General features: G+C 42.7%; 2 protein-coding genes and 1 long non-coding RNA gene across 4 annotated transcripts; 1 reads left to right on the top strand and 2 right to left on the bottom strand.

Annotated features, from left to right (window-relative positions):
• Positions 1-2201: 2201 nt before the first annotated feature.
• On the bottom strand, positions 2202-50118 carry zgc:113337 (uncharacterized protein LOC503741 homolog). Of its 2 annotated transcripts, none has more exons than XM_041211843.1 (5): positions 49902-50118; positions 23591-23926; positions 19932-20267; positions 16384-16499; positions 2202-2437 (listed from the first exon to the last, which is right to left on the bottom strand). In XM_041211843.1, exons 1-5 carry the CDS (start codon positions 49942-49944, stop codon positions 2432-2434), a joined length of 837 nt encoding a protein of 278 aa, XP_041067777.1. In that variant the 5' UTR covers positions 49945-50118; the 3' UTR covers positions 2202-2431. The 2 variants fall into 2 exon arrangements, with proteins under 2 accessions (XP_041067777.1, XP_041067778.1); XM_041211844.1 differs by lacking the exon at positions 2202-2437 and adding an exon at positions 11298-11343.
• On the top strand, positions 44678-57107 carry LOC121290846. Its single transcript, XR_005945889.1, has 4 exons — positions 44678-44744; positions 49295-49552; positions 54950-55056; positions 56678-57107. It is a non-coding gene; the product is annotated as an uncharacterized LOC121290846 (long non-coding RNA).
• Positions 57108-76319: 19212 nt separating this feature from the next.
• LOC121290293 lies at positions 76320-97257 on the bottom strand. Its single transcript, XM_041210571.1, has 5 exons — positions 97083-97257; positions 96631-96978; positions 93047-93127; positions 92271-92390; positions 76320-77371 (listed from the first exon to the last, which is right to left on the bottom strand). Exons 1-5 carry the CDS (start codon positions 97135-97137, stop codon positions 77283-77285), a joined length of 693 nt encoding a protein of 230 aa, XP_041066505.1. The 5' UTR covers positions 97138-97257; the 3' UTR covers positions 76320-77282.
• Between the last annotated feature and the right edge of the window lie 24639 nt (positions 97258-121896).

Genomic DNA, 121896 nt, shown 5'->3' with positions numbered 1-121896 from the left:
GAGTAGGTGGCTCACCACCATCTTCTCAAGGGCAATTAGGGATGGGTAGTAAATGCTGGCCTTGCCAGTGAAGACCATATCCCATTAATTAATTAAATAAAATCTGGTGATGCCCCATTTTTCAGTTGCAAAGTGACATCTAAATCTCCAATGTGACGGGCACAAAGTGCACACTCCTTACAAGTGCAGAAGTCCACGCCCACCATATTGATATAGCCAACCCCCATGCCTGAAACCAGCTTTAGGCCCTTTGCATATTCAAATATGGAACATATCTGTTTAAGGCCCACTGTGCAAAATTGGATTTTTTTGAATGCAAATGGTCTTCTAGGGGATTAAACATTACAGGAATTGCCTCAAGTGATTTTCTCAGTACTTTATTTGCTGTAATCTCAAATGTAGCAGCAAGCAATCATGCAAGAGAAAAGTCTTACATAAAAAATGTTTATATGCAATTCAACATAAGTGTTTCCTGGAAAATCATCAAATTTAGACTTAACTTTTCAACACAAATTAAGAATCCAATTTTAACAGGCCATGCTAATGGATTAATCATGTGTAAATTTTATATGTGGTGGGGTAAAGCTTCCTGTAAAATTCTGAAACTTAACATGAAACCTGATTCCCATAATTATGATATTGAAATATATGTTTATGCTAACTCCATATGCCTAAAAATTTCCTTTGCTGCAAAATATAGGGTGTTGCAAACTGGGTGCACAACAGGCTTATGTAACCAAAACAAAAATATCTGGAAAAACTCAGCAGGTCTGACAGCATCTGTGGAGAGGAACACAGTTAACGTTTCGAGTCCGTATGACTCTTCATATGGGTTCCCATATGAAGAGTCATACGGACTCGAAACGTTAACTGTGTTCCTCTCCACAGATGCTGTCAGACCTGCTGAGTTTTTCCAGGTATTTTTGTTTTTGATTCGGATTTCCAGTATCCCCAGTTTTTTGCTTTTATCTTTGGCTTATGTAATCCATTGAAACTCTATCCGCTGGTGCAGTTTCGCCAAATGTTGAGACAAGATGCTATTGGTTTGTTGTAAAAGCATAACTGGTTCGCATATGCCCTTCAAAAGAGGAAACCTGCTATCTTTTATCTGGTCTGGCCTACATGTGACTCCAGTCCCACACCAGTACAGTTGACTTTTAATCGCTCTCTAAAATAGCTTTGTAACCCACTCCAGGACAACTAGGGAATGGGTACTATATGCTCGCATTGCTCATGATGCTCACATCCTGAGAATAGATGTAAAACAGAATCAGGCTGAGTAAAACCACAGGGAGAGATCAAGGGAAATAATAGAGCCCCAGTTATAGATTTCTCAAGAATGAGTTACAAAACAGCAAATGCAGAGGGTTGTGGAAGGCCATGTTCTTAGCATGTAACTTGGGGATTATAATTCACATTGGCAAAATGTACAAATGACCAGGGGCACAATTTGATGTTATCTTTATTCTATTGGGCTAATATTATGAATGCATGTTCCTCAGCGGGAGTGTTGCCTGCCACATTAAGAAATTACAGGTGGGGATGAGTTCTCATGATTTCCTGTCATGCACATCCAGCCCAGTGAAGTTTATGAAATTGGCCTTGATTTCAAACATTCAAAGCTAAGTAATTAGCCACCTCTCTTTTTGTATATTGCTCACAACAATAACAAAAAAAACTAGAAGCAACTTGAAAAATATTTGAAGTGATTAATGTTAGAAAAGGTACAGAGGTGCAAATATATTATTATATTATACATAGATATAGATATAAAACCATTTGGCCAACTGACAATAAAAAATGCCCATATTTCAGCTCACATTATAAAAATAGAGGCAAGATATGATGGCATGAAAAATTGTGACGTTATGTGAATCAGTAATCAATTATAGTCACTTGAAATTAAAGCCACAATATCTTTATGAAAAAAAAATCAAATATAGTTCAAGTGTGTAAAGCTTGTGAGTTTGCAATAAAACTTGATATTTCCAATATTTATGATATGAAAACAGAAGAAAAATGCTACTTCAATCAATTTTACATTTTCATAATAAATATATTCTCAATACTGTTGACATTATGCTGTACATTAGCATAAATATAAAATTCCTTTGTCCATTATTTTAAATTAGATATTAACTGTTAAAATTAATGAACTAATTCTAAAATAATTTTAAAATGAATTTCATTTGAACTGTGTAAGCATTGGTATGCAAATAGCATATGTTTAATATTTAATTGAAATCAAATAGTAACCTTGCCAGGAAATATGTCTATACATAGGAGCAGCAAGCTTGTCACTGCATGCCTGGTGCTATTTCTTGTAAATCCTGGTTTTGATCAAATTACTTGTGGTCAGAAGTTAAGGGTGGAAGTTCTTCCTGAGTTGTCAGCTGATCTGCTATCCAAGAGGATTTAATCACCAAACTAATTAACCCTAGAAAAAAAAGCAACAAATTATGTATTGTGAAAGAATAAATTCAACAGAGAGAGACCAAAATGCAGTAATTAGATACCATAATTTTATGAAGCAACATAAAATGTGGAAGAAGATGACTGTGGTTATGTGTGGGACTTCCATTACCCCAAGGACCCCCTGCAGTGTTAAAAATTTTAATGACCTCACTCGGTCACAAGGAGTGAGCCTTTCACTATGTAGTAGCTTTTCTCCCCGAGTCAGAAGGTACAAATTCGAGTGCCCGGACAGCTCATGTGCAAAATTTTTCAAGAATGAGGTACAAATTCCAATGCATTTTAAGGATGACACAATTGGTTGGATGGAAAATTACATGTCAATTCTTCTAAAAAAATGGAAGAAATTTCTAAGAGAATGTCTCACAACACAGGTCCAGAAACTCCAAAAGCTTTTCATGTCTTCCAACGTAAATTCTAGGTCCAATCAGCAATTCGTGCACCCAAACACCTCTGTTCGAAAGTAGGGACAGGTAATTGGGTAGTTGACACTAAAATCAGTCCCAAAGAGTCTTTATACATAACTTGTAATTAGCTAGTCCAAAGGCTATCGCTGTAATAATAGAGATTAATAGTTTTATGCTGCATCACACCTATCAAAGAGCAACAGTACTGTACTTCCTAATTTCTCAAGTGGGCAGGCCCAGACCACAACATAATTTACAGTAACTGGAGTCACTTAGATATGTGGGTGAGTGTGTCAATATAGTAAGAATGTCAAATCTAACTGGGGAAGATTGTTAGACCAGCAACATATTGCTCTAGCAAAAGAAAGGAAGTGCTGGAACAGCCAATATCCTTGTGGGACTTCTTCTGGCTTTCAACGGTAAGCAATAAATCTTCTATGGGCAGAATTTTACATTTGGCGTGTGGGGGCGGGCCTGACATGCCGGAATGTAAAATGACACGTGATATTTCATTCGGCGGGCGTGCGCCAGAATTGGCTGCGTGCCTGCCAATAATTGAAAGGCCTTAACTAGGTAATTAACCTTAACTTTATGCTGCCCATCCAACCTAATTGTTGGCAGCAGGCGAAAAGGCCAAGCAGCCTTTACATTTTTTAGGAAACCTCATCCACGAATGGGATGAGGTTTCCTAAAGCTAATACAACTTAAATAAAACCTTTTTTTGAAAATTGGAAACATGTCCCATCTCATGTGATACAGTCACATGAGGGGACATGTTTCATTAAATTTTTACTGCAGTTATTTATTTTTTAACAATCGCTTCAATCTCCCTGAGGCAGCTCCGTCCTGGACCTGACTCTCCCTCCTCCCTCTGCCCGTACAGGTAGCGCTCAGCGCTACCGCTCGCATTCCATACTGGGCGGGCCTTAATTGGCCCGTACGTAAGAAATCACGATGTGGAGCTGATCGCAGGCGGTGGTCGACTCCACAACTGCCCCCACCCGCTCCTGCCAAGCCCGCCCGACCAATGAAAATTCCTGGCCTATGGGATTGGCTAGCTTTCAATAGCAATGGTTGAGTTTTTCTAAAGCCCTCACACCAGCTGACAGTGGACAAGAATTCTCCATAGATCGTGAAAAGTGGGGGTTAGATGGAATTCACTTGGTAGCCTGGGTAACTCCCCAGACACCCTTTCTCTCCCACACCATTGATATATGATGGAAGATGCAACCACGTCTCCTAGGTGGAAGAAATAGGGCTGAATCTTGGTGGAATTGGTTTGAGCCTGAAAATCAAGCCACAGGCAGACAACCCACCTGCTCTCTGCCCAGAATCGGAGTTTTGGGGCTAAGAAAAAGAAGAGCTAATGCGAGCTGACCAATATTCTGTACAGTATAAGCATAAAATGCCTTTTTATATTGAGCGTGCAATGCTTCCCTAGTTAAAAACAGACCTGACCAGTGAGTTATTTCTTTCCTTTTGAATTTGTGGATTTAAGGTTCATTCTTCCAGTGTCCAACTATAAATAACAGGAAACTGACCAGCTTCCTCTTTGAGGTTTGATAAAGGTTAATGGGAATTCCAAAGAAAACCCAAGCTGAAAACACCAATATTAATTTGCACCACTTTCCTCACTTCTGAAAGGACCAAGACTGCAGCAATTTAACTCTTAGACCACACTGGTCTCCATGGACTGGTCAAATTAGTACATTTTTAGTTCATATAGGTAATGCTGACAAACACTGATTATGAAATTGTATAAGACTCAAAAACAGATTCAGGGATCGCAACGTGTGATTAACCCATGTCTGTTGCTTCTGCTGTGATAGTACGCAAACTTGATGCTACCAGCTCATTTAAATGATTTGTGTGTGTAGCCAATGGTGGGTGCACTGTTGAATGGCTGCATGCCTGAGAAGGGGATGCAAAATAGCAAGAGACTCGCACCACTTAAAACAAGCCTGCACTTCTTAAACAGGAAGTGAATTGTGGCTGCAACAGGTGCTGGCACTGATTACTAAAGATAATCTAAGCAAGAAAAATAAGAAATGCTGACACAACATGCAAAGTGCTGGCTTCAAGATTTTCCTATGCTGTACTGGAGGCCCTGGTTGAGAAGGAGTAAAGGAGGAGAGATATTGTCCATTGCATGGGGCAGAAGGCCCTGCGGACGACTGATCTGAAGGCAGTGGGAGCAGATAGCTGTGGTGGCTCCAAAGATCTGGGTGTAGTGGTGAAAGAAGTTCAATGGCCTCAGATGAGTGAGGTCAAATGTCATATCCCAACGACTACATCAGTAGCCTCAGTCACTGCTCAATTCACTTGCCACCCAATAACCTCTATCAATCAGAACTCATACCTAATATGTATAGCTTCACCTCACACGTAGCACTTCTGCAAGCCTTACATGCATATCTCAAAACTTGCACATACTGCCAGCTGTTCATGACAACTATATCAGCCAAACACATAATAGCACCACTGGAGGCAACAGGAGCTAACCTGAAAGGGGCAGGCGAGTCTGCATATCAATGGGAAAGACAATGTTCACCATCATTGGAGCAGCCATAATTGAGGCCATGGTCAGCAATGGGGCTGAAACCATTGAATGTGACAGTATCTTCATATCAACCTATCCTTCTCGCATCCCACTTCCTCCTCATTCCACAAGCTCTTCATATTTACACAGTGCAGATGGTGTAACCATGCACCTATGTCAACCCACTCCATTCATCATAACCTTTGTGCTTTTTTCCATTCATATATCCAAGAGCTGCCATCTGGCCAGGCAGTGGTGAAAGAAAAGGAGAAGGAGAAAGAGAAAGCAGCGTAGGAAGAAAGTGAAGTAAGCAGGGAGTGATGAGGATGAAACAGTGTCACTCACCCCCACACTCATAGCTGCCAGCCCAGATACTGACACAGCAAGTATTTTAGAGGATAGCATAGAAGTAGGATCTGTGTATGGTGAGACACTGGGTGCAAACAGCCTGCATGGGACAAACAACGTGCCAGTTCATTGGAGCGCAAGGCTGCACATGAATTTTTCTGCAGAGTACTCAGCTGAGGACTTCAATGGGACTTCAATATGGATATACACGCAGAAAAGCTTGATGCACAGACCTGCCAGAAAACCTGTGGTCATGTCAAGAATATGGAGGAGTCCCACATCAACTTGTCACAGGGTTTTGCACAGAGCTTGTGCCATCCTTTCCAGCATGCGAGTGGTGGCCAACCCTGTGAAAACACTTGCAGACCGGACCATGATGCAGAGTCTGATGGCCGATGCCTCAGCTTCCATTGCAGCAGAAACAGAAGCCACTCAACTTTGGAGTGCTGCAGTGGAAGGTTAAACTGAAATCATGCAAGTTCAGACTGCTCATTGAACCTCAGCCTGCTGCCATCACAGTTGTGGATGCTCATGTTCAAAAGGGTTTCACAGCATTCCAGCAATCTGTCCTCTAAAACATTGAGAGGTGCTGCACTGTGGGAGTAGCAGTGGCTCCTAGAAGCATAAACCTGTTGCCCTCTCACAGGATTGCAGCATTCATCCTCCTCCTAGTGGACCAGTGCCCTTGCTGCTGCCTGTCAGCCAGCCAGCCCAGGCTGCTGTCACCTATATTGAGGTGATATAGTCAGAAACTAGGACCAGACCTGGTTTGAGAAGAACCTTTGAAATCAGGACAAAGTCCTTCACCAAGTGCCATGATTATGATATTGAAATATAGTTTATGCTAAGTCCCTTTACCAATAGATTTTCTTTGCTGCAAACTGTAGCATGCTGTAGCAAATGTAGCAAACTCAATCAGGGAACAGCAGGAGATGGGTGTTGGTCCATAGTTAGCAGGCAGATACCAGAGTTTCCAGGAGCATAGGCAGGGTCCTAAGGTGCATCATGGTGACAAAGGAGTTGCCATCACCATACAGAGCAGGTGCCTTCCTACTAAGCACCATACCCTGGCACAATAACACTGATGGTAACCAGCATGAGAGATCCTACGGCCATGACCAGGACCATGCCATATACAATTCTAAATTATGATACTGTATATTAGTAACACCAGTCCAATGTCTACAGTACTTTTATACACTTGTAATTTTAGGAAAAATAAACACTTTTTCCACCTAAGTAATGGTTAGGTTTTGGTGCCAATACAATCAACATTGTTGTACAAACAGGGCAGTAAACATAACAATAGAAATTAATTCCACTGGGCTTTTACTAGTTTAAAGCCTCATCACATTATACGGCTAGGAAGCTCCCATCGGAGGAGTGTCATTAGTCTATCCAACAGAAGGCAGGAAGGACACTCCCAGGGCCTAGGTATATGGGAACCTAAAGACTCCAGCATGTCCAAGGAAACCTAGCATGGTGGAGGTCTCATGGCAAGTCTTTATATGGAATATCCTTTAAATGGCTCACAAATATCAATGGCAAGTGTTTATAGGCCTTTTGGTGGAAGGATTGAGTGTTTAAGGTGGTGGGTGGGGTGTTAATCAAACGGGTTGCTTTGTCCTGGATTGTGTTGAGCTTCTTGAGTGTTGTTGGAACAGCATTCATCCAGGCAAGTGGTGAGTATTCCATCATATTCCTGACGTGTGTCTTGTAGATGGTGGATAGGCTTTGGAGAGTCAGGAAGTTAGTTATTCACCACAGAATTCCCAGCCTCTGACCTGCTGTTTATGTATTCATGTGGCTGGTCCAGTTGAGCTTCTGGTCAATGGTGACCTGCCCTCAAGGTGTTGATAGTGCGGGATTGAGCAATGATAATGCTGCTGAATGTCAAGAGGTGGTGGTCAGATTCTTTCTGTTTGGAGATATTCACTACCTGACACTTGTGTGGCATGAATTATATTTTCCCCATATCAACCGAAGCCTGAATGTTGTCCATGTCTTGCTTCATGTGGGCACAGACTGCTTCAGTATCTGAGAAGTTACAAATGGTACTGAACACTATGCAATCATCAGCGAATAATCCCAATTCTGACCTTACAATGGAAGGCCATTGGTGAAATAGTGGAAGATGGTTGGGCCTCGGAAATTGCTTTGACAAATTCCTGCAGTGATCTAGGACTGAGATGATTGGTCTCCAACAACCACAACCGTCTTCTTTTGTGCTAGGTATGACTCCAGCCAGTGGAAAGTTTTCCACCTGATTCTCATTGACTTCAATTTTACTAGGATTCCTTGATGTTACACTCGGTCAAAAGCTGCTTTGATGTCAAGAGCGGTCACTCTCACCTCACCTCTGGGAATCAGCTTTTTTATTCATTTTTGGGCCAAGGCTGGAAAGCAGTCTGGAACTGAGTGGTCCTGCTTTGGCAAATGTTGTGCTGATGGAGGCTCCTGTTTTATTAAGAACGGTCTTGCAAATAGAAAGACGTTTCCCACTACCTCTCAGCAGATTTATGGCCTTTTACAATACTTGTAAACGTCTCCCTTCCTAACACTAACAGTACCTACACCATATGGACTGCAGTGGCTCAAGGGGGTGGCTCACCACCACCTTCTCAAGAGCATTTTGGGATGGGCAATATATGCTGGCCTAGCCAGAGATGCCCACACCCAGTGAAAGAATAAAAGAAAATATATTAATTTACAATGGAGCTGCCAAGGTAATCAGTTGACCAGTTTTACTGGACAGCAGAGTATTTAATTGGCCTTAGGGATTTACATACATATGTTATAAAGTCTCAAACTTACCTTCCAATTCATAGAATCATTGAAACAACATAGCCATCAGCCAAATGGCCCAGTGTTTTTCTCCACTTGAACCACTTCTCATTTTCTATTCTCCTGGTGACACCCTATTGTAGTTAATATTTGTGTTTAAAGCAACTGTCTAATTTCCTTTCAAAATAATTAATATGAACTCTACATGAACATTGATACCATATTTTATTATTAATAGACAATCAATTAATCAATGCTGGGTGGAGGAGTGGAGCAGATCCAGTTGGGATGTAGCTAACTGTTAAACACACTAAGAAGTTTGCATTTAAAAATACTTACCAGAGAAATACAAACACATGTGCTAATCTTATAAGCATCAAACCATAACACTTTTGTAAATCACTCAAGCATATTCTCAGTTACTCAAAGGTACACTCAAACATATACCCAAGTAAAAAAAAGGTTCTGCTTTCTGAAAATAATTTTGAATTTGCAATTAAGGCTGTAAGCTTGTTTACAGATTCAAATCTAAGACATGAAGCTACAAGGAGATTGCAGTAAGGGTGGGAGTGGGTTTAAAAAATGTGAAGCAAAAACACTAAATTGCAGAAGCAAATAATAGTTCCAGGAATATTAATCTTTCTCAAACAAATGCATTACTGAAGTTCAGTACATACTGTTTTTATGTAGATATATACATGCTGTATACCCAATTAAAACGTATGTTGATGAGCATAATCTCACCCGTGGGCAGCCAGAAAAAGTGACATATACTCATTAACTGGCCACCAGGGCACTAGAGCCAACTCCACCCTTCACAAATCAATTATTTCCACCCTTTCCAGTGATAGAAATAGACTCGACAGGAACCACAGTGGGGCTTTGTTAGGTGCCAACTCAGTGTCATATTTTGTTTTATAATGCTCCTGCGAAGCATCTTGGGATGTTTTATTAATATGCTATATATAAATATAAGTTGTTGTTGTGTTCTGTTCAATATTTAGTCCTCAACCAAATCATTAAAACAGATTATCTGATCATTATCTGATTAATCATATCACTATCCATAGGTCCTTCCTGACCTGTTGAGTATTTTCAGCATTTTCTATATTTATTTTAAATTTCCAAATCTGCAGGATTTTGCATTTGATCATAAGCTCTGTTGTTTGTGGGAGCTTGCTATGTGCAAATTGACTGTTGTGTTTCCTACATTACAAGAGTGACTAAACTTCATGTGATGCTTCTAGTGTGTGAGTGAAGCGTGCTAGCATGTTTTCCACTTCTGTGTCCTAGTTTGCTTCTCATTTTCAGCCTGCACCACTGCCAAAATCTCTCCATCCGTACCCAGCCTCTTCATTACCAATTCCTCAGCTGTGTTTCCTTAGGGCGACACACATAAACTGGGTCCCTCAGCCTCAGGCTCAAGCTTTAGAGGAACTTGGGGGAGGTGTGGGCCCCAGACATGCAGAGTGCAGGCTTACCGGCATGTAGACACCCCCTGGCATTCATGAACCAAACTCCTGGCAATGGAAGAATGGTTGTGGATATACTGGGAGAGTTGAAGGCTAAAAGGGAATAAAATCCGACAAATATATTTGGTGTGGAGCCCAAAGATATGTCTAAACATGTTATCTTTCCAGTAACTCCTTCAACCAAGCTGGTGCCAGACATGGTGTTTTGCATTCCTTTAGAATTAACCAAGGAAGCCGAGAGGGGGGGCCCTGATGCTTGGGCAGCACAGGGTCTCCATATACCTTTTCCAGGCTTGTGCCCTGGAGAAGACACTCCAGTTTCAATGCAGAGCATTAACGCAACACGAGAGACAGCAATCACAAGTGATAAGCACAACTCATTTGGCGTAAAGAAAGGGCAATATGGGCTATCCCTGATGGTGGAAGGGACCATCGTATCCCAGTGGTCAGCCACCGCCCACCTCAAGTCAGGCAGCTTCCTGACTAGGAAGTTGCTGACCCACCACAGTCCATCTGCTTCAAATGGGTCTTGGAGCTTAGATACCCTGTTCAACAAACGAACAAAATCCATCACACCAGGCAAGTGACAAAAAGAAAGAAGATGCCAACTCTTTGATTGGTAAGCTGGAATATCAGGACCAGGTGCACAGGACTGACAGACAATTTGCCGCTGGTCAATAATGCGCACAAAACATGGAACTTGGACTGTAAAGTGACATAGCTCCTCAGGCCAACTGAGAGATCACTGAAAGAAAAACACGACACATTCATCTGAAAGGGAAAGGGTTCTGAGGAATCACATGAGCAAGGTGTAGGCTTTGCTATAACCTATAACACACAGCACATGTCAACACTACAGTTTATGTAAGAAAATTAACATGTAAGAAAGAAAAAGTAAAAACATTGGGAAAACAGAGAAGAGATCAGGCTTGATAATAATCAGACTATAATTTTTGAACATAAAACACAGCCTTGCAGCCTTGTGTCTCTCTCTCTCTATGAAGCTTCATTTCTACAAATTATAATAACAAAGAAGGCAAGGCAAAGGAAAAGGTAAGTTCAGAATAGTCCAGACCCAGTGGAACAACTGGCAAAATACCAACATATCGGGCAGATTTGCATGTTTGCAGCGAGCAGCCTGTAAAATTCACCAGGTGGCCATCTCGCCACTAACCCACCTGCCCTCGACCTGTAGTTCCACTAATCAAGCACACTGATCTCAGTGATCAATTTTTCCAATTTGTGCCCATGTTAAATGGGGCTTTACCTAGAATGGGGTCTTGCAAAATTCACACGTAAGTGTAATCACACACCGTTATACCTGCAACAACAATATTAGATGTCATTTTTTGTGCTCATGCATCCTCTGAAAGAAAAGAACTGAATGAGAGTCATTCCAGTTTCTATTTCAAATAGTAAGATCTTCTGATAGAATATCAGAAAATTTACATCTTTTTATTGATATGCTTCTCCACTACTTTTTCATATTACTTCAAAAGGGTTTTTTCTGATATACGGTTGTATAATTGGCTGATATTCTTTTTTACTTGACATCCTATGCACCCTGCTGAAACACATTCTGGGGAAACCAAGTGTACAGATAATCTCACTTTAACATGTTTTCAATATTACTAAATGGTGAGTCTAGTAGTAAACTAAGCCTACAATAATAACCACTTTTTAAGATGTTTTACCCATCACAGCATAACAGTTAAAAACTAGTTAGAGTCCCTTTAACTTATGCTTTCAATCTCTTGAGACTCATTACTGAATTTTCCCAAATATATCCATCCACCCGAACAAGTTTCCCCAGCTGAGTGAAAAACAATGGCTCATTCGACATTGATGGGGTTTCTGTACAGGGGCTTTTGAGTCAGGAAACTCCAAACAAGATTAAAATTGAGCAGGCACAAAACCTGATTTTCACGCTCTGTATATTTTTCCTTTTCTTACTTTAAGAAGAAAAATAAAAAGTTAATTCATTTCTGCTGGATATGTCTATCTATTCCCAATTTTCTTCTCTCATTTCTTGGATGCAGTGTACAAGTGGCCATGTTTCACGGACTAGATTTTCCACTAAAGTTGGGAGCACTGATAAAACTCAAGTTAGTCTTGAGTGAGAAATACAATGGAAGCTGATCCACTGGCTTCTGGTTTGTTTCTGCTGCTTCTAGGCCTTTTCTCCACATGTCAAAACTCTCTCCTGGGCCCAATTATTTCCAACGCATGTATCTAAGGGGTTCTCCAGTCCCACTGGCAGGGGGTAATCATCGCAGGTGGGATGGAAAATTTGACAGACCAGCCAAAGGTCCGTCGATTTTGGATGGAAGTTTCCAGTCCCACCCAAAATCCCAGCCCTCGTGTTAGGTTGCATTTGCTTTAGTCGCTTAGTAATTCATGTTGAATTAATTCAGCAATGATTTAATTTTCACATTGTGTTCACTCCCCCATTTAAAACTTGTTAAAACACAAAGCGGAACCATCAGAGCTAATGGGGAGAATTTTCTCCCCGTCGGACAGGTCGGTTGGGAGCGGGCTGTGCACTGGCATTTTACGTGGGCGGGCCAATTAAGCCTGCCCAGCATGACACGCGCCCAGTAGCGCTATCTGTATGGGGGACGGAGGGAGAGTCGGGGCCTATGCTCTTTCATGCATGCATGCAAAAGAGTGCAAAAATCTCCCTGAGGCACAGAGCTGCCTCAGGGAGATTAAGTTCAGTTATAAAGATGAAAAAAAAATATTCAGGCATGTCCCCTCATATAACAGTGTCACATGAACTGGGACATGTTTAAGAATTTTCATAAAAAGTTTTATTGAACTGGTAAACCCTTCATGAAACCTCATCCCGCCTGTGGATGGGATTTCATGAAAAATGCGAAGGCCGCCTGGGCTCTTTGCCTGCCCGCCAACCTTAAGGTTGGACGGACAGCCCTGACAATTGCTTTAATTAAAAGCAAAATACTGCAGTTGCTGGAAATCTGAAACAAAAACAAAAATTGCTGTAAAATCTCAGCAGGTCTGACAGCATCTGTGGAGAAGAAGACAGAATTAACATTTCAAGTCCGAATGACTCTTCATCAGAACACTTTAATTATTTTAATTAGTTTATTAATGGCCTTAACAGGCCTTTGACAGTTCAGGGGGTGCGCAGCCGGCTCCAGTGTGCGCCCGCTGAAAGGAAGATACATGGTGATGTCGGGATGCATGCCTGATGTCACTGCTCGTCATTTTCCGTATCGGTGTGTGGGGCCTGCCCCCACATGCCAATCAGAAGATTCTGCCCAATGAGTAGTACAGCAACTATTACCTAAAGGCGATGAATTTTAGTGAATTCTGAATTATGGCTGCCCCATCATGCCATGCAATCTCTGACAGGAAGAACACAATAAAAGAAAATCATAATATGGATGATTCAATATCATAAGAGGCAGATGGTCAGGGTTCCCTACTCTAAGGATATGGGCATAGAATCATAGACTGCACCGGAGGAGGTCATTTGACCCATTATGTCAATGCAGCCCTCTGCAAGAGCAATTCCACTAGTCCCACTCCCCTGCTCTTTCCTTATAACTCTGCAAATTTTTATCTTCAGGTGATTATCCAATTCCCTTTTGAAAGCCATGTTTGAACTTGCCTCTGCAGCTCAGCTTCAAGCAGTGCATTCCAGATCCTGTCTACTCTTCGCATGAAAAAATATTTCCTCATGTCGCCATTGTTTCTTTTGCCATTCATCTTAAATTGGCATCCTCTGGTTCTGGACTCCTCCCCCAACAGAAACTGAAGCCTCCTATCTATTCTGTATTGACCATTGATGGTTTTGAACATCTCTATAAAATCTCGTCTCAACCTATCCTTTTCTAAGGAGAACATCCCAACTTCTCCAACTTATCCATGTAACTAAAGTCTCTCATCCCTGGAACCATACTTGTGAATCTTTTGTGCATCCGCTCTGAAGCCTTCACTCCTTCCTAAAGTCCCTGCCCAAAACTGGACACAAGACTACAGTCTTTTACAAAGGTTCATAACTTCCTCCCTTGAGTTACAAAGCCGAGGATCCTGCATGCCTTCTGACCACTTTCTTAACCTGCCCTTCCACAATCGACAGTTTGTGCACATGTACCCCCAAATCTCTCTATTCTTGCACCCCTTTCAGAACTGTAACCTTTAATTTATATTTTCTCTCCCTGTTCTTCCTAGCAAAATGTGTCACTTCACATTTCTTTGCATTAAATCTCATCTGCTCAGTGTCTACCCATTCCACCAGTCTGGCTACGTTCTTTTGAAGTTTATCACTATCTTCCTCACAGTTCACAATGCTCCCAAGTCTTATGCCATCTGCAAATTCTGTATTGTGCCCTGTAACCCAAGTTGAAGTCACTAACATATATCAGAAACTGCTTGTAGACTCTTGGGTAACCTCACTATATGATCCATGTACCGTCCTCCAGTCCAAAAAACTATAGAATGAGAGATAAGGCTAAAAACAGCTGAGTCTCATGTTCTTATCTCCTTTTGCAATAAGTACACAAACTGGGATACTGCACCTGCTGGTAGTCAAAAGACAGTCCAAAGCAGTGCAATTCTGCTTTAGAGAAATGAGGCATTCAACTTTTTCCCAATCTCTCAAATTACCCCTCATCAGCATATATTTTTCAAGTCTCACTTTCCAATACAATGTGAATACTGCAGTTAAGCCTCATATCAAGATCTCAGTGACAAATTGTGTAAAAGTAAGTTTTGCCTCAACGGCGGTGTAACCTCAGATCGGTACCACTTCCTCGGACTAGATCTGCAGCCAAGCAGCAAAATCTGAAAGCCACTGTCAATGCAAGTGAAAACTGTACTCAACTTCCTTCACACTTGACTATTTCAGGAGCCAGCAGAAGATGACATTCAGATCATGATAATGTTCAACATGACATTACTGCTGTAATTGATGCCATATGTTGGCATGAATCTAGAAAGACATAATTTTGCCAAACATGTTGCATCTGCTGAGTGCAAGATGCCATTACTTGTATTCATGTGCCTCGTTGCTAATCCAGAACATTTATCTATGCACAGAGAAAAGGTCACAATGCTGCCCTTGAAAAACATTTCCAACTACATTCTTGCCATTTCAAGGAACAGATATTTACTTCTACTCACTGCTTTGCTTTATGCCCCCCCTATCCATGCCACCAATTTATCTTTAACACCATGGGTCTTAATGTTTGCCACACTTCTCCAAAGTGGCCAGCTTTTTGCGTAATGAAAGTGAAACTGATAGCCACAGTAAACCCATCTGACTATCATTGGTGTAAACCAGGACCATTGTCATACCCATAAAGTTGTGGTCCTTAGTGACACTTCTGAGGTGCTGTGAACCATGACTCTTTGTAAAGCTGGCCTGACTCCCTGAAAATTGCAGAGGATTAGGACATGTCTATCCCTGCAATGGAGCAGGCCAGGGCATATGACCCGAACTGCATCCTTAAAAAGCCCTGGTGAAAATTGGAAAGCCTGGGAATGGGGTCGGAAATCCAGGAATCAATTCCTGACCACCTTTTTGAAAGGTCCACGGAGTCTCCATGACTAAAAATCCAGCCCCTAGGAATTAAAATAGTCCAAGCCACATTTCTGTAGCAGCGAGTTAGTTTCTAAATCACCTTGCTACTTGGGCAAAAATCAGGGACTGTGATTTTCCTTATTAATGTGTAAATAACCGAACAATTCATGGCAAGAAAGATTTGCATCAAATTGCGAATTGCCATGAATTGCAGGACAATTTGCACCATCTGCCATTAGCCTTGTGAAAAAGGGACAATTTCCTAGTGAGTTAAGAAATTGCTGTATTTGTGCTGTTCAAATGAATTAAACTTGCTGCAGATGCTTAGGCCTTATACATAATAACAACGTAAGATTCTTAATGATGAGATTTATGTTCCTGCAATGCCATTGAACCTCTCTCAGCCCAGAAAGGCAATAACTGAAACTGTGCAGTTTCATTCCTGTAGATTCCTAGAGATTTTTAAAAAAAACTAAATTTTGTATTTTCTCTTTTTCTGTCCCTTTTTTCTGAGTCTTAATCTAATTTTTCTTTGCCTTTCTTTATCTAGTTTGACCTATTTTCTTCTCTGTCAATTCTTTGTTTATTTCTCTATCTTTACATCTCATGGGTTTAGGAGATACACTATTGATTCCATCATTCACCAAGGTTACCAAATGCCCTATTACTAGTGACAGGTCACACTTTCACCAATTTTTGACCCAAACAACTTTCAAGCTGAAGGATGAGGGAAAACATCTAACAGGAAAGCCACTAGATGCCCTATTGCAGAAAATTCTGTACCATTGTGTAAAGCAAATAAAGTTTCCTTACCTTTCTTTGTTGGTGTCTCCCCTTTTTGTACCAGTAGAAGCTGAATATAAATATAGCTATCAGAATTATTACCAGTACTAAAATAATCCAGACATGGAGCTGCGATTTTGTGTGTGCTGCAAAAAGACAAAAGGGAAATATGAATACCTTTGGTGAAAGCTGGGATGGACAGAATTTTATGGTTCCCCACTGGTGTGTTTGCAAGTGAGGGGTGGCGAGGGGCAATAAAATTTGATGGATGCCCTCCCACCTGCCCCAACATGTCTGCAATTTCACATGGGTTGGTGATAGGGGGAGAGGTGGACCTGGAGGTCAATTATTGGTCGCTTAAGGGCTGCTAAAAGCCCAGCAGCAATTTTGAGTCTGGTGGGAGCAGTTCAAGGATGGGGAGGAAGTCCGGCAGATCATCCTGCTTGGGTCTCAGGCAGGAAAGAGGGGGAGCCCCTTCTACCCAAGTTCCCCCTTGGATACTCCCTCTCTGCCTGGCCTTGCCATCACAACCCCACCCACCTCTCCCCACCACCCCAGGGGCTCTCCTTCTGCCTCTGCCATGAGACCTTGCACCTACCTGGTCCTGTGGGCTCCAGCACATTGACTCTGGGGACTGGGTGTAGTTCACCAGTGGCCATTGCTCCCCGTGGTGCTGCTGGGACTACAGAGCTTGTGACCAATTAGATTGATTGACAGATCTCTGAAATAGGAATTCTGCCTGAGTAAGGGGCAGATGTCCCATCTCCAGCCAATTAATGCCCCTCAAACCGTTAAATGACTGTGGGGCTGCCCCGATCAGCATTATCCGCTGATTCTTTCAGTGGCTGGATGGGAAACACTGCCATTCAAAAATTCCTGCCCCTTGTGTTGTTTTTTCTTTTTGTAGTGTTGTTAATTATGAATTTGGATCAGACAGTCCTGGTTTTGTGTAAGTTGTTCAGAAATATTAAAAAAGTAAAGATAATGCCAGAAGTCTTTTTTTAAGGGAAATCAGTTATTCCTGTCCACCTATTTCTGCATTTTAAGATTATTAAGTTTTTCAAAGAATTTTGTTTACTAGAAGACAAGCAAATATCAGAACTTTAATAAAAATCTAACTTGTCCCCACTTTAATCTTGTATCCAGTCGATTGCATGATTGCAAAGATATAGGAGCCTGCATTAAGCAAATTTTAAAAATATTTTTAAAGCAAATTTTCTGCCAGGTCGAGAGGGATGCTCAGAATGGTGGACCATGAAATGTGCCAAAAGGTATTTTGTGTTCCCTCATTTACATGAAGTATAGATTAGAAAAGTACTGAGAGTTTGGAGGCCCTAGGGGAGATGGATTCAGAGCAAGAGGCTAAAAATGCAGATGCAATTCCTTAACGAGTCATCTGCACTTCCTCTGAAGCAGATTTTTTTACCTTAATTTTTGTGCTAGGTTTGTTGGAGGATGAGCTGGAAATTTGCAAGTGCTTTGGGCGGTCAGCCTATTCTCATACAGAGCCTCAGAAGTTATGTTGATGGAGGTGATTCAAAGGAGAGCTGCCACTTTTGGACCCTCTCCTCAAAAGGCATCTGTCAGGGCTGCATGGGAAGAGGTGGTGGATCAAGTCAATGCAATTTCTAATATTAATAGATCTTCTTTCTAGGTGAGGAAATAAGTTCAACATCATAAGGAAGATTGTTGCTTGAAGTATATGCTTTATGTTGTTTTTTGGCACACACAAATGCACCTTGGCCAGTTGCATACTCACATGGCATGCTTCATCTTTCCAGGCCCTTTCCAGTCTAACATTAACATAATGCCACCCATTTTCAGGCATGCCATTGCTTTCATATATCCCAGAAAAACTAAATCTATGATGGCAATATGATTGTTTGGCGTTGAAAGTCATTTAGTTATTTTAAACAAATGCAAAATATTGTGAATGTTGGAAATCGGAAATGAAAATAGAAAATGCTGAAAATAGTCAGCATGTCAGGCAATATCTGTAGAGAGAGAAACAGAATTAACATTTCATGTCAATGACCTTTCAACATAACTTGACCTTCAGTATAACCAACTCACTTTACTTTAGAGCTATCCTTGCCTTAGTTCCATTTTAGTAATTGCTTCATCCAAAGCTTTAATAAAGCACTTATCTTTTACTTCAAGTATCAAGGACTGCAAGCTTCAATGATTTTTAGATACCAACCACACCCCATCCTTCTTCATCTGCAATTTCTTCTGACCTCATTCCTCCTTCCAATCTTAACCTTTGTAGTGTTTTCACTATGCACTATGACCTTCCTGCCTGTTACCCCAAATGTTCACTCCTCAGCAAAGGCCTCAGCTTCATCCCCTTATTCTCCCACCTCAATGGCTCAACTCTCAAGCTCGACATGATGCTGAGATCTTTTTCCAATGCCTTTGCAAGTTTATAAGATTATTATATTTTGGACTGTAGCTTAAATTTAGCATAAATGAAGGGATCATGTGACCTTTACTGAAGTCTGCCTGATAGTAAGCTTGGGTGGTTTGATTGTTAGAGTTCGATGAAAGGCTTAGACTATTTTACTGAGAAGAAGGTGCAAGGTATTTATACTTGGAGAAAATGGCAGCAGTTCCTGAATTTACCAAGGGCTGAGCCGGAGTCTCCCAAAGTCCCAGAAAAGTGTTGTAGGTATCAGGTTGAAAAGTTAAGTTGCAGATTATTCATATACTTCTAAGATGACAGTGAGCTGGGATCAAGGATAGCTAATTAGCATTTTTACCTAGATACAAGGTTAATGTGTTCCACTTTGCCATGTGGAAGAGGGCAAGGAAGCCATTTTTGAGGTCAAGTTACAGGGCTCCCTACAACTCAATGAATATCTCAGATAGACAGCAGTTCTGTGTGGTCAGCAGAGAGAAGAGGCTGCTTGACCTTGTGAGCTACTACAGCCAGATGTGCAGGGAAGATGGTCTCTAGTCAAAAAGATGCATCCTGAAGCCTTCCACAGATTCTGGGAGATTTGTTCTAGCATGGCCAGGGGGTAGAAAAATCATCACAATGGGCTTTACTGCTGCTAGTGGCACCTGGAGATGGTCATTTCAAATTACTACTGGGCGAAGCAGGGATTCGGGAACCCATTGGAATGAGCTATGGACTATTTGCTACAAGGACTAATTCTGTGAAGAGTGTAACGTGTGATAATATAAGAGGGGAATATTCCTCTCTGTAACTTAAAGTATAAGTTGCCTACAGAAAGAATAGGGTGTTTAGTCGATGGTACTTTTAGTTATTTATTACAGTAAAAGTTTTAAAATGTGCAATGTTGTCAAGTCATTCTTTCAGCTATCAACTGGAAGTTTGAATTTCTCTTTAAAAGTTATTGATCTCAATGGAGATTGTAACAGCGCTCATATCTTTAACAAGAAGTCCTCACCTGCAAAGTGGACAATAGAGTTCTGATGAAAGGTTAACAATGTGAAATATAAATGCTGTTCCCTCCCTAGCATTTTTGGTTTTCATATAACTCATTGATATTGATAATGAAGTTCACTTTCTTGCCTTCAAGCTTTATTTATATTCTTATTTGTATCAATTTTACCCTGTACTGTGAGGCAGGTCTTCCCAATGTCTTTGCTATTTCTGAATGTATAAAAGACACACTGATAACATCCTTCATCTTCAAGCTTCACTCCAGACAGTACAATAGTGGACACTTGCACCTTTGATGATATGGAAGTAGCTCGACCAATAAATGACCCAGAAAAATTCGCTTCAAGTTTTCCACTGAATGTCGCAATATTGTCCTCAGATTGACCATTCAACTTTTGCCACGTGACCTGTAGAATATCTTCTAAATGTGAAGTACAGCTGAAGGTAACATTTCCACCTAAAACTGCTGTCATATTCTCCTGCGTCTTCGCATTTATATCCTTTACTGTCAAATGGAAAATGAATACAGTAAAACATCAATTGTTCCACAAACATTTTCTGTAAAGTATTTATCTCTGAAGTACTCAGGGGTTTACAAACTACAGAGGACTTTGAATGCCAATGTGGCTTTGATAGTACTTTTATCTCTGAGTCACAGAGTTGTTGGCTCAAGTTACACTTCAGAAATTGGCTGCAAACTCTATATACTCTGACACTTGCAGTGCAGTATTGAGAGAGTACTGCACTATTGGAGGTGCCATCCTACGGCTGAGATGTTAAACATAGGCCCCATCAGCCCTCTCAGGAGAATGTAAGATATATCATATTTGATCAAGAGTGGGAGAGTTTCCCCCAGTGTTTGGTCAATATTAATACCTCAGTGAACATTAATAAAATAGATAATTTGGTCATTAATTGGTTGGCGCTGGGCCCTCAATTTTCTCTGGTCCACAGCAGCCACACCAAAGGGTTTTAAAGTGTCTGTTCAATGCTGTTACCAAGGAAAGCTTTTTACTTGGAAAAACTCAGCAGGTCTGGCAGCATCGGCGGAGAAGAAAAGAGTTGACGTTTCGAGTCCTCATGACCCTTCGACAGAACTTGAGTTCGAGTCCAAGAAAGAGTTGAAATATAAGCTGGTTTAAGGTGTGTGTGTCGGGGGGCGGAGAGATAGAGAGAGAGAGAGGTGGAGGGGGGGTGGGGTGTGGTTGTAGGGACAAACAAGCAGTGATAGAAGCAGATCATCAAAAGATGTCAACGACAATAGTACAATAGAACACATAGGTGTTAAAGTTAAAGTTGGTGATATTATCTAAACGAATGTGCTAATTAAGAATGGATGGTAGGGCACTCAAGGTATAGCTCTAGTGGGGTTTTTTTTTAAGTAATGGAAATAGGTGGGAAAAGGAAAATCTTTATAATTTATTGGAAAAAAAAGGAAGGGGGAAACAGAAAGGGGGTGGGGATGGGGGAAGGAGCTCACGACCTAAAGTTGTTGAATTCAATATTCAGTCCGGAAGGCTGTAAAGTCCCTAGTCGGAAGATGAGGTATTGTTCCTCCAGTTTGTGTTGGGCTTCACTGGAACAATGCAGCAAGCCAAGGACAGACATGTGGGCAAGAGAGCAGGGTGGAGTGTTAAAATGGCAAGCGACAGGGAGGTTTGGGTCATTCTTGCCGACAGACCGCAGGTGTTCTGCAAAGCGGTTGCCCAGTTTACGTTCGGTCTCTCCAATGTAGAGGAGACCACCTTGTTTTGGATTTCCAGCATCGCAGTTTTTTTGTTTTTATAGCTTTTTACTTTCCTGAATATGAAGTCAGGAGGGGTGGGAGTACTGATCTTCATCTGCAGTCTGGCCATTGTCCTGCCCATTGTGATGTGACTGCCGGCCCACCAGTCACATCCTGATCACACATGAGGACCTGATTCTCTTCTTCAGCTATGGCATGATAGGTTATGTTTGTTGCAGGGTTTGCTGGGCAAGAATCAATTTGTAGGCTGTGTGTTTGAAAAACTATGCACTCCATATTTCAGTTTGCATTTGGTCCCTGGTTGCTGTTTTATAATTCATCCCTAGTATTCTTGCACTTTAAACTGCAACATCTTAATTTTTAGAAGGTTGTTTGTACTATTTTTTCCCAGTTCTAGTAGCAAAAATGGAAGAGATGGACTGGATGAAAATTAGATGGTAAGTACAATCGTTTTTTTTTTTCTTTCTTGTGCTGCTCACCATTTCCTCCCCAAAGTTTGAGGGGTAATATTGGGCAGAATCTTGTTGAAATGTCAGGGGTTTTGCCTGCCAGCTGGAGAGCCAGTGAGAGGCCTGCACAGCCTCTTTTCAGAAGGCCGACTGAACCACACGTGAATCAAGCAGTAGCAAGGCCAATGGGGAGCCTTCTCCAGAATCAAGACTCTGGGGGGCGGAATTCTCACCTACAAAGAGCTGCCAGTCAATCAGATGCTGGCAGCTCTTGTGCTTAGCAGCGCCACTTGGTAGTAGGTGGCGGTGGCTGCTGAAAGGATAGGCACCAAAGTCCCAGGGTTGAGGAGTTACCCAAACCACAGGAAAATAATTGGGGGGGGGGGGGGTGCAGGGGGAGGGGGGCAGTGGTGGAAGGAGGGGGGAAGGGTGCAGAAAGGGGGGAAGGGGGGATAGAGGGTGGTGTTTCGCAGGGTGGAGGTTGTGGGGAGAAAGGTTGGCAGCAGCAAGGGTTTGGCTTTGAGTGGGCCTCTCCTTCTCAATGACCAGTTCTGGCAATGCCTTTGATTGAGGGAACACCCTTCTCCACCCCAGGAGATAACAATCTGGCCATGTGGTTATAGCTGCTGTGCACACTGCATGGCGACAGGCCTACCTACCTCTGGGTTAATACCAGCGGCGGTGGAATGAGGCCCTTAAGTGGTCATTCACTGGTAACCTAAGGGCCTTAATTGACAGCTGAACAGGAAGGCCTTCTCATCCAGAACTTCATTATGGCAGAGGTGGGAAGGTGGCGGAGCTCAGGTATGTCATCAACCCAACTAATTGAATGCACTTTCCACCTGCATGCTTGTCACCAGAGAAAGAGCAGAAGATTCCGCCTATTGGCGCTACACTTTGGAAATTTAGCTGCTGTTTGTTAACTTTGTTAGTGAGCTATGACAGAAATATATGACAGTATTCTATTGCTTTTAAAAATCAGTTTTAAACATGCTCTGCTATGCCCTCTGGGACATAACTCAGCAACAGCCCACCTGTGGTCTGCTTAAACTGATGAGCAGTAAAGTGTCAAAAACTTTTGATTCAATGCTCAGCTGTACACTTTACTCCATGGCAAAACAGACATCTCAAATTCCAATCAATGAATCATTACAATTAAGTTGGAACCAAAAAATTCACTTAAGTGCAATTTTCAATACAAATAGACAATGTATAGAACCTTCCAAGGCGTAAAATGTAGTTTAAATGTTGTGCTTTAAAGTAATGCAAGGTAAAGATAAGATAGGCTATTTATCTCAAATAGGAAGCACAGATTTCACAAGTATCTTGCAAGATTCCTCTGTCAACATGAAATAGTGGATTTGTGGGACAGACTCCCAGAGAAGCTATTAATTCAAAGCCAAAGATACAGTTAAAAGAAACTGGGTCAAATAGCCGTTGAGGAAGAGTTGTAGAGGTAGTAATAGATCTGTTTAATTCATTTGAGAATTTGAAAGAAAGTACAGGGATCTTGGGTAAGAAACCCACGATTAAAGTAGCCATATACGGACAATGGAAGGAGATGGATTGATGAGATGAACAGCCGTTTTTGGTTTCAAACTTTTTTTATATTCTTATTTGTATCAGTCTTACCATCTACAGTGAGGCAGGTCTTCCCAATGTTTTGGCCATTTATAAATGTATGGAAGATACACTGATAACATCCTTCATCTTCAAGCTTCACTCCAAACAGTACAATAGTGGACACTTGCATCTTTGATGGCATGAAATCAGCTCTACCACTAAATGACCCAAGTATATTGGGCCCAAATATTTCACTAAATGTAGCGATATTGTCCTCAGATTGACCATTTAACTTTTGCCACGTGACCTGTAGAATATCTTCTAAATGTGAAGTACAGCTGAAGGTAACATTTCCACCTAATACTGCTGTCATATTCTCCTGCGTCTCCACATTCAGAAGTTTTCCTGTGAAATAGAAAAATATAGTAAAACACATCACTTGTTCCACAAACATCATCTGTGATGTATTCGGCTCTAAGGTGTTCAGAGATATTCTTAAGGTATAAGGTATTACAGTGGACTATTCTGTCAGCCGTGGCTCAGTGGTAGCACTCTCACATCTGAGTCAGAAAGTTCTGGGTTCAAGTCGCACTCCAGAGACTTGACTGCAAAATCTAGATTGACACTGCCAGTGCGGACCTTTGGAAGTGCTGTCTTTCAGATGAGAAACTAAACATCTGTCAGGTGAATGTAAGGAATACCACAAAGAGCAGGGAAGTTATCCCCAGTGCCCTGGACAATATTGATCCCTTAAACAATATCATTAAAGCAGATTATCTAGCCATTATCACATTAGTGTTTGTGAGACCTTTCTGTGCACAATTTGGCAGCTGCATTTCCTACTTATATTCAAATGCATTTCTAACTGGCTGTAAAGCACTTTGAGAAATTCTGAAATACTGAATCAACTGATGCTAATGATAACATTATTACATTATATTCAACTCACAAGGAATTAAATCTAAACAATCTCTACTTCTTGAAACATGATTTGATTCAGAAGAATCAGCTGGAGAATTTTTGCTTCATGTACACTTATTCAGCTTGACAAAATTGGGAGCAGTGGTTATTTCATTGTCAATCATAACTGATATGTCAGAAATAGTTTAATTCAAGTGAGCACACCTTAAGTTCTTATCTGAACAGCTGTGTAAGAACCACATACAAGATTTCCAATTCATGGTAGCAGCCTTGATTGTCAATCTGGGCAATTCCCAAGCACAAGCAGCATGAGGTCCCTGCCTAATTGGGACTCAGGGGCTGGGATTATCCTTCCAGCACCAGTATTTTAGCGGAACAGGACTTCCGCTTGACCCGGTTTCGCAGTCTGGGGTTCAAGCCATATGCACAGCATGCTTCTGGCAGGATTCTCTCCACTAATAGGGAGCCTGCCATTGAAATTCCAGCAGTTATGCAGAAGAAGAGGTAGCTGGGCAGTTACTGGACCAGAAATGCCTTGAAGGTGGGAAGATACGTAACAAGGGCTGGAATAAAGTTGTTAATATTTGGATGTATTGCCACTTCCTTTTCTCAAATACTTTTAGAACTAATAAATTAACGTGCTTGAGGAAAATAATTTTCCTTTCAACATTGTTATGATTTTTTTCCCCTGGATTTCTCCCAGCAACATTGTGGGGATTAATCTTTAATTCCTGGAGACTGCAGGTCAACCCTGGATGGTTGGCAACTGCAGACTGGAATGCAGGCATTCTGGAGGGTGGTGCAACGACCTCCCATTGCAGCAGGTAACTGGCGTTTTCTCAGCAATTTGTCCAACTCTTCACGCAGACTCTATTCCTGCAATTCTAGATGACTACTCATTCTTTCTTCCCTCTGTTCTTTCAGACACCACACCTTATCTGTCAGGACTTCTCTCCCACAATTTCTTCATCATATTATTTTCATGGTCATATCATACTTGAAACATAATTACTGCACTTACCTGTGTTTACACATATTCAGAGGCATGTGTTTGCACATCATGAAAGAATGAACCAAATATTAAAGCAACAGTCCTGACTAAAATGAACAAACCAGCAATTTTGTGTATATTTTTGTGCAAAGACTATGGGCAACATGGTGACTTTGAAGTGAAACTCCACTGAAGCACAAGATAGAAAATTATTGGGATTTATCATTCAACTATAATAATACAAAAAGTCAGCTCCATATATTGATCAAGTTTTGTTTAAAAAATAGCCCATTAGTTAAATGCAAATTCTAAGACATTTTTGATATTTTGTGTATTTCTGTTATGCATTAAGACATTTTTAATATGTCTTGTATTTCTGTTTGTGAGTAAAATGTTACCGGTTGTGGTGTGGACCAGCATGCAGAGCTTAACACCGGATGGGGGGAGTATGGAGTGCGGAGGACTTTGGGAAAAAGGGAGAGGAATTCTGACCAAAGACATCACTGCTGAGGCTCATATTGAACTTTTTAAAAATAAAGACAGTTTCAGCTAAACAGACAGATGCACACAGACATGTCAGCACTTGTCACTGGGGTGGTGGCTCACCGCCAGGCACCCTGCCTACAACAGATCTCAAATTTTGCAAGAATGGAGAATGCAAAGGAAGCTTTAAGTTTTAATGTGTTATTTGGCACTTTGAGTTCACATTTCTAGGTTGCGTGGAAATGTGGAAGTGTGGATGTGATTGCTGAGTGTGTCTGTCAATCACTAATGTGTCAGCAGAGATTGCTGTTTGAGGTTTTAACAATCTGTAAAGACAAAGCACTAATTGCCCTGTTCTTTTATATGGAAGCAGGATTCCTTTTGTTTTAGACTAAATGGGCAGAATTTTTCCGTCGGCAAGCTGACGCAGGATGACATCGGGCGGAACCCCTGACATCATCCCGCCCTATTTAAATATTCATGAAGGCAGACGGACAGCGCGATCAGCTGTCCACCCACCGACCTGTCAACGGCCAACTGAGGCCATTGACAAGATCATTAAGCCAATTAAAGGACCTGCCCGTCCAACCTTAAGGTTGGCGGGCAGGCCAGGAGCGCGGGCTTCTGAAAAAAAACATGAAACCTCATCCACTGGCGGGATGAGGTTTCATGTCTGTTTTAAAAAAGTTTAATAAAGTTTTTGTGATATTTATTAACATGTCCCATCTCGTGTGACATTGTCACAGCACTTAGTCTCAGGGAGATGTGTGCTCTTTCGTGCGCACTCTGACAGTTGGGGAAGCCCTCCCCCTCCACACAGGAAGCGCATAGCCCTTTCCGTTGGGTGGCCCACTGGGTGGGCCTTAAGTGGACCGCCCACTTAAAATGGTGACAGGGTCCGTTTTGGTGGCGGCGATCGGCTGCCCGCCCACTGCCAAGCCAGTGGGGCCTGCTTGCCCATCAAGGACAAAATTCTGCCCAATATGTTAAGTTTTTTTTTAGCAATTAACTTTTTTTTGAGATTTTAATTTCGGCAGTTTAAGACAAGACACGTATCTGGCTTTATTTGAAACACATGCTATTTTTCTCTGCTTGTATGTGGAATAAATGTAATTTGTTTCCTTGGCTAGAATATTGCACTTGGCGGGTAGGCTCGGTGGGGGCAGTCGGGAAGCTGACCGCCACCTGTGATCGGCATCGCACCGCGATTTCATGCTGGTGGGCCAATTAAGGCCCGCCCAGCATGAAATGTGAGCGGCAGTGCTCAGCGTGCCTGTGTTGGAGGTGGACAGGGGTGTTGGGGTGGGGGGGGTAGAGGGCAAGTATGAACTTGTGCATGCGTGCAAAATTGCGCTGCATAATCTCCCTGAGGCATTGAAGCTGCCTCAGGGAGATGAAGAGATATATTTAAAAAATAGCAAAAATTAAAATGTTATAAAACATGTCCCCTCATGTGACCTGTCACATGAGCAGGGACATGTTATTAATGAAAAATTAAAGTTATTATTTTATTTTTATTTGCTTTTTGAAACTTCATCCTACCCGTGGATGAGGTTTCCAAAAAATGCAAAGGCCACTTGGCCTTTTCGCCTGCCTGCCAACCATTAGGTTTGACGGGCAGCGGAAAATTTGCATTCATTGATTACTTAATGGCCTTAACAGGCCTTTAACTGTTGGCAGGCATGCTGCCGGCTCTGGCGTGAACCCGCTGACTGAACTATTGCATGACTGCGTGTTGACATCGGCATGCTTGGCCAACATCAATGCGTGTCATTTCATGCTCGAGTGAAGCAAAAAACTCTGCCCCTTGTGTGAATGATGTTTGTGTGCTTCAACCTTTGATGACTGTAATGATGATGTACTGGACAGGTTTCTACTTGAAACAGAAAACTTTATTACAGAGAGCTATTTCAGAAGCTACAGGATCCATGACTAGAAAACCACAACCCTCGCCACCCGGATTACCCGCGCCTCGGGCTCATTCGTCAAGAACGAACACTTAACTCCTAATAGGCAGTAGGAAAAGCTATACCTTCAATCACTACATTTCCTCCCCTTTAGTTTTTTTGCATTTCCTATTTACAAAGAACATTTTAATCCACAACATATACATATATACAGGTCAGATGATTAAAGATTAAGTCTCTGAGGTGTTTTCTTATTTAGTTAGAGCTGTGTAGCTCTACTGCTTCAGGTTCTCCCACTGGATCAACATGATCAGGAACTGCAATATCAGATACATCATTAGAAAGGGGCAGTTCAAAGTTAGGCAGAGATATCTACAGAGATACCAGGTATGTCTACTCTAGGTTGATCTGTCACCACAGGGGTTAATGGTTTGACGTTAATCACAGGTGGAATAGCTGGATGTTGGAATGTCTCTATGCTCCTAAGATGATCCACATGTTTTTGAACAATTCAGTCTTCCACTTCCGACTGGAAGGACAAGGGACCAGTTTCTGAGACAATTATACCAGGAAACTAACAAGGTCCATTTCCAAAGTTCTGCATGAAAACTGTGTCTCCTACAGTAAATCTATGAATATCATGATTCAATTTTTGATTACTCTGATTCTTCTCTACCTTCCCCTCTCAGTTTGGAAGCACCAGACTTAACCTTGTACATAGGCAGCATTTCATCAATAATTCAGATGGGTGTTGATCCCATAGTTGAATGAGGAGTCGTACGATAATTGAGAAGAAAGCAGGAAAGTCGAGTTTCTAGAGTACCTTGGGATAACTTCTTCATTCCTGAATTGGAAGTTTGCACAGCTCTTTCAGCTAACCCATTTGATGAGGGATGCAGTTTTAATATGTTTGATTCCATTTAATTTCATGAATCTCTGAAATTCTGTACTAGTGAAGACAGTACCATTATCTGAAACAATTACTTCTGGTAGGTCATACATACTAAAACACTGACACTGCTTTTCAACAGTTGCACTCGATGTCGGTGATCTAACTTCGTACACATCCATCCACAGGGAATGCACATCTATGATCAATAGAAACATGGTACCTAAGAATGGACCTACATAAACAATATGTAGTCTACCCCAGGGTCGACCAGGCCACTCCCATGGATGCAGTGGAGGTGAAACAGGCAACTACTGTTGTTGCTGACACTGGAGACCATGCTTGACCATGCTTTCAATGTCACTGTCTATGCCTGGCCACCAGAGCTTTGCGCAAGCATTTTCATCTTCGATATGCCTGGGTGTGCACTGCGAAGCTCTGTCAAGAGTGGTCCTCTTCCTTGTGAAGGGACGACGACTCTTGATCCCCACAACAATATTCCATCTTGACAACGTAACTCTGTGTCACGGGTATCTCTTCAGACACTGGTGAATTCAACCACCCTTGCAATACAAGGTCTCGGACTTACAAAAAAAATTGGATCTCTGTTCGTTCAATTCCTTATTTGCTTTGCATATGCAGGCAAAGAATCCAAGAAATTCAGCACAAGTACAACTTTCTTGGGGCACTGGAGCATGTATAATGCTATCTGGTAACAGGAGACTACTGAGAGCATCCATATTTTAAAAATACGCAGACAAAATCAAAGCCCAATGTTGAATTCTTGCTGATGTTATTGGTGAAATAGCTTTATCCTCACTGAATAAACCCATTAATGATTTATGGTCCAACACAATACTGAAATGTCGGCCATGCAGATACTGGTGGAATTTCTTCACTCCAAATATTACTGATAAATCTTCCTTTTCTAGTTGTGGATAACCTTTCTCAGCTGCAGAGAGGGATCTGGAGAGATAGCCAATTGGCCTTTCAGAACCGTCTTCCATCCTGTGTGATAAAACAGCTCCCACACTATAAGAAGTTGCAACACAGGTTAATATTAATTATTTTGATGGGTCATAATGTACCAGTAGACATGATGAATGTAATAGCTTCTTAACTTTCACTAAGGTTTCTTCTTGTTGCAAATTCCATGACCAACAATGATTCTTTTTTAATAACAAGTGTAATGGTGTTAACACTGTTGACAAGTTTGGCAAGAAATTACTATAATAATTAATCATGCCCAAAAAAGACATGAGTTCAATTGCACTGGACGGAGATGGCACCTCTTTAATTGCCCTAACTTTTTCCTCTGCTAGAGACAACCCCATGGCGTCCAGCCAGGGGACCCAAGTAAGTGACTTCTGGTGCTTGGAATGTACATTTCTCTTTCTTTAATTGTACACCGGCTTCCAATTAAGAATCTTCTTAAAACCTTTTCCAGGTTGGCCAAACATTTGGCTTCCGCATTAATCCTGTGATCAGAACATCATCTTAGGTACACTACTACTCGGGGAAGTCCTTGCAATAGGCTTTCCATGGTCATTTGGAAGATTACAAATAGGTGATACTCCAAAGTGTAGGTGAGTATATTGATACAGGCCCTTGTGTGTGTTGATGATTACATACCCTCTAGATACGCTATCCAGCTTGAGCTGTTGGTATGCTTGACTCATGTCCAGTTTGGTATAAGATGTGCCTCTAGCTAGTTTTGCATACAAGTTGTCTATCCTCGGGATAGGATATTTATCTAATTTAGCTGTTTTGTTCATGGTCAATTTGTAGTCCCCATAAATGCGAAGAGTTTGATCATGTTTCTTCACAGGGACAATGGGCACTGCCCATTCCGAAAATCGGACGGGTTGATTATGCCTAGCTTCTCTAAGTGACACAATTTTGCATCCACCTTCTCATTTAGGGCATAAGGCACAGGTCTGGCCCTAAAGAAATGGGATGTCGCCTCTGAATCTACATATATTTTTGCTTGCAAGCCTTTTAACTTTCCCAATTTGTCACGAGATATACTGTCGTATTTCCTTAACAGTTCAGGAATTCTCCTGTTCTCACATGAAATATTTCTGACCAGTTGAGCTTAATTTTTTGTAACCGGTTTTGGCCCAGAAGTCTAGGTTCTTCATCTGTCACTATGACCACTGGATGCTGGGCTGTCGGTTGCCTTTAGGACACAGGTACTGTGGCGATGCCCTTTACCTGTATGGACTCTCCAGTGTATGTCTTCAATTGACCCATGCTTTGCTCCAGATTCAGTGGCTCAGTACCTTCATACAGGTATTTAAATGTGTGCTCTCCCACCACTGTGGTTGATACTCCCATATCTACCTCCATTACTAGCGGCTTCCCATTCATTTGATCTGTGACGGTTACAGGTTCAGTTTTTACTACTTTGATATTGGACAAGGAATAGGTATCAGTATCGGCAGCTTCGGGTTCTGTTAGATTATTCACTTCAATCATTTTGGTCTGCTGCCTTAAGGGCTGTCTTGATTTCGCCCTGCATTGCTTTATTGCTGATGCCCAGTTTGGGTTCCGTCAGGGCCACTCAGCTCCTGACCTCATTACAGTCTTGGTTCAAACATGAACAAAAGAGCTTCGGGTGAGGTGAGAGTAACTGCCCTTGACATCAAAGCAGCATTTGACTGGGTGTGGCATCAAAGAGCCCTAGCAAAACTGGAGTCAATGAGAATCGGGGGAAAACTCTCCACTTGTTGGAGTCATACCTAGCACAAGGGCAGATGGTTGTGGTTCTTGGATGTCAGTCATCTCAGCTCCAAGACATCACTGCAGGAGTTCCTCAGGGTGGTGTCCTAGGCCCAACCATCTTCAGCTGCTACAGCAATGACCTTCCTTCCATCATAAGGTCAGAAGTGGGGATGTTCACTGATGATTGCACAATGTACAGCACCATTCATGATTCCTCAGATACTGAAGCAGTCCATGTCCAAAGTCAACAAGAACTGGACAATATCCAGGCTTGGGCTGACATGCAGCAAGGAACATTCACACCATACAAGTGTCAGGCAATGATCATCTCCAACAAGTGAGAATCCAACCATCACCCTTTGATATTCAATGGTATTACCATCACTGAATCCCCCACTATCAACATCCTGGGAGTTACCATTGACCAGAAACTGAACTGGACTAGCCATATAAATACTATGGCTACAAGAGCAGGTTAGAGGCTAGGAATCGTGTGACGAGTAACTCGCCTCCTGATTCCCCAAAGCTTGTCCACCATCTACAAGGCACAAGTCAGGAGTGTGATGGAATACTCCCCACTTGCCTGGATGAGTGCAGCTCCTACAACACTGAAGATGATGGACACCATCCAGGACAAAGCAGTCTGCTTGATAGCCACCACATCCACAAACATTTACTCCCTCCACCACCGATGAACAGTAGCAGCAGCGTGTACCATTGACAAGATGCACTGCAGGAATTCACCAAGGCTCCTTAGACAGCACCTTCCAAACCCAAGGCCGCTACCACCTAGAAGGACAAGGGCAGCAGATAGATGGGAACACCACCACCTGGAAGTTCCCCTCCAAGTCACTCAACATCCTGACTTGGAAATATATTGCCGTGCCTTCACTGTTGCTGGGTCAAAACCCTGGAACTCCCTTCCTAACAGCACTGTGGGTGTACCTACACCGCATGGACTGCAGCGGTTCAAGAAGGCAGCTCATCACCACCTTCTCAAGGACAACTAGGGATGGGCAATAAATGCTGGGCCAACCAATGAAGCCCACATCCCGTGAATGAATTTTTAAAAAAATTACGTGCCCTTTCTTATGGCAGTAATGGAGTTCTGCCTCCTTGCATCTGCAGGTGTCCAGTACGTGGTTACCCCCACATCTATAACAAATTAACTTGAAAGTCACTGCTGAAATGCTTCCACTAGGCCTTTCAGTTTTTCCAGCAGCAGAGACTGTCTCTTGCTTTGCTGCTGTGTCTCTGATTTTTGCACCACACCTGGTGGTAGATTCCCACTGTCATGAAGCTACTAATGTAACAATATTTTGGAAAATATTTTTCTTTTAAAATAGAGGTTTAGTCTGCTGGTGTGTCTTAATTAGGTTAGAGTCAGCTAGTCTGGGTGATTTGATATGCACTAGTTTGAGATGTAAACAGAGAAATAGAGTGCATTTGCATTTTTTGAATAGAGCATTCAAGGAGGGTGTAAACTTGATGCCTTTCCAGCAGCTACCAAGCAATATGTTTATAATACTAATAAAATTGGTTCATTGAATGGGGTTTCATTGTTAAAAGGTAAAATTCAAAGAGACTTGTGAGACAATGAGAATTTGAATTTAATCAGTGGTGGTAGGTATAACTTCAGTAGTTTTCGGGTGTACAGGGCAGAGACAATGTAAGATCAAAAGGCAGCTGCAAGCCTCCAACTGGCTCCACAGTGAAAAAAACCTCATTTTGAATTCTTAAGGTGAAAATGCTTTGCCTGGTGTCTGGTTAAGTCTATGGATTGCTGCTGCCTTACTGGAGATTAGTCTGGGAATTTGTTAAAAGTTATGATAGTAGTAATTTGTAGCCATGTGTATATATATTTTAACTTGTGTAAATTAATAAAATGTTTTAATTAGTTTAATGTAAAGCCTCGAGAACTGATGGTCTAATTCCTGAATTTAGAGTCGCATCTCAAACATAACACTTAAAATTATAGGTTATGACAGTTATTTGAAGTTTCCCCCTGGGAATTTTAAATAACTCCGCTTTACCAACTGGATCGGTCATAACACCACCCTAACTGAAGAATGGTGCCATGTTGCACATTCTGTAAAGCCTGTGGGTCTCTCGCAGCACTTTCCGTTGCTAGTGCTATTTCCATTGCGCGCTTCAAATTGATGTTAACTTCTGTGAGTAAACAACACTTAATGGCATCATTGTGAATGTCAAAAACTAACTGGTCCTGCAACATATCATTGAGCCTCCGAAGTCGCTGTGCTCCGTCAACTGTTTCAACTTTGCTATATAGGTTATGATGGGCTCTCCCGGGGCCCTTATTCTAGAGTTAAACCTCTGCATTATACCGATGGCTTCAGCTGAAAATGTATCTTCACGAGGTCTACCCATTTGTTAAAAGATTTAGAATTGGGTCCTTTTGCGGCCATAAGACTGAGGATGAGGTTATATGTTTTACTACCACAGACACTCAAAAGAATTGTTTTCTGCTGCTCCTCAGTAGTAATTTCATTTGCCAGAAAGAAAAACCAAGATGCTCTACATACTGGCTCTAGTCTTTCATAGACATGTCTTAAGGGTCGATTCTGCCAAATAGTGGAATGGCTGGTTAGCATAATTTTATTTATTTTTTCTTAAGAACTGAGGTACTCACATCCACAAGGTGAGGTGCAGTGTCTGAGCTATTTTACCCTCATTGCCAAATGTAATGACTTGACAGAGAGGACAGATTTCTACTTGAAATCGATAACTTTACGACAGAGAACTCTTTCAGAAGATACAAGCTTGAATCAGGCCCATGATTAGAAAGCCACGGTCTCCAGATTATCCGCATTTAGGGCTCATTCGTCAAGAAAATTCATGTGACCCCTAATAGGCAGTAGGAAAAGCTATACCTTCAATTACTACAGCGATTCTATTCCCCAAATTGTGGTAGTAGTTTCAGTTTCAAGTTTGAAAGCTGACAAAAGGGAAGAGTAATTAATAAAGTAAATTTATCAAGTTATGAACCTGGAGTCATGATTAATGGCTAGAATCATGGGGCAGAATTTTGCCCTTAGTGGCATGCGGGTGGACAGCTGACCCCCGCCGCTGAAACAGAGCACACTGCTCCCTGAGATGAAGTGCTGTCTCAGGGAGATCAGTGACAGTCTGAAAAACTTGAAAATAGAAAAATAAAAATATTATTAACATTTCCCCCTCATATGACAATGTCACATGAGATGGGACATGTTAATAAAAACGACATAAACTTGATTAAACTTTTTAAAAATGGACATGAAACTTCATCCTGCTGGGGCTCCTGGCCTGCCCGCCAGCCTAAAGCTGGGACGGGCAGGTCTTTAATAATCTCAGTTAGCCTGGCAGACAGCTGATTTTGCTGTCCACCCGCCTTCCTAAAAATTTAAAGGGACTGGGATGACGTCGGGAGGAACCCCCGACGTCATCTTGTGTAATTTTCCAGTCGGCGAGTGGGCCCCGCCCCCAAATCGCCGACAGGAAAATTCTGACCATGATTCCAGGTTACTTTGATAAGTGTGCGCAAATTCTAATCTGGATATGAAATTACACATGTAAAAATGGAGTAGTTTTTAAATGTTTGATAGGGCAAATTGGAATCAGGATTAGAGACCTTTTACAAACATTAAAAGGTTCTTTTTTGCTGCAGGAGCCATTGGAGTTCTTCCTCTAAAATAAATCGGGAAAGGAATATGTAAAAATTTAAAATACCTTTCTTTGTCCAGAAGGAAACAGCTTGAACTGGTTTGTGTTCATGGGATGCATTTATTTCCTGTTTTTAAAAATAAACTTGGGAGGAAAAAAGAAGAGCTTGGAATTTTGAAACAATTGGAAGAGTGATTTAAAATATTGAGCAGAACATCCTGAAATCTGAAGGAGTTGTAGGAAAAAGTATATCACAAGAGATCGAAACCAAAAAAAGTCTAAAGGGAGAGATTCAGGTAATTTTCTTTGTTTAGAATAAAAACCCAGTTCAAACTCTAGCCACAGAGTATGGCAATGTTTTTGTTCTCTTTTTAAGAAGTGGGGGTTGATGAAAACAGCGCTAGTCCATATGAGGGCTTTTTTCCTGCCCTCTGTCAAACCAGCAGGAATGGTGCAGAGGTGACCAGGTGATAGTTTAAAACTGTGAGGGTATGTGTGTTTGAATGCCTTTACAAAGGACCCTATAGCACAGTGGACATGGCTAGCCCTATGGTGTACAGTTGCCCAAGTAGGCAAAATGGTTCCACGTTAACCAGATTAAGTTAGCAACGTTCAAACCAAGGCACCTCACTGACCAGAAACTGTTATGTGCATGATGGGTCAAATCATACCAATAGTGTGCAATTGTAGGGAGCCCCCACAAGTGTCATAACAGGGTGATTTTGATAACGGCGGTGACAGTGTAAATGATGCAAATGCAAACCCACTACTGCCTGTGAGATTCCAGCAGCAGCTATTATGATCTTTGAACGGAATTAGACCCTGAGTGCTTCTGGTTGCCATCTCCATTCTAGTACCCCCAGAGGGAAGAATGGGAAGTACAAAGAAAATCAGCAAGGAAGCTCGAATATGTGGAGGAGGGGAAGGACATCGAACCACAACAATATATGGCCGTTGTGATCCAAAGGGAATATTACAAACACCCAGTCGCGACATCCCATGGTGCATGATTATTCGGCTCCAGTTGCTCCCCTGTTGCACATGTGACGATCCTAAGCCCATCAATCTGAGACTCATTAGCCTTCAGGGGGAGATCTCTGTAAATTCCCTACGTCACTGGCAAGTGGGACCCTTGTTGCTTAAGGCCACAGCAACCAGTGAGGGGAACGTGCCGGCACAACAAGCATTGAAGAGAGGGGACCGAGTCAGATTTGAAACCCACAACTCCCGGTCCGTTGGGCAAAAATTATATTTCTCGACTGGAGGAAAAGGGGAAGGGAGACTCCCAAATGACAGTCACGAGTGTTGTGGGTAGGAGGGCAATATTAAATACTTGCTCTAAAAAGACAGTTGTGAGTCGAACTGATGTAGATGAGGAATGGGGAAAACTGTTTTGTACACAGTGCTCCCCATGTACAAAAGAGAGGTGTAGGCCTGAGATAATATTCTGGGGAGGGGAAAATGCCCCCAAGGCTGCAAATAATAAGAGTCAGAGATATGGAGACTACTGGATTATCAAAGGGTGGGTATTCTTGGCGACACCAATAAGACATTTTGTTGGAAGCAATTCGCAGTTGAAGGGGTAGGCATCTATGTGTGTGAGGAACTGTGCTGCTCAAGTAGCATGATGAGCACAGTGTGGGGCATCCAGGTGACAGTGCCTAGGAAGACTTTCCTCACACAAGTAGTAATGTGAGATGCCCCAAACATACCCCAGGGCCAAAGAATGGACTGGTTGTTATACCCACACGAATGGTAAAATATCACATATGCACCATGAGGTAGTGCCAGTGATGATGAATTCAGTGGATATGGGACTACCCCCCAGGCATAAACATAAAACCTGAGCATTATACAATTGAATGCTGCACCCAGTTTTGAGGGAATTCTGGGAACGAACCAGCATTGCAATTGATGAGGATAAGTGCGCTAGTCTGTATGAGGGTTCATGGAATCAAACAAAATCTCACTCGTGGGCAGGTATAACGTAGCTTGATTAACGATATTTAATGAACCATATTTAACACCGGGACACAACCTGTAAATAGTTTTTGATTCAGCTACTTTAGGCAAAGTGGTAATTAGAAATAGGTTAGAAGTAGGTTAAAGGAAAATATTAAATTGGATAAATAATGTGGAACAGAATGAATTAGATGAAGAACAAATTATGACCATGCATTTGCAAGATGCAGTGGTGGGAATTGGAAAGGCATGACTACCGCATGAATGAAATTCTAAGGAAGGATAAAAATGCCTCTGTGGAAACTGCTGAAAATTATGTTTGCACAACATCTGGTTCTTAGTTAGTGGAACAGGCCCATGAAAACCTCCAAAGGGTTGTAAAAGGGAAATTGCCTTTCCAGGTCACTGATAAACATCTTAGGGCTGTTTCCACTTACCAAGTTACCACTGATATTTGTATACCCAGGTATACCCAGTGAAATGTGATTTTTTATTATTCATTCATGGGATGTGGGCGCACTGGCTGGGCTAGCATTTATTGCCCATCCCTAATTGCCCTTCAGAAGGTGGTGGTGAGCTGCCTTCTTGAAACATTGTAGTCCACAGTGCTTTTAGGGAGGAAATTCCAGGATTTTTACCCAGTGACAGTGAAGGCATAGCAATATATTTCCAATTCAGGATGGTGAGTGGCTTGGAGGGGAACTTCCAGGTAGTGGTATTCCCATACATATGCTGCCCTCGTCCTTCAAGATGGTAGCGGTCGTGGGTTTGGCTGTCTAAAGAACCTTATTGAGTTCTTGCAGTGCATCTTGTAGATAGTACACACTGCTACCACTGTGCATCAGGAAACAACAACGGCATTTTCAGCCCTGTCGATCCTGTAAAGTCCTCCTTACTAACATCTGGAGGCTAGTGCCAAAATTGGGAGAGCTGTCTCACAGACTAGTCAAGCAACAGCCTGACACAGTCATACTCCCGGAATCATATCTTACAAACAATGTCCCAGACACCATCATCACCATCCCTGGGTATGTCCTGTCCCACCAGCAGGTCAGAGGTGGCAGCACAGCAGTATACAGTCGGGAGGAAGTTGCCCTGGGAGTCCTCAACATCAACTCTGGAACCAACGAAGTCTCATGGCATCAAGTCAAACATGAACAAGGAAACCTCCTGCTGATTACCACGTACTGCTCTCCCTCAGCTGAAGAATCAGTGCTCCTCCATGTTGAACACCACTTGGAGGAAGCACTGATGGTGGCAAGGGTGCAGAATGTACTCTGGGTGGGGGACTTCAATGTCCACCACCAAGAGTGGCCCGAGAGCATCAGTACTGATCGAGCCCTAACTAACATAGCTGCTAGACTGGGTCTGCAGCAGGTGGTGAGGGAAGCAACAAGAGGAAAAGCATATTTGACCTCATCCTCATCAACCTGCCTGCCACAGATGCATCTGTCCATGACAGTATCGGTAGGAGTGACCACCGCACAGTCCTTGTGGAGATCAAATCCTACCTTCCCATTGAGGATACCCTCCATTGTGTTGTGTGGCACTACCACTGTGCAAAATGGGATAGATTTTGAACAGATCGAGAAACTTAAAATTGGGCAACCATGAGGCACTGCGGGCCATCAACAGCAGCATAAATATACTTGTCAAAAAATGACAGCTTTCTATGAGAAAAAAACAAAATTAAATAACTTTGATTACCACTGCATTGATTATGAGAAAGCATTGAAGCAGTTCAATTTTTGTTTTGTTTTGTTACTTATTTGAAGACTTCTTGTGATAAGAGGGACACCCACATTTTGAAGAATTCTTTGGGAAAAACCCAGCTTCATAAGCAAGATGATGTCACATACTCACACAAAAAAATAAAAGTCCTAATATTGTTCACGCACCAGTGTACCCGCTGTTTAGATATCACTATGAAGATTTAAATTGTCAACACTTAGAGGGCCTTAGGTCAGAACAATTGTTTCCTTACAAAGAATATTCACCCTTTGTTTTGAACATTATTTGTGGACATCTGTCAATTAAACAGAGAGAATTCAAGAGAACAAATTTTAAAAAAATCACTGATAAAGAGATTCAAGAATTTCAAGCACAAATGTATAAACATCATACTCTGATGTTGACACATTTGGCCATTAGAGACCTTACTGACTCCAATATCATAACATCCTTTTCCCATTTGGAACATCTGAGAATTCTTTCGAATCAAGAGGGGCTTGTTGTGGAATTCACTTAGTCTATAAAAGGGTTAAAAATTTAACTCAAAAAAAATACAGCTAAAAGTCTTCTGTGAGAAATACACATTACTTTCACAGAAACAGAGGCCAGAATTTTGCCCTTGATGGGCAGGCGGGCAGCTGATTGCCGCCGCCAAAATGGGCCACGCCGCTATTTTCCAAGGGCAGGCCAATTAAGGGGAACTGGCAGTCTGTAAAAAGAGTGGCCAGGCAGCCTGCTTGAGGCATGCACCATGGCCACTCATGGACAGAGGGAGGGAGGACTGAGTGGAGGACAGCATGAGCAGGGGAAGGGGGTCAGGCTGCAGGAGAGGCCAGCGGGGGGGCCACTGTGCCCCTTGCTTCTCCAATGCATGCCTTGCTGTCCTCCTCCAAGAGGTTTCCAGCTGTCGGGATGTATTATATCCGGATGATGGGAGGAGGAGTGCTCCCCATGTCACCAGGCAGGCATGGGAGGAGGTTGGTGACGCTGTTAGTGCCCATGACGATGTGAAGCACACAGGAACACAGTGCCGCAAGCGCTTCAATGATTTGCTGTGCTCTAGAAGGGTGAGTACCATGTCAGCCTTGGACATTTGACCAAGCTGGTAGCCTTAGCCTTTGAGCCCACACTACCGCGCGCCCCCCCCCCCCCCCCCCCCCCCCAACCCTGCCTCAGCCCCCACGTTTTACTGTCGTTACCGCATTGGGCATTTGGTGCACGCTGGGTGGGCAAACAGATAGTGACCATGCTTACATCAGCCTTAGCGGTTGAGGAGAAGATGGGTTCTCCCCGCAGCATATGCTAGTGTTTGTTGCATTTGAGTAGTCTGGGGGCAACCTGCAGGGGAGGCAGCTAGATACATACTCAGACCTCCAACACCTGTCTTATTGATGGTGATGAGATGGTGGAAGGGGAGCCTCAAGGTGTTGTGGCCTAGTGCCATCTGCTGGCATCAGCGCCACACCTAGTTGCACCTCCTTGCCATGGGCGCTAAGACCCGTGTGCTATTCAAAGTGATGGACACCAAATGTGTCCAAGGTGGCCGTTGGGGGAGGGGATTGGGAGCAGCCATACTATCTTCTGGTGCCTGATGACCACTGGAGGCCTCAGATGGGCCACTATGGTTGGGGTGTGAGTTGTGCGTGCAGAGTACATGAGCGATCAGCCCCATAAATCCTCTTCTCTGTTCTGCAGGCAAAAACTGAACACAACCTCAGGGGGTGCCAGAGGATTGGTGATGGGCACACCGTGCTGCAGCACGTCACCACCTACGAGGAGCTGGTCATGGAGCTGGGGAGGAGGCAGGCAGCCAGGTCAGCAGGTGTCGGCGAGGCTGGGGTCCAGCGGCCAGGTATTTGAGGGCCAGAGTCCCATCCACTCTGTCTCACCACCATCCAAACCACTGATGGCTGCTGCAATTTTTAATACTGAAACAATGCTCTTGCACAGACTGAGACACTCTGACGTGTGGGTCATACACAAAGGTCCCTCGTCCCCTTGAGGAAAGCGTCTCCACCACCTTCCAAAGTCACCTTATCCCATTTGTGACCACGATCAGCATGGCCTAACATGCCAATGGCATCGCTGCCGCACATCCAAAGAGTTACTGCATCTTAGGGGGTTTGGGACCTCCAGCACCCTTTCAGTCAGTGCGTCCCACATTACTCTGTCCAAAAGGTCCTCAGCACCTCACCTGTCAACCTCATGGCACTCAACTTAGATAAATGCCACCACGTTACTTATCCCTGCGCCAAGGGGAAATGTTGCCTTCTGTCCACTCAGTCTATGCCCCTCATAATGGTATGAAGGTCAATAATGTGACCTGTCAATCTCCTGTGCTCCCCGGCAAATGTCGCAAGTGTTTGCGATGTTTCCTCATAACTCCAACTCTCCAGGCCAGCATGTATCCAGGTCAGGTACCTCTGTACTCTCCCCACTCCAATGGCACATAACATTCCATGTGGCATTCCTGAGGCCATCTGACCAGCTTGTCTGTATGCGCGTCTAATGTTTGGGCCTCCTCTTGACTCTTTTCCATCCCATCAATGTTCGTTTACATAGGTTATTGAAGGGTGAGCGACTTATGAGGCTGGGAGGAGAAAGGGATGAAAGGTGTTACTGACTGAACGCTAACTGATGCACTGTCCTTGTTGTTAATTTCAGTATCACCATCGCATGGCCGCGGCCAACAAGACCGGAGCCCCCTCTCCACACCTGAGGGCCAAGACGTGCAACTTGCAGCACATCGTTTCAGCCATTAAGGCACAGCGCAGCCACAAACACTTCTGTGGAGAATGTAACGTCAGCTCATGTCCCAGGTCACTGTGGAGAGGGCACTTCAGAATTGCTGGAGGAGATGGCAGGGACAGAGAGTGCCAATGGCACCAGCAGCCAGAGGGCTGCAGGGGACCAGGCACATGCTGAGTCCGGCACTGATGATGTGCCTCTGGAGATGTCATCAATGCAGCAGCTGCAGGGCAAGCGACAGGAATCGTGTTTATATCTGGCAGGGTTGCATGAGGGTATGCTTCAGTAGGTCTCTGTGGTGGATGAGTCCAAGCAGAGTGCATGTGAAGGCATGAACCTCAGGGCAGAGCTTCAGGATTCCTCCACTGAGAGATTGACGGCTCTCATGGAGAGGGGGTTCGATCAGATGGAGAATCTTCTGTTTGGGTTACGTTCTGACCTGCAAGCCCCCACAGCGGTAATGGCCACGGCTGGTCATTCCCAATGTGGGAGATGTTGTGGGCACCAAGTGTCGGTGCTCGGTGCACATGCATCTGTGTTGAGCAGGGAGGTCCAATGTGACCTCACGTCAGCGCAGCAGTTGCCTGTTGTCGCTGCGAGCTCCTCCCAGGGTGCTCCGGATGAGGGCAGCAGCTCCTTCGCCCCTCTGCCAGTCAACGTTGCTTCCGTTGAGGCTGCGACAACTGGAGCGGTGCCAGTTCTGGAACTGGCCACTCCCTTCCACACGGGGCCATCCCAGGCTCCATGGGCTAGAGGATGTCCCCCAAGGTCATCGAGGCCAACAGGACAGCAGAGTCAGCAGGCTGTCTCACAAGCCACTCCGAGCGATGGGGCGGCACCTAGACGTAGCACCCGAAAACGTAAGCATAAGGCACGTTAGGCACTCCATGGCTATGTCACTGGTGATTTTGTGTTGGCCTTAGAATAGGCAACAATATACTTATGTTTGAAATGGAGAAGTTTCTGTTATATTTTCTGACCATGGCTGAGGGTGTTTCCTTTGTGCTGCATTTTTCTTTTCCACAGGCATATCATGAATGTTTGAGTGGACATTAATGTTTCTGCACTAAGCCCTTAGTTGCAGTTGATGAGGTGGAAGATGTAGCACCTAAATGCCACATGTGGAAGCACCAGGCAATGCTGCTCCTGCTGATCCATGTGTGTGGAGCTGGCTGAAGCTTGTTTGGATTAAATTGTCCTGGGTATTCCTGCCTCCTTGGTGTAGTAGCAGGTCAGCGTGCTGTCCCTCATCATCACCCTGTGCTTCCTCATCCTCTGAGCCACTGCTGGATACATCATGTGCAGCCTCATCCACTGTGTCAAGGTCTTCATCGTCAACTGCATCCCCCCTTTCCAGCGCAAGATTGTGCAGAGTGCAGCATGCTACCACTAACAGAGAGACGTGATCTGGGGGGTACTGCAGTGCGCCCCCTAAGCAGTCCAGGCAACAGAAGTGCATCTTGAGAAGACCGATTACTCTCTCCACCACAGCCCTTGAGGTGCCCTGGGCTCCTATTGTAGTGCTCCTCAGCTTCTGTTCTTGGATAACGGAGCGGTGTCATGAACCACCTTCTGAGGGGATAGCCCTTGTCACCCAGCAGCCAACCATCCAGCCAGGCTGGAGCACTGAAGAGCCCCGGCACCTGGGAGTGTCTGAGGATGTAGGCGTCATGGGAGCTGCCTCAGTACCTTGTACAGACTTGCAGAATCAATATCCTGTAATCACTCACTATCTGCACGTTCATGGAGTGGAAGCCCTTCCTGTTGACAAAGGCACCGGGCTCACCTGCTGGCGCCTTGATGGCCACATGTGTGCAGTCTATTGCACCCTAGACACGGGGGAAGCCAGCAATGGCTGCGAAGCCTCTGGCTCGCTGTGCCTGACTTGCCTGGTCACAGCAGAAGTGGATGAAGGTCAATGCCCATCTGAACAGAGCGTCTGTAACCTGCTTGACACAAGTGTGGACAGCTGATTGGGAGACACCGCAAAGATCATCCACCGAGCCCTGGAAGGAGCCAGAGGCACAGAAGTGGAGGGAAACAGTGAGCTTCAGAGCCGCTGGCATGGGGTGTCCACCCACACAATTAGGGGAAATCTCAAGGCCAATCATCTGACAGATATAGTTGACTGTCTCCCTTGAGAGTCGGAGCTTCCTTTGGCACTGCACCTCAGTCATATTGAGGTAGCTGCTTCGCCGCCTGAATACCCTGGCAGCAGGATAGTGGAGTCTTCTGTGGCCTTTTCCCCCTTGAATAACCTCTTGGCCCTGCGCCTGGCCTCCCAAAGGTGGCTCCCCTGGAGGCTGATTGTCCAGTCCTGGCCTTCTCCTTATTCTATCCCTCCCTTCCTCCTCAAGGGAGATGCCTGTAATGGAGATGTCAGAACCTATACCCCCAAGCTAAATGGAGGCCTCCGGAAAGCTACAGGCCCGATAAAGATTATTGTCTGCAGACTGGTTTCAAAGTGCACAAAATGCTCTTGGAAATCGATATGAACTACAAACAATCACACAGGCAAGTTTAAAACACTTTCTGCAATTAAAACTTCGTGGAAAACACGAGCAACCCCTCTGAGTCCACATATCCCACCAGTGCATGACTTTTATTTAAAAAATCTACCTGCCTGCCCGTTGGGCCCATGCGCGACCCGAAGTTTGCCTGGGCCCCTCAAAATCCTGGACAATTGGCAAGTTAAGGGCCTTAACGGGACCTTTAATTAATGGCGGGCACGCGTCCCATTGCTGTGCGCGCCCGCTGACTGAAATATAGCAATGCCGCGCACTGATGTCGGCATGCTCGCGCGATGTCGGTGTGCGACATTTTAAGTGCTGATGTGTGGGCTACACCATCAGCACGTCAGCCAGAAAATTCTGCCCAGAGAGACAGACAGAAGCCTTGAAAGTAAGGCCTTTCCAAACAGCTCACCAAGCCTAAACTGATGACATGACACCTGTTTACTGAAAAAAATAAGTTGTTTTGATTCTAAAGAATTGCTCAAGACAAAGAGGTCTAACTGTAAAATAGACAATAGTCATGTTATTCATATGCAATAGATTTTCTTTATATTACAAACGTAGGAAAACAAGTAGTCAAATCTACAAATTCCATGAGGAAGTCACATCTCTGCAGTTAGGCGGTTGAAAACTTATTAGATCTCCCCGTAAACTGAGACAAAAATAGCTGAAACTACGCTTTATTCTTTGGATTGTAAGTATAAACCTAGTTATTTTTTGGTTGTACATCCTGACAATTTTATTACCCAAGTGGATTTGAAGTTAGTATTTTTTACACTTTGTAGTTTTCAAAACAATATTATAATGTAATCCAAGATTTAAGCTTAAAATAAAGTATTAGACAGTAACCATTAAAAAGGTTGTAATCTCAATCTGTAAACCTCACTAACCTAACTCTTCTAGAATTCTGAATGATAAGACTCTTAGTCTAATAGAGGAGATACTTTGAGAGAGACAGATCTGTTGTACTGTACCGTGTATGTTTCTTCCTGAGGTAATTTTGTTTAGTTTGAAAACTTTAGTTTGAAAAAGAAAGGCCATTTATTGTAAGACCAAATTGCTATCTGGCATAGCTGATTAAGCTCTTATGATATTTTAGAATTTCTTTTTAGTTGAGGTTTTAATTTAGCAATAAGTTCAAAAGGAAGATTTACCATTGCTGGGGGAGGCGGAGGGGAAAAATAACACAACTCTAATAGCAGTACATCAATATCTCTTGGAGGTTCCTTATGCACTGTCTTAACAAGTCCCTCAGAATTTCATTAAACTCCCACTCACATACAGACATCATGTACATCAGTCATTATGAAGAAGACTGAAATCTCTCAGGATAACAAGTCAGTCATCTGTCTTATTGTCACTTACAAAACGACATTAACCTCTCTTGGGTTATTTAGTGGCCGCCACATATTCCTATTACTAACATTTTCCCTTTACTGATCTTTTTTTTACATTTTATCCAGAGACCCAGTTCCAATTTTGCCAATCTTCCATTTTAACTATTTTCTCTCTAATAAATGTTACCACCAAACCTCTTGCCTTATCTTCCTGGGTCTTCTTAAAAAAGAAATACCACAAGGTAATTCTCCAATTATCATGAAATTTCAACTAGATTCCGTCTATCTTACAACATTTATTTCTTCTCTATGTACCAGTGCTGCTAGCTCATCCATTTTACTTCTTATATTCCTTGTATTCATATAAGTACATTCCAGGTTATCCTTTAATAGCCTTACCCTCTTTTCTTAACTTGCATATATGTTCTGCTTTCCCCATCCCTCCTATCAAATGTATTTAAATCAATCCATTCTGCCTTATTTAAACTTCCTACAAGCATACACATTTGCATCCTGGCATAGTTTTTCCCTGTTTTAGACAATGAAGCTATAAACACTAAACTTCACAGCATAGAGTTTCCACTCAACTGTGCTGACTTTATTCAGTGTAACTCACTCAAAATCGGTATAAGCTGCACAAGAGATCATGGAATTTTAAGTGCAAATTTGATCCAACGCAAGCTGAGTTTCTGTGATATTTTGCGCTAATTTAAAAAGCAGCTCAAAGCCAGCCCCGTCCACAAAACTGGACATGCACCCAGAACAAATTAATCACCATTAGGAATTTCCACTATTCGCAGAATTGTGCAGCACAGAATTGATACAGCACAGAAGGAGGCCATTCGGCCCATTGTGTCTGCACCAGCTCGCTGAATGAGCAATTCACCTAGTGCCATTCTCCAGTCTTCTCCCCACAACTTTTCACATTGTTCCATTTTAAATAACAGCCTAGTTCCATTTTGAATGACTTGATTGAACCTGTGTCCACCACCTTCTCAGGCAGTGCATTGCAGGCCCTAACCGCTTGCTGCATGAAAAAGTTTTTTCTCATATCGCTTTTGCTTCTTTTGTAAATTACTTTAAATTTGTGCCCTCTCCTTCTCGATCCTTTCACAAGTGGGAACAGTCTGTCCAGACCCCTCATGATTTTGAATGCCTCTATCAAATCTCCTGTCAACCTTCTTTTCTTCAAAGAAAAAGGTTCCAACTTCTCCAATCTTACTTCATAACTGAAGTTCCTCATCTCCTAAACCTCTTCTGCATGCTCTCCAATGACTTCACATCCTTCCTAAAATGTAGTGCCCAGAACTGTATGCAGTACTCCAGGTGGGCTCTAAATTGTGTCTTATACAAGGTCAACATAACCTCCTTGCTCTTGTACTCTATGCCTCTATTAATAAAGCCTAGGATACTGTATGTTTGGTTAACTGCTCTCTCAACCTGTTTTGCCACCTTTAATGACTTATGCACTTAAACACCCAGATCCCTCTGCTCCTGCACCCCCTTTAAAGTAGGCCCTTTATTTTATACTGTCTCTCTATGTTCTTCCTACCAAAATGTATCACCTCACATATCTCTGCATTGAACTTCATTAACACCTTCATCTGCCCATTCCACCACCCCATGTCCTTTTGAAGTTCTACAGTACTGTTCCCCTCACAGGTAACAATGCTGCCAAATTTTGTATTGTACACAAATTTTGAAATTGTTCGCTGCACACTAAGGTCTAGGTCATCTGGAAAAGCAAAGATTCTAATATTGACCCTTGGGGAATTCCACTACAAACCTTATTCCAGCCTGAAAAACATCCATTACCATTACTCTTGGTTTCCAGTCACTCAACCAATTTTGTATCCGTGTTGCTAATGTCCCTTTTATTCCATGAGCTATAAGTTTTCTCACAAGTATGTCATGCAGCACTGTATCAAATGCCTTTTGGAAGTCCATGTACACCACATTAACAGCATTGCCCTCATCAACCCTCTCTGTTACCTCTTCAAAAAACTCGAGCAAGTTAGTTAATTGTGCCTGTTTGTGGACATTTAAGGAATCTCTTATGATTACGTTTTATTTGGGTACACAAGACTAATAGGTACATTTGAAAAGCTTTTGATTTTTTAATTTACTAAGAAACTGAGTACTGAGCCATATTATAACCAACAAATGGTTCTGTGTATCTTTCAAAAGTAAGTGAGTAATTTAAAAATTAGGTTACTCACAGGTGGTGGATTGACACAGTGACTAAAACCCATTTTTCAGCTGATTATTCAACCTTATAAGTTACAACTCTTAAACATACCAAGGAATATCTTTAAAAACAATTTTAAAAACTTACATTATAAAATATTGCCTGATTGCACTGGTTGACAGATATTACATTTGGTGATAGCCAAGTGAGTATGAGCAGAAACTTGAGAAAAGAAACGCTTCTCAAAACTGACACAGTTGGCTCCAGAATCATCTATTACTCTACCCTGTGGTAAAAGAGTTAATTCAAATTCTTAACTCTGGGAAAGCCCTAGGACCTGATGGTTACCCATGAGTTTACAAAGGTTCAATTCAACAACAACTTATATTTATATAGCACCTTTAATATAATCAACTGTCCCAAGGCACTTCACAGAGGTAGAGAGTTGGAAAGGCTGAAGGAGAGTTTAGGTCAGGCAGCTGAAGGCATGGCTGCCAATACCTGGTGGCACCCTTCTATCTCGTAAGATGATGGTTTGCGCCGTGATGGTCAACTCTGTGTTAAGCTTCGCCTTGTTCCATTCTGGCATGGCAACCTTTGCTGCATTTTCTGCAGATGAAGACAGCAGGCTGAGAAGGTGTATGATTCCCTGACCTCTGTTTTCTCTGGACTCTCTTCTCGGCCAGCTGAACTTTTTGTTTCTGCTTGCCTCTTCCAATACCCTTCCAAACAGTCAGCCTCCAGAGATCATGTATGTCAGCAACTGTTTCCAGTTGTCAGCGTCAATGTCCACCATCTTCATATTTCGCTTTCAGGTGTCCTTGTAAACATGGTATGGACGCCCTGTGGCCGGTTCACCATATAGAAGGTCTTTGGGTGTATGGTCACCATCCACCCAATAAACATAACCGAGTCAGCGACTTAACAATGAGTGTATGCTGATGGAATTAGCACACTACAGGATTTCTGAGTTGGTGACCTTGACTTGCCAAAAGATTCTGACGATATGTCTGAGACAGCAAACTGAAAACTATTCAGCCTTTTCTCCTGCCTAGCATTTGTTGTCCAGGCCTCGTCAATGTAGAGGAGTGTGCTGAGGATGCAGACCTGGTAGACTCACAGTTTGGTGCTCTCAGTCAGGTCGCTGTTGTTTGTCTTCCTGAGGCTGATGATTAAACCAAACTTTTTACACGTGTGAGAGAATCTGTCTATTTGCTGCTGAAGATGTTCCTCAGTATGAAATGTTACTGCAACCTCATCAATGTAGAGCAACTCTCTGAAGAGGATGTGGTGCATCCTTGCCTTGGATTTCAGGTAAGCAAGGCTGAACAGTTTCTTGCAGTTCTAGTATGTAAGTAGACACCCCCTGTAGATGACCTGAATGAATATATCAGCGGCACATAGAACAATATGCCAAAGAGAGTTGGTGTCAGAACACAACCCTGTTTAACACCACTGCAGTTCTCAAAGGGTTTCGATGTTACCCCGTCATAGCTGACCTTACCCATCATGTTGTCATGCAAAGAGGAGATCACATTCAGCAGCTTCAATGGGCAGCCAATTTTCTTCAGCAGCTTAAATAGACTGTCTCTGCTCACATGGTCAAATGATGGCATGACAAAAGACAAATCTGGACTGGCCACCAATGACAGAGCAATTAAAATCAGGGATGCTCATTTGACTGGAATTAACCTCCCTGAATTGGTAATATTCCTACAGGAAGACTGCATCACACTGAAGGTTTTATGCAGGGCTGACACTCAGGGTATAACATCTGATACATGCTACAATAGCACTAAACCCTTACTCAAATACATTTTCTGGATGAACAGAAGGTGCTTGACCAAATAGCACCAAGAAATGGATACCTCTCAAAGTGATTCCAAGGGCACCCAATCCCCCAACCCAGCCAGAGGCTTAAGAGAAACTGAAGAAATCGTAGACAGGAGCAACCTTCAGTATAGAGAGAGGATATAGGTAAGTTGGAAGTACTGCTTTTATTACTCCAATGTTAAAATGCTCCACTTAATTTCACTTTAAAGATAAATTTAGGTCTTCATGATAACATCTGGTGCATTCATTTGAGTTGTTTTTTAATGTAAATATTCGACCATATTATTACAGTAATTTTCACAATTACATTTATTTTAATTAATCTGATTGTCATTTATAATCGTTTTAGTTTTTTCTGTAAGCATGTTGATACGTTGTTAGATAATAACGGAGCAATGTTTTCTCCAATACTTTTTTCCCCTTAATTTTCTATTCACATTCGAACACTACAGCCTAGAATTCGATGAGTACATAAAAAGTAAAGGAGTCTCACCGTCTGCAACAGCGGCCAGTAGTACAAGGGTAAAGAGTTTCATTTGCAGATCGTCGCACGGCTGCAGAAACAGCTATTTTTTAAAGCAAGAAGCCTTTAATGGCTGAGTTTTCGGCACTGGAATGCCCCTGCTCTGTATAACAGCTTTGTGAAACCGGTAAAACGGCAGGTGCTGTCACAATCTCACTGGGTGCTTTTGCTTCACATGCAGTACTCACTGTACTCTCATGACCACTTTGTATTGGAATAAATAGCGCCGTCATGTGACGCCGGCATTTAGCCAAGAAGCTGGGGGTGAGGTGTGGAGTTGAACGTGGTGGGAATTATTAAAACTGCTGGTTAAAAGAAAAACACAAACTTCTATCTTTTCACAGGCTTTTGTTTTGCAGCAGCAATCACGCAACAAAAAATCTGTCCATTCGGCCGATCCCACCAAGTGAAAAAAACTCGAAGATTTAAAGGGACCACAGCTGTTAGCACTCAGTCCCAGCTCCAGGGCAGACTTTGCTGCCTCGGACCCCCAGATCTCCCCTGGGTCACATCCCACCATTTGGGAAGCCCTGTTTTAAGGAATATCTTGGAAAGCAAGTTAGAGAGCTGGAGAGGTTTGGGGGTGGGGGAATTCCAGAGCTCTTGACACAGCCACCAATAGTGGACTGATTAAAACCAAAGATGGTCAGGAGGTCAGAAATAGAGGAGCTGAGGTATCTTGGAGAGTTGTGGGCTGGAGGAAATCACAGAGATAGAGAAGGGTGGTGCAATGGGGGTGTTTGAAAATAAGGATGAGAATTTTAAAATCAAGGTGTTGATTTAACCAGGAGGCATTGTAGGTCAGTTAGCACAGGAGTGATGGGTGAGCAGAATTTGGCACGATTAAGAATATAAGCAGCAGAGTTTTGTTTGATCTAAAGTACATCCAGGGAATAGCCCATGCAAGGCTGGCCAGGAGTGCATTGGAATAATGTAATCTAGAACTAACAAAGGCATGGAATGAGGGTTTCAGCAGCTAATAAGCTGAGTTAGGGCAAAGTTGGGCAATGTTACTGAGCTGGAAATAGGTGGTTTTCATTGTGGCACGAATATATGGCTGAAAATTCATCTCATTCCTTCACTGTCGCTGGGCCAAAACCCTGGAACTCTCTCCCTAACAGAACTGTGGGTGTACCTACAACACATGGACTGTAACGGTGTAAGAAGGAAGCTCACCACCACCTTCTCAAGGGCAATTAGGGATGGGCAATAAATTTTGGCCTAGGCAGCAATGACCACAACCATGAAACAAATTTAAAAAAAATCTCTGCCAAGGCAGCAACCAGCCTGATTAAGCCGCAGACAGTTGCCAGCGAGAGGGATGGAGTCAATAAACATTAAGTTTGTGATGGGGACCGAAGACGCTGGCTTCAGTTTTACCAATATTTAATTTGAGGAAAAATCTGCTCATCCAGGTCAAGCTTTCCAATTATTCAGAGGCAGTGAAGGGGTCAAGAGGGTGGTGATGAGGTGGAACTGGGTGCCATACATGTGAATACAGATGCCCTACTCTCGGATGATGTCACCAAGGAACATGTAGATGAGAAATAGATGGAGATGAATGATAAATCCTTGGGTAACATGAGAGGAAACTGTGTGGGATTGGGAAAATAAATCATTGCAGGTGATATTCTGGATACGATTAGATAGCACCTAAGAATAGAACCAGGTGAGAGCAGTCCCACCCAGCTGCAAAACAATGGAGAGGCATTGGAGGATGGTGTGATCAACCAGCTCAAGGGCTGCAGACAGGTCAAGAATGATGAGGAGGGAAAGTTTACCTTTGTTACTGTCAAAAAGGGTTTCATTTGTGTCCTTGATAGGAGCTGTTTTGGTACTGAATTATAGAATCACAGAATGGTTACAGCAGAGAGGAAACCATTCAGCCTGTCAAGTCCATGGTATACTTTGCAAGAGCTAACCCAGCTACTCTCACTCTTCAAGTACCTACTCAATTCCCTTTAGAAAACAATGACAGTATTTGCCTCCACCATGTAAAAGGTTTTCCTCATGTCTTCTCTGGTCCTTTTGTCAATCACCTTAAATCTGTCTTCTCTGGTTCTAGACCTTTCTTTCAATGGGAACAGTTTCTCTCTTTTTAACCTGTCAAGAGTAGACCTCATTGATTTTGAACACCTCTATCAAATCTCCTCTCAACCTTCTCCAAGAAGAACAACCTCGGGTTCTCCAATCTTTTCATATAACTGAAGCCCCCCATCCCTGGAACCATTCTCTTGAATCTTTTCTGCACCATCTACACTTCTGAGTTTTGAGCTGTCTGCAGATTTTGAAATTATGCTCTGTGCACCCAAGTCCAAGAAATTAATAGCAGTGGTCCCAGTATCTATCTCTGGAGAATCCTAATCTCTACCTTCCCACAGTCCAAAACAATTCATTACTATACTCGGCTTCCTGCCTTTTAGCCAATTTCTTATGTGTGCCACCACTGTTCATTTTATTCCATGGGCTTCAACCTTGCTGACAAGCCCATTATGTGGCACTTGGTCAAATGCATTCTTATTCTTCAGCTTTGCATCGTTGTCAATGGTTCACATCTACTGCCCATCTTTCTGAATCTTCAAGTGGGAGTACAGCCCTACTTGAGTAAGGCATTATAGGTTGCAGTGTAGGTGATTATTCATTGAAGCTGGGGCTATAGCCAAGTGTTTCTTCCTGTGATGCTTTTCTGAGACAATCTGAAGATAAAGTTCTTTAAATTTCTGGGATCCAGTGCGGAGATTTTGCCACCAAGTGCTTTGGCCATGTATTGACTGTTCCTAGTTAGTGAGGTCAATCTGACATGAAATGATGTCTCGCTTGCATGAATCTTTGTATCTTTGTTTTGGCCATCTAACAGGTCTACTGGTACCCTTAAACTCTCTATTAAGTGCATCTTTTGGTAGGAGACCATTCTAACAATGTGGACTAGCCATCATAGTCAATGTCGCTTGAGCATTGCCACAGTCCTTTCTGAGTTAAGAAATTAGTACTCTTGCGTTGTGGATGCTATGCTGCTAATGGATCCCAAGGGTATTTCTAAAGCAGCGCAAATGAAATGAGTTCAATCTGCCTTCCTACTTTTGATATGTAGTCGCATTTTCAGCCCATATTACTTTGCACAAAGGCATTATAAATTCTTAACCATGTGGCAATTTTGTGTTTGGGATTTTTCCAGGTTCCTGCATGTTACCTCATCCAAAAACTAGATCAAGTTAAACACAATATACCTTTAATAAGTCCGTGCTGGCATTCCTTAATTAGTACACACTTAACCATATAAGCTTTGATTTTTTCCCAAATGTGGCAGGAGCTGCAATCTGATTGGAAGGGTTCAAACATGAAGTTCAGGGAAAGGTGGGTATGAATTTGGGAGGTAACAATATGTTCAAGGACTTTGGAGGGGAATGGAAGGTTGGAGATGGATGGTAGATTGTAAGGACTGAGCGGTCAAGTGGTGGAGTTTTTGAGGACAGGTATGATGACAGAAGATTTAAAGAAGAGACAGGAAGAACCTAAGAAAAGAGAACCATTAACAATATCAGCTAACTTGGGAGCCAAGAAAGGAAGCTGTGTGGTCAGAGTTTCAGTCGAAATAGGGTTGAGAGCACAAGAAGTGGGTCCCGTGGACAAGATGAGCTTAGACAGGGCATGAGGGGAGATAAGAGAGAAACTAAAGAAAGTTGTGAGTTCAGGGCTAGGGAAGGGAGGACCCCTAGAGGAAGTTTGGCCTGGAGGACTAGGCGATGGAGGAAAGTGGTAATGGCAGTTGATCAGATGGCCTCAATCTTAGTGACAAAGAAACCTATGAGCTCCTCGCACTTGTTGGAGATGAAGATGGATGAGGCAGGGGAGCCAGGGTTAAGAAGATGGCTGCAAAAAGAAAAGTAGAGAAAAGAAGCTAAGCATTACCTTTGTATTACAGGATGATCCTGGAATGGTGAATAGTTTTCGCTGATGAGAGCAGGACTCAATAGTGCTTTAAGTGGCCCAGCCAGGTCTGGCAGTGAATGACTAAACCAATATTCCACCATATCCTTTCAAGTCTGTGCCTTTGGGATTTAAGGGAATGGAAATGAGAATCGTAACAGGGGCAATGGTCAGAGAGAGAGTAATGATTTTAATTGGAGTGGGCATCGAAAGTGGATGTGAGAGTGTGGTTGAGCAGTTTGGTGGCTGCTGACATGTCATGGTGAATGGAGACCCAAAGGCTAGATCGTTGGGATTTTGAAAGTGCAGTTTCAAATGAACTGGAAAATAATTTTTTCCAGGGGTGGACAAAGAAGGAAGTAGGGCTTGGAGGCGGAAGTGGTATATGGGTGGAGAGTGATACAAGGCATTGATCAGAAATGGCCTAATCTGTGATTGATACGATGGGAGTTGCCAGGTCATGTGAGATGGCAAGGCCAAGGGGTTGGCCTTGAATATGTGTTGGGGGGTTCACATGGAGGGAGAGATTATGCGTGACACACAATGTTGTTATGACTGGTCCCCGGGCGAGGTCCTCCAATTTGTTAACTTCCTGAATGGGAGGCCAATTTTGTTGTGCTCCTGGGTGAGGAGGGATGAGCTAGCTCCCCTTCTTTATTCAATCTCTCCCCTTGGTTTGTCGCAACGAGGTTAATTTAAAATGGATCCCTTCCCCCATTGATACCTTTGCCCAGTCCAAATGTATTTAGATTTTAGAAGGAGCCAATTTAACCCAGATTTCTTGATTCAAAGAAAGAGTAAGTTTATTAGTTACTAAAAACCCGAGAAAAGATAATGAAAATGCAACACACATAAACTCAGATCAGAAATGATAAGTTGAGTCCAAATAAAAGCTAAAGAGAATATACAAATCAGTCTTTTGCTTGTCTGTGAAGCATAGATGGTGAAAAGTTGCAGCCGTTAAGTTGGGTGATTCTGGTAGAACTGACTTGGGCAGTTTAGCACTTGGTTTGGAGACACTATGTTCTGCAGCTAGGCTGAAGAAACTGTTCTATTTCCTTTTTGATTGTGGTTTTGCTGATTTCCTCCAGCAACAGAGTGAGAGAAAGAGCCTTTTGCCTCTAAGCTGCAGGGGTGCCTACTTGATCGTCTACTGCTGTCACAGCACACTCACCCACGAGGACACTAGCACACACAGGTAAGATCTGCAGCTAGTTTTTTAACCCATTTCCTTGTGTATCCTAGAGGGAAAAAAAAAACATGTCTTTCACCCAGAGTCCGTTTTCTTTCAACTCAGACCATTTACACATTCTGAGATATGAATCAACAGGAGATGATTTTGGATGTCTTGTTGAGATGAGGCAATCAGTCTCCATTGCTTCCACAACCACAGGAGATTAAAGTTCAGTCTTTTGCATTTCATCTCTTCCTTTTAATGTCTCTGCTTGAAGTTGGCCTTGAAACCTCTTTAGGAGCAACATTCCATGTTCTCTCAGGACTAGTCAGTCAAGTGTAATCCACATAGGAATTTTCCAGAAAGAGGGTACTTTACATTCTCAGGCATCTTTTGCTCATTGCCTTTGCTTGTATATCTTCCTTTAAAAGTTCAAAATGCCCGTAAGTAATTCAGGGCTTTAAACCACTGTCTGAACAATGTAAATCCTCTACCTTGTCCATCCCCAAATAAATGGTATTCTTTTTCTTACATGGCACCAAACTCTTGAGGTGCACCAATAGAAGTCACTGGCATTTCCTCTGTTGTCCATCCAAGATGGGACAAGGAGCATGGTTTGAGTTCCAATGTTTGCTTTGCTGTGCACAAAAATTATTTGAAAATTCTGTAATTCTTTAAAACCTCCACACACAAATGTCCTTACAATTAGACAGGAGGGTCTATATGGCTGTAGGCACCCTCAATATTGGCAAATGTAATGCAGGTACTGCAGTGGTACATGCTAGATAGGCCTCAGCAAAGAACAATGTTTGTGGAGGTGGAAGCTCATTAACAATGCAATCACTTGTTAGATCCTGGAAGTAATGATGGATTATTCAGATGGCATTGATAATAGAAATGAAAATAACAACCAGACTAAAATTTAACACTAGTGTATCCAGTCAGGTGTCAGCAGAATAGGGTCAATCAGAATAGGGCTACTGCTGCATCACAGAGGCAATGTGTGTGATCTTCTATCTGCTTACTTCAACCAGTCTTTTTCCGCAGTGATTCTCCCCATATGGAAGATCAGTGGAAACCCTGAAGAAACAATATAACCCTGAAGAAACAGCCATTTCTATCAATCTCCTGTTCAAGCTAAGTGTAGGAAATTGAGGAACTCTGGTGGAAATTTGACTCCAGAAAATATTAACAAGATGCAGTATTAGCTGCAAAGGACGACCTAATTATTTGGGTTATATGGCGTTCTCACTATTTATAGTCACATAGAAATTTATGCACCTCTATGCTCTACGAAGAGTATACTATTCCGTTAGTACGCATGGCACATAACCATTGCTAAATGTTGTCCTTGTTAGTGGCTGTTTTCCACCCAATACATACAATCCACATATGGTGATCCAATCAAGCATTTAATACAATAAAACATTTGTATGGCTTTATAAAGCAACTTTATTGATGTAAAGGCAACTCTGTGGCTGTTTTATGACATTATCTGGAATGAATTAGAGAGCAATTGTTTCATACTACAACTTATTACACTTCTTTGTGGTATAATGACTTAACTAAATTAACATAGCAGCCATTTTGTGTTTTTGAATTATAAAAAGGGCTGTAAGAAGCCACTTTGTATGATTGTTTTCAGAGACACTACCAACAGACAGCTCTCAGCCAAAACACATGTGAGAGCTGAGGTTCCCTGCCATCTGGGGCTACAGAGGGAGATGCCAAGAAGAAAAACATCACAGTTCTGCTGAGAGAGGAAACCAGGCAATTTTCAAGCGTTATACTGGCAGAACCCATGAAAATAGGGGCCCGCGCTAGCTCTCAAAAGCTTTTGACCTGCTGAGTCCAGCTGTACAGGTAACATCCAGACAGTCAACTACAGAGGCCATCACAGTTGCTGAATCTGACTTCAAGTTTCAACCCTTCACTTCAGAAAAAAGGAATTCAAAGCAACAGACCCACAACGATATTTCACAGAGACTGATCCGAAATCTCATCTTTAAGTTTTTTTTCCCTTTATTTGCATTTTAATCTTTGCACTTGTATTTTTAGTTAATACCTTTATCACTTTTACCTAAGTAACTTTCAGCAGTAGTCTTTACAATAAACTAACCTTTATCCTGTTTAAGATTAGAGCTTGTCCGCTGGGATTATTTTTAATTGAATCACTCATAAATTAAAAAGTGGCGACATGCACACATGCAAATTCTTAGCTCATGCACCACTTTAAGGAAATGCTGTTAAGGGAATGGTTGTGACAATGGCTGGAATTTTCTAGTCCCGTCATAGCTGCACCTGCTGCAGGATATTCAGTGGCCCAGCCAAAACACAGCCATTGACTTTTGGTGGGACCGGATGAGCCCAATGGCAAGTGGGGCTGGAAAATCTCACCCTATGTCAAGGGGAGATAATTAGATTCTCCTTTGTTGGAGATGGTCATTGTGTGATGTAAATGTTACTTGTCGATTATCAGCCCAAGATTGAATGCTGTCCAGATCTTGCTGAACATGGGCACAAACTGTTTCAGTGTCTGAAGAGTTGCGACCGGTACACTGTACAATGCTCAGTGAACACCCCCACTTCTGAACTTATGATGGAGGAAAGGTCATTGATGAAGCAGCTGAAGATGATTGGGCTGAGGACACTACCCTGACAAACTCGTGTAGCAATATCCTGGGCTGAGATGATTGGTTTCCAACAACCACAACCACCTTCCTTTGTGCTAAGTATGACTCCAACCTATGGAAAGTTTCCTCCCTGATTCCCAATGACTTCAATTGTGCTAGTCTGGAACACAAGTTTTCATTAGAGTTAGGGTGTTGTCAGGGCCCATAGCATTTACTGTATCCAGTGCCTTCAGCTGTTTCTTGATATCACGTGGAGTGAATTAAATTGTCTGAAGACTGATTTTTATGATGGTGGGTCTTCAGAAGGAGATCAACATAGATCATCGACTCGACACTTCTAGCTGAAGATGATTGCAAATGTTTCAACCTTGTCTTTTGCAGTGATGTGGAGCTTCCTCCTCCAGTTAGCTGTTTAGTTGTTCACTATCATTCATGAGTGGCTATGGCAGGACTGCAGAGCTTAGATTTGATCCATCGATTATGGGATTGCTTTGCTCTGCCTTTAGCATGCATGTAATCCTGTGCTGTAGCTTCATCAGGCTGGCATCTCATTTTAAAGTATACTTGATGTTCCTCCTGGCATGTCCTCCTACACTTCTTATTGAATCTGATTTGATCCCCTGGCTTGATGGTAATGTTGAGGGATTTGGCTTGCCAGAGGTTACATATTGTGGTTGAATGCAGGACATGGCCAACTCAGTCAGTAGTGGTGCTACTGAGCTACTGTTGCTGACAGACATTGAAGCCCCTCATCCAGAGTACATTTTGTGCCCTTACTACTCTTAGTGCTACTTCCAAGTGCTATTCAACATGGAGGAGTACTGATTGATCAGCTGAGTGAAGGCAGTGGTAATCAACAGGAGGTTTCCTTAACCGTGTTTGACACTGTGTAAAAGCACTAGGTCAGGCAAGGGCACCCACAAGACAGAAACTAAGAAATTGCAGAAGGGTAATTAGTTGAGTTCAGTTGTATAATTGTGTGTTGTTGGGTAAAGATGTTAATGAGAAGGATTTTGTGGGTTGCCTTTATTGATGAATGGTGATGAAGGGGACTCTATGAAATGACATCCCAATTGGATGTGGTAGTGGGGAATGGCAGGGCCCTGGTCAGGGGCAGTAACTTCATTGAAAACATAGTTTGGGTATTCCTCTCTTTCTCAGCCTGTCCAGGCCAAAACGGTCTGCAATATCTCTCTGCCTCCTCATCTCCTTTCTCCATCCTTTTCTTTTTCTTGTCCCTCCATATCCTCCTCCTCCCAAAGTAGCCTCTGGATTCCTGGGAGTAATGGCTGTATCCACATAATGGAAATACATGGAGGATGCAGCAGATCGTCATTAGCTTTGAAACCCACTCTGGTGTGTACTGTAGGGACGCTCTTGAAAAGTCAAGGCAGCAGAACTATTGCTTGAGCAGCTGGAGCCTTAACTACCACTTTGTTTCCTGCTCTTGTCTAGTATATCAAAGTCCCCTCATAAGCCCTCTTTTGTACTCTGCTTACAGCAAGTTACTGGTTATACTTGTATTAACAAATGAGTTGGTGAAACTTCAAAAACATGTCAAACACTCAAACCTTTCGGGAACCCATTTGGGTTAATGTGAAGCAATTAATAAACATGCTTGTAGGTAGCTATGGAAGATAACTGACAGTCATTCGCATTTCATATCTTTGAAATTTTCTTCAAATTACTCCATCACAGCAATGTGCAAAACTATAAAGTTCAAGCCTTGTTTTTGAGCGAGGCTGAAATATATGCTTATTCTTCAAATAAAAGCTTCAATGAAGGCATTGAACAACAGAAAATCTAACTTATTAGATGAATGTAATCAAGTTATTGTGAAGTTTGTATTCTTTTCTATTTGTTAAAAACTTAATTTGAACATTTGAAATCTCAATTGCCAAGGTAAAAATAGTGAATGAAATGCTTTAACAGAAAGTATTTTGAGTAATTTGTGAAGGAAAGGTAATATGGAGCCACCTGGTGGTGTGACAGCTGCTGCAGCCAGTGTTATTTAACATTGGCACACACCATGAGGATGCCACCAGGTGGTGTCGCCGGACAACTGTCATTTAACATTGGGCTTCCCATCGAAGCAGCATTTAGTGGTATGCCAATCTGGGACTAAATGCGTAGTTCTATCAAAGAGCTAGCATGGGTATGATGGGCTGAATGGCTTCCTTCTGTGTAGCAATATGAGAATAATAGAATTGGGAAAAACAGAAAGGTAGAATAATTTTTAAATGGTGAGAGACCAAAAAATGGTGGCATACAGAGGAATTCCTTGTACAGGCATGACAGAAAGCTAACATGCTGGTACAGCAAGCAATTAGGAAAGGTATGTTATTATACCATTGTTAATTATAAATGTATAAGAATATAAGTATAAAATGTATGAGTATAAGAATAAAGAAGAATAATGGAGCATTATGCGCTGCTTTGGTTTCCATATCTAAGGAAGGATATACTTGTCTTAGATGGAGTGAAATGAAGTTTTAGCAGACTGAGTTCCAGGGTAAGGGGATTATCCTATGAGAGGGATTGAATAAACTAGACTATATCTATAGAGTTTAGAAGGATGGGAGGTTATCTCGTTAAAACAAAGGCATTTCTTAAGGGGTTTGACAAGGTAGATGCTGGGAGGATGTTTCCTCTGGCTGTGGGGTCTAGAACTAAGCATCACATTTTCAGAGTAATGGGTTGACCATTTAAGACTAAGTTTAGAATAAGTTTCAGTTATTTAGTATTTGAAGACAGATTAGAAAAGTTAGTTGAGTTTAAAGCTCAACAATGATCTTATTGAATGGAGGAGCACACTTGAGGGATTGAGTGGCCTACTCCTGCTATCTTATATTCTTATGTTCTTACAGAATGTTACAGTACAGAAGGAGGTCATTTGGTCCATCATGCCTATGCTGGCTCGTTGGTTAAGTGGTCCAATACATTCCATACTTCTGCTCTTTCCCCATAGTCTTTCATGCAGTTATTGGAAAATTAGTGTTGAATCTGCTTTAGTCTCCCCATGTCACCTCTGGTTCTTTAGTCAACTGTGTCCTCTAGTTACTGACATTTCTGCCACTAGAAACATTGGGCTGAACTTTAGGCTCCAAGATTGGGAGTGTTTCCCGCTTTGCAGAGCGTATTATGAGGTGTGAGGATGTTAGGCACCGTTTATGATGTCATCAAGGCAGTTTCCAGAAATGCCACATGTGGGCGGGCAATAAAGCCAGGAATCCACCCACGTTATTTAAATATCAATTTAAAAGGCAATTCAGCTAATTGATTGCCCATCTCACTGCAACAATACAATCAGAAGTCAATAATACACCTTCAGGGTAAGCTTTATGACAGGTGGGGAATCTGTTTTTTAAGGGCAAGCCTGTTTGGGCAGATTTTAAAACTGCTGCTGATAGCAGACTCTCAGCTTTGCAGTTCAAATCTACTGACTGCTGGGACTGCTCATTTGAGTGGACAGATGAACCTTTTGGACATTCACAAGGAGAAGTCTCTACTGATTCAGAGGGCTCTTTTAATGGAATATTTTCCTGTCCGTTGCCCAGGGGTGAGGAGTGAAAAGCATCTGAGACAGATGGGGATTGTTGTTTAATTGGAGACACAGCCTCCAGTGAGGAGGAGAGAAGGATTAGGAGGAGGAGAAGGCTGAGAGGAAGATGATGACACAGGGAGGTGTGGCTCCTCAGGAAGGGGACAGAGCTGTGCCAGACCCCAAGGGTCAGGAGGAACCCAGAAACCCTCAGTGAAGGCACAGATGAACTTATGCCACCCCAAGGGTATACAGGTAGAGATCTAACTGACCTCATAAGGTCATTGAGCCTTTTGTGGCACTGGGACCAAGCCCTCCTCATCAGCTCAACACTCTTGATCTCATTAGCCACCCCTCCCACACAGCAGGAACCTGCCTGAGCTTCTTCCTCTCCTCAGGGCTCGGTATGAGCTGGTGCTGTCTATCGTGTACTACAGGGAGGAGAGCACCAAGGGTGGCCTCGCTGATTCTGGAGGCAGTTTTTCCCCTACTAGAACACCTCTCCCCTTGCTGTGATGGTGCAGACATCTATACATGGCAATATGTTATAAATGTGCAACTCCTCAATGCCAAAAGGTGGGAGACTTGCAGAATTTTAAAACTTCTGCCACCTATGAAGTTTGACATGGTTGGTAGAGATTAGTTAAAATTTAAAATAAAACAGGAAATGCCGGGAAATACTCAGCAGGCCTGGCAGCATCTAAGGAGAGAGAAACAGGGCTGATGTTTTGAGTCCATATGATTCTTCTTCAGAGCTGAAGAGAGGTAGAAATGTGATGAGGTTTATACTGTTGAAGAGAGGGGATGGAGCTTGTGGAACAAAATAGAAGGTCAGTGTAATGACTTTACATACTGGACAGGATTTAGCTAGAAACAGATAACTTTATTACAGCACGATTTTCAAATGCTACATGCTTGAACCAGGCCCTTGACAAGAAAGCCCCGCCCCTGGGATTAGCCACGCTTAGGGCTCATTGGTTGGAGTCTCCAAGAACAATCATGTGACCCCTGGTAGGCAGGCTATACCTTCAGTACTACAGTCAGGAATAGGTGCAAGTGCAGGAGAGATTTGACAAATATGCCATGGATAAAAGACAAAGGCCAGTTGCTAAAAGTTGCATAAAGATCAGAGAGCAGAGAGTGTTAATAGCAGAATAAGTGTCAGTGCTCTCTGAAAGCAAAACATAAGCACAAGTTACAGACTGGCCTTGTGGGGGTAGTGGGTTGGGGAAAAATATCAACATGGAGGACAGAGTTCATGGTCTGAAGTTGTTGAAGTCATTGTTAAGTGTAGAAGGCTGCAAAGTGCCTAATCAGAAGATGAGATGCTATTCCTCCAGTTCCCCAAAGCAAAGCAAAGAGGATCAGTGCCTCATCTTCTGATTCGGCATGTTACAGCCTTCTGCAGTTAACAATTAATTCAACAAATTCAGACCATGAACTCTGTCCTTCATGTTGATATTTTTTCCAGTCTGTAACTTGTTCTTATGTTTTTGCTTTCAGCCAAGACTGTAGTTCTGCTATTAATGCATTCTGCGGTCTGACCTTTTGTGTCACCATTAGCACCTTCTTTATTCTTTAATTATATCATTGCTGCTCCCTTTGTCTTGCATCCATGACATCTTTGTCAACTCGTTCCTGGGCTCCCACCGATCCCTGACCTTCTCTTTTCCCACCTGCTTCAATAGAATAAAACCAATCATATTTCTACATCTACCTTCTTTCCACCTTTCTATTTTTTTTTTGCATATTTCTACCTCTCTTCAGCTCTGAAGAAGAATCAGACAGACTCAGAACATTAAGTCTGTTTCTCTCTCCACAGATACCTCCAGACTTGCTGAATTTTATCAGCATTTTCTGTTCTTATTTCAGATTTCCAACATTTGAAGTAATTTCCTTTCATTTTAGATAAAATTTAAATTGACTTATCTGACCACACTGGAAGAGGCACAAATCTTCACTATGTATAGTAGATGCACTTTATTGATCATTTGATACTCAGCCCCTTCCTTCCTTATTTACTCTATCAAGACCATTCATGATTTTGAACATCTCTATCAAATCTCCTCTTGATCTTCTCCGCTCTAAGCAGACCAATCCCAGACCTTCCAATCTCTGCACATTAATGCGGGCTTATCCCTGGTACCATTCTAGTAGATCTCTCCTGTGCCCCCTCCAAAGCTTTGGCATCTTTCCGAAGTCGTGCAGCTCAGAATTGAACACAATACTCCAACTGAGGGTGATTATGGACAATTTTAAGGTGTTATCTTTTATTGCCCGAGATTGAAAATATTTGTATGTGGTTGTGTGCATTACTTACATTCAGAGTGATTGAGTCAGCTTAAATAACCCAGCAGCAAGCTTTTCTCATATTTAAAAGGAAAAGTTTATTTTATTTTTCCACATCCTTGCCCTAGTGGTTAATAAAGAAGTCTCATTCACTGTCTCACTCACATTCTCACACACATGCAAAACTAGGTACAGGTGAAGATAAAAAAAAATTATAAAAGTGGACTTTAACTCAGTCCCTGTTTTGGTACAGGCTTAATGCCTCATAGTTGCATTGTTATGTTGTCTGAAGTGAAGGCTTTGAAACAATACCTCAGCAGCTGTGATGGCTCCTAAAGTTGATGTGCCAGGGGTTGGTTTCTCAGGTAGGCTTGAATTTTCTGCTGTATATTTAGCACGGAACCAAGAAGACCCCTACACCATATGACTTTACATCCGTGTCAAGTCATGATCCCAAATAAGACATTGTGGTAATTTTAATTACAGTCTGATTCCTTCTCCTACCTGCAATAGTCAAGTCCTTTCTTCTGGCCAAGGCCAAATTTGCAATCTTACAATGAGTGTTGATGGAATTTTGTTAACCTCGTGGTCCAACAAACATTGCATCAAATTAAAGAGTGTCTTTGTCCTCTCTAAAGTTAACAGCTGGATCCACAAAAACTGTCTTGTAGCATGCAGCCATTTTTAAATTCAGTCCCTTATTTTTAAAAATGTAGCTTTTAAGATACAGTTTTCAAGATTTATAATACCATCATACAAAAACTGTCATGACAGGCTGAAACATTATTTTGTAAAGGCCTAGAATAACTTCTTCGCTTTTGTACTCCAATCCTCTACTTATAAAGCCAAGGAACCCATATGGAATTTTAACTTCCTTCTTAATTTATTCTGATCAGAACCCATATGGAATTTTAACTTCCTTCTTAATTTATTCTGATCAAAGATTTGTGCACATACACTCTCCAATTTTTCTGTTCTTGCACCCCTTTTAAAATTTTACTATTGAATTGAACAAATTAGCATTGAGAGGGAGGAGTTATTAATGGTTTTAGTGGGCTTAAAAGTGGATAAATCCCCAGGCCCAGATGAGATGTATCCCAGGTTGCTATGTGAGACAAGGGAGGAGATTGCAGCGGCTCTGACATGAATTTTCAAATTCTCTCTGGCCACAGGAGAGGTGCCAGAGGACTGGAGGACATTGAATGTGGTACCATTATTCAAGAAGGGCAGTAGGGATAAATCAGGTAATCACAAGCCAGTGAGTCTAACGTCAATGGTAGGAAAGCTATTGGAAAAAATTCTGAGGGACAGGATTAATCTCCACTTGTAGAGGCAGAGGTTAGTCAGGGATAGTCAGCATGGCTTTGCCAGGTGGAGATCATGTCTAACAAATTTGACTGAATTTTTCGAGGAGGTGACTAGTTGTGTAGATGAGGGTACTGTAGTTGATGGACAGTTAACTTTCAATTATTTTTCTCCTTTGATTATTTATCTTCTTTACAAACTGTAAAACATCTTTATGCATATGCTCTTATTCTACCAGCTGCACTAGTGTGTGTGTGTAAGGGTCATGGGAATGTGTAAGACATATGAATGGTGGTTGCAATTTACCTAGTTTTATTTGTGGGGGGATTGGGGAGGGGAGAAGTAGGGTCAATAAACTTATCTTGCTCTTTGTTCAAACTCAGAAAACCTGGACTTCAACAAGGCTTTTGACAAGGTCCTGCATGGGAAAATGGTCAAGAAGTTAAGAGCCCATGGGATCCAGGGCAATTTGGCAAATTGGATCCGAAATTGGTTTAGTGGCAGGAGGCAGAGGGTGATGGTTGAAGGTTGTTTTTGCAATTGGAAGCCTGTATTGAGTGGTGTACCACAGGGATCGGTGCTGGGACTCTTGCTGTTTGTAATGCACATTAATGATTTAGACAGGAATAGAGGAGGTTTGATCAGTAAGTTCGCAGATGACATGAAAATTGGAAGAGTCGTAAGAAGTGTGAGGTGATGCATTTTGGGAGGACTAACACAGCAAGAGAATACACAATGAATGGTAGGACCCTAGGAAGTACAGAGGATCAGACGGACATTCCACATTTTATTCCCGATAGATCTCAGTTTTGCTGTAGATTCCTCTTCTCAGGATCGTTACTTTGCAAACCTGGACACAATACTTTTGAGAAAGAGAGAAAGAAACAATTTTGTTGTAGCTTCTCAGTACAACATTCTGATCTCTTCTCGTTCACTGGCTTGGTTAAAAGGTTTTTAAAATCCCTGATGGCTGTATATTACAGAGGAATTTGATTACCCTGCTGCAGTAATTTTTTGGTTAAACAGATAATTGCACTCATGGCTTAACTCAGAAGCTTTTGATGAGTTTGAAGATAGTGTGAAGGCCAACAGGAGATGTGGTCTTTCATATTCCACAGCAGGGTTGGAGTGTGGAGTGTGTGTGTCTGTCCCATTTTCATCCCACTTGGCTGGTGTGCAAGTTGTATATTCTGGGCAGAATTGTCTGTGCCCGCTGGCACGGGGGTGTTCGGTGGCGTAAGCGGAAAATATGGCGAGAAGGCCAAAAGTTGGTTTCATGGTGTCGTAAAACCAGTTTGCGATCATCTGTTCCGCCTGCTGAAGGCAGGTTGTGTTTCCCACCATTAGATGTTGTGAACCTTACTGTAATACATTTGCATATCATTATAAGCCCAGCCCACTGGAATCATGATTGCATGCCGACATGTTTCACAACAGCACATAAAAGGCCTACAGTTGGTGAGCTGCACTTTGAGGGGAACCCGGAGGTGAGTACACAGTAATATTGTGGAGCAGTTGTCTAGCTCACCTGTTGGACTTAGAGATTGAGGCGACTTGTGGGGGTGTGCAAGAGCTGCCCTGCATTTGAGGTGCATTGTTTGGGGGGGGGGGGGGGTTTGCAGGTTGCGGGGGGGGTTGCAGGTGGGGGTTGCCCTGTGGCTGAGATGCGTTGAGGGGGTGTCGACGAGTGCCCTGCTGTTGAGGCGACTTGGAAGTGGGTGCAAGGGCTGCCCTGTGATTGAGGCATGTCGTGGGTGGGGGGTAAGGGTTGCCCTGCAGTTAAAGGTATCGCAAAAGCACATGGGGGTGTGGGGTGGGAGAGCCAAGCGGCCATGCATTAAGGAGACCTTGTATAAAATGACCATTCCTCTGCAGCTGAGACAGTTCAGGCACAGCCACAGTGATATGATTGAATATATTAGGTCTTTAGCTTCTGTGCCCACTCAAGCAACGCAGAGGCATCAAAGTGCCACCAAGTGCTCCAGAGATTTTCACTCCTTGAGCACAGACTGCAAAGTAATGAGCATTTTAGTGGACTGCAGAACAGTTGGGCGACTGGGCACGTTGTACAATCTCTTTGCTAAAGGTGGCCATGGAGCAGTCACTGATGGAGGCCCTCACAGCCCCTTGCAATGTCGTGGTTTGGACCAGACTCCCCCATGGTTCAAGCTAACAGTGCAACCTTGCAGTGCGGGTTAGGAGAATGCCTGTGCCTGAGCTTAGAGCACAGCATGCAGTCCAGTGGGCAAAGCTGCCAGCAATTGGTTGGGTGGTGTGGGGCTGAGGTGGGTGGGGATTTGGGCAGCCACGCAGTGCACTGACCTCTGGTCATCCAAGTGGTGGCCAGCATGCTCCGGGATGTGTTAAGGGGACTCAAACTAAACCAAGAGATGTCCTTAGTACACCCATGCTAACCCCCGTGTCTCTCTCTCTCTTTCACCCCGCAGGAAGAATATGTCAGGATCATGGAGTCTGGTAACCTAGATGTATGCCTCATGGCTTACAGAGGGCGAAGACGACTGAGAAGAGAGCGACTGAGGAGCCCGGCTGCACAGAGGGAGGAGCAGCACCCTCTGGAAGAAGGAACGGCTGGGCTCCCGTACACGCTGCCGAAGAGCCACAGCAAGCCGTTGGTAGTTGGCGCCTAGCTAGACCCAGGGTCTATAGATGCCACCTTTCATTCCTGAAGATGACTGAGAACTAGTGTCGCGCATGTCCAGAGAACTGGTCCGTCACATCTGCCAGCTACTCCAGGATTTGGCACCACGGGGTAAAGGAGGGTATCCACTGCCAATGGTCATGAAAGTGACTGTGACACTCAATTTCTATGCCAGTCGCTCCTTTCAGGGCTCCACAGGTGACCTCTGTGGAATATCACAGACATCTACCCACAAATGCATCCATGAGGTCATGACTACCATCTGCGACAGCAACAACTTTGTGCTTTTCGCCCAGGACCAGGACAGCCAGGGTATAAAAGTGATTAGATTTGGCCAGATCTCAGATTTCCTACAGGGGCAGGGTGCCATCAACTGCATTCATGTGGCGCTCAGATCTCCATGACAATACATCGTCAACTATGTCAACCGCAAGGGATTCCATTCGCTGAATGTGCAGCTGGTGTGCGACTATCACAAACGCATCCTGTAGGTGTGTGCATGGCTTCCAGGGAGTGTCCCTGACTCCTACATTCTCAGTCAGTCAAAGATCCCTGTCGTCTTCCAGGGTCCACAGAGACTTCAGGGATGGCTCCTCAGGGATGAGGTCTGCCGCAGAGGACGTGGCTGATGACAACCGTGCAGCAGCCTCAGACTGCAGCAGAGTGACGATATAATGAGGCTCATGCTGCAGCTCGCAACTTAGTGGAGCAGATCATCAGGATGCTGAAAATGCAGTTCTGGTGCCTGGACCGGCCTGGTTTAGCCCTGCAATACAGTCCGCAGAGAGTGTTATGCATCATTTTCGCCAGCTGTGCCCTTTACAACCTAGCATTGCAACGGAGAGAATACCTGGCTGAGGAGGCGATGGAGGAGCTGACGGTCTCCTCCGATTAGGAGGATGCCGACAAGAATGAGGGTGAGGAGGTCTTTGTAGGCAACAATGATGGAAGTGAAGCCCTCACACAGGCCAGATGAGGTAGGTGCGCTCGGGAGGCTGTCATAGTTGCTAGAATTGTGGAGGATGATGATGGCATGCAGTGAGGAGGCACCATAGATCCTCACATTGCACCTATGAATGCTTGACTCCAATCTGGCTTATGGCAATGCACCTATCCTCTGTGATAATGCTCCTGCCATGGAGATGCAATGGAGGCCCTTATAGTCACTCGTTTGGAGGAGAATGATGATGACATGCAGTGAGGACACTTGAGACCTTCACATAGCCTCTGAGAATGTCTGAGTCCTGCCTGGCTGAGGGCAGCTTACTTGCACACTGTGATCAGAATCATATCATGGAAACGCAGCAATGAAATTTTAGAAACATCTGATTCTTTGTCCACCTTCAGCCCCTGAGCCCTTCAGGAGCACAGTGTCACAGGTCACAGATGCTGAAGAGATGGGGGCCAGACCAACCTTAAAGATGATGAGAGCACACAAAGAGAATGACAGAACTCTGTGACGTCTGCCTACAACATTCTGGCAGCAATGACAAGCACCGTCGAGGTGCAGGCATCAGTAATGTTTCCAGGGAGTGTGAGGCCAGACAATCACTTTGGTCTGAAGGCTGCACAAAGCACAGGGAAAAGGCCCTGGACTAAGACATCTGACTTTATCTTGTGCAGAAAGTTTTCACATCTGAGTGACACGAACTCTGCTCATCAGAACAAGGAGCCATAGGCAGGGAGACATTCTTGGGAGTTTAATGACAATAGTGAACAGTATGTACAAGTGAATAATACCTGTGCCCAGGCTGTGCAACCACATCTCCTTAACTTTCCTATCCCTGCCACAACATATTGGTGCTCCCTGGCGATCCACAGTGGAGCTGGAGGCAGCCTGCTGACTGTGATGCCCTGTCTGAGCTGATCTTTGAAGGCGTCCTCTGGAGGGCCGAGACTTGGAGGGCCCCGGCCTTCTGTTGGGGTCCTGCAGTGTGGCAGTGGCATCTTCCTCGGCCTGTGGAGCTGGAGCTGCTGACATCACAAGAGGAGGGATTTCGGATGGGCTGGACACTCCCACAGAGCAACGCAGATGCAATGTCCTGGACCAAGGACTCCTTGGCAGACGCCATCCTTCCAGTGTTGACCTCGGTGCGTTGGCATGCCAGCATTATCACCTTAGCCTGAAGGTGGATGGACTCCTCCATCATGCCTTGCAATCTGAGGAGTGCAGCGGACATCCCCTCCTGGTGCTCCCAAGCTTGCCTTTGCAGCTCCAGCAACTGACATGACTGAGCCCAAAGGCTCATCATCTGACTTGGACTCAGCAAATTTTTGGCCTCCAAGAGTCGTCCAGGTGCCAGACTCCTCAGGAAGTCCCTGTTGTCGCCTGCCACGGATCAGGCAATGTGCTCACCAGATTGTGATCCCGAGGCTACTCTAAAGCTAGGTCCCACCGAAGTGCGTCTCTCTGCACTGGTGGAGGGTGTGGGTGAGCGCTGTGACCGGACTTCAAGAAGGATGCCTCCAGATTCCTCTTCAGAGGTTTCCTTGGGCCTTGATTGGAGGCCCTGGGTCATGGACTCTGTCGGCTGTTTGGCAGATTGCCTGCGAAAGCAAGGGGGGATAATTAGTGCATGGCAGTGGCCTGTGAAAAAGGACACATCCCTCACAGCATGGCTGTCTGATGGATGTTGCACTGCTGGATCCTCACTTGGTAGAGCATCACCAACCTCACCGTCAGCACAGGACCAGTCCAGATCCTCGCCTGCCAGCTGGATGGCTCTGTTTTCAAAGTCCGTGAGGACTTGATTTCAAGTATGCCTGCACCAATCTGTGACCTATCCCTCTTGCTGTGTGCCAGCTTGTCCTGCATGAATAGAGATGGAGAGAGGGTAAGCAGGATGCTTGCCAGGCTAGATGATAAATATGCCTGGCATGTGTGGATGGTGACTGGCCCCATGGATGGGATGAGGACAATGAATGTGAGTGTGAGAGAGTGAATGTGATGTCCCTTGAAACGGCAGTGAGCGAGGGCCCTGTGGGTGTGTAATAGGTTTGTGAGTGTGAGTTGAAAGTGATGAGAACTGGCGGTACGGAAGAGATCATTCATCATCTTGAGGCACTGGGTGGCTGTCCTCTTTTGAAGGGCATTGGTGCTGATACCTGCTGCCACCACCTCCCAAGCTGGATTGGTGAAATTGCTGCCTTTCCTATGGCCAGAGTGGGGGTAGCGGACATCACAGTGAGCCTCCACTGTGTCCAAAAGGCACTCAAGGGACACATCATTGAACCTGGGGGCTGCAGTCTTTTTGCCTTTCAGGGCCATGTCTTCTTTACAGCAGTTGTGTGCTGGAAGCATTGAGAGGTGTGCACATGGCTGGATGTATAGTCCATAGGTTTGGGATAGGGGTATTCCATTCTTGTTATTTGCTATTAAGGACGCTCCTAATGCATTGACTGGTTTTAGTCCTTTTGAACTAGTTTATGGTTATGAGTTGAGAGGACAAATGAAATTGATTCATGAGAAATTGGTGAGTCAAAATTCAGAAACTACTCCCTTCGATTATGTATCAAATATCAGAGAGATATTGGACAGAGCATGTGAGTTAGCTAGGGAACATTTAAAGATATCACAGCAAGTGCTGAAGATGAAAGCAGACAGGAAAGTTATAGCTTGTGGTTTTGTTGCTAGCGAGATTGTGTTAGATCTGTTACCAGTACTGGATGACTCATTAAAGGCAAGGTGGGCCATACAGAATTGAAAACAAATTGAGTGAAGTAAATTCTTTAATAACTACTCCATATAGAAGAAAGAAACAGAGGGTGCATCATGTAAATATGCTTAAAAAGTACTTTGACAGGGAAGAGGACCAAAGGAGGTGTTAATGGTGGTAGTTATTGAGAAAGAAATAGATACAGAATTTTGAAATTGATTTTCCTCTAATCAAATTGGATAATGAGGGGGGTACTTGAAAATTTAAATGTAATATTGAGTTACCTTGCAGACAAATGATTTGGAGAAGCTATTATGGTCACACAAAGATATTTGTGGAAATAAGTTCAGAAGGACAAATTTAGCTATACATGATGTATCTGTAGAAGTTTCATCTTCGCTAAGGAAACATTCTTATAGATTAAACCTAGCAAAGTTATCGCAAGTACAGAAAGAAATTGAATTCATGCTTTAAAATGATATCATTGAGTCTAGCTGCAGTAACTGGAGTTTGTCTATTGTGCTGGTATCAAACTGGATGGAACACTGAGACTGTGTGTGGACTATCGAAAGGTGAGTGTGGTGCAATTGTCTATGATTTTTCATGGCCGTCCAACCTTATCAAACTAGCAAATCGGCCAGATGGCCTTAAATTTTTTATCAAATCTCATCCAAGGATGGGGTGAAATCTCTGTTATGAAACAAAATAAACATAAATATCTGTGGACAGCATTTTTATGAGGTATGCTTTCAGGTGCCCGATTATGATGTATGGACATTTTTCTGCTACTTTTTACACCTTTATTTCATCATTGGCAGGTCTGCAGCCCCCTCAGACAGCTGTCTGCCTTCAGGGGGCTTACTTGCAGCACTCGCCCATGCCCATACTGATGTAATCACCCACCCCCTTCCAGCCCCCATTCCAGCAACACTGAGTGTTTCAGTGTGCATGTCGCGCTGGCTGGCCTTACATTTGTCAGCCACCATGAAATCATGGTTGCCAGTTTATTTTCTGGCCATTCTTGGGCCCACCAATCATGTGTGCCCGCCAAGGGTAAAATTCAGGCCCTAGTATTAGATGCCTTTTCTTTTCCCCTCACAGGAATGTGTCTACATTTCATCCAAACCATGTCCACTTTGAAGGCTTTACTTTCTTTAATTATTGTTTTGCCTACCAATTTTTGATTCCAATCCACTTGAGTCTGATCCCTTTTCAACTCACTGAAGTTAGCCCTCTTCCAATTACATAAATTTACACTGGATTATTTCTTGTCCTCTTCCACAACTTTCTAGATCTGATGACATTATGATTCGTGTTCCCTATTTGTTTCAATCAATACTGCCAGACTCCCCCCATCATTTCCTTCCCTACATTTACTGGTGGTGTGTTACAGTTCACTCAGGGAGTCTGTGTTGCCGTGGCAACATGCACTTTTACATACATGTTGTATTCTGAAGCTATGGATCGTGATGGTAGAGGCTCCAACATTCTATCCATCATCTGGCTGACCAGGAATCTCTCCCGCTCTTACTGCCTGTCATTGGTATATGTTGGAAGGACTTGCAACTTGTTTGGCCATGTTTTGAATGCACCTTCCTTGGCCATCAAGTCCTGGGGTGGGACTTGAACCTGGAGCTTCTGGCTCAAAGGCAGGGATACTACCCTCTGCACCACAAGACCCCCTCCTAAATTTCCTGAATGTTTTGTAAATAATGAAAATGTACTTTAGCGCCTTCATTAACATTTGCTAGGCAACAAACCTGTTTTTGGTGGGTGCTTGGGTTATCTGAAAAAATGCTTACTGTTACAATTATAAGATATATAAGATTATGTTTTGGGACTGGTATCTTTAAATTTAGGTTGAATGAAGGGGTAATGTGATCTGTCCTGACAGTCTGCAGTAAGCCTGGGTGGTTTAATTGTTAGAGATCAAAAGAAGGCTTAGATTATTTTACTAGGAAGAAGGCACAAGGTGTTTATGCTTGGAGACAATGGCAACAGCTTATGAGTTTACAATGGCTATAGTCTGAGTTTCCCAAAGTCCCAGAAAGGTGTTGAAGGTATCAGGGGGTAAACAGTTGTGCTGTAATATGTCCATTTATTTCTAAGTTGAAAGAGAAATGAGGTCAAGAATAGCTAATCAACATTTCTACCTCGGTGCAAGATTAATGTATTTGCCATGGGGAAGAGTACAGAGGAAGCCATATTTTAGATCACGTTACAGTCTTCCCTACAAATCAAATGAAAATCATAGACAGACAGAAGTTCTGTGTATTCAGCCGAGAGAGGTGGCTGCTTGGCTTTACAAACTACCACAGTCAAATGGGGGAAGGAGATGGTCTCTAGTTGAACTGGTGCATTCTACAGCCATCTATGGATGCCAGGAGCATGGCCAGGAGGAGGAAGAATCATTGGAACAGGCTTTACTGCTGGTAGTGGATTTAGGAAACTCTCTGAAAATTAAGAGAAGCGCCTGGAGATGGTCAAGCCAGCGAAAGGGGAAATGTGATCCTATTGCTGAGAGCAACTGTGGACTGTTTGCAATAAGGAGCATAATGTGTGACATGTATGAAAGGGGAATGTTTACTTCTGTAGTTTAAAGTATGAGTTACCTACAAAAAGAAATTATGCTTAGTGAGTGGTGTTTTTAGATATTTGTTACAGAAAAAGTATAAAATGTGAAATCTTGTTGTGTCATTCTTTCAGTTATCAACTGGAAGTTCAAATCTCTTTTTAGAAGTTACAAGTCTCCACAGAGATCATAATACATTTTTCAGGTTTACTTGGGCCCTGGGACAAAACCCTGAAAAATTGGTTGTTTTTGTCCCAACTTTTAACGCAGATGCAACAAGGCCCAGTTTCTCCCCTTTTGTAGCAGTCTCTCTCATAGGATTGAATTAATTTATTTAAAATATAATATTTACATGTAATTTTATCTTTCAAAACACCACGATTACTGAATAGTTCTTTAAGTAAGGATAGGTAAAAGATTTATGAATGTATTTTTGGGATGAAACTAACATCACCTGATTATGAATAATTTGCTCCATGTTTTCCATTCTGTCTCCACAATGACTATGTACAATATTGAGAGAGAATGAAACTGTATTTCTGCATTTTCAAGGCGTTCTGCCCAATTATGTCATCGAATATACATTATGGTGTTGAATAACTGGGACATTCGCCCAATTGTCATAACTGGCATAAGATCCACACATATCCTGGAAGAACAATATTAACACCATTTGCATCACTTTTCTACTGAAGTTAGAATGGGTGATTGGGAAACCTCCATGGAAATTGTTTCTTTATAGTATCTATGCATTGAATGAGGTTTTGGATTATTAGACTAGATATTTTGAGCTCTGAGTCACCAGCTATTTCTGAAAGTTGATCTCAAGTCCCCTCCAATTTGAAGTGTACCTTTATTTGCCCAGCAGCAAATGATAGCAAGACCAATAAATTATAATGGTAACTTTTGCCCTGTACACTGGCAACTAGCGTATACCGCATGCTACTACATGAATTCACCCTCTCTCTTTCTCTCAAAAGATATACTGAAAAGTACAACAAGAGTCATGGATCTTGAACAAATAAAGAATTTTATTTACACAAGGTAGATGAACAAATATTACACAATTTAGCACAGAGTTAGATATTCCCCTACACTGTCTGATATATAAAACAAAGATGGTGCATACTTTCTTGCCTTAAACAGGTGTCCACTTAATATAAACCTTCTCTAACTCAATTCCCTCTGCCAAATTTCCACTCAGTTAAAAAAATACACACAGCCCTTCATCGTTTCCGAGATTCATTCACAGGCTACAGTCAGAAGAATTGCTCTTGTTCTGCCACTGTAATTTGCTGGAAGTGTAGTGTCAACCTCTGTTTACACATGTAAATAGGGTTTCTGTGAAACATCCAGTGAAGTCTGGTGAGGGGAACGGAAACAGTTCTGAGGAAATTCCCAGCCTGTGCAATTTCAGAGAAGGCCATTGATTATTAAATTGGGCAGATAGAGATGCTGGATGAAATTGAACAGGGAGAAGTGTGAAGTGATACATTTTTGAAGGAAGAATATGGATTATAAAATAGAAAAGGAAAAAGGAAAAAATAAATGTACTAAATGTTAAAATTGTAAAAAGAACTAAAGGAGCAGACAGACAAACCTTTAAAAGTGGAAGGGCAAATTGATAATGCTGGAAAAAGCAAACATTTGGCATTCTAGGTTTTATAAATAGGGACACAAAGTACATGAGAAAGTGGTAACATAAAAACTGTATGTATCATTGATTAGGCTACAGGTTGAATATTGTATCCAGGTTTGGGTGCTCTTTGTCACTGTCACAAGTGATTCATTTGGATGACACCAGGGATGTGACGCTAGAGAAATCAGGACTCTTCTAATTATTGGAGGGAAGATAAAGAGGAGCTTGATTGGTATTTGGAATTCTGAGGGGTCCTAATGGTGTAAGTAAGGAAAAATGATTTCCGCTGATTAGTGACTCAGTAACAAGAGGGCATAAAGTAGGATGATCACCAAAAGAATAAAGAGAAAGATTAGGGGGAGAATTTTCTCCCCAGAGGGGTTGGGTGGGAGCAGGCGCGGGTGTACAGGCAGCTGATCGCTGCTCGTGTTCGGCTGGGCGCTGTCACTTTACATGGGTGGGCCAATTAAGGCTAGCCCAGAGTGACACGCGCCCGGAAGCACTGAGCGCTTCTTGTGTGGGCGGGAGGGGGGTTGCCTGATCCGGGGCCTGCGCTCTTTCATGCATGCGTGCAAAAGAGCACAGAAATCTCCCTGAGGCACAAAGCTGCCTCAGGGAGCTTAGTTTAAGTTAAAAAAAAAACTTAATAAAGGAAAAAAAAAATGTATAAGAAACTGTCACGAGCTGGACATGCCTATTAATTTTATTAAAAATTTTTACAAGACTTTATAAAACTTCATGAAACCTCATCCCGCCTGTGGATGAGGTTTCATGATAAATACGAAGGCTGCGTAGGCTCTTCGCCTGCCCGCCAACCTTAAGGTTGGATGGGCAGCTCAGCTAATTATTTTAATTGATAGTTAAATGGCCTTAATAGGCCTTTGACAGTTCAGCGGGTGCACAGCTGAGGCCAAACTGAAAATCTGAATGACACGTGGTGACATCGGGGCACACGCTTGATGTCACCATGTGTCACTTTACACCTTGGCCCCGCTCGCCGAGCCGAAGATTTTGCCCTACGATTTTTTTCATGCAGAGTTGTTATATGGAGTGCCCTACTAGTGGTAGAAACAAATTGCATTTTAACTTTTAAAAGGAAAGTGATTTTTTTAAAAAGTAGAAGAATATGGGAAGAGAGCAACAAAATGGAACAAGGTGAATCACTCTTTCAATAGACAAGCACATGAATGATGGACCAAATGGATTCCTTCTGTGCCATAAAATTCTATGATTTCAAAAGTAATTCTTGTCAGTAGTTAATTAAACAAGTTACTGTTTGTAACCAGTTAACATAGGTAAGGACAGTCTATAAAACTGTAAGCCAAGTTACATATTTATGCACTGAAGTTGTCCAATTAGCATTCTTGAAAATGAATGCTAGGAGCAGGTTCACCATTGCCCTCTGACACAGGTGCTGCTAGATTATAGCAAGTCACTACAAAGTCACATCAGCTACAGACAAAAGCTCAGCAGCAGTACCTCTAGGGATACATCTCAGGCTGCCAGATAAGGCTGGAAAATGCAGCCTTGGTGTTGAGCTGTTTTCCCTCCCCTAAAAGACACTTAAATATGCCCCCTGCTGCCCCTTTGTAAGAAGTTAGTATGCCTCCATCTCCTTAGCATGTCTTTGGAAGCCAGTATGCCATATTTTCGAGAAGTCATAGGTACAGGAACAAATGCTGGAATGCCCAGCTTCTCAGTGCTGGTGCTTTTATTTGGAGTGGCCGGAAGCTCCACCCCAAACAAAGGCTACTTCAATTCCCGATATAAGGCAAAGCCTGGCATATCTAAGTCCCGACCTAGTTTGCGGGCTTTCCACTACATTCTTATCAGAGTTACTGCAGGAGTATGTAGAAAGCATCAAGGATTTGTATCCCCTTACTGATCAAGTGATTAAAAAAAAGATCACTTTGGCATAACTGACATCATTACATTTTTACATGACTTTGTTCACACTTATTGTGGTACCCTCCCCATACTTTCATAGACATCCTCATTCTCACGTTTTCCATTTTTATGGGATTGTTCATCCTTGGCTCTTTTACCTGTTGAGATAAAAAAAATATAATTATGGTGAATGCTTCTTCAAGAAATGGGTGAAAAATGATATTTACATACAATTGCACACTGAACTTGGGTTGTAAGATGTGATGTGTGTTTTCCATTTGACTAGGAGCTTTAGAATATTGCCAAATCAAATCTGTTTTCCCCTATTATTATGTAATTATTTTATACTGTCCTTCTCCAAAACCTCCCCACACCCTCAGATTAGAGGGTAAGCAGGAGGTCTTAATAGGTGGTCTTAAAAAGCATCCTGCATAGACGCCTCCCATTTCTGGAACAAAAAGACGGCTTTTTAAAAACATTATTTAAAATGGCATTTTCTAATAATGCTTTCATTGATGGCATAGCTATGATTATCGTGAACTCACCACATGGGGAATCATTGGCAAACTCCAGAAGATGTGCAGTGGAGGTCTGACAAACAATGCTTGATCCTGGCCTCTTGAAGGCATAAGTAAGCAACACTATAGGTAACTCTTTACCATGCTAGTAGGCTTAAGGCAGTGGTAATTGACTTCCATAATGAGCATGCAAGTAAATCACATAAGGAAGCAGCTGACACTGCACAATTTAGACCCAAATTCATGACCTTGATTCAAGTGATAAATGTCCTGTATTGGTAGATATGTTCAGCCTACCTTCCTGTTATAGACAACTAGAATCATTTTATTTGACCATTGTTATTTAATAGAAATGCCTCTGGTCTCCGAGAACAAACACTAACTCCGTTTTTATTCCCTATTTTAAGTAGAGTGCAGCATCTAAATAAAAGCATGTATTTTTAGCTGCAAGGAAAACATATTATCACAAACTATATTGAAAGCACCTTGACAGTGTGTATCATTAAATAGCTTTCTGCAAAATCCATTCTACCTCTCCTGCCCATCAGGGAGTAGTGGGTTTAAATTGAGGCCAATGTCTCAATTTGATCCTGCTGTTCTATAGATTGCCACTTTCACTTTGATGTGAAGAGGTTTCTGATGTGCATCAAAATGAAAATAGTGGTCTAACTTGGAAGTCAGTTCCTGATCTGACTCCTGAGACCAATGAAGTTTGGAGGCGTGAGAAACTGTCTGGTACGAACTCTCACATCAATTAAACTTCCCAGCAAGTGTTGCATGTCTGTGACTTATTGCAAAGTTACATTTGAAGAATATACAGGCATTATTTAGACTAAGCATATAATATTTATCAATTAAAATGTAAATGGTTTTCCCTGGCACTCCTAACATTAAAAATGAGCATCCAAGCATGCATAAGCAAAACTCCAGGCGATCAGCTGTAACTGGGGATGACAGCTGTCCATTACACTACATGAATATTGGTTTCAGATCAGCACAAGCTGTATAATGGCAGCCTAACTGTACTTAAGTAATTCTAATTACACATTGCCAATCGAATTCTGTCAGACCAGTCTCTCTAAAGCTAGCTTCCTTTCTCTCCCCCAGCCAGTCTTTTAAATTTTCATTGCGGTTACAGTGTCACCTGAAATTGTGGTACTTTGAGATGAATCTACACTGGACAAATTTCATACCACGAAAGCAACAAAAATATTACTGCCAAGAATGATTGCCTTGAAATTATGATTTATAATTTTTTTTCCAGAGTTTCCAATTTCCTGAATGGCTGAGGGGGGAAAAAAAGAACTGCATTGAGTGGCCTGGGATGGGTGATCTAAAAGGATAGCAGCTTCTGGTTTCACCCACGAAGATACCAGAGAATCAACCTGTTAGTGGGTCACAGGCTGCTTTTGCATTACACTATGACCACTGAAGTCAATGAAGATATCAGTGCCAAAGCCAATGTAATTTTCTTCCATATACTTGTCAATTTGCTTTTCAAAGCCATTAGCAATCTTTATAGGAAAACCATAGCTAGTATTTTCCCAGGCAATGGGGGAGATTTTAACATTTTGGCCTGCTGGGAGTGAGGGTGCCTGGTCCCACACAGGAAACATGGGCCTCCAGGTTTTCCCACATTGTGGAGTTTTTTAGCAGGTGACAACACTGAGAGGTTCCCCTCTCAGAAACCAGGCTTTGTTTCCAGTAGGACAGAGAATGCCGAAGAAGGAGCCTCAGGACCAGGTAGATCTGGAGGCCTCAGGAATCAGAGGTTAGAGGGAGATTGGAGACCCAGGAGTGGTGGAGGCAAAAGCTTGGACACCCAGGTTTAAATTTGAAATGGTGGGGATATGAGGCATGCATATAATAATACTTAAATTGTTAACCTGCCTCCTGGAAGTGGGTTGGCCACTTGCACAACCCCATCCTGCTTCTGGTAAAACTGGAAATATAATGAAAGATAGCATTTATATCTTGCCTTTCACAATCACAGGATGTGACCAAACTCTTCACTGTGAATGAAGTATTTTTGAAGTATAGTCCTCTTGTAATGCAGAAAACTCAGCAGCCAATTTGACACAGTAAGCTCCCACAAACAACAATGTGACAATGATCAGATAATCTGTTTTTGTGATGTTGATTGAAGAATAAATAGTGGCCTGGTCACCAGGATTACCTTCTCTGCTCTTCTTCAAAATAGTGACAAAGAATCTTTTATGTCCACCTGTTAGGTCAGACAGGGCATTGGTTTAATGGCTCACCTGAAAGATGGCATCTCTGACAGTGCAGCATTCCCTTAGTACTGCACTGGCATGTCAGCCTAGATTTTTTTGTGTCCAAGCCTTTGGAGTGGTTCTTGAACCCACAACATTTTGACTCAGTCCCAAGTGATAATTGAACCACAGCTGACAGCGGCAGAGAAGTGGGCGGTTAGCAGAAGGTTGGACTCAGATTCAGATTTTTAACACTTCAACCTCCCAACCCAATCCAAATCCACAAACATTTTGAGGTTAAGATTCCTACCAATGCATCTGAACATACCTGTATGATTTTGAAATGCTACACTTCAATTCTTGAAATCTTAGAATGTATTATGTCTTTTCTAAATAATTATGCTCTGCCTACACATCATTTTATGTTAGTACTGAATATCAAATAGGTGTGTGAACAAGATATCAACCTGAAACATAACTCTGTTCTCTCCACAGATGCTGCATGACCTGCTGAGTATTTCCAGCATTTTCTACTTTTATTTTAGGCTTCCAACATTTGCGTATTTTGCTTTTTGAACATATGAATTAGGAGCTGGAGTAGGCCACTTAGACCCTTGAGCCTGCTCCGCCATTCAATAAGATCTTGGTTGATCTGAATGTAATCTCAACCCTACATTCCTGCCTACCCTCAATAACCTTTCACCCCCTTGTTAATCAGGAATCTATATAGTTTTGCCTTAAAAACATTCAAGGGCTCCACTTCCACCGCTTTCTCAGGAAGAGAGTTCCAAAGACACACTACCCTCTGAGAGAAAAAAAAATTCTAATTCCTGTCTTAAATGAGTGACCAATTATTTTTAAAGAGTGACCCCTAGTTCTAGATTCTCCCACAAGAGGAAACATCCTCTCCACATCCATCTTGTCAAGACCCCTCAGGATCTTAAAGGTTTCAATTAAGTCGCCTCTTACTCTCCTAAATTCCAGTGGTACAAGCCTAACCTGTCCAGCCTTTCCTCATAAAACAACCCGCCCATTCCTGGTATTAGTCTAGTAAGCCTTCTCTGAACTGTATCTAATGCATTTACATCTTTCTCTAAATAAGGAGACCAGTACTGTACACAATACTCTAGATATGGTCTCGCCAATGCCCTGTACAACTGAAGCATAACCTCCCTACCTTTGTATTCAATTCCCCTCACAATGAGTGAAAACATTCCATTAGCTTTCCTAATTACCTGCTGTACCTGCATACTAACCTATGATTCATACAATAGGACACCCAGACCCCTCTGAATCTCAGAGCTCTGCAATCTCTCACCAATTAGATAGTAAGCTTCCTTTTTATTCTTCCTGCCAAAATGAATGATTTCACATTTGCCCACATTGTACTCCATTTGCTAGATCTTTGCCCACTCACTTAAACTGCCTATGTCACTTTGTCAGCTCCTTACACCCTCCTCAAAATTTACTTTCTTACCTACCTTTGTGCCATCAACAAATTTAGCCACCATTCCTTTGGTCCCTTCATCCAAGTAAGTTGTATAAATTGTAAAAAGTTGAGGCCCCAGCACTGATCCCCATGACACACCACTTGTCACATCCTGCCAACCAGAAAAAAGACCCATTTATACCAACCCTCTGCTTCCTATTAGCTGACCAATCTTCTAGCCATGCCAATATGTTACCCCCTACACCATGAGCTTTTATTTTCTGCAAAATCTTTGATGTGGCACTTTATCAAATGCCTTCTGGAAATCTAAGTATGGTACATCCACCAGTTCCCCTTTACCTGCAGCACATGTTACTCCTTCAAAGAACTTCAATAAATTGGTTAAACATGATTTCCCTTTTACAAAAGCATGTTGACTCTGCCTGATTGCCTTGAATTTGTCTAAGTTCCCTGCTATAACATCCTTAATAATAGCTTCTAACATTTTCCCTATGACAGATGTTAGGCTAACTGGCCTATAGTTTCCAGCTTTCTGTTTCCCTCCCTTTTTCAATAAAGGAATTATATTTGCTATTTTCCAATCTAATGGAACCTTACCAGAATCTAGGGAATTTTGGAAAATTAAAACCAATGCATCAACTATCTCACTAGCCACTTCTCTCAAGGCCTTAGGATGAAGTCCATCTGGACCTGGGGATTTGTCAGTCCACAGCCCCAACAATTTGCTCAATACCACTTACCTGGTGATGGTAATTTTCCCAAGCTCCTCCCTCCCTTCCATTTCCTGATTCACAGCTATTTCCGGGATGTTCCCGAAGCAAAATATCTGTTTAATTTGTCCACCATCTCCCTATTTTCCATTATCAATTCTCTAGACACACTCTCTATAGGACCAATGCTCACTTTATTAACTCTTTCCTTATTTAAATATCTATAGGAACCCCTATTATCCGCATTTATATTACTAGCTAGCCTTCTCTCGTACTGTAATTTTTCCCTCCTTATTAATCTTTATGGCCAAAATTTTCCATTTGGCGGGTGGGTGGATCAGGAGTGGACGTGGACCTGATCGGTGCCCTTGATCGGTGCCATGCCGCCATTTTCCAATTAAGGCCCGCCCAGCATATTTCCAACTCCCGTGGATAGCGGGAGTGTGCGGGCAGCGGCGGGTGTGCACAGACTGCCGGGTCCAATGGTGACCCAGCAGTCTGTTTAAAAGAAGGCCCGGCAGCCTCCAGTAGGCTGCTCACAATGGCCACCTAGAGATTCAACCGCAGGAGGCTCTGCTGAGCAGGGCACTCTGGAGGGAAGGGCAGAGGAGCAGGGCAGGCTGCAGGGTCTGCCACAGGAGCAGGGCAGGCTGCAGGGTAGGCCAGCAGGGGGGCCAGTGTGCCCTTCACTTTTCTGATGATTGCCTTGCTGCCCTCTTTGAGGGGGTGGCAACACCCCAGGATGGGAGGAGGAGGCCACCCCACATGACGAAACGTGCATGGGAGGAGATGTTGGAGGTGGTGAGCTCCTGTGATGTGGTGCGGCGCACCTAAATCCAGTGCCGTAAGCGCTTCAATTTTTTGTTGTGCTCTGGAAGGGTGAGTACCATGTTGGCATTGGGTATTTAACCCCGCATGTAGCCTTAGCCTTGAGGGCCCCCTTACCAAGTCTTACCGTCACGACTTCAGTGAATTATATTTGCCATTTCTCGTACACTGTGTGGGCAAGCAGATAGTGACCATGCTTACATCAGCCTGAGTGGCTCAGGGGGAGATGAGTTCTCTGCTGCACCATATGTTGCTCTTAGTCACACATGACTAATCTGGGGGGCAACCTGCAGGAGATGCAGCTAGGCACATACTCAGAACTCCAACACATATCCGATTCACGGTGATGAGATTGTGGAAGGGGAGCCTCAATGTCTCGTGGCCAAGAGCCATCTGCTGCCCTCGACGCTGCACATAGTTGTGCCTCCTTGCTATGGGAGCCATGTGTTTCCTAAAGTGATGGACGCAGAATGTGTCCAAGGTGGCCATTTGGTGGGGGGGTGGGGGTTGGGGGGGTGGTTGAGAGCAGGTGTACTATCTTTGTGTGACTGATCAGCGGTAGTGTGGAGAGGAGGCACTGGAGGCCTGATATGGGTCACTGTGGTTGGGGTGCAGCATGCGTGTGCAGAGTACATGTGCGATTAGCCACAATGAATGGTCTTCTCTGTTTTGCAGGAGGAAATTGCTCACAATGTCTGTGAGTGTTCACGGACTGGAGGTGGCCAGGCCCAGCTGATGACTTTAAGCTGATTTGAGCAGGAGGTCCTGGAGCTTGAGAGGCGCCATGTGCCCAGGTTCACTGGTGTCAGTGAGGCTGGGCTGGAACGGCCAGGTATTTGAAGTCCACAGTGACATCCGCTCTATCTTCTCACTATCCATAGCACTGATGATTGTTGGAATCGTTAATGTAGCAAACTGCTCATTCACAGACTGATAGAGTCAGAGGTGTGGGTCATAGACAAAGGTCCCTCGGCCCTTCGAAGATGCAAATTTCAACCACCTTCCAAAGTCACCTTATCCCATTTACAAACACTATCCCCATGACCTTGTATACCATGGCATCACAACTGCACATCCAAATACTTATTATATGTTAGGAGGGTTTCTGTGTCCATCACCCTTTCAGTCAGTGCATCCCACATTACTGTGTGCGAAAGTTGCTCATCACCTCACCCGTCAATCTCATGTCCCTTACCTTGAATCAATGCCACCAGGTTACTCATCCCTCTGCCAAGGGGAAAAGTTCCTTTCTGTTGACCCTATCTATGCCGCTCAATGTTATAAAGCTCAATAATGTCACCCCTCAATCTCCTCTGCTCCAGGGGAAATATCCCCAATCAGTGCTATGTCTCCTCATAACTCCAACTCTCCAGCCCAGCCAGCAGCCTGGTCAATGACAGCTGCATGCTCTCCACTCCAATCACATCCTCCCTGTGAAGTGCGTATCACAACTGCACGCAGAACGATAGCTGTGGCCTGGGCAGCGTTTTCTGCATTTGCAACATGACCTCCCTGTTCAGATATTCTATTCCTCGGCTAATAAAGGCAAGTATTACATTTACGAACATCCGTCAACTCTTTTCTTCTCCGCCGATGCTGCCAGACCTGCTGAGTTTTTCCAGGTAATTCTGTTTTTGTTAAGTATTACATTTACCTTCTTAAACATCTTATGTACCTATCCCGCTACCTTAACGGGCTTGTCGACATGCCCTCTGATCCTCCTTACTTTCCACGGTCCTACCATTTCTCGTGTATTCCTGTACCTTGTTTCTCCTGCCCAAGTGCTTCACCTCACACTTATCGACATAACATTCCATTTGACACTTCTTACACCATCTGACCAGCCTGTCTGTATCTGCCTGTAATGTTAGGGTCTCCTCCTGACTATGTGCCACCCCACCAATATTCATCTCCATAGGTTCTGGAAGGTTGAGCGCATCATGAGTCTGGGGGAAAGGGATGAATTGTGTCACTGTGTGCACACTAACTGATCCTCTGTCCTTGTTATTTTCAGTATCATCAGAGCCTGTTGACCAGGAGCAATTGCAGTGCCCCCTCTCACACCTGAGGGCCCTCAGCTGTCACCTACATCACACCATTTCTGTGAGGCAAGAACCAGCACAGATATTAGCAAATCGGTGGGCATTGCAACATCGGCTAGTGTCCTGGGGCACAGTGGAGAGGGCACTTCACAATCGCTGGAGGAGCTGGCTGAGGCAGAGTGCGCTGATGGTGCCAGCAGTCAGAGGACTGCAGGGGACCAGGCATATGCTCAGTCAGTGTGTGATGATGTGCCTCTGGAGTCGTCCGCGATGCAGCAGCTGCAGGAAATGTGGCCGGGTGTGCGGGAGCATCTGGGAGTGTTGCATGAGACTATGCTTTGCTTGGTGTCTGTGGTAGAAGAGTCCACGTGGAGCATCACTGGTGCAATGACCCTCATGGCCAATCGCCATGTTTCCTCCATGGAGAGAGTGGCAACTCTCATGGAGAGGGGCTTCCAGGAGAACAAGCAGCTTCTCCTGGGGTTACGCTCGGACCTGTAAGCCCTCACAGCACCAGTGGCCACAGCTGAACATTGCCAATGTGGGAGATGGTGCGGGCTTCAAGCTTCCCAGCTCGTAACTCATCCATCAAAGGTGAGCAGGGAGGCCTGGGACAAACTCATGTCGGCAGAGCAGCTGCCTGATGTATCTGTGGGCTCCTCTCACAGCGCTTAGGATGAAGGCAACAGCTCCTCCGCCCCTCTTCCAGTGACCACTTCATTGGGTGAGGCTGCGATGACTGGGGAGATGCCAGCTGTGGACCTGGCAGATCCCTCCCAGGCGAGACCAGCACAGGCTCCACGGGCCAGAGGACAGTTGCCAAGGTCATCGAGGTCAGCAGGCTGTCTCAGAAGCCATTCTGAGCGATGGAGCGGCATCAAGACGTAGCATCTGTAAACGTAAACATAAGGCTCCTTAGGCACACCACGGGTTTCTCACTAGTACTTTTGTGTTGGCCCTTGATTCGGGAATTATTATTTGTTCATGCTTGAAAAACATTTTGGTTTGATTTTGTGTGACCTTATGATGGTGAAAATTAAAACCAGATGTTACTATGGCTGAGGGTGGCTCCTTTGTTCTGCATTCACATGTTTTACATACATATCATGAGTGTTTGAGTGGACATTGAGGTTTGTGTCCAAAGCCCTGAGTTGCAGCTGATGAAGTGGCAGATGTAGCACTTAAGTGCCGAGTATGGAAGCGCCAGGCAAGGCTGATACTCCAGATCCATTTGTGTGGAGCTAGCTGAAGGTTCGTTGGATTAAAGTGTCCTGGGCATCCCTGCCTCCTTGGTGTAGTCCCAGGTCAGCGTTCAGCCCCTCATCATTCTCCTATGCTTCCTCATCCTCAGAATCAGTGCTGGACTCATCATGTGCAGCCGCATCCACTGTGTCAACGTCTTCATTGTCCGCTGCATCCCCCCTTTCCAACGCAAGGTTGTGGAGAGTGCAGCATGCAACCACTATCACCAAGACATGATCCGGGGGGTACTTGAGTGCGCCCCCTGAGCGGACCAGGCATCGGAAGCGCATCTTGAGAAGACCGATGGCTCTATCCACCACAGCCCTTGTGGTGCCATGGCTCCTATTGTAGTGCTGCTCAGCTTCTGTTCTTGAATGGCGGAGAGACATCATGACCCACCTTCTGAGGGGATAGCCCTTGTCACCCAGCAGCCAACCATCCAGCCAGGCTGGAGCACTGAAGAGCCCCGGCACCTGGGAGTGTCTGAGGATGTCGGCAGCATGGGAGCTGCCTGGGTATCTTGTAGAAACTTATAGAATCAGCATCCTGTGATCACACACTATCTCCACTTTCATGGAGTGGAAGCTCTTCCTGTTGACGAAGGCACCGGGTTCACCTGCTGGCGCCTTGATGGCCACGTGTGTGCAGTCTATTGCACCCTGGACGTGGGGGAAGCCAGCAATAGCCATGAAGCCTCCGGCTCACTATGTTTGGCTTGCCTGGTCCCAGTGGAAGTGGATGAAGGTCAATGCCCGTCTGAGCAGAGTGTCTGTAACCTGCTTGACACAAGTGTGGACAACTGATCGAGAGACACCGCAAAGATCACCTACCAAGCCCTGGAAGGAGCCAGAGGCATAGAAGTGGAGGATAACTGTAAGCTTCAGAGCCGTTGGCACGGGTGGAGACATCTCAGGGCCAATCATCTGGCAGGTGTGGTGTACTGTCTCCCTTGACAGCCAGAGCCTCCTTTGGGACTGCATCTCAGTCACATTGAGGTAGCTGCTTCGCCGCCTGTATACCCTGGCAGCAGGATAGTGGCATATTCTGCAGCCCCTTCCTCCTTGAACTACCTCTTGGCCTTGCGCCCCTTGTGCCTGTGCCTGTACTCCCAAAGGTGGCTCCCCTGGAGGCTGATTGTCCACTCCTGGTCTCCTACTTATTCTAACTCTCCCTTCCTCCTCAGAGCAGCTGCCCCTAGTGGAAATGTCAGAACCCATACCCAAGCTAAAGGGAGGCCTCTGAAAAGCAGCAGGCCCAATAAAGATTACTGACTGCAGACTGCTGAGCTGAAGGTTAAAAGTACACAGAAAGCTACTGGTATTCATTCTGAACTGCTATAGATCACACAGGACAGTTTAAAACACTTTCTGCAATAAATGCTCACAGACCAGATTGACAACTGCACTGAGCCCTCTTATCCCACCCGTGGATGCGTTTTATCAAAAAGTCTCTTACCCGCCTGCCCGTTGCACCTGTGCACCGACCTGAAGAATGCAAAGGTGCCTGAAAATCGGCATTGATTGCCGATTTAAGGGCCTTAACTAGCCCGTTAATTAATGGCGGGCATACATTGAACTTCATCGCGCGTCCGCCCAGCAAAATACCACGATGGCGCGCGATGACGCCAGGACCCTCGCTCGACATCACCACGCATCATTTTACACGCTGACATGTGGGACCCGCCCCCCACATGTCAAGCAGAAAATCCTGCCCTATGTCATTCTTTGCTGTTCTTTATATTTTTTCCAATCTTCTGACCTGCCACCTGTCTTTGTGTAATTATATGCCTTTTCATTAAGTTTCATACTGTCTTTATCTGTTTTATTTAACCACGGATGGTGGACCCTCCCCTTGGAATTTTTCTTTCTCATTGGAATGTATATATTCTGCATATTCTGAAATATTCCTTTAAATGTCTGCCACTGAACTTCTATTGATATATTCCTTAACCTCATTTGCCAGTTCACTTTAGCTAGCTCTGCTTTCATGCCCTCATAAATGCCTTTATTTAAGTTTAAAATATTAGTCTTGGATGCACTCATTTCTCCCTCAAAATGAATGTAAAATTCAATCATATTATGATCGCTGCTATCTAGGGGTGCCTTCACTATGAGGTTATCAATTAATCCTATCTCGTTGCTCTTACCAGGTCTAGTATAGCCTGCTCTCTGGTTGTCTCCAGAACATGCTGTTCTAAGAAACTATCCCAAAAACATGTATATGAATTACTCTATATACTGTATCCACTACAAGAAAATAAGGGTTTTCTTTGGATATTCAAAACAGTTTATATCCTGATGGTGTTGTACATTTTGCTTACATGACATTTACAGGTGCAGGCATTGATAGAATGAGTTATTTTGCACTCTCAGTATGAGTTGTTAGCTGTGTTGACTTATTATGAAGCATGCCATCGTTTAAAGTCCATTACATTGTAATTGATGTAAAGTAATTGCGATATTCTTTCCATATATGCACACTGGTTTACATGTCAGTGCTATCAGCATTATGTAAAAGATTGGCGTGCAATGTTTGTGGTTCATCAGGCCACAAGATGTCTGTGATGTGACCTGTATTTTCCAAAGCTGTACAACAACCATGAACAATACAACAGTGAAGATGTGGCTACAAAATTGCAGAAAGCATTATTTGATGTATGATTATGTTTATCTATACTATTAGTTTTAAAAACTACTTTAATAGTTACACAGGGTTATTTATAATAAATGCAATATTGATCTTATGTGGTGATAAATTTTAACTATATTATTTCTAGAGAACATTTCAGAACATTTTCATCTGTAAAATTTTAAGTTCGATTTTTCAAAGCCATTACAATTATAGATGGTTATGAATGGCTTACTGGGTGGTAAAAAAATGCTGTAAGGATTCTGGGTGAAATGAGATTAAGCAATCACAGCTAGCAAATACAGTGATGCAAAACATTTAAAAATACAATAATATTTTTTGCACCTCTGTGCAATCACCACTATACCTTATTGATAAAAATTAACTGTCAGGAAGAGAGTAATTTAACTTTTCTAATTCATCTAATCATGATATGTGACTTCTTTAATTATGTTTATTGTTATGGTACATTAATGTTTTAATTAGTGATTTAAACCTCTCCAACTCCCTTTCCTCCCTAAAACTCCCAATTTTGATCAGGCTTTTCTTCAGCTTTCCTAATATCTAATATACCTTCTCTGGCTCAGTCTCTATTTTTTCCTAGTTATCCCTGTATCACATTAACAGCTCTGTATAAATGCAAATTGTTCTTCTTGTAAAAAAATGGGGGGCATTCCCACAGATTTTTGCCAAAGATAGGGCAGACTAGGGAGAGAATCCCTGCAGAAATTTAACACAAGACTTCCAACGCAAACTGGAGGAACAACACCTCACCTTCCGACTAGGGACTTTACAGCCTTCCGGACTGAATATTGAATTCAACAACTTTAGGTCGTAAGCTCCCTCCCCCATCCCCACCCCCTTTCTGTTTCCCCCTTCCCCCTTTTTTTTTCTTTTTTTTTCCAATAAATTATAAAGATTTTCCTTTTCCCACCTATTTCCATTATATTAAAAAAAACAAAAAAAAAAAACCACTAGAGCTATACCTTGAGTGCCCTACCATCCATTCTTAATTAGCACATTCGTTTAGATAATATCACCAACTTTAACTTTAACACCTATGTGTTCTATTGTACTATTGTCGTTGACATCTTTTGATGATCTGCTTCTATCACTGCTTGTTTGTCCCTACAACCACACCCCCCCCCCTCCACCTCTCTGTCTCTCTATCTCTCCGCCCCCCACACACACACCTTAAACCAGCTTATATTTCAACTCTTTCTTGGACTCGAATGCAAGTTCTGTCGAAGGGTCATGAGGACTCGAAACGTCAACTCTTTTCTTCTCCGCCGATGCTGCCAGACCTGCTGAGTTTTTCCAGGTAATTCTGTTTTTGTTTTAAGCATTTCTCCCTGATTTTTGTGCAGTCATTTACAGCCTCTCAGTGAATCTGCATTGGTATGTCAATTTTTGAACTGGTAATCCACATTTTATAATTAAATTGCAGAGTGACCAATCAACTGTTATGGGCATTTACAATATTGCATTGTTTTTCTTTAAGTTAATTCTTGGATATAGATATTGCTGACAAGGCCAACATTTATTGTCCATTTCTAGTTGTCCTAGGAAGGTGATGGTGGACCTTCTTCTTGCACTGTATAGCCATCATGAAATAACAAATGTTTCGTTATATTTTCTGGTTTATTGTGAAATAGGTTTATGGGGTAAGTATAGTTGGGTCTATGTATGATTTAATTACATTTGGAGTCAAGTAGACTGCAAGTTGAAAATCATCAAAAGAAGTTAGATGATTGACATGCTAATGAGTAAACATGGAGCAAAATTTTTACCTCAGTGGGCATGTGTCTCCCTGAACCGCTCAAGTGTAAAATGACGTGTGTTGATTTTGGGTGAGTGTCCTGATGTCAATGTGCAGTTGCATGATATTTCAGTCGGCAGGCGCATGTGGGAATTGGCAGCCTGCCCGCCAACAATTAAAAGGCCTATTAAGGCGGGATGATGTTTCCAACATAAAAATAAAAATAAAATAAAATGTTTCAAATTTCATTTATAACATGTCCCTACTCATGTGACAGGGTAATTGGCCTGCCAATCGCAGGTGGTGGTTAGCTTCCCGATAACGCCCATCAAGCACGTCCGACAAAGGCAAAATTCTGCCCATGGATGCTGGCTTGGCATGTAAGGTGTGAAGGAAATTTGCATTTTTAGATAAATGAAGGGATATTTGGATTCAAAGTTGTAAACTTAATCAGTTTACAACTAGTCAGATAAACAAGGCTAAGGAATATGTTGATTTTTCCCGAAAGTTACTGGCAATATTGGCACCATGAAATTGTTTGTTATGAGGAAGATACCGTTTCAAAGACATATGGAACAATCAAATTTACATATTAAAAAGAGAGAAACAAATATAAAGGAGAATGAAAAGTTATGTGTCAGAAGGCCATGTAATCTAACAGAAGTGTGTGAAATAGCCTTAATGAAGCCTCCAGCATTTGTGCAGAAGTGTGCTGTCTGACAAAGCTGAAATTGGGAAAAAGCCATTTGGAATTTCATTATCCAGGGTATTGTGTTAACTTGGTGAGTTTGTTTTAAATCTAAAATCTATTGTGCACCATAGCCTTAAAAGAAGTGTCACTGGGGGTCAGATTAATTAGGAATTTTAGAAGTTATTATAGTAGTAATTGTAGCCTTATATATGTGTTTGAAATCTTTTATTTTGTTAATAGATATTTTAATTTAATTTCTAAAATCTCCAAAGGTCTTTGTGGACTTATTACTTCTGAATTCAACACACACATCTCGTAATAAACACAAATGGAAAAACCATTGTGATAGCGCGACCAAGTTTCCCTTGTAGATTTGGTCCGTCTGGCACACATTATCTGCCATGTCATAACAGTAGTACTTTGATACAATTGAGTGGCTTGATAGATCACTTCAGAGGGCAGTTAAGAGTTAAGCACATTGGTGTGGTACTGGAGTCCACATAGATCAGGGTAAGGACAGCAGGTTTCTTCACTAAAGGGCATTTGCAAATTAGTTATTTTTTCTGACAATCCAACTGCTCCAATTTACTGATACCAGCTGAATTTTGCTATTTACACATTTTTTTTAAAAAAAGAGATTCAAATTTTTTTCAATCCCCTATTGCTCCATGATTTGTACCTAGCATAGAATCAATTTTTTTTTTGCTCTCCCAACAATTTAATTCACAACAAAAACAGAATTACCTGGAAAAACTCAGCAGGTCTGGCAGCATCAGAGGAGAAGAAAAGAGTTGACGTTTCGAGTCCTCATGACCCTTCATGAGGACTCGAAACGTCAACTCTTCTTCTCCGCCGATGCTGCCAGACCTGCTGAGTTTTTCCAGGTAATTCTGTTTTTGTTTTGGATTTCCAGCATCCGCAGTTTTTTGTTTTTATCTCTTAATTTAATTCACAATTTTACTTTGTCTTCACTTACCTTGCCTCCTTGACTTTTTCTTACAATATCTCATAATAGCCCATGTTAATACAGCCAAGATGATCAGTGCTCCTGCTCCAGAGAATGCACCTATGAAACCACAATTCACCATGAGGTAATCTAAAAAGCAATTCAAAGATATTTGATGAGAGCAGGTGGCACTGAACAGATATTCTGTAAATAAAGGTGACCATAATTCAATAAACATCTGCAGCAGGAATTGTGCAATTTACATTTTTATAATCAGTTATTAATGGACAATGTTATCTTGTAGGTTTTGATCTCAGTCAAACGTTTGTATAAAGCAAGTTAAATCGCTAACTACAACAATTAACTCTTTGACCAGGAAAAATGGAAGCCTGTTGATATGCATTCGCTCTTATCTACATACTGACAAAGAATTCAGTTTAAACACCTCCAACAATACAGCACTCACTCTGCCACAGGATTGTCTGCCTACATATGAGCTCAAATCTTGTTTTGGGCTTTGTGGCATACAAAGGTATTAAAAGAGATAAACATCTTTTAGTTTTGTCAAAAGGCTGCAACTTCCTCTACATATTTCAATCAAGTGTATAAAGGGGATTGGAGTGAGGTTTAGAATGGTTGGGGGTAGCTTTTAGAAGTTGGCAGAAAGAACAGAATATCAGAAATTATAGAAACATATTAACTTTTAAACTTGGAATGTTATAAATTCAATTTGCTGTTTCTGGTGTTATAAGGTATGTACTAGTTTTACAAAAAAGAGCAGTCTGCTTGTCAAACAGCATTCTTACCATTGGTTTCATTGGCTTTCACAAGAGTTAGCTTAGAGTCTGCACTTGCATTCCACCAGTCACCTATTATCACCACTCCCCCTGGAAATACAAATGCTCATGAGGAATTAACAACAAAACATGGATTGGCCTCTTGTCACAAATGCACATTTTTTGTGAATTAGGATACTGTCAGATGTATGAGAAATTACAAAGTGCAGGCAATTTATTAATGATGGTTAGTTGATCTCCCATAGCTTTGCTCACAGATGGAGACCAGTGAAAAAATGCTGAAGGTTGGATAGGAATTGGAGACTGAAGAAACTACCAAGGAGGGTGAACACAGTCCCAGAAAGAATCAGCAGGGAGGTCAGCAGAGACTGCAGCTAGTGGCAAATGAAGACATTTTGTGTGGTACATGCAGCCAAAACATATTTTTTATTTGCTATGGGAATTATTTAACTTCCATTGGCTGGGCCACTGTCAGATCTTTTACATGATTGTTGTTTTTACATGGACCAATCCAGTTTGATTTGGCAACTGGTCCACAGGCCAATGAAGCCTCCAAGACTCACCAAGATGGACTAGTAACATAAATGGGACTGTATTTGTGCTAATGGTTACCTAATGATTGTCATTTTTAAAACGTGGTGTGAAGAAAATTACTATAGCTGTTAGAGCTATAAATGTGAAAGGACTTGCAGATATGTTAAGCAGCAGGTGCTTGGCTAGTTTTAGAAATCTGACAGTATCCTTATCTAATTTAACATCAAGCCCAATAACCTCACAAACTACAGCAATCATTTTACTCAGTTTATAAAACCTCCAAACTGTAGGAGCATAGCCTACTGCAATTGTATGGGTTTTCACCAGTGAGATATACTCTAGAATGCAAACAAGCCCAAGGACCAATGAAGGAAAATATGGATTTATGATTAAATGATGCTAACAGAGAGTTGGGGAGCTAGACCCATAAATGTTTGCTGTTGGTGGATTGTCATGTAAAATTACAATCACTGCACAAGTATGATGCTGTGTTCATATTGCCCTTAAACAGCGTGCCTCTGCTGATTCCTCTCACACTGGTCTTGCACGGACATCAACAACCTCTAATAAAACATACTAGAAATATTAAGGCAGAACACGAGGAAGATCCATTTGAATGGCGCTAATCCCTTGCTAAATCTATGAAGCAAAGCAATTTAAAAGTGAGAGAATAGTACACAGTTGTTAAGACTTCTGAAACAGGTGCAATGATAAACATGCCAAAAGCCATTATGTTCAGCTTGTTAACCTGGCAGAATTATCAACATATTTCCTTTTCCAAATTAGGAAAGGGATTAATTAAGAACTTGTTGAAATTGGTGTAGCAGCTTGTAAAATGGCTGTAGGACTAGTAGAGGCCCACCCATATGCATACCCTGCCCACAATTCTTGACTTCAGCTTGCCGTGACCAATTATTTTGTTTAATGTCACTTATGCATTTATTACCCATTCCTAATTGCCTGGAGAAGGTGGTGGTGTTGCAGTTCGTGCTTGTAGCAGTTTGATACAACTGAGTGCCTTCTGCTGCTAGCAAGCCAGTTAAGAGTCAAGTACATTGGAGTGGGGCTGGATTCACATAGGCCGACTTGATACGGAGAGCTGGTGTCCTTCCCGAAAGTTGTTACTGCACCAGTTGGGTTTTCTTAAACAATCCAACAACTTTACATGATGACAGCTTTTTATTTAAACTGACTTCAAATTCTCAACCAATTACAGTATTTCACCAAAGCTTTGTATACTTTGTGGCGAGGGCTTGACAGGCAGACTGACCGGCTCAAAACTGAGGAAAATTGGTCCCTCTTTGTTAAAACATTTTCTTCCTTCAGCCTATGCGACCACCTCTGTTCGTATTTGTTTCGTTGTGGAGCCTTTTTATTGCTCTTCTTTCTGCAAATGTGTACTCGGTACCTCCAACAATCCCTACATTGTCCCTGACTGTCCGCCAGTTTTTCTCCGGCTGGCTTTCCCGTCAGATAGAAAGCCACTTGGGAGGGAGAGCTTGCGGACCCTCATCCCCACCCCCCAACCCCCTCAGTGAAACGTACTGCCATAGCCACTTAAAGAGGTTGTTGCTTGCCGCAAAAAAAAAACGATCATCTTCACAGAATTTAAGAAACTCTCTTTAACCTTTGAATACTGCCTGGGAAATTCCTATTTACGTGATCGTTACACCACCAAGACCGTGCGAAAGCTGAACAATGCGGCTTTCAGCACTGCCAGATCTTGTCCGACCACCCCCCACCTCCCCCCCCCCCACAGAAAATAAAGGCAGAAATTGAATTATGTTTAAAGGGAAGAGGCGATGAAAGGAAAACCTGTGAGATGCGATAACGAAAAGAGAACTAAAAAAAAAAGAAATTTAGGTCAGAGGCTTTAATGAGAATTTTAGGTATCGACCTTCAAAACGCCAGACGTGGAGGTGTACATGAATAACTCATTCGCTTTCAAAGGGCTCAGGCTAACCACTTGTCTCAATGACAGATTTCTTTTGACTTTAATGCAGACTAACTGGTATTTTGACGACCCTTCCTCCTGTTTGCACAGGTACACAGATTCCTGCCATGAATATCTGTATTTGGCACGGATATCTTTCCTGTGTTTACATTGTTTCTTTTCCCAATGACAGAACTCCTGGCAAAAATGCCCTTTCCCAGACATTTGAGCACTGAAATTTCTTTGAGATGGGTGCCCGGAATAATATCATTTAATTGTATACGTTTCCTTTAGTTTTGTCGAATGTCTATTTTACTATATGTTTTTAATAGTTGTGGTTTTTTAAAAAAAACGCGGTCTTTTTGGTTTGGTGCTGGCACTGGGGTAACCTCGAATATTCCTTATGGATTCGTTCGAAAAAGCAGAAAGGCCAAAGGAAGAAGTGGTTCTATTCTCATTGCCCTTTGTCGAGCCGGCTACAAGGAGCTCTGAGAATTGTATTGATCACAATAGAGGTCGTATATATGTAATCTGAATTATGCGCTAACTGATGCACTTCAAAACGATTGGCGATAACAAAACGAGGTAATCATTTATATTTCTAGTCGAAACTCTGGGCTGTAAAAATTGAGGTGTGGCAATATATAAACTACAATTTAGATTCGAGGATTCGATACTAAAGTAAACACAGCTCCCGGGTTCCCGATGGCGAGCAGCAGTGGAAGGGGTTTGAAGGGGAGAATCACAGCTTTACAGTTCAGCCCAGTCTCTGCTCCAGTGGAGCTCCCCTGTGGAATCATTGCATTGCTGAAACTGGGAGGTAATGATTTGAGGAGAGAGTTCTCGAGGCGGGGATCATTGATCTTACCTGGTCTATCGAGTAGTCTATGTTTTGTTAACGATGGATATGGATGACGACCTGTGAGCCTCAAGCCAAGACATCTCAAAAATTGCAAAACATTTTGCTCCAAGGATTTAATTGCAGAACAATAAGGTAAGGCCATCCTGCTTACAATTGTGTTTCCCCAATAGTTTCATTTTATGAAAATTAATACTTACAAATTCGGTTCAAGGGCTGCAATGATTAATCTCCCGCATTTAACACCGAATAGGTGGGCATACTCACCGAGCACATTCACAGTCATGTCCTGGGTTAACTCTTCTCCATTCTGATAGGTGACGGTGCAGGAATATATCCCGGAATCGTTCAGCATCGCATTTTGGATGGAGAGCGAGCCGTTCGGATAGATGTGTGTCCGCTGACGGTAATCGCTGAACCAGTGTGGTTTCTGGTTGCCTTTATCCAGCATCAACTGAACGATAGATCGCCGGGTCGTGCGGCTCACATATTTCCACTCTATTGTATGTATCTGTTCAGCGATGACCACGGATGGCATTGCCAGGAATACGGTCCCATTAACCATTCCATTTATAACCTTGGGGTTGGTTCCAGTGGCCGCTGCTTGCAGTATAGCTGGAAGAGATCGTACACACAGGGTTAGGCAACAGATTTATTTCGATGCACCACAATAGAGGGACGAGGCAACAAGAATGAGCCAGTTGTGCGCAGGGAGTTACCTTGCAGCCACCAGCTGTACAGAGCAGCCATCGGGGGGGTTCGGGTCCAGTTCATCACGGAACCAAGCCTGCTAAACTTTCAATATGTTTCACGAGGCGCAATTGCAACTTTCTTAATCTCTGCAAGTGATTCTCGCCTCTATTCAGGTAGTGCAGAGGAAAGCAGAGGCGGGCGAGCGACACCAAACTGCCAACTGTCTGCAATGAAAATGTAAACAGCTTAGCGAGTAACTGAATGAAAGACAGGCCCGTAGCAAAGATGGTCACTGTGGGAGAAGCAGGGCGAGCCAGTCTCCAGCCTTGCAATTTGGATAAAAGCAAAAAAAACTGCGGAAGCTGGAAATCCGAAACAAAAACAAAAATACCTGGAAAAACTCAGCAGGTCTGACAGCATCTGCGGAGAGGAACACTGTTAATGTTTTGAGTCTGTATGACTCTACTCCAATAATACGGAATCGAAACGTTAACTGTATTCCTCTCCGCAGATGCTGTCAGGCTTGCTATTTGGCGTATGGGAATACATATTTCAAGTAAAACTTTTAAATGACGGGCTGTTCTATTTACTAGATCATAATTTCCGTGTTGTGGTGGTATTCTACATAAACTGATTTAACGAATATGACATATTATTTAAATTGATGAAATAACGACACGGAAATACTAGTTAATATTTTAAAAGTTTACTCGATATATATAGGACGCATCTATATGTAGAGAATCCTACCTTTGTATCTTGATTTCTTTAATCAAACTATCAGATTTTATTCCGTTTTATATCGATTTATTGGGAAAATGTAGATTGGACCAGACCAAAATCTACGGACCGCTCGTGGTAATTGCATTCGGAAACTCCAGAAAGGTCTGACATGATTTCGTTAAAAGGAGTGTAACTCAAGTCAAATTCAAATGAATGTCACATTATACTCAAAAGAGTAAAGGATCATAACGTATAAGTGTTCAAAATTCAATTAACAAATCGGGGCGAAAGTATAAACAGATCGTTGGAGAACGAATTCGGAAACACGATTTTTTCAGTCGAGGTTAGTAATGCAACATGATACATTTGGATTATTCCGACCCACAACATGGACCAGACATTTCAGTTGCGACTGTAATACGAACATTAAACTAGCAGAAATGTTTTTCTTGTCATCAGTGTCGCTCCCATTGTTGGTTAGATACACTTCGAAGTACTCACCGTCACGCATGGAATTTATTTTTAAAAGGTATAAGTACTTAATGATAGGGATTTCTCTTTCCTAGCGAGACCATCAATTATGGCCTGACCTGACTCTGGTAGAGATAGTTTAACGCCACTTGGATTTAACTGTGTTAAAAGACTTGCACCTCCTGGACAATTAAACTTACAACGAATTCATTAAATGCGTGCAGTAGCTGAATATTTAGCTTGAGCGGCTGAGTGACGCTGTGTGCACGTCTTGTGTCACAGCTCTGTCCAGGGCAGGAAATTGTAGTGCTAGTTAGATTTTACCTTCGAGCGCCACCTATAGAACTATAGTGTTCAAAACAGTAGCTGCCAAGTAAACGTTTCTTCCCAGAATAATTCCACGTTTTTTCTGAAAGCTGTCTTCTATTTCACATTGTTAGATGAATTGCAGTATTTCAGACCTACTTCATGCAAATTTGGCAGTAATTAAGAAATCCCAAAGGGATTACCCACAATGTATGTTGTTATAACACACTGAGGCCAGCACAAATCCCTGTTAAATTACACTAAAATGACTAATTTATTTGATTCCCACACTGACCACTGCAAACGTACCTGATCCAATACCAATGGATGAGCTAGACATTTAATTAACCAATATAAAGGTGAACATTCAGCAATGGAGTGTACGATTTGATGAGACGACGGGGACTGGGACGGGGTGTGGGTGGTGATAGCTGGGAATGCAGAAAATACAAAGCAGTTTACTGAAAAAGTTTAAATAACCGATGCATGAGCATATGGCAAAGTTTATAGCGTTTATTAACGATTAACGGTACAGCAAGCATAGGAGGCTATCATAGACCAGTGCCTATCCACATCATGCGCCCGAGGATGGAAGAAGACAGTATAAGTAATAAAGATGAACGCGAGTAAACTGAGGCAGCCACAAGTGGAGGCAGGAACACAAACAATGTTAATTCCACATTTCAGTAAGATTTTCTTTCCAAGCTTAATTATGCTAAATCCAAATTGACCCAGTTGCCCTTGGAATTCCAAAACGAAATAATTGACTGCAGGTTTAAAAGGGAAACAGATGTAACTGCCAAAAAGATTTCTATCCATCATTATTCACATGCAGGTTTGACAATTTCAATACATTTAATTCGCTTACAAAGGGTTTTTGCACTCTACAAAAGCAAAATACTGTGAACATTGAAAATCTGAGGTAAAAAAAAATCTGGAAATCATCTTCATGACAGTCCCTCGGGATCAAGGATGACTTGCACCCATTCCAGTTCAATGTACTCTGAAATGGCTGCAGACTCTGCCACAGACGGGGCAGGTGGTGTTTGAAGAGTTGGGTGGATGAGTTCTTTGGGGCTTGTGTGCTCCCTCCAACTCTTTGACTTTGCTTCTGCCTGTCTCCCATGTGTCCGTGGGTACGTTTGACTTCTTTTGAGACGCATTGAGGACATCCCTAAAGCTCTTTTGCTGTCCTCCTGGGAATCTCCTGTCAGACTGAGTTCTGAGTGGAACAGTTGCTTAGTGCTTACCCAGTGGTGTAGTGGGTAATTTTGAGGTGCAGGAACTCTAAGACAATTTATTGGCTATATTATTTCCAAATCTGCTATTACCTTGTTTTCCAATGTAGTTGTCATTTGGGTTCCCAAACATCAATAAAACTGATTTTCAAGTGGAAAGTATTTGCGCTGGTAGGCTTTTATTTCAAACTATGTGGTATTTTGAATCATTAGTCTTTAGCATAGCTAGAATTTCATTAAGCACAGTTTAATTATTCAATTCAAGCCTATTAAAAACATGAATTGCAGAAATCTTTACTTAATTCTGACTGGGGGGTGGTATCTAGAGGTAATTAAGAAATCCCTTACCCACATTGTATGTGTTTATGACATAGTGTGAGGCCAGCAGAAATCCCTGATAAATTACACTAAAATGACTAATTTGTTTGATTCCCACATCAAATAATATACACTGACCACTGCAAACATTACTGATCTAAAAGCAATTAATCAGCAAGACATTTAGTTAACCAATATAAAGGTGAACATTCAGCAATGGAGTGTATGATTTGATGAGACAGTGGGGACAGGAACGGGGACGGGGCCGGTGATAGTTGGGAATGCATAGCACACAAAGCAGTTTACTGAAAAAGTTTAAATAACCGATGCATGAGCATATGGCAAAGTGGCATTAACAGTGTAGAGTGTTGATTAACGATTAACGGTACAGCAAGCTTTTCTTGATTTATATTAATAATCTAGACTGGTGTACAGGGCACAATTCATATTTGAAAATGATGCAAAACTTGGAAGTATTGTGAACGGTGAGGAGGATGGTGATAGACTTCAAGAGGATATAGACAGGCTGGTGGAATGGGCAGACATGTGGCAGATGAAATTTAATGTAGAGAAATATGAAATGATACATTTTGGTCAGAAGAATGAGGAGAAGTGACATAAAATAAAGGGTATAATTCTAAAGGAAATGCAGGAGCAGAGGGACCTGGGTTAAGAAAGCAGTTAATAAATTACACTGAATCTTGGTTTTCAGGGGCAGAGAGTAAAAAAGCAAGTAAGTTACAAACTTTCATAAAACACTGGTTCAGCCTCAATGTGAAGGTTTTAGAAAGGGTGCGGAAAAGATTTACGAGAATGGTTCAGAGGATGAGAGACTTCAGTTATGTGGATAGATTGGCGAATCAATAGTTGTGAGGAGATTTGCTGGACATGTTCAAAATCATGAGGGTCCTGGACGTGGATAGCATAAATGGGGAGAATCTGTTCCCATCAGGAGAAAGTCAAGAACCCTAAGGTGATTAACAAAAAAAACAGAGGCAACATGAGGAAAAACTTCTTTATGCAACAAGTGGTTAAGATCTGGAATGCACTGCCTGAGCATATGGTGGTGACAAGTTAACTTACAGTTTCCTAAAGAAAACTAGATAATCATCTTAAGAGAAAAGAATTTACAGGGATATAGGGAAAAGATCAAGGATTGGGACTAGCTGAGTTGCTGTTGCAGCGAACTGACTCAGAGACAATATGCTGAATGGCCTCCTCCTGGACTGGAACCATTCTATGATTCTAGTATAGATACATTCAACGAAACTGATAAACACATGAGGAAGAAAGAAGCTGAAGGTTATCCTGATAGTGTGATCAAGAAAGGTGCGAGGAAACTTGTGTGGAACATATACACCAGCATAGATGAGGTGGGCCAAATGGCCTGTTTCTCTGCTGTAAACTCCATACATAGCTGCCAGCAGGGAATACAAACACTATATTACATTTCACATGCTCAGGCCCTCACAGCCAAGGAATTAAGGTTCACTAGGCAAACGCAACAGAGTGTTTGAGGATATTGATGCTGCTTTAGATCCTGGGAACTTTGAGCTTCAAAGGCAGTGAAAGTGTCTGTTTATGAGAAAGCTGTGTGCTGAGGGTTACTGCTGTTTTTAATAGTATTTCTTTTACAGTCAGGGAGCAGTACAGGAGGGTTACTGCTGTTACTGCTGCTGCACAGTGACTCAGAGATATTCAGCACAATGTGAGGCCTGGGACCCTGGGCCCAGCCTTCCTTCTGCTACCTCTTAACCTCCCTAGACTCTGGATTAATGGCCACACTGCAGGATCCGGACATTTCAGTCAACTCTTACGTCCGGCCTGAACTAAAACTCCAGAAACTTGTGGCCAAGCTTGCCCTTGTGCCCCACATCATAATGCAGTAGAAGTCACTCGACATGGTCCCCGTGCCAGCTGCCTCTGCATCACAAGTCACACAGCCCCACGTGGTTGCGAGAGCATTTCTCTTCAGTTCTGATTGTTGCCACCAGTGAGCCAAATCCTCCTGCATGTGTTACTCCTGGAAACAGTAACTTCAATATTGGAGTCAGTGAGGGTAAAAATCAACACCAATCTTACAGATTGAAAATCCAGTCAGACAATTAATGGAGTGGGATTCCACTGAGATCAGTGGAAAGAAAAATCAAGTGGGGCATATAAGATCATAAGAAATAGGAGCAGGAGTAGGCCATTTGGTAAGATCATGGCTGATCTGATTGTGGCCTTAACTCCCAGCATCTACCCTTGGAAATAGGTAAGCGAGACATTTACCCTAACCCTAACATTCAGATGCCACCACTTCTCAAGGGCAATTAGGGCAGTACATGCTGGAATAAAAACAGAAAGTGCTGGAAAAACTCAGCAGGTCTGGCAGCACCTGTGGAGAGAGAAACAGCATTAACATTTTTAGTCCAATATGGCTCTTCTTCAGGATAAATACAGGCGTTGCCAGTGCTGCTCACATCCCATGAAAGAATAAAGAATTCTGATAAAGCACTATTGAGAGGGTTGGGTTTTAGTTGCAACATTATAGAAAGGTTATTAAATATTATATATAATTATACAAGGATAATCTCTATTGCTATAGAAAGGTGATCAAAGGCTGTGTATTTTGAGCTGACACCTATCAGTGCTGTTAGGTGACTAACTCCAGTCGGTAGCTCCTTGATCAGATTATCGGAGGCAGTGATGGAGTTTGGGAGGGAGAGGCCAGGCTAGAAGATGTCCCCAGGCAGGGCCAGCAGCTGGTTCCCAGACACATTGAGGCTGCTGAGGTGGAAGCAGAGGCCGAGGCCAGCGTGGATGGGGGGAGAGCCTGCTCAGGTGGTTAGCGCTCACATTCAGGCTGCTGAGCTGCTCCAGGAGGCCCAGGCTGTTGGGCAGGGAGCCAAGCTCATTCCCGGACACACTGAGGATCTGCTGGGCCTGCAGGTGCTCCAGCTCAGTGGGAAGGGTGACCAGCTGATTTGACCTGAGCACCAGGCTCTGGAGCTGGCTCAGGCTGCAAAGCTCAGGCGACAGCTGCCGCAGGCCAGCCTCCAGCTCTAGGTTAATGAACAGCGACAGCTGGTACAGTCCATGGCCCAGGCTTCCCACCCGGACCTGCTCCTCCACCTCTGGACCCTGCAGCGCCAGCTCCCGCTGCCTCTCGGACAGAACCAGCTGGACCTCCGGCCACATAGCCCTGGCCACCACCACCATCACAACTGGATATGGAGCAGCAGAACGGATGGCCAATCACCAAAGGAGAGTTTACATCCAGTGGTGCTCAAGAAATGCTGGAGTGGCGCTCCGGCAACACTGCACCCCTGTGTTTATGAAATACTCAGCAGGTCAGGCAGTATCTTTGGAGAAAAACAGAGTTAACATTTCAGGCCAATAACCTTTCATCAGAGCTCTTTACATTCTCATACATTATGCATAATGTTGCAAAAACATGATGATAAAATGTAAAATGATGGAAATGCACTACAAATCAGACAGCATTTGTAAGGGAACATAGATAAGTTTAACATCAAAAATACATATTATTAATACCCATTCTTTAGGAGTACAATATTCTTTTCTTATCTGAAGTCTGCATTCAATGGAAACCACTGAGGTCAAACTGTCAATGGAGTACATCACATGTAACCCCTTGCTAGCCTAGAGGAGGTAATCATGGAGATAATGGAATAGGGGGCTTTTCCTTTCTGATGATTCTAAACCTGAAAGATGATTATACCACTTGTCTGAACAATTGTAATTGAGCAAACATGTTTTTATGAGTGTAAAATAATACTTGTTGTCTGGCAAAAAGAAAATGCCATGTGCAATCTGTGTGGCAACATATGCTCATCAGATGCATTTCCTTTTTCTCCAGATTTCAGGAGTGAACTTCAGAAGTAGCAAGTAGCTGTTCAAAATTACTAAAAAGATTTACTTTTCTAAACTAATAGCTAAGGTTGACCATTAATTAAGATTCCCCTCTCCACCCACACTGGACTAATATGAGGGTTGTTTCCTGTTTGCTTTCATCATTTTGAGTTCTTATAGCTAGTCTCACCACAACATGCAATGTAATCAATATGACTTGAAACTTGCACCAGTGCAGATATTCACATGCTAGGGAAATTTATAAATTTAGAAAGGGAAACACACAATGAGTCACAGTCATAAAATTACCTGATTCTGGAACACATTGAGGTAGGTGGCGTGCAGAAGCAAGAGAAGGGAGACCTCTTGATATGTCTCTACACCTACCCAAATGGCCTCCAGGGAATTGTAAAAGGTGGCCTGCAGAGGGAAATATGAGTCCTTCTTGAGTAAGCCCCTCCCTCTGAAACCACGTGGAACCCTCATATTAGTCCAGTGTGGGTGGAGAGGGGAATCTTAATTAATGGTCTATCTTAGCTATTAGTTTAGAAAAGTAGATCTTTTTGGCAATTTTGAGAAACCATTTGTATCATTTAAGCAGAAAGTGATCCCCCCACAAAAATGTTCTAAGTGCTTTCAATTGCTTCATTTTTGTTTCTTGTTTGCTTTCATCATTTTGAGTTCCATATCTCTGATTTTTTTGTCATGCCAGTATACCTTTCCTTGCCTTGTCCCTCCAGGCTCTGCGTCGAGAGAGAGTTGGGTGTAGAGGTGTAAAAGGATTCGCAGGCTATACAATGCCTGACAGGGGTCGTAGCATGTATGCTCCTTCTGTGGCCCCCACATTCATGTGAATTAGATGCTCTTTAATTCTTTTATAGCCTGATTCCATTTTCAACAATTGTTTAAATTCTGTGGGTGTTAAATTGGTTAGCTCCCAAAACCGGGTGTAAGGATTGCGATGGACGATTAACCTGCTCCTGTTCAAAATGTTGTAGACAGCATTCAAACTTCTCTGTTGCCTGCCAATTATAATTATTATATTATAATTATTGCAGTGTGCAGTCCAGCGCTGAATGCACTCTTCAGTGGTTGTATGGCTCATCACAGGGCTCAAGGTCTGGTAAAGCTATCCTGCATTACTTAAGGCCAGACTACACATCTTAAAGGTGAGGGCCATTATGGCTGCAGCAGGGCTGAAACTGGCTGAAGAGAGACAAAGAATATAGAGAGATGGTACAACAGTCCAGAGAGTGTGCCCCAGGGTTCTCGGATGCTGTGTTGGAGGCCGTGGTGGAGGAAGTGTACATGAGGAGAAAGGGCTTCTTCCCTCAGGGGACCAGAAGGCCCTCCAGAGAAAATGCTGAGAGCAGGGAGCCGTTGCAGTCAATGCCAGCAGTCTAGCTCTGAGAACTTGTATGTAATGCTGAAAGAAGGTTAATCTCACATGAGTGGCCAAGGTCAGTGAATGCATCATTATATGCCGTATCCTACCACTGCACCGATAGCCTCACATATTGCTCAATGCACCAAACCCTGAGAGCATTCATCGACCAAAAACTTCTTTCAGTTATAACTCATACTTCACATTCACAGTCCCATCTCATCCTCACACACTTAGCACTGTTGCCATTCACACCCTCATATTGCTAACTATTCAACTGTGGCAGGCACATCACCCAAACATAGTGCATTACACTCACTGACAAATTTCCTCCTCTTTTGCTTGACAAGGTGTCACATAATAGGTGGCAGCAGCAGCAAACCAGCAAAGATCAGGCACAGCTTCATGTGTTCACCTCCATAAAGGGGACGGTACTGCAAAAATCTAAGGCGATGGGCAGCGCTGGGGCTGAAACCATTGAAGATGGTAGTATGCTCATAACCAATCCTCCTCATCCCGCATTCCCCTCATCCCACAATCCCTTCGGATTTACAAACTACAGATGGTGTAACCATGCACATCTTGTGCTCCCTCACTGCCTCACCCAAAACTTGCTCTTGTACCTTTATGCTTTCAGATGCTGGAAATCTGCTGTCCTCACCTGGTCTGGCCTGTGTCTGAAATGGCCTAGCAAGCCACTCAGTTGTATCAAACTGAGACAGAAAAAATGACCAAGAATAAAATCATACTGACCACCTGGCATCAACCTAGGCATCGGAAACTACAAAGGTACAACTAGCCCTGTCAACCTGGCAAAGTCCTCTTACAGCTCTGGACTTGTGTCAAGTTTGGGACAACAACAATAGCCTGACATAGTCATACTCATAAAATCATACCTTACAGCCAATGTCCCAGACTCCTCTAACCCCATTCCTGGTTATGCTCTCTTCCACTGCAGGACGGATTCACCAGAGGTGGTAGCTCAGTTGTGTAAAGGGGTGGGAGTGGCTCTGGGAGCCCTCGACATTGACCGCAATCCCCATGAAGCCTTATGGCATCAGGTCAAACACGCGCAAGGAAACCCTCTGCTGGTAAGCACCTAGCACCCTCCCTAGCTGATGAATCAGTGCTCCTCCATGTTGAACACCACTTGGAAGAAGTACTGAGGATAGAAAGGCCACAAAATGTACTCTGGGTAGGGTATTTCAATGCCCATCACCAAGAGATGCTCAGTAACACCAGCACTGACTGAGCCGGCCAAGCTCCCAAGTACATAACTGCCAGACTGAGTCTGTGTCAGATAGTGAGAGCCAACAGGAAGGGAAACCTACCTGACCTTATCCTCACCAATCTGCTGTAGAGGCATCTGTCTATGACAGTATTGGTAGTAGTGATCATTGCAGCTCATGCCCCAGCATATCGGCCTGGATTGCAGCCAAATTTGCTTGCGATACAAAGGTAAGTAGGAAAGTAAGTTGTGAGGAGAATACAAAAAGCCTGCAAAGGATATTAATAGATTAAGTGAATAGGCAAAAATTTGGCAGATGGAGTATAATGTGGGAAAATGTGAGGTCATCCACTTTGGATTGGAAGAATAGAAAAGCGGATTATTTAAATGGAGAGAGATTGCAGAATGCTGTAGTACAGAGGGACCTGGGTGTCCTTGTACATGAATTACAAGAAGTCAGCATACAGGTACAGCAAGTGATTGGGAAGGCAAATGGAATGTTGGCATTTATTGGAAGGGGATGGAATAAAAAAATAGGGAAATCTTGCTACAACAGTGTGGCATCAGGGAGTCCTGGCAAAATTGAAGGCAATAGGAACCAGGGGGAAAACTCTCTGCTGGTTGGAGTCATACCGAGCACAAAGGAAGATGGTTGTGGTTGTTGGGGGCCAATCCTCTCTGTCTCAGATATTGCTTCAAAGTTCTTCAGTGGAGTGTCCTCGGCCCAACCATTTTCAGCTGCTTCATCAATGACCTTCCTTCCATCGTAAGGTCAGAAGTGGGGATGTTCGCTGATGATTACACAATATTCAGCACCATTTGTGACTCCTCAAATACTGAAGCTGTCTGTGACCTGGACAACATTCAGGCTTTGGCTGGAAAGTGACAAGAAGCATTTGTGCCACAAAAGTGCCAGCAATCACCATCTCCAATAAAAGACAATCTAACCATCTCCCTTGACGTTTAATAGTGATGTGGTGTCTTTGATGAATGGACCATAGGAGACTCAGGTACAAGTTATGATTGTTTATTTGAACAATTGCAAGGATGGCACTATCTCAATACAGCTTGAGACAGTACTCTGCTAAACTACAAGTGTTCACCATTTTATACATTATTGGGCACGTACATGTAGGTTTACATTAAACAGACAAGTCTCTGGTACAAAGGTACATGCATCATCTGACCCTACTTTCACCCAGGCAGATTCCCGCCTTCCTATCTTAGCTGGGACTATCTGTCCTTCCTCTATCTGTTGAAGAGCACACTTAATCTATGTTATTGCCACCCCCTGACTCCAGTCTAACAACCAGGACCTTGCCGTGATTGCAAATCCTGAGGGTGTACAAACTTTGAGAGTGTATAAGGTTCATCTGGCATAACTGTTTAATTGCTGATTTACTGATTTGCGCTGGCCTGCCTATAGATTCTAATTTAAGTAATTCATTCCCTTATAATGAATTCTCCCTTACCATAAATTCTCATTTACTTTCTTCCCCATGATAATAGTATTACTATCGCTGAATCTCCCACCTGATCAACATCCTGACTGTACAGAAACTGAACTGGACATATGAACATATGAACAAGGAGCAAAAGTAGGCCATTCAGCCTCTCATGCCTGCTCCACCATTTAATAAGATCATAGCAGATCTGAGTGTAACCTCAAATCTGCATCCCGCCTACCCCGATAACCTATCACTCCCTTGCTTACCAAGAGACCTTCTACCTCTGCCTCAAAAATATTCAAAGACTCTGCTTCTATCACCTTTTCAGGAAGAGAGTTCCAAAGACTTATGACCCTCTGAGTGAACAAAGTTCACCTCATTTCTGTTTTAGATGGGCAACCCCTTATTTTTAAACAGTGACCCCTGGTTCTAGATTGACCCATAAGAGGAAACATCCTCTCCACATACACCATCTCAAGACCCCTCAGGATCTTATATATATAAATACTGTGGCTGCAAGAGCAGGGCTATGAATTCTGTGGCAAGTAACTCACCTCCTGACTTCCCAAAGCCTGTCCACCATCTACATGGCACAAGTCAGGATGCGGTCTCCTCTAAATTGGAGAGACCAAACGTAAACTGGGCGACCGCTTTGCAGAACAACTGCGGTCTGTCCACAAGAATGACCCAAACCTCCCTGTCACTTGCCATTTTAACACTCCACCCTGCTCTATTGCCCACATGTCTGTCCTTGGCTTGTTGCATTGTTCCAGTGAAGCCCAACGCAAACTGGAGGAACAACACCTCATCTTCCGACTAGGCACTTTACAGCCTTCCGGACTGAATACTGAATTCAACAACTTTAGATCTTGAACTCCCTCCTCCATCCCCACCCCCTTTCTGTTTCTTCCATCTTCCTTTTGTTTTTTCCAATAATTTATATAGATTTTTCTTTTCCCACCTATTTCCATTATTTTTAAATCTTTTTTTCTACCCCCACCCCCACTATAGCTATACCTTGAGTGCCCTACCATCCATTCTTAATTAGCACATTCGTTTAGATAATATCACCAACTTCAACACCTCTGTGTTCTTTTGTTCTTTTGTCTGTGACATCTTTTGATTATCTGCTCCTGTCACTGCTTGCTTGTCCCTACAACCACACCATCCCCCTCCACTTCTCTCCCCCAACCCAACCCCACCCCCCCCCCACCCCCCACCACCACCTTAAACCAGCTTATATTTCACCCCTCTCCTTGGATTCACCCAGTTCTGTTGAAGGGTCATGAGGACTCGAAACGTCAACTCTTTTCTTTTCCGCCAATGCTGCCAGACTTGCTGAGTTTTTCAGATAATTCTGTTTTTGTGATGGAATACTCGCCATTTGTCTGGATGAGTCCATCAACACTCGAAGCTTAAATTGATCCAGGACAAAGCAGCTCACTTGATTGGCACCCCATCCATTGCCTTAAACAGTCACTCCCTCCACCACTGGCTATTGTAATCTTAAAATGCTCTGCAGAATCTCACCGGGATTACTTCAACAGTACCGTCCAAACCCATCATCTCTGCCACCTAGAAGAATAAGGGCAACAGATGCATGAAAATAATATCATCTACAAGTTCCCCAAGCCACACACCTTGATGGGGAACTATATCACCATTCCTTCACTATCGCTGGGTCAAAAATTTGGAACTCCCTTCCCAGTAGCACTATAGGCGTACGTACACCACATGGATTGCAGAGGTTCAAGAAGGCAGCTCATCACCATCTACCCAAGGGCAGTTAGGGATGGACCATAATGCTGACCTTTCCAGTGGTGCTCACATCTCATGAGCAAATAAAAAAAAACTGCTGCATGATCTGCCATTGATAAAGGAGGCTGAAAGCCTAAAGGGTGAAGGGGCTGATTGAACACACTGTCACCTGATCTGACATTTTCAGACAGCAGCTCAGATATTGGCACTGTTTATACTCTAGAAGGTTCTGAATGGGGTGAATCACTGGGAATGAGTTGTATACAGTCAGCACAGAAGGAAAGGACAAGGTTACACGAGTGCTGCTGCAGTGGACTCAGATGAGGACTTTGATTTGTCGGCATATAGAGAAAGGCTGATGATTTTGCATATAGAAATGCTTTGTGCTTTGCCTGGCCTTCCAGAAAGTCTGTGGTCACTCCAAAGGAGCATGGTGACACCAACTTGACATAGGGTTTTGTGTTGACTTGGAGCCCATCCTTTCCATGTGGAAGTGGTAGCCAACTCCATGACAGCACTTGTGGACTCAACCACAATTCAGCATCTGACAACCAGCATCTCAGCTTTCACTGCAGCACAAACAGAAGCTCATTAATGTCTGAGTGCTGCAGTGGAAGCTCAGGCTGAGGCCTCGACATTAAGATGCAATGCTTACAAGGCCACTTGTGCACAATTGATGGCACCTTGCACCATGAGAAAGTCCCATCACCTGGCAAAGTCATGTTCACACTCCAAATGCCCTCTAATTAGAAAGAAGAAAGTAACATCCCTCTCCAGGCATACAGAGTATCTGTCACCTCCTGGATGCACCAATGGGTGGCAAACTGTGAGATGTTAGCATGTCACCTGTTCCAACATGGAAGAATCCCAAGCTGTATAAAGTTGAGGGCCATGGTTACATTCACCACAATTGGCAGTGCCGTCCTCGCACAGCTCTGAGGCTGCAGGTTTGGTTCCAATAGGTGGCAGAGTTCTGTGACTGCCTCATTTTGTGAATTACAGCTGCCAAATGCATTGCTTAGGTGGAGATAGGAAGAAGGGTCCTGAAAGACCCTGGTGGGCAAGGCCTCCTGCTGAGAGCCCTTCTTCCCTCTCTCACTGTGAGCAGCTTCTCTTCTGCTTTGCTGCTTCTGCAGCAACATATCCGTCTCATGCAGTAGTCCAAGAGTGATTGCTATTCTGGTACCAACAACTGGTAGCAAATGTTATGCTCAGAGCCCTTGCAGCAGCAAGCAACATCTTACTCACACACAGAACCACTCTCTGAAGTCTTCAGCGCCTTTAAGCAACTCCCCCAAATACCCAACACATCCACAAACTCAAGCAGAGCCAGTAGAAAGTATTGAGTAACAAAGCTCCAATTTATTGATGATCACTTTAATAGCACTGGTGAATATTCCTTCCTGCTGCTGAAGGCATATGCAACTGCATGGATAAGAGGGGGCATTGACTAGAGTGGCTCAGTCCAAAATGAGAGCGGTGGTGTGAAATTAGCGTTAGCAGCTGACTAACATCATAATCTTCCTAGTCTATATACTTTCAGCGCAAGCTTGCAATGCTTGTGCCAATGTCCTTACCAGGCTGTGCTGGAATGCGCGAAAATGGAATATACACATTGCTTCCAAACCAGCGTCCAAATATTGAAGTTACCAGCATTACAGAGCCCAATTTTGCAACCTGGTTCCCTTTGTGTACCTTTTATGTTAACATAAAGTTTCTGAATATTTCTACTTAGACTTGCCAAGTATCCTATTCTCCTCTGGGTTCTTGTACTGTAATAGTAACATGCAATTTCTATATAATTTCAGGGGACCATGTATAGATGGAACAATTCATGAGTCATAGTGACAGTATCAAATTAATCAGTTTAAAACTGGCTTGGACTGATATTTAAGCATTAAATCAAATTCATTTTGGTTCACTTCTAGAAAGCAAGTTTGAAAACATTTTTTTTGTCTGTGCACTGTCCTCCAACCCTTATTTCACAGACAATTCTCTAATGTGCAACCAACCTTTCAACATTACGAAACAGTTTTCTGACTTGGCTAAAACCTGAGCATTTTGTAGCACAAATTTTTGCAACTTTCTTCAATCTCCAATTTACCGGCATTCACTCAATTGCCCTTAGATAAATTCTAAGCCACACAGGCCTTTATCAAATTAAACCCAGCTTATTAGCTATAGTGCTCCAAATAATATTGGTTAGTTCACGTTATGGACAAGCCCTCAAAACGCAATAATGCCCGAGCTGATAAATGTAAAAGCATGAAGGAATATCAATTAAAATGAAGTTAGATTACCATATCATTGACTAAATTATCAGCTAGTGTTTAGGCATATATTATTAACTGACAGGTGCTAAAAGTGTCATGGTGGAAACATCATTTAAGTGTATTACAGTATTTCACCTTAGCTTGGCTTCATTTTATAAAGTCTATCAATTTGTCTGAGAATCATTGCAAGATTGCTTTACAGTTAAATTCTTTGTATAGCTAGCGGGATAACAGCTTTGAATTACAAGGATATTTTTCGTTAACATGTAACCATGTCTCCTGGGGCCAGTTGTGATGTATGTAGTTGGGTGGTTCTGTCTCCCTTTAGAACACTTGGATTTCTTTCTTGGACATCCATGGATACTTTCATATCCACAGACATAGTATTCCTCTTCTCTTTCATCATCATCTTCTCTTCCTGGTGTAGCCAGCCTTATTCATTATCCCTCACTGAGTTATTACACTTTACTTCTTGACTCCTTTCTCTCAGAGATCTGAACTGTTATCCAACAATGAGAGATATACTTTAAACATTGATGTTAAGAGTAAACTTGAAGCTTTTCAGGGACATTTTCTTGACTTTCAAGACATGTTTGAAAATCTATGACAAACTCCTAAGCCTTCTGAAACTCCCCAGATTCTTCCTTACAAAAATTTTGATGCGTGGCAGGGAAAAAAACAATTCACTTAATGAAGAAAAACTCTCTTTCCATACACATGTGCCATGTGACTAACCAAGCTTCATTTTACCTCATAGATTCATTTTAAGCCTCATTCCAATATAAACATATGTAGGTCAGAGAATGATCTGAAAACCAGGCTGTCAGGGAAGACATTTGAATCCCATATTTATTGGCCCTCTAATAAAACTGTAATGAGCTAAGAGAATAACCTTGCAGTGATAACCCCAGATACTCCTTATCTGGGAAGATAAAATAGTTTACTTATTCAGTGGAATCACTTAGCTCCAACCACTTAGTACCATTAATTGGAAGAAGCTGCTAAATCCAAATGTTCTTTGTTTGCTAATCTTTCTTACAGTGTTTGCTCACCCTTCCTAGAATTCTAGTATTAACCTATTTGATTTTTCCAGACTTTAATAGTATGGTTTGAGAAAAAACATTTAATCTGCAACCTTATTGTAGGCAGTTTGCTGAAGTTGTGGTCCATGTATAGACCATATATGGTCCATAAATAGGCATAGATAGAAAGAAGGATGAGGACTGCCCACAGATTTTTGAGGGCTAGGAAAGAAATTAGCATGCAGGATCTCAAAATTGATGATCTCTGGATTACCCATGCTGCTATATGCTAGTGGGCATAGGCATGGGATATAGCGAGTGAATATATGGCTGGAGACCTGGTATATGTAAGAAGGCTTTAAATTCCTGGAGTATTGGAACCAGTTCTGGGGAAGGGAGACCTGTACAGACTGGACAGACTCACTGAATCACAAAATCACAGAATGTTACGGCATAGAAGGCGGCCATTTGACCTATTATGTCTTCACTGACTCTCTGAATGAGCATTATGACTTAGTGCCATTCTCCTGCCTTTTTCCAGTACCCTTGCATGTTGTTTCTATTCAAATAATCATCTAATACCCTCTTGAATGCCTCAATTGAACCTGCCTCCATCACACTTCTGGGCATTCCAGACTTGAACCGCTCGCTGTGTGAAAAATTTTTTTCTCATATCACGTTTGCTTCTTTTGCAAATCACTTTAAATCTATATCCTCTCAGTCTCGATCCTTTTACAAGCGGGAACAGTTTCTCCGTAACTACTCTATTCAGCCACCTCCTGATTTTGAACATCTCTAGCAAATGTCCTCTTAGCCTTCTCTCCAAGGAGAACAGTCCCAACCCCTTCAATCTATCTTCATAACTGAAGTTTCTCATCCCTGGAGCCTTGTAAATCTCTTCTGTACTCTCTCCAATGCGCTCACCCAGAACTGTACATAAATAAATACTCCAGCTGAGGTCTAACTAGTGTTTTATATAAGCTCAGCATAATCTCCCTGCTCTGGCACTCTATGCCCCTATTAATATAGCCCAGTATACATTATGCTTTATTAACTGCTCTCTCCACCTGTCCTGCAACCTGCGATGATCTATGCACATATGCACCCAGGTCCTTTTGCTCCAGCATCCCCTTAAGAATTGTACCTCTTATTTTACATTGTCTCTCCATGTTATTCCTACCGAAATGCAGCACCTCACACTTCTCAGCATTGAACTTCAACTGCCACCTATCTGCCCACTCCACCAACTTGTCTATGTCCTTTTGAAGTTCTATATTGTCCTCACACTTTACAATGTTTCAAAGTTTCAAATCATCTGCAAACTTTTAAATTGCCCCCTGCATACCAAGATTGAGATCAGTGATATGTATCAGGAAAAGCAAGGGTCGAAATACCAAACCCTGGGGGACTCCACTACAAACCTTCCTCCAGCCAAAAAAAATCCATTAACTATTACCTACTGTTGCCTATTATGCAGCCAATTTTGTATCCACATTGCTACTGTCCCTTTTATTCCATGAGCTATAACTTTTTTCACAAGCCTGTTGTGTGGCACTGTATTGAATGCCTTTTGAAAGTCCATGTACACCACATCAACATTATTACCCTCATCAAACCTCTCCCTTACCTCTTCAAAAAACTTCTGGAAGTTTGTTGAACACAATTCCCACTTTAGAAATCCATGCTAGCTCTTCCTAAGCAACCCACATTTTTCCATATGACTATTAATTCTATCCCAAATAATTGTCTCAAGAAGCTTCCCCTCCAATGAAGCGACACTGACTGGTCTGTAGGTGCTAGGCTTATTCTTACAACTGTTTTGAACAAGGCCATAATATTTGCAATTCACGAAAAGTACATAAAAAGAGCTGGAAACAATATCTAGCACACCATTTTGCGGGATGTTTTGCTAGTGCTATTGGGAGTATTTAAACTAAGTAGAAGTAAACTGGTAGAAGGATTGGAATCCAAAAGGTAACATTAGAGAGGAAAGACAAAACGCACAAAGAATTGGGAGAGACACAGAGCCTTAGAGTTAGAAATTGTGAAGTATTAGATGGAGTCAGAGTAAGATAATTGCATCTGTGAGAATGCATAGAGTCTGGGAAATAAGGTTGGTGAGCTGCAAGTACACCTAGTCACTTGGGAATATGTTGGCATAGCGATAATGGAGACCTGCCTTAAAAAAATGCAGGGCTGAGTATTAAATATTCCTGCATACAAGGTGTTCATGAATGATAGGGAATGAAAGAAAGGAGGAGAGATGACAGTTGATTATGGAGAATATTATGCTGGAGAGAGAGAATGTCCTGGAGAGGTCAATAGAATTTATTTGGTTAGAGATAAGAAACATGAAAGGTATAATTACATTACTGGGCGTATTCTATAGGCCACCAACCTTTTAAAAAATTCTTTCATCGGATGTGAGCATTACTAGCAAGGCCACCTTTTTTGCCCATCCCTAATTGCCCTTGAGATGGTCATGGTGAGCTGCCTTCCTGAACCGCTGCAGTTCACCTGGTGTAGTTATTCCCATAGTACTGTTTGGAAGGGAGTTTCATGTTTTTGACCCAGTGATGTTAACTCTCACTTTCCAAGCCCACAAAGGAAGAATGGCTATAGACAGGTTCGCTGACATCCAGGGAATTGTATGCCAACACTCAGCGCAATGATCTCTGCAGTGATATTCATGCCAAGTTTTGATTGCAATATTTACAAGACCCAGGCATTGAAAGTTATTTTTTAAAATTGTTTTTGGGATATGACATCGATAGCAAGGCTAACTTTTTTTGGTCATCCTTAACTACTCTTGAGAAGATAGTAGTAAGCTGTCACCTTGAACCGCTCCAATCCGTCAGGTATAGGTGCATCCACAGTGCTTCTTAGGAAGGGGGTTCTAGGATCTTGATCCAGCATCAGTAAAGGAACAGCAATATAGTTCCAAGCCAGGATGATGTGTGACTTGGAGGGAAACTTGGAGGTGGTGGTGTTCCCATGTGTTAGCTGCTCTTGTCCTTCCAGTTTGTAGAGGTTGTGGGTCTGAAAGGTGTTGTTGAAGGAGGTTGATGAGATGCTGCAGTGTACCTTGTATATGGTAAACACTGATGTCACTGTGCACCAATGGACAACTAATGGGAAAGATACACAGCAGAGGAACAAATTCATGAAAATTACTTAGAAAATTACAAAGATATAATGTGGATCTTTAAATATCCTAATATAGAGTGGGATAATAATGATTTAGAGGGCAGAGAGTGGGAAGGATTTCTGAAGTGTGTTCAAGAGGATTTTCTAGATCAATATATTTCCAGCCCAGTGACGAAGGAGGCATTGCTGAATCAGGTTCTGGGGAATACAGTGTGTCAAGTGAATCAAATGCAATGAGGGAACATTTAGAAGAACGTGATCATAGTCACATATTAGCTATGGAACAGGACAAGGAGCAATCCAGAGTAAAATTATTTAATTGCAAGAGGGCCAATTTCAATGGCATGTGAATAGATCTGGACCAAGCAAATTGGAATCAAAGACTAGCAGACAAATATATAATAGAACAATCATCTGCCTTTAAAGAGGAGATAGTTTGGATACAGTTGAGCTACATTTCAATGAGGAAAAAGATTAGGATGAACAAATGCAGAGACAAAAGAGAAAGAGAATAAAATGAAGTGCACACAGGGTGCAGATGACAGATGTCAGGTGGACTATACAAGTGAACGTACAAAGATTAGATGGGAACTGCAAAAAGAAATAAGAACAGCAAAGGTAAAGTATGAGAAGAGACCATCAGCTAACATAACAGGGAACCCAAACATCTATATGTAAATAGTAAAAGAGTGGTAAAAAGAGAAGTGGGGCTGATTAGGAACCAAAAAAGAGATTTATGCATGGAGGCAGAGAGCATGGCTGAGGCACCAAACTGCACCTTGGGTTGGAAAAAGGATCAGGCCAGCAACTAAAGGCCTTTCAATTTAACTTCAGAAAGCTTTTAAAAATGGCAAAATTAATGGTCACTTGGACAATTGTGGATGATTAGGGCAACTTAGCATGGATTTGTAAAGAGTAAATTATTTTTGACTAACTTGACTGAATTTTATGATGAGGTAACAAAGAAGGTTGATAAGGATAATATGGTTGATGTGGTGTACATGGACTCCTAAAAGACACCTGATAATGTGCCATATGGCAGGCTTGTCAGCAAACCAACAGCCCACTGAATAAAATGGACAGTGGTTGCATGAGTACAAATTAGGCTGAGTGATAGAAAATAGAGAGTAGTGATGAACTTGTTTCTCAGACAGAAGGGAAGTAAACAGGAGGACTCCTGAGGTCAGTATTAGGACCACTGCTTTTCTTAATCTATATCAATGACCTAGAGTCAAATATCCAGGTCACAATTTCAAAATTTGCAGATGACACAAAAATAGAAGTTATGTGAATTGTAAAAAGTATAGTGATAGCCTTCAAGAGGCAGCATAGTGCACTGTGTGGACAAGAAGCAGATGAAATGTCATGCAGAGAAGTGTGTAATGATACATGTTGGAGAAGCAATATAAGCTAAAGGGTACTATTCTAAAGGGAGTACAGGAGCAGAGGGAACTGGGGTTTATGTGCACAGATTGTTGAAGGTGGCAGGGTTGGATGAGAAAGTGGCTAAGTGGCATATGGGATCCTGGACTTTATAAATAGAGCAATAGAGTGCAAAAACAAGGAAGTTATGGAGCACCTTTATAAAACACTGGTTCTGCCTCAACTGGAGTATTCAGTCCAATGTTGGAGTCTGCACTGTAGGAAGTATGTGAAGGCATTAGATAGATGCAAAAACAATTTATGACAACGGTTCAGGGAGGTGGGACTTCAGTTACATGGATAGATTGGAGATGCTGGAGCTGTTCTCTTTGGAGAGGAGAAAATTGAGAGGAAATTTGATGGCGAATCAAGATCAGGAAGGGCCTGGACATAGGAAAAGCAGCTCCCATTAGCGGGAAGGTCAAGAACCAGAGGACACTGATTTAAGGGGCTGAGGTTTAAGCTCCTTGGGGTCAAGCTTGCTGAAGGGAGGCTTGTAAAGTTGGGTGCAATGCCATTGGTATCTTTCCCAGTACCTAGCCACCACCCTCGACCTCACTGCAATTTTACAGACTCTGGGGGAGGCCGATGGACAAATTGAAGCCCTTAAAGTAGCAGTTAATGGAATCCAAGCAGTGGCCCCTGCTCCTGAGGGCGCTGCTGTGACCAGAGTGCTGTTGGCCATTTGATTAGTAGCAAACAGCATTAGGGTCTGTAATGAACCCAATTAGCTGGTTCTCGGTGACCTACCTGCCTGGATAGCAGAGATTTAAACTAGATAGTGCTGAGCCTCATGGCCCCTGACATTGCGAGGTTACATTCAGTCAAATGGGCAGCTGCAGGTTTCTAATATCTGATTCAACCACTGACTAGATGGTTTTGATTGAGATTGTTATACCTAACTTGACTTAGCTTTTTATCACTGTTAAAGACTGTTACAGTGAAGATACACATCAATGTTGCATTTGAAATGGGACAATATGGCTGCACCCATGTGATACATCAGAAGTCTGTGGACATATGAGAGAGTTCAAAAACCACTTGATTTATACATTGAAAGAATGGACACGTGTTTTAGAAGTAATAACATTTTAGAACGTAAAGATGAAAATGAAGAGGTCAAAACTCAGGATAAGGTAATTCTTTAGTGGAAGTTGGCTTGGAAGTGCTTGATATGCTAACAAACCTTCTTGCTCCCAACAAGGTAAAAGATGCACCATTCAAAACAATCATCACCAAGTTGGAGGACCATTTCAATCCTAGGCCACTAGAGATAGCAGAAAGTTACAAATTTGGAACCAGAAAACAGAAAAGTAGAGAAACAGTTGGTGAGTTCCTTGTGGCATTGAAGTTTATCTTGCTACTTTGGCACATTGTTAGATCATGCATTACAATACAGATTTATGTGTGGATTGGTGGCCTAAGGAATCCAATCATTGTTAATAAAAACAGAAGATCTAACATTTGAACTAGTATGTAAGATTGCTCTTACCATGGAGATGGCATCAAAGAATGCTAAGGAATTTCATCCTAGCAAGCGACTAGTGCAGTTTCTGTCCACTGCTTTTGCCAAGTCAGATGGCTTTCGCCAAGCCTGAAATAGGGACACCTGGTCAGAAGAGTACTGGTGGTAGTATTTTAGTGCCTTGTTTAGTGCTGTAAAGGCAACCAAAAAGCACAGACATATTAGTGTAGAAATGCAAAATGCTTTAATTGCCAAAAGATAGGCCATATGGCAATTGCTTGCTGAGTGAAGGCCAAAGCAGGGAAGAGAACCCATTGCAGTGATGATGGAAAACAACAACAGCACAAGAAGGAGTTCACAATCCTGAAGTAAATCTAGCATGTTTAAGTGAAGAGGAGTTAGGGCTGTATAGTATTTATGTCACTAGCAATTATTCAAGTAACAGGTTTTTGTACAAAGATATTGTAAATCAACAGTATATCAACATACACATTGATATGTCTGCAGATTGTTCCATTGTGAGTACAAATTCACTGATGTATCTCTAACTGAGAGCACAGTTCTGTTAAATACCTACTCCAGTGAGAGGTTAGAACTGTATGCACTGTAGAATAAAGGGCTAATGGTTATATTAATGAGACAAAGATATTAATGAGGATATAAGCATGACATCAGGGTCAGATGACCAAGAGGCTCCCAGAGAGCAAGAAACAGAATGGCCTTTGTCCATTGAACCATGTACTTACCATGAGGTCTTTGTGAATATTGGTTTCAAGAAAAACTATATACTGACTATCTCCAAGTCACTCCTGGAATAAGTGAAACCTCATAAAAACACGGTGGTAATTCATAACATAGTGGCAGCTTGGAGGCTGCAGTTTAAGAAATCGAGACCACAGATTGGTAACCCACAGGTGAAGACATCTCGACTTCACAACATAGAAGTACAAAACTACAATTTACCTTGATAGGGGACAGTGAACCACACACAATGTCAGCAGCCATTGAACAGCCACTACCCCTTCCACAGCCTTTCCAAAACATTAAGGGTCTACAAAAAGGACAACGAAGGTACTGACCAGCTTGAGGCTTACAAAAAAAAGACTCAAAAACAAGAGGCCTATACCCTTTGTATTGGGGCCCTAGCCAATGGTATCCTGGTGAGACAAGGAATTGAGGAGACGTCAGCTCCTACGATGCGATCATGAGGGCCTTCGATAATTACTTCAGCCCAAAGAAGAATCTAGTCATTGAACGATAGAGATTCAACCAGAGGGGCCAAAAGCTATGTGAATCCATTGATTCATTTATTAATGACTTGTATGGACTGGCCAGTAGTTGTGGCTAAGGGGCTTTAAAGCTTGAGTTAATTTGCGACCATATCGTAGTCAGTGTGATCGATGATGCGCTGTCAGACCTTTAGCAAACCAAACAGGATTATGTTAGAGAAGGATAATGAACAGCTTGTAAGATAGGCGGAGCTGTGACAGCAGAATCACAGCCTACATCGGGGAGACATTGAGGCTCGGGAGGGGGTACATGCAGTATGTAGGCCAAAGTCGGGACCCCTGCCTACTAGGAAGTTCATGAGAAAGCCTACCAAAACTGCTGAAGTGTCCAAGAGAACCCTTCCATCTATATTAAAATGTTCCAGATGCGGCACCAAAAAACACCACCACCACGGGAAATGCCCAAGGGGAGCCAAATGCTTTCTTGGTGGCAAGCCCGGACATTTTAAACAATTCTGCAGATTTAAAGCACATTTTAAGGGAAGAAAGCTGGAGCAAGCTTCCAATCATTTTGAAGTCCAGGAAATTGGAAATATAGCATTCCAACCTGATTTCCTAGGAGAAATTAAAGAGCCCAATAAGCAGTTCTGGTCTGTAGAGCTGGAAGTCCAAGAATGCAAAACAGAATTTAAACTGGACACGGGGTCAGGGATGACAGTCTTATCAGACAAATTGGACTGGCTTTAGGCCTGGTTTGAAGAAGTGGAAATACCTCCAACTAACATAAAGCTCACAGACCTCAAAGTGAAGGGTCAGTTCAGTACAACCCTTAGGTATGAAGGTAAAGAAATTAACAAAACTCTTCATATATTATAGAACCAGCCAATTTCTATGCTTAGTGGGTCAGTGTGTTTAGGACTTGGTCTTCGACAGAAGGCTGATGAGGTAACAGTAGAGGACAATGCAGCAATACTCAGGGATGAATTTCCAAAGTTATTTCCAGGTCTGGGAAACCTCAAAACTGCAGCCAAAATTGAAGTTGACTCATTATGCAGTGAACCAGTCTTTATTGCAGAAACACCATCCACGGGACAACAGGAGGAGATTGCAAATCTCTCACTTCTCTTTGAAGACAAGCTAGAAGAAGCAGAAACAGTACTGTACTAAACAAGATGGTAACCATCCACTAGAGGAACTTCTAGATCTTGGTTGACTCTTTTGGGACAGAATTCAAGGGAATGAAGGCATTGCTGAAGTAGATGATCTGTTGGAAGAAGAGGTCTTAGATCTTACTACGCTCTTTGACTCTTCAAGTCTTCGTGTCTCTTTTGAGAACCATCCTTTTGTTGAAGAAAGCTATGAAGAGGTGAATTTGTTTACTTATTCCACTGAGTCCACCGATGACATGTATCAACAATTGCAAATGTACAGCAGGAAGCTATCCAGGGAGAATGAAGTGCTTAACTCCATGGGTACAGGCACACAGTACTCTCAATGTGCTGTGAAATAGAGTGTGATGACGCTGGGAGGAGTTCCTGATGTCTTCATGC

Source organism: Carcharodon carcharias, chromosome 18 (assembly GCF_017639515.1).
Source record: "Carcharodon carcharias isolate sCarCar2 chromosome 18, sCarCar2.pri, whole genome shotgun sequence".
In the NCBI taxonomy this organism is placed as follows: domain Eukaryota; kingdom Metazoa; phylum Chordata; class Chondrichthyes; order Lamniformes; family Lamnidae; genus Carcharodon; species Carcharodon carcharias.
This window is presented reverse-complemented; position numbering and strand designations above follow the sequence as displayed.

Bases quoted from the DNA above. Each gene is read 5' to 3' on its own strand.
- zgc:113337 (XM_041211843.1), bottom strand. From the start codon at position 49,944: ATGAAACTCTTTACCCTTGTACTACTGGCCGCTGTTGCAGACG. The intron at 20,268-23,590 runs GTAAGACTGATA...TCCATTTGACAG, and splicing joins GACCTGCCTCACTGTAGATG to TAAAGGATATAAATGCGAAG. The intron at 16,500-19,931 runs GTAAAATTGATA...GTCTTTTTGCAG, and splicing joins GACCTGCCTCACAGTACAGG to CACACACAAAATCGCAGCTC.
- LOC121290293 (XM_041210571.1), bottom strand. From the start codon at position 97,137: ATGAACTGGACCCGAACCCCCCCGATGGCTGCTCTGTACAGCTGGTGG. The intron at 96,979-97,082 runs GTAACTCCCTGC...GATCTCTTCCAG, and splicing joins GTACAGCTGGTGGCTGCAAG to CTATACTGCAAGCAGCGGCC. The intron at 92,391-93,046 runs GTAAGAATGCTG...ATTGCTTTTTAG, and splicing joins GAAAGCCAATGAAACCAATG to ATTACCTCATGGTGAATTGT.